General features: G+C 38.8%; 4 protein-coding genes and 2 long non-coding RNA genes across 9 annotated transcripts; 5 read left to right on the plus strand and 1 right to left on the minus strand.

The window, feature by feature from the left end:
• Positions 1-12,696: 12,696 nt before the first annotated feature.
• On the plus strand, positions 12,697-28,273 carry LOC122137186 (gastrula zinc finger protein XlCGF57.1-like). The gene is made up of 3 exons (XM_042722915.1): positions 12,697-12,765; positions 16,343-16,624; positions 26,383-28,273. Exons 2-3 carry the CDS (start codon positions 16,366-16,368, stop codon positions 27,642-27,644), a joined length of 1,521 nt encoding a protein of 506 aa, XP_042578849.1. The 5' UTR covers positions 12,697-12,765; positions 16,343-16,365; the 3' UTR covers positions 27,645-28,273.
• Positions 28,274-42,357: 14,084 nt separating this feature from the next.
• On the plus strand, positions 42,358-43,560 carry LOC122137217. The gene is made up of 3 exons (XR_006154703.1): positions 42,358-42,419; positions 43,204-43,284; positions 43,375-43,560. It is a non-coding gene; the product is annotated as an uncharacterized LOC122137217 (long non-coding RNA).
• Positions 43,561-58,357: 14,797 nt separating this feature from the next.
• LOC109061259 (gastrula zinc finger protein XlCGF26.1-like) lies at positions 58,358-76,483 on the plus strand. Its single transcript, XM_042722920.1, has 3 exons — positions 58,358-58,834; positions 73,568-73,731; positions 74,533-76,483. The coding sequence occupies exons 1-3, from the start codon at positions 58,713-58,715 to the stop codon at positions 75,699-75,701; spliced, it is 1,455 nt and encodes a 484-aa protein (XP_042578854.1). The 5' UTR covers positions 58,358-58,712; the 3' UTR covers positions 75,702-76,483.
• Positions 59,017-64,436, plus strand: LOC122137190 (gastrula zinc finger protein XlCGF8.2DB-like). Its single transcript, XM_042722952.1, has 2 exons — positions 59,017-59,070; positions 63,046-64,436. Exons 1-2 carry the CDS (start codon positions 59,019-59,021, stop codon positions 64,041-64,043), a joined length of 1,050 nt encoding a protein of 349 aa, XP_042578886.1. The 5' UTR covers positions 59,017-59,018; the 3' UTR covers positions 64,044-64,436.
• A 48,186-nt stretch (positions 76,484-124,669) lies between the features above and the next one.
• Positions 124,670-131,075, minus strand: LOC122137206. Its single transcript, XR_006154690.1, has 5 exons — positions 131,023-131,075; positions 130,179-130,472; positions 126,855-126,952; positions 125,110-126,480; positions 124,670-125,003 (listed from the first exon to the last, which is right to left on the minus strand). It is a non-coding gene; the product is annotated as an uncharacterized LOC122137206 (long non-coding RNA).
• A 4,367-nt stretch (positions 131,076-135,442) lies between these two features.
• Positions 135,443-141,504, plus strand: LOC122137191. 4 transcript variants are annotated; one of them, XR_006154680.1, is made up of 6 exons: positions 135,443-135,710; positions 137,467-138,511; positions 138,727-138,785; positions 138,879-139,031; positions 139,785-139,890; positions 140,329-141,504. XR_006154680.1 is itself a non-coding variant. In XM_042722953.1 (6 exons), the coding sequence occupies exons 4-6, from the start codon at positions 138,930-138,932 to the stop codon at positions 140,635-140,637; spliced, it is 513 nt and encodes a 170-aa protein (XP_042578887.1). In that variant the 5' UTR covers positions 135,482-135,710; positions 137,467-138,511; positions 138,727-138,785; positions 138,879-138,929; the 3' UTR covers positions 140,638-141,502. The 4 variants fall into 4 exon arrangements, 1 of the variants encoding a protein (XP_042578887.1); XR_006154679.1 differs by having other exon boundaries at positions 139,785-139,886; positions 140,329-141,503; XM_042722953.1 differs by having other exon boundaries at positions 135,482-135,710; positions 139,785-139,886; positions 140,329-141,502.
• Positions 141,505-144,179: the final 2,675 nt, after the last annotated feature.

A 144,179-nucleotide genomic window follows, 5' to 3' on the forward strand; every position in this document is an offset into this window, starting at 1 on the left:
TGATTTAAAAATCACCTGCTGTAGCACACTGAAAAAAGTTTTATTCATTCAGTTAAACAATATTAGAGTAATGATTCACAACTATATTTTTTAACTTGAGACAATAGTTATTTATTTTTCATTGCTCAAGTAAAAAAAATTAGATGTGAATCATTACCCTATTTTTTTTTTTTTTTTAATTGGACGAATGAAACACTTTGCATCTTTGTTTTATTTGCACCAACATTATTTGATTTGAACATTTTGGAATAATTTATTTATGTAGCATACTTTTATTTAGTCTCACTGGTAAAGACCTTTTTTTATTTAAAACCAAATTTAAAAACTAAAACAAATACTGAATGCTGATTAAGAAACATCTTATTGAATGTGTGTTGATTGTGTTGTTTGGATTTTAGAACTATGCAGTTGTTGCCTTTAATTTCACATGGGTACAGTTACTCTTTTCATTTAAGGCCAAAAACTTTTCGTTTCAACCCAATTCAAAAACAAAAGCTTTGTATTGAATGTAGGCTACTTACTAATCAGTTACTGCCGTTAATTTCAGATGGTTATGGTTATTGTTTTCAATAGCCAAAAGCCAGTTTGGCCTATTAAATACAAAGTAAACATCTTGTTTATGCATACTTTCCTTCTTTCTTGTTTGTTGCTTACAGAAAAAAAATCAGAAATCGGTATCGGAATCGGCCAGTTTGCTTGTAAAAAAATTCGGTATCGGCCATGAAAAATCATGATCGGTGCATCCCTAGTGAGGAGCATGTAGAAGAGGGTGAGGAGCATGAAGAAGAGGGTGAGGAGCATGAAGAAGAGGGTGAGGAGCATGAAGAAGAGGGTGAGGAGGAAGAAAACATTCAGGGACAGAGAGAGGAACAGCCAGAGGGACAGAAAGTGGATCCTTGTGGATCAGGTTTGTGATGAAGAAGGTTCTTACTATTTGCAAAGCAGTGCAATTATAATTGCATTGTAGGCCTACTGTGTGTCCTTTCTGCTGTAAAATGGTGCTTTCTGCTGTAAATTCTTTTTTTGTGTCAAAATGGCTCTAATGTTTCTTTTTTTAAGTAAATACATGGCCTACATTTTGAATACATGATTCATGGCCTACAATACATGCAGATATACATGCATAAGTAAATAAATGCTGTAGTTTGTGCCTTACATTTAATGTACATCTTTCTACAGATATCAGCAAGTCCAAGAATGATGTACCAGTACAGCACAACTCGAATATATTCCCAACCACTTTGATGGGGGACAGAAGACGGAGCTTCAGGCCAAACTGGTATAATCGTCATCCGTTGGCTTGAGAATTCTGTCATGATGGACTCTACATATTGCTATGCATGTAGACATCTTAGCACACCAAATGCCCCAGACACTGTTTTTGTTTCAACACCTGGTTTTAGAAACTGGAAAAAAGCAACTATGAAAGATGCAGGGTTTTCAGTACATGCAAAGTCTGAACGACACAAGTGTGCAATGATAGCATGGAGGGATTATCAAAGAGCTGTTAAAACGGATGCAACACTAGCAAATGTTCTTGACAAAGAACACACTAAACCAGTACAAGAAAATTGGGCATACATTAAAACAATTGGGGAAGTGCTGTTACTTACAGCTACACAAAACATAGCACAAGGAGGACACGATGAATCTGAAGAGTCCAATAACAAAGGAAACTTTAGGGAAATTCTTAAAACACTTGCTAACCACGACCCACTTGTTAAGAGAAGATTAACTTCCATTCACAATGCAAAGTACACAAGCAAGATGATCCAGAATGAGGTTTTGGGTTGTTTGGCAGAAATGGTTCGGTCTGAAATCATAGAAGAAGTGAAGAACAGTGAGGTTTTTAGCATCATGGCAGCCCTTACCAAAAAGTAGTATACTTCAAGTTTATTTTATTAAGTTTACTTAAGTAAAGTTCAAGTATATTTAGACTTTTTGTAAGTATAAGTCAAGTATACTTAAATGTCATTTTAAGTATATTTCTGAGGAGTACATAAAGCCCATTTCTGAGAAGTACATAAAAAGTAAACTAAAAGCATACTTTCCTATTTTTAGTTTAAAAGAAGTATACTAATAGCACACTTGAATAAACTTCTTTTTCGTAAGGGAGATGAAACAAAGGATTTCAAAAAGGGAACAGATTTCTTTCACACTCAGGTACTATTACAATGGGGCCATTAAGGAGAGTTTTCTCCATTTTAAATCTGCAGAGAAGTTATATGCAGCAGGGCTTACTGGAAAAATAGTGCACCTACAAAAATAACCTTGTAGGCCAAGCGTAAGATGATATATAACACTCAATTTAGTGTTAGTTGATGTAGTCAAAAGTGTCCCAGAAACAGAGGAGTTTTTTTCTATGTTGCAGAGTCTTTATATTTTTACCTCTGCCTCATATGTGCACCCAAAATGGCTGTCTCTCCAAAAAGAAATGTATGGCAGAACAAGAGACCTGCAACGTTTAAGTGACACACATTGGGCATGCCGATTTCTGGCCCTTCATAATATTATGGACACTCTACCTGCCCGAGGTCTTCTGGCTCAAATTGACCTAGAATTTGTTGTGCATCTTGTTACTCTGCGTAAGTTGTTTGGGGATACAAAGCTACTGTCTGACATGTTACAGTCACAAACTGTAGATCTGTCAAGAGCTGTTGACTTAGTAAATGCTTTAGTCCAGACATTGAAAGACCACAGGCAGGAGTCTTTCTTTGATAAGTTGTGGGATGAAGCATTGAATATTTGTGAGCAGTGTGATTCTGCAACGTCAGAAAATGCTGAGCTCTAGACTCTAGGCTACTGCACACTAAGCACTGTTGGTCAGAGGGAGGTAGAACGCGACAAAGATATGTGTTGTACGTCATTTTTCTATCCTGTAATTGACAGCATGCTCAATGAGTTGAACAGACGTTTCTCCAATACCAACTGTGAGCTCATGAGAAGCATACAGAGTGATGCCTTTTTAAAGGAGAGCAATGTTTTTTCATTTGTCCGTTTGTGTAATGCAGACATTGATGATTTAGGGCATGAACTCCATCAATTTAAGAGAGTTTTGGATAGAAAAATACAGAGTGGTGAAGTTAAAAAGCCATGCAGTACAGTTGAGCTGGTTTGTTTTATTGAGCCATACAGGGAAGTTTTCTTTGAGCTCTTTAGACTGTGCAAGATTGTTGTTACCCTTCCTGTAAGCTCAGCCTCTTGCGAACGCAGTTTCTCCACAATGAAACTGATAAAAAAAAACTTTCTGCAGTCCACCACTACTGATGAGAGACTCAGTGATCTTGGTGTCCTGAGCATAGAGTCCAGAAGGGCCAAGGCTCTGGATCTTGATGTATTTGTGGACCGTTTTTCCAGACAGCACAACCGCCGTATCCTGTTGCTGTAGTGTAGTGTATCTATATTTTATTAAAATTCAATTGTTCCAGCATTGTTGTGCCAATTCAAAAACTTAAGTGTGGACTCAACTGTCCACAGAAGTGAGGCTTCCATAAATAGGAAATGGCACATTGTTGTACCCTGGTGTTTTATTTTTGCATTGAATTGACACCCTGTATTTGTACCCTGTACTGTATTATTCATTTTTTTATGGCCTACCTCTTTTGCACCTGCACTCACTCTTGTACAAAATGAATGTTAATATGATTTTAAAGTAAAATAAAGTTTATAATCTTTAAACAAAATGTGTTGCCATTTTTAATGTGCCCCTCTGGTTAAACACTGGCCCCTCCTTGGCCCCCCTAGTAAAATGTGTCTAGAGCCGCCACCTAACCATCCTGAGCACACAGCAATGGCGTATCTGTCAAGCATAGGAAAGTTGTATGGCGATGCTGGCTTTCAGGACATCTTGATTGAGTCTGACCTGGTGGCCACAGGCTCAACTGATGGAGTGATCTCCGGCCACTACAACAGGAAGATACCATAGACTGTATAAAAATATGGACGTAGTGTCCGTGACGTCACCCATAGACTGCTGAAGAGACTGCTTGATGAGATCAACCCACTTGCAACAGTGAGTGACATTCCTGATGGCTCAGTTTGGATTTGGGATGCTATGGCTCTGGTGCAACAACTAAAGCCACAGCCAACATTTGGGTTGTATGCTGATCATGTACTGAAGACATTAGTTCACTCAGCTAAGGCAACCAAGTCAACAGAGCTTCAATTTGCATGCGACACATACAGCGACCTGAGCATCAAAAATGCTGAGCGTAGTCGGCGCGCAGAACAGGGCTACCAAAAAATCAAAATATATGGAGATGAGCAAAAAACCCCAAAGCAGTGGAAAAATTCCTGGCATGTGGCCAAAATAAAGAAAACTTACTGGAGTATTTCTTCCAACATTGGAGCTCTTCTGCAAAGAATATAATTGACAATATAACCGTCATTGTTGCACATGGAAGCAAGTGTCACGCAATTAAGATGAATGTGAGCTATACTGACCTTGAGATACTGGAACTCAAAGACCTAGAGACAAGTCAAGAGGAGGCAGACACCAGAATGATACTGCATGCAGCCCATGCAGCCAAACACAGCCATGACCTGGTAATCAAGAGCCCAGACACCAATGTCTTTGTGCTGGCTCTAGCTTTCTGCAGCCACATTGATGGCCACCTCCATTTCCATACAGCCAAGGGGAGAAACACACACATTACTGACATTACCAAGCTACATGCCCATCTTGGCGAAGACAAATGTGATGCCCTTGTAGGTCTGCATGCCTTTTCTGGATGTGACACAGTGAGCGCTCTGCATAAGATTGGGAAAGCAAAAGCATACAAAAAACTAAGTTCAAAAACAGAATACATCAATATGTTTAGAGAACTAGGAACCCCATCACCAGAACTATGTGAGGCTCTGGAAGCTTACACGTGTGATCTGTATGATCAGAAGGACTGCCAAGATGTCAATATTGCAAGGGCTAAACTGTTCAAATCAGGTAAATGTTCTTAGAGAGACTTGCCTCCTCCTTGCATAAACACATCCAGCGGGAAAGCTATCAGGCTGCAGTACACAGAAGGAGTCTTGAGTGCATGCCAGACATTCCTCCTCCTGTAAATCATGGCTGGAAGATGGTAGGAGATTTCTACGGAGTGGACTGGATGACACTTCCGCCAGCTCCAGAGGCCATACTGGAACTTGTGCACTGCTCGTGTAAAAAAAAACTAATTGTGTTAAGGGTAGATGCACATGTAAACTGCATACCCAGGGAGGAGCGCAGACTGGAAACATCAGTCGGGGCAAGGGCCTGCATTATTGCTTGCAAATGTTCTCTGTCAGGTTGGATACCATCTCCATTCACCATGTGCCAGAGAAAGCGCAGACAGGACTGTCTGAAATTGCACTTTTTTTCATTCATTTGCAGACCAGCCTCGCTGAGACGTTTGAGCATTGCATCCAATGCATTGTCATGTTCTTGCTGTGAACGTCCGAAACAGATGATGTCATCTAAGTAATTTTGTACATTGGGGATGTCTTTGAGTATAAACATCATTTTCTGAAATGCAGCCGGAGCTAATGCTAGACCGTATGGAACACGGCGAAAATGTAACAGCCCATCATGTGTGATAAAGGCTGTAAGGTCACGGCTATCTGGGTGGAGTAGAACCTGATGATAAGCATTTTCCAGATCAATGGTGAAAAAATTGTTGCACCTGCAGTCTCGTCTATATGTGGAAGAGGGTAAGTGTCCACTATAATGGCCTTATTAGACTCCCTCAAGTCAATACACATTCTGATTCCTCCTGTTTTCTTTTGTGTTACCACAATAGGTGAAATCCATGGTGAAGCATCCACCTTCTCTATTGAGAACATACTGAGAAAGGAAAGCGTCGTAATTTTTGTCACACAGGTACAGCAGAGGGTAAGACTTTCACCTTGTGCATGAACCCTTTTACACAGCCTGTCCCAGCATGAGGTGCGGAAGAGGAAAGCTGCCTCAGCAGCATCGGAGGAAGAGAAGCAGGTAAGTTGGAGACTCGTGCAGAGTAGGGATGTCAACGATTAATCGACGATCGATTAATTGCCGATAAGAGATGCAATCGATTAAGGCTGTCGATGGTCAGTTAACCACTTTAATGTTGGACTGCGTGTGGCTCATGCGCAAAACACGTGCGAGCGCTGTGAGTGACGGTGAAGGTAGCAGTAAAAGCATCATCATTCATTCACAATGTACAAATTAAGCTTTTAACATGATTTAAACTTTAAAGTAGCCTACATTAAAATAGAAACAACATAAAAGTTCTTCAACATAAAAAAGCATATCATGCGCTTAGCAGGGCTGCGGGACACAGGACAGAAGGCTATCCTATTACTTGTTAATTCGTTCCTACGACTTATTAATTTGTGGCAATTGTCCATGTTTCATTAATTTTTGTTCCCTAAATAACCCATGATTTAACTAAATAAGGGAACAAACTAATAAATCGAACGAATTCCTAATTCATGAAATCTTGAATTTCCCTTCCCATGTTTACCACAGTAAGAGATGCGAAAACAGTGATTAAAAGTGAAAGATAATAAAATAAACCTGCGAAATTAGAGGACTGTTAAGATTTAGGAAAAGAAACAATGCCTATATGTTATTGAATTTGTGGAAATTAGTGACTAACCGGCAAACCAGAACAAAGCCGCGTAAATGAAGGCTATGGGCTCGAGCGCATCCAGAGCATGGTCACGATCTAACATTTTCCTATTATTCCTCTAATAAACAAAGCTTTTATACCACACTTGTCATAATCAGAGCGTATAATTTGTAAATAAATAATTGCTGGATTCAAAACAGAGATTAATAGGCGCTGTGACCGACACTGACAATACGTTTTCCCGGAGCATTCAGTGATGTCACTAAACGGTGACGCCATCGCTCACAAGTTTCTGCATGGACCTCACTAGTGCACAGGTTCTCAAGCCCTGGGACAAAATATTTAAGGAAAATGTATAGCCTATATAAGTAATAGGCCCAACATAAAAATACCTTTTTTTTTTTAAATATGCGAAATAAATCCGACTTAAATAATTAAGATAAGGGAATCAAAACAGAAGTGTGGCGGCGCTCCATAAGTTCGCGGGAAAAAAAGGATGGACAACGCATTCTGTTTGTTTGCTTTATTTTACAAGAGCACAAATCTTCTGTTTTTAGTGTGTGACTGTGCGCACAAATGAAAGTAAACACTTTTGCGGAAAAGTTTTTTTTTTTTTTTTAATGTCTCAGCTGTTTCGATCGCGCCGGAGCCTGCTGCACACGTATATTCTAGCGATTCAAACTTACATCGCAGTCTGTTCATTATCAAAATAAAATAGTCAGCTAAACATTTAAAAGGTTACACTGGTCAGTTTAAATAGACCGTAGTATACCGGTTCACTCTGCTGTTATGCCAAGGACGTTTTTGCTCATATGAAGAGGATGATCTTTTCCGTCTATATGCGAATGCGTACAAGCTTAGTTAACATTATAAATAATAGTTTAATATTCAAATACATTGCAAATATGGAAACATTTGGATTTGTGCCAAATGAGACATGAGCAATAACCTCCAAATAAATCTAGCCAAAGCCGCGCTCGCTCGTCCTCGTCTGCACACATGCACTGTCACTATCTAATGCACTATGTGCCGGATTTTTAAAAACAAATAGGCCTACCGGAATGCAAAAATGAAAAATCTGACATTTTATAGGACAGAATCCAGCAGGATCAAATTAATGTGAGCAACATTTGCTGCAGCAGCGCTGATGGAAGCGGTTCACTTAATGTGCAGCACAGTCACACGCGCGCCACAGTTCCGTTTGGGATAATTTTATTTTAAATACCATAATGTCATTTGAAAACATTGCAATTGTGTTTTAAAATACAACAACGAGCACCACAAAACCATTTAAATAGGCGCGTTCAGCGGTCTCCGTGCGGGATAGAAAACAGTCAACAAACTAAAATTACCTCAGAAGTATGGCACGCTCTCTTCATTTTATCAAATGATCTTAATCACATCTATTCATTTTATAATCCTGCTACTAGCATTTTATTCAGACTAAAACCCCTTTAATTCAAGTGAGAAAGCGTTGTGTGTGTGGGGCTTTGGCACATCCTGTCATGCCGGTGACTGCGTGCCTGCAATAGAGCATTTTGCAGCATTATGGTTAACGATTAATCGATTCATTGATCGTTAATTTAAACGACGATCGATCATGGAAATAATCGAAATTTGACATCCCTAGTGCAGAGGTAATTATATTCCCTTCAATGCAGAGATGGAGAGCAGATATCAAGTCCATCCCCATTAAAGCAGTTCCTGACTCCACAATGAAGACAGTGACATGGTCTTTTATAACAGTGACTGGTATACATCCAAGCACTTCAATAGGCTGTAGGTGTGTGCTCGTGATATTCTCTTCATGCACAGATCGAGGCAGGACTGAGACGGATGTAGCAGTATCCACGGTTATTTCCACAGTTGCAAAGGAATTTGGCATTTGGATGCCCACAGCACAATGAATTTTATTTAGTGTGCTGGATTCTTGGATTAACAGTAAGGTGTACTCAGGTAAGACAACTTCACTAACGGTGTGTGTTGGAGTTGAACAACACATGCATGCAAAGTGTCCTTTCTTTTTACAGTTCTTACACACTGGTCTTGTTGCTGGGCTCTCCCTTGCATTAGCCAAGTGTCCACTAGAACCACAACGAAAATATGAGCATGCATACGCAGCAGGTGCATGAGGTTTTTTAATAGTCTTTTCTGTGAATGTGGTTCTTTGCAATTTGCGCTGATGAGCATTTTGACGAATTTGAATGGCTTGCACAGGAATGCTCCGCTCTCCTATGGCCTTTGCTTGTTCTGCTGCAGACTCATCTTGGGTTGCAGTTGCGATGGCTTCTGCCAAAATAAGTTAGGTCTATGAATTCATCTCGGATCCTGTCTTCTGTATTAGGAAAGTCACAAGTCACTGCTACCTGTCTCAATGCAGTGATATAGTTCACTATGGACTCATGAGCGCCTTGCACTCATTTTTGGAAATTATGACATTCCACCCCGGCATTTATGGCAGGTGTAAAATGTGTGCTCAATGCAGTGATAGCAGTCTCTAGTGTAACTCTAGTCTCTGGTAAAGTATAAAAAATCCTTTGCCCTTCAGTTTCTAAGCAATGAAGCAGTAAGGCTCTTTTCCTCTCCTCTGGCCAAGCATCACCTGTAGCTCCCACAACGAGGAGATAATCGCGGAACATCCTTATCCACATTGTGAATGGAATGCTGGGCTTACCCAGTCAAGGTAGAAATAAGTCTGGGAATGGAGCATTCAGTGTAGCCATCATTGCGTTATATAGTTTTAAACCACCTCGTCGCCAATTTGTTGTGCTGTAACTTACTTTTACTAAACAATAATAGAACGATGGCACACAGATTGCTTGGATTTAACAGTACTTTAATCCAGACCGAATCAACTTCTCTCTCTTCTGCTCTCTTCTTTATCTAGTGCTATATCTCTCCCTCATGTTCATTCTTTGTAATAACAACTATGTAAACACAACAGTATCTCTATTTCAGGGTGACATTTAAATTTGAAAAAAAGTGTGATTTTGACTTTTCATGATAATGCACAAAATGTAATTCATAATATTCCAGTCAAAAATGAAATCACATACTTGGGAATTACTATTACAAAAACTTTCAGGGACAGACAAGATAATAATATTCAAGCTATTGTACAATTTTTTTTATCTGGTTACAAAGAAATATTTCAATTTTTGGGAGAATATTATTAACAAAAATGGAGGAGATATCAAGATGAATTTACCCAGCATATTCATTAGTGGTACCAGACAGGTGTATTAAGAAATTAAAACGATTTTATTTGGAATAATAAGCAACATTTGATTCGAAAAGGTGATATGGTGAAGTTATAGGAGGAAGGAGAGTTGAATGTTATTGACTTTGGAGTAATGAACGGAGTTATTAAGTTAAGATGGTTACAAATGTTTGTAAGAGATGAACAATCTTTATGGTTTAGTATTCCTGTTCATCTTTTCTTTGTGCTCCTGTAGCTCAAGTGGTTGAGCATTGCATTACGAAGCGCAAGGTTGGGGGTTTGATTCCCCGGGAACACATGATAGGTAAAAATTGATAGCCTGAATTAACTTAAATTAATTCTAAATTTAAAAAAGAATCATCTAAAAAGGATGCATTAAATTAACCAAAAATTTAATTTAATCTTTTCCAAAGAGTTGGAGGAATTTCTTTTCTTTTAAGATGTGATTTTGACCCATTTAAGTTATCTTATTTTCATGTGCAGGTGTTATTATATTGCAAAATGTTGTAAAAGCATAATTTTACTCCACATTCCCCCGGTTTAACAGACAAGGCTTAAGCCTTTCCCAGACTAAAATGTAAATCTGAGCTGTTTCAACTGAAAGAAACTTGTACTGACTGATGTTAAAATATGTCAGTGCCTTTGTTTTGTCTCAAGATGCACACCAGTAATGTTTTTTCTAAGGCATGTTAATAAAAATTACTTAAATGTCCTAGTTGAACTATGGCCTAATCCTGGCTTAGTCTAAGCCCTGTCTGTGAAACCAGGCCATTATGTTATAATTTGGAATAACAGGTGTATTTTACATAAGAGGATATGTTTATTTTATAAAGACTGGCTTGGCAAAGGAGTTTGGATGAAGATGGTAATATATTAAGTTATGATCATTTAATTTGGATTGTTCATATAGACAGTTTTCTTTGGTTGTCAAAGCTATTCCTGTAGTTTTGAGGAATTTAATTAAAGGTATATTTCAATAATCTTCTGTTATAGCAGGGGTCAGCAACCTATGGCACGTGTGCCAACAGTGGCACGCAGAGGGATAATCGCTGGCACGCGAGCAATAGGGAAAACTGCATGACATACATTTTGAGGTAATAACTTCTCATAGTCACAGCCTGTTAGGAGCTATAAATACTATTAAAGTGTGAGAATTAACTTGTGCTAGTCTACAGATGCGCACGACCGCTGCACATACTGGCGCTTGAGATCAAAGCCTCAGCACTCGTCAATGTCAGAAATTACTCAGATGGCCAATCAAATCAAAGTAGGCGGGGTTTACTGTTGACAGAAGCAGAGTGCGAAGCGTCAGTTTAACGTTAAAGAGAGCGAGGTGAGATGAAGCCGCAAATCATTTAATATTAGTCAACTTTTAATAATACGTTTTACGATAGAAATGTTAAACGACCGACAGCTAAATACAGTGATGCAAACTACTAAAATTTTTTGTTTGTCTCAAATATGGCAATTTTGAGAGAGAGAAAGAGAGAGAGATGTGTAAATTGTTTGCATCTGTGTCTCTCCAAACATTGAAGCTGAGTTTAGTTACTTAAAAAACAGCGATTTTACCCCCCCTCCTTGTTGAGAAATATAATTTAGTGATTCAGTATCAGCGCAATCTCAGATTTCTGTTTGAAAATTATATATGTAAATAAATAACTAAAAAAAATACATATAATTAAAATAATAAGAACAAAAGTAATAAGAACAATTACATACAGTCTTTAAATCTCCATTAATATATTTTCTGGATAAAAAAGTTGCCAAGTATTATTTAAAATTGGACTTTCAATTAAAATATGTTTTACACTCAAAATATTTTCACACCTTTCTCTTCCCCTTTCAACAGATAAGAATGAGTGAGTCTTGTATGACCAGTTCGACACCTCATATACACAACCTGATTATATCGATTTTCAAAATAATAACAGTTTATCAGAAACTATTTACATGAAAATCAAATAGGCCTATTGTTTTTTATCGTATGATTTAAACATGTGTATGTAAAATGCATTAAGGCTTGGCACAGTGGTTAACCAGAAAAAATAAAAATGGCACGTCATGCCAAAAAGGTTTCTGACCTCTGTGTTATACTTGCATTGGTTGATTTGTTTATTGACAATTATATGTCCTTGGATGTTAAATGTAATAATAAGGTTTTGAGAGCACTAATTAGAAAATAATATTCTCCTCTTCCTGTTAAAAGAAAGGTTTTATCTGAGAGGTTTACAAAAGCTGACACTATTAAAGTTAGAAGTAGATATCTGTCATTTCCCTTGCAACCTAAAATGAAAGAAGGACACTTCATAACAATCAATGAAATTTACCCATTTAATAAATTTGCATTAATTTGGACGGTAATGTATGTACTTTCTGATTGAAAGATATCGAATCTCTATCTTTTTTTACAGTTGTACTATTGTTAGACCCTTTTGGGACAGATTGTATGAGTGTTTGAAGATGAAAAATGTCTATCACATTTGACTATCACATTGTTAAATTTGGTGTCTTTATGCAACACAAAAGAGATTGAAGTTTTGTGCAATATGTTGATTGTAGCAAAGTTTTCAATACACAAATGTAGATTTGTTAAAGTTTCTCCTTGTTTTACAGCATTTAAAAAAAATATTTTAGAATTTTATTTCAATCCATAAAACATTCAAAACTCTCTAAACTTCTGTCAACATGGATTGATTCCTCCTGAAATGTCATTTAATATTTTTTAATTTGCTTTTAAGTATTATTTTAATGTTTACTTTTTAATGTGTACTTTATTATATTATTTATTATATGCTGCTTGGATTTATTGTTAATGTGTTTAGCAATATAAAGATGACGATGCCTGTTTGTTATTTGAAGGTTTTATAAAGCGAAAAACAAAAAAGACTTTTATTTTGGTCTGGCGATGTGACGTCATAAGGCTGCGCCGCGCTCCCGCGCCTGTGATTCGGTTGAAGAAAGGTGAGCGCTTTTATTCAAATGTTTAAAGTGTTTAAATCAATACAACGCGTTTACGTAGACATTTTTATTGCATTTAAGAGAAAGTAGGTCTAGAAAGAGCTAAGTTTGGTATTAGACAATAGGACGTTTTAATGTCAAGAATGCGTATTGCTCCTTGTTTGTTAAATCAGTGTCTGTATAGAATAAGGAAGCATGAAACTGGAAATTGTGATAAATGTGGTCATGTTATAACAATAGAACACGTAATTATTGAGTGTGATGCATATGAAAGAGTAAGATTTAAACTAATTCAAGCTTTAAGGTCTATGGGAATAAATAGCTCGTCACCTCAGGTTCTGTTAAGAAATGGCACAAAGCAATCAAGAATGTTTCATGAATTATTTTTCTAAAAGAAACAAGACTGATTAATAGAATTTAAGATACCGTTGTATTAAAACGGTATCAGTTGGGTATAAATAAAGAGGTATACATTGCGCTTTATGCATAAAGAATTTTGTTAGAATTAATATCACTTATATAATCAGAGTTAATTTATGTAATTTATATTTTTGTTCTACAAAATATTCCCAAATAATACATGTTTACTTTCTTACAAATGAACATAAATTAAGACAATTATTTGGGTCAAAATTAAACCACAGCCTTAGAAAGTGAGCAGAAAGATGAAAGGCATTTAAATAATTAAATCTATTTATTTTGTTTTCGGTTTCTTGCTGCTTCTGTCCCATTATGTTAATTGATCATCACTGTGTCTTAAGTGAACGCTTGGGGAACTGTTGGGGAAAACATCTGATGTGTAACATTATATTAGATCCGTGCATTACAGTGTATCATTATCATAATGTTAATCTTACAATAAAAGAAAAGAGGGAATCACTCGCTGCACTTCATTCAACTGCTTTTGTAGTTTTTATAATCAATTTATCTGTAATGAACACACTTAAGTTATTTTTACGTTTGATTGTTTTTCGTACATGTATGCTTTAGTTTAGATGGGACATTCTAAAACGCTTAATGTGAAAAACACTTAACGTGGTTTAATGTACCAAGACATCGTACTAATAAAGTATACTATCTACAAAAAATCAGATGATCCCTGAATATAAATGCAACGTGTTTAATAACACGTTAAGACTTTTCCTTCCATAGAACACCATCATAAGGCTTAACTTGTTATTAAATTAGTTGTTTTTTTTATATTCAGGGCTCATCTGATTTTTTGTACATAGTATACTTTATTAGTATAATGTTTAGTGAGTTTGATTTTTTTTAAATCATTGTTCTAGTACATTAAGCCACCTTAAGCGTTTTCTTATAACGGTTTTTTATGGGAAAAGGCTTAACGTGTTATTAAACACATTGAGATCATATTCAGGGCTCATCTGATTTTTTGTTGATGGTATACTTTATTAGTATGATGTTTAGTGATTTTGGTCTGTTAATATACTTGGTCTTAGTACATTAAGCCACGTTAAGCATTTTAGAATGTCCCATTTAGATATAAAATGATAAAGGTAATGCATTATTTGTTTCTTTCTAGGCTATTTGTTCTACTGTTTTTTTTGCATCTGTTCTTATTTATAATAGCAAAGATAAAATTAAAATGGCTGTATTGTGATTATTAAGTAATTAATAATAAGAAAAGAAGGACTACACCATCAACTTCGAAAGGGTGTGACTGATTTTGTCCGATTTCAACAAATCATAAATCATTTTGAAGGTCTTTTAATGGAGAATTCATATCCCCCAAATTTTTTTATTTATTTTTGTAATTGCTCATTGTGACTCTTTTTGTCAGCACAGGTCACAGTATTCTCAGTAGGATGCACATGTGGAGGCGGTAAATGACAACAACGTATGCGCGATGTTTCAGATGGTATGGCAAGTACACATGAATCGGAAATGGGTCACAACTGAAAGAACGTGTAAACGGACAGTAAAAAAAAACAGATATAGGCAACAAATCAGAATTGGGCATCAAGACCTGCAGTGTAAACAAGGCCTATGGGACAGTCATAAGCCTCCTGGTTTTCATCCAAAATATCGTAAATTGTGTTCAGATGAACAAAGCTTTTATGAGTTAGGAACGACATGGGGGTAAGTAATTAATGACAACATTTTCATTTTGGGATGCAGTATCCCTTTAAAGGTCCCAATATACTTCAAACTAAATCGAAGAACGAACTGATATGACGTCATTTCGAAAAAAATCAGGCCGAAACTAAGTTTGTTTTGAGTTCTTTTCTGCAGTTCGAAACAGCTGACCAAAGCGAACTTTCTGGGGGAGTTTGTTTTGGCTCCTAAACACCTTTGAGTTGCTATTGGTCCGTGGCTGTTACGCAATCAGTGGGTGTGTTCTGAAACTACACCTTCTTTTAAACATGCAATATAGCAAAAACAGCTAACATGGTGTCTAAAACAGAAGTCTCTTAATATTAACTTCTTGTTCATTGAACTGTTGTATAAAATCAAAATCACATTTGTAATCATGCTGATTTTTGGAGGAAAAAACAGCACTCTTCGTGTGATATTAACTATATGAAATGATATAAAGCCCCCATATCTTGAATTTTGTGATGGATTATAGACTGAATCATGCAGTGAAAAAAAAAAAAAAAACGCACTCTTAACACACACTAGTCTAACGTACTAGACTTAATCACGTCATGTATGCATGCACTCTCTGTAGGTTTTTGTTTGGTTTTTGCAATATACTCCACAATGTCAAATTGCACATCGTTAAAACAACAGTTATGATATTATCGTAGACCCCTACGTAAGCATCATGACAATTAAAGGTCTTAACATTTGAACCTGATGATCCTGAACATTTTGTGAGCAAAAATCAGCATTGGCGACTCTATATAATAGTGTCAGTTGGTGGGTACAACTTTTACAAACTATAACAATGAAATGAAGTGAAAACAACAGCCAGTTTTTAAAGAGATTCGCTGTTTCTGACATAAGCAAATAAAATAATCTTTTCCGAAGACAAGTTCATCGTGATTAGCTGTTCTGTCATAAGCGACGAGCGAATCAAATAATAAGATGCAAACGGACTGAAAAGGTCAGAGCAGTGATGGCCAGTTCTAATAACTTTTACCTAAGAAGATTTTGCTGCTTCATTTCGGAAGATTAACTTTGTCTCAATCAAGAATCTGCTAAAGTCTCCTGAATTTCACTTCTGAGTTTCTTACAGCCGTAAAGGGATATTGTATATAATCAAATTTGTGTACTTTTTAAAACCCTGTGAAGGATACAGTTTGTGTTTCTAATAAACTGCTTAATACATCTTATATTTAGAAACTGAACATTTTTCACTCCTAACAATGATAAACAGGTAGTAACACCTGAGTATGTTGTCTTTTTTTTTTTGCTGGTTGATGAAACCGAACATGTAAAGCTTTACTCAGTGAACTGTATGTCTTTATTCTGAAATAAAAAATGCTCATATAAAGATAATTATTAACTTTATTACAAATGCTCTGTAGTTAATATGGAGTTGAGAGCACTTCACACTTGCTTATATAAGGTCTGTGCTGTTGATAACTGTGAATCTGTGATTAATCTCTTACAGATCCACGTGACACTATTATAAAGATGGCATGTATTAAAGTGGAGAGTAAAAGCTTGAAGATTGAAGAAGCATTCAGAGTCAAACATGAAGATACTGAGGAACAAAGAAAGGGGGCATTTATTAGAGAGGAGAGTGAAGACGTGAAGACTGAAGAAGCATTCATAGTCAAGCATGAAGATACTGAGGAACAAACAAAGATAGCATTTATTAAAGTGGAGAGTGAAGACATGAAGATTGAAGAAACGTTCAGAGTCAAACATGAAGACATTGAGAAAGAAGCAGGTTGATTTTCATCTTCAAAGCTGAACTCACTCATTTGATCCTGATATTTTATAAGAATGTCATATGAGTTTTGTAATTAGAAATGTTTTATTTGACTTGAAGTGGGTCACATTGTGTTAAAGTTGCCACCTTCAGTGAGGCAAAATAAGGGACACCCAGTCACGATAAACTGCGACAAAACGTATAAACACTTAAAGTGCCTTAATATATTTAATCAAATTCAATAATGTCTTTATTAATGATGCATAGTTTAAGTGATGTTTCATAAACAAATTTCGGGAGGAGCATGCACGGATAATTAACACGGCCAGTTCATCATTAGTGATTACACCGTTTACCAATCAGCTCAAGAGGAAACACCCATAAATAATCAAGTACGTCCTACCTTCGTTATCTCTCGACTTTCAGCATTCAGTTTGCTCTGTTGCCATCTTATCAAAGACCCAATTTTCCGTCCAACGAAGAGATCTATACCGGGGATTTTTTCAGATCTGGCGCATTTGCCGGCCCCATGATAAATCCTACCCCGCCAAACACTGCCGCCGAGCACCAGGTGTTATAGCGACAGCTGCTCTTCTCGACCAGCAACACGCTGTGGCCAATAGACCGTGCAAAGCCCCGAGCTCACCTCGCTCGACACCACCATTGTCCCGCTCAGAGACACGGCTTTCCTCGAGCGCTGGATCGCGGCAGCAGCAGGCATTCAACAAGCCTGGGCTGCGCCCCAGATCTCACTGCAGCAAAGCCTCACTCGCTTCCTGCCGCGGCTTTTCCGGCCGCAGCGCAGTTTGAGGCTGCCTCCACTAGCGGTGCAATTTAATAATTTTCAGAGTCGTCATCCACACTGAAATGTCTGAAGGCATTATATTTGCCTTACTGTGCATGAATAAACCTCACCGAGATGATACAGACATAAGTTTCATGCAATTCTTCTGGCAGGATCAATTTATTTATGGCGCTCACTCAGAATTGATCTAAAACGCAACACAGGAAAAGATGCTTTTCAACAGGAAAGTATTAATGTGGACAAGGCTTGAGGAATTGTCAAATCGGGCAACCAATTGCTAAACCGGCAACACAGTAGACTACCCAGGCATTTTTAGCTTGCCCCGTCAAATGTTACTAACCCTTCTACTTTCCCAAAGCAACAACTACAGCAGCCAAAGCAAGCATGAAGCTGCTTCTACTTGCAACACCGGCCCGCACATCCCAGTATTTCCATCTTGTTACTTCTAACTCCCTTTTTTCTTTTCAGTGTCCTCCTGCTCATGTAGCAGACATTAACATAAGGTTGCCTCTGCTAGCAGTGCAGGCTACACAGGTTCTTCAAGACATCACACACCCCAACCCCTTCCCATGGCCTACAGCTACAACAGCTGAAGCAAATGTGAGGCTGCCTCCATTTGTAAACATGCCCACATCTCTTCCGCTCCCTCATGCTACTAATAACCATTTTCTGTTCAGTGGCCTCCAGCTCCCGTAGCCAACACTAGCGCGAGGCTGCCTCCGCTAGCAGTGCAGGCTGCACACAGGGTCTTCAGGATTCCCTTCCTGTGGCCTATAGCACGTGAAGCAAGTGCGAAACTGCTTCCGCTTGCAACACAGACCCTCACATCTCAGACCTTCCTCCTGCTGCTACTTACCCCTTTTTTCCTTTTCAGTGGCCTCCAGCTCCCGTAGCAGACACTAGCATGAGCATGCCTCCTATAGCGGTGCAGACCCATCCACACCCCTTTTCCGAAAACCCCCTCCCCTACTCATGGCCTGCAGCCCCACAGTCTAACCCCAGTGTGAGGCTGCCTCCATTAATGGTACAGGCCCCGATGCCCGCCATTCACCCTCAACCTTGATGCCTGCCATTCCCCTCTCTTTTTTTCCCCCTCTCTTCCACTCCCATAGCTGTCCCAAGTGTGAGCATGCCTCCGCTAATGGCGCAGGCCCCGATGCCTGCCATTCCCCTCTCTCTTCCACTCCCGGAGCCATCCCAAGCATGAGCATGCCTTCGCAAGTGTAAGCACATCTCCGCAGGTGGCTCAAGCAGTTATCTTTCCTCCTCCTCTCATGCTCCACCCTCCCTCTCCACTCCCACACCCAACCCATCCCTCTGAACTCTCCTGGCGCAGGCCCTGAAGCCCGCCATTCCCCTCCCCCTAACCCCTCCCACCCCCGGAGCTGTCCCAAGCCATAGACAGTAAAAGAAATGGACACAGCGACCCCATTGGAACTCAATTGAGACAAGTGAAGCCCATTTTTATCGATTTTTAGCACTTCCGTTTTTGACGCGCAGACTCAAACTAAGCTTGATGACGTCAGCAACCTGTCTGACAGATGTAAATCTTCTAGTAGCTGTGCGTGCAAACTGCCATCGTTAATCTTGCAGAGACGGAGAGTTTGAGCGGGGAGTTCTTTGGCCTGAGTGAACAGGAGTAAGTATTCTGATTAATTATTTTGTATAGTATTTTAAAATGTAAAGCCAGTACGCCATATCTCTTGACGTCTCCCCGATTGCCTGCGAGCTTCTCCTCCTGTCTGTACGGTAATTTTTCTACTGTGCGACAGAGAGTCGAGTGGTTATGACGCAATCGTTAGCCTATTTTTACAAAAACTGTTTCTACGGGGCCATAATGTAACATAGAAGGTAATGGAGCCCTTTATACATTGTGGTGTATCTTTAGAAATAAATAATGGACAAATGGAGTCTTTAAACGCCTCAGATGTAAAGTTATTCGCTGTCAAAGTGACGCCAAAATGAATGGGAGTCAATGGGATGCTAACGCAAGTGAAGTTCTGCTACAAGATGGCGGCACGCGGCCGACTTCAACTTCCGGTCGACTTCCTTGCCCCCTGTCCCAAGCGCGAGCACGCCTCCGCTAATGGCGCAGGCCCCAATGCCCGCCATTCCCCATCTCTTTCCTCCCCTTTCTTCTGCCCCTGGAGCCATCCGCTAACCTTGACAGGCATTTTTGATTTAGTCTGTCTTTATCTTGGGATGAAAATATGTCAGTTAATGAATATTTTTTATCTTCGTTGATTAAATTAACACAGATCCCAAGCGTGAGCACACCCCCGCAAGCGGCTCCGGCAGCTATCCTTCCTCCTCCCCCCTGCATGCTTGCCCCTCCTTCTCTCCATCCTCCGCTACACCCCTACCCATTCCTCCAAATATTTTAGACTTGGAACCACCCCCCGTAGCCAGCAACATCAGGACACAGATTTTGTCATAAGGCAGAGGCCTTCAAGATCAGACCGATTCCATATCAGAAGCTCACCGAACCCACATCAGCCGACCCTTTTAACGCCAGTCCATCCCCATTCACCCAAACCAATTAACAAACATACCCAACACCCTTTAACATCACCTAATCCATCTGTAATGGCCCATCCCCACTCCAGCTGTCCCAGCAGCACCCCGCTCCCGCAGGGAACCCACGCAATTCCCACACTGTCGCAGCAGTTCCCACTCCCGCAGGAGCCTTGCCTAATTTCTACACTGCCGCAGCAATGCCCTCTCCCACAGGAGCCTTTCTGTTTTCCCCACTGCCACAGCAGTCCCCGCTCCTGCAGGAGCTTTTCCATAATTCCCCACTGCAGCAGCAGTCTCTGCTCCTGCAGGAACCTTTTCCCTATTTTTCCCACTGCCGCAGCATTTCCAGCTCCCGCAGGAGCCTTACCTAATTCCCACACTGCCGCAGCAGTGCCCGCTCCAGCAGGAGCTTTTCCAGATTTCCCCACTGCCAATGCTGCTCCTGCAGGAGTCTTACTTAATTCCTACACTGCCGCAGCAGTTCCCACTCCTGCAGGTGGTCTTCCATATTTTCCCCAGTCCTCGCTTCCACAGGAGCTTTTCCATTTTCCCCATTGCCACTGCAGCTCCGGCAGGAGCCTTACCTAATTCCCACACTGCCACAAGCAATTCACGCTCCCGCAAGAGCCTTTTTCTCCATTTCCCCACTGCAGCAGTTCCTGCTCCCGCAGGAGCTCTTCCATATTTCCCCACTGCCGCAGCAGTGCCCGCTCCCGCAGGAGCTCTTCCATATTTCCCCACTGCTGCAGCAGTGTCAGCACCCGCAGGAGCCTTTTCGTATTTCCCCACTGCCGCAGCATTGTCAGCTCCCGCAGGAGCCTTTCTGTATTTCCTCACTGCCGCAGCAGTGTCTGCTCACGCAGGAGCCACTTTTTTTTCTGTATTCCCCACTGCCGCAGCAGTATCCGCTCCCGCAGGAGCCTTTCCTGTCTTTCCCCACTGTCACAGCAGTGCCCACTCCCGCAGGAGCCTTTCCTGTCTTTCCCCACTGTCACAGCAGTCACCGCACCCGCATGAGCTATTCCATTATTTTCCCACTGCCGCAGCAGTTCCCGCTCCCGCAGGAGCTTTTCCATATTACCCCACGGCCACAGCAGTTCCCGCTCCCGCAGGAGCCTTGCCTAAATTCCCTCTCTGCCGCAGCAATTCCTGCTCCAGCAGGAGCCTTCATCTTTATTTGAATCTGCAGCAGTGCTCGCTTCCGCAGAAGCCATTTTTTTCTTTTCAGATGCCACAGCAGCGGCCGCTTCCACACAAGCCAATTTCTCTTTTCAGATGCCGTAGCAGTTCCCACAGGAGTTTCCTTTTCAGATGCTGTAGCAGTATCTGCTCCCGCAGGAGCTCTTCCATATTTCCGCACTGCCGCAGCAGTCACCGCTCCCGCATGAGCTATTCCATTATTTTCCCACAGCAGTTCCCGCTTCAGTAGGAGCCTTTGTCTGTATTTTAATCTGCTGCAGCAGTGCTCGTTTCTGCAGAAGCTATTTTCTCTTTTCAGATGCCGTAGCATTTCCCACTCCCGCAGAAGCCAATTTCTCTTTTCAGATGCCGCAGCAGTGCCCACTTCTCCAGAAGCCTTTTCTGTATTTCCCTATTACCAGCAGTGTCTGCTCCCTCTGGAGCCTTATTGGTTTCCCCCACTTCCGCAGCAGTTTCTGCTCCCGCTGGAGCCTTATTGGTTTCCCCCACTTCGGCAGCAGTGTCTGCTCCCGCAGGAGCCTTATCTGTTTTTCCCCACTGCCGCAGCAGAAGCCGCTCCAGCAGGAGCCTCCATCCATATATCCCCACTGGCGTAGCAGTGTCAGCTCCCGCAGGAGCCTTTTCTATCTTCCCTACTGCCGCAATAATCGCATCTCCAGCAGGAGTTGTCATCTCTCTCTTTCAAGTGGACGCTTCCACGGAAGTCAAATTCTCTTCCTAGATACTGCCACAACAATTATATACCAAAGGACGTCCAGCACCCATCTAACATTAAGCCCAGCTTTTTGGGGAGTCATAAATGTGTGTATCTGGCTGCTGTCCTGTTCTAATTGCTTTTTGGGGAGCACTTTGGACTGGGCTCGGGAGTCTTGCCGGGTTCGGAGCTCTCTCCCCAGACAGCATGCCAAATACGCATAACCTTTATTTAATTATAAGTAAATGTGAACTTGTGAAATAGGCAAGCAGATAAGGCCGGAATATGAATTCAATCCACTTAATGGTTCAGTGTTTTCCCTCTAATGGTTTTCTTTTTTTGTGGTAAACCAATTAACGTGAAACTTTGCACATCGTGTTTATATTCTGGCTTCATCTGCTTGCCTGTACAAAATTTACATCATCAATGTTTACTGTATTTCACCTTTTAATGTCTGTGTTTTACTATACATTACTATTTAAACGGTTAGTTCACCCAAAAATGAAAATTAGCCATAAATTACTCACCCTCAAGGCATTCTATGTGTATACAACTTTCTTTCTTCTTTCAGATGAATCCAATCAGAGTTGTATTTAAAATTGTCTTTGATCTTTCAAGCTGTTTAATGGCAGTCAGTGGGTGTTGCAGTGCATCAGTACAAAAGAAGTTAAATAAAAAGCGCCCATCCATTAAAAAAAAACTGTCTCACACAGCTCTGGGGGTGAAAAAAGGCCTCCTGTAGCAAATCGATACATTTTTGTAAGAAAAATATCCATATTCAAAACGTAATAATCACTTTAATGTAGCTTGCGCCAACAGTTGTACACAGAAGCAGCTCTGGGAGGATGATGTATGAGGTCAGCATTGCGCATGTGCTGGTAAGTCTCGTGAAAACCAACGTTTGTTAACAGGAGCAAAGAAAGCAAAGTTTCCTTACTTTAGCAAAGGAAAACCAGTCTCCTCTTGACTTATATTGAATTCCTACGACATTCTTCTTTACAAATCCTTGTTTTATACTTCTAATTAATGACCGTTGTTTTGATCTCTCCGCAGCGTTTCCATGTGTGTCACTTCTGAGCGGGGCATGCGCAACACTGACCTCCATACGTCATCCGCCCAGAACTGCTTTGTTTACAACTGTGAGCACAAGCTAGATTAAATTGATTATTACGTTTTAAATATGGTTATTTTTCTTACAAAAACGCATTGATTCACTACCGGAGGCCTTTGTTCACCCCCCGGAGCTATGTGAGACAGTTTTATTTATGAATGGGTGCTTTTTATTTCACTTCTTTTGGACTGATGCACTGCAACACCGTTAGAACACATGCTCAAGTATGTGAACTTGCAACATAGCACATTAATATTGTTAATTTAAATTTGATTATTATTAGTCTTTTTTTATTTTTGACAGTTCTGCAGCTGTTACCTGGATGGGATGAATTATTTAATTTGCTTAAAGACTACATGATTATGTAATTATTTGTCCCATTTTTATCTAAATAATTTAGCTCTTATTTATTTTTTAAATGCTTAATTGTCTATGACATGACTATATATTTATGATTACTAAATATGGTCTAACATTAATTATAATCTATTAATTCATTTGTCTATTAATGTCTAAAAATATAATTATTATGTCTACCAAGCTCTGATAATGTATTGAATATTATATTTGAACAACTGTCCAAATTTTAATTAATCAATAGGCCAATGTCACTTTAAGGGTATGGTTCACCCAAAAAAAAGAAAATTGTCATGATTTACCCAGGTTTTTCTAAACTTGCATAAAGTTATTTCTTCTGTTCAACACAAAAGAAGATATTTTGAAGAATGTGGGTAACTTAAGAGCTTCATAGTATAGAAAGAGATTACTATCAGAGTTATTGGAGACCAGAAACTGTTTGGTTGCCCACATTCTTCAAAGTATCTTCTTTGATGTTGAACAGAAGAAAGAAATTATTACAGGTTTGGAACGACTTGTGAGTGTGTAAACAATGACAATATTTTTATTTATGGGTGAGCTATCCCTTTAAATCAGACAGTCCACAGTGAACAACTGAATGCTTCTCTGCAGACTGCACGTTCATCATTAGTTACGGTACAGAGACATTGATAACTTTCCCATTCAGCCCTACGTGTGGAGAGTCTTTTGTTCAAAGGGCAGATGTGAGCTCCTGATGTTTTAAACCGTGCAGATTTAGCGCATGCTGCTTTAACGGCACACGATCTGGAGACTGTCGCTATGGAAACAAATACGCAAAAATGCAATTACGCACAAATGGGTTTCTCTAATACTACTTATGAAATTGATTTCATTATAACTGCTATTAGTATTATAAACAGTGCAAAATATTTATTTGTTGTTTCAACTTTGGCCTTTGTAAAATACAGGAAAAATTGTGTCCCGTATTGATCTGATACAGGACACATCAATTTACCTTTAAAGGGATACTCCACCGTTTTTTCATATTAAACTATGTTATTCCCTTAAAGGGATAGTTCACCCAAAAATCAAAATTATGTCATTAATGACTCACCCTCATGTCGTTCCAAACCCGTGAGACCTCCGTTCATCTTCGGAACACAGTATAAGATATTTTAGATTTAGTCCGAGAGCAATTCTGTTCCTCCATTGAGAATCTATGTACGGTATACTGTCCACGTCCAGAAAGGTAATAAAAACATCTTCAAAGTAGTCCATGTGACGTCAGGGGGTCCGTTAGAATTTTTTGAAGCATCCAAAATACATTTTGCTCCAAAAATATCAAAAACTACGACTTTATTCAGCATTGACTTCTCTCCCGGGTTTGTTATGAGCGCGTTCACAGCACTGCAGTTTAGTGATATCCGGTTCGCGAACGAATCACTCTACGTAACCGGATCTTCTTGAACCAGTTCACCAAATCGAACTCAATCGTTTGAAACGGTTCGCGTCAACAATAAGCATTAATCCACAAATGACTTAAGCTGTTAACTTTTTTAACATGGCTGACACTCCCTCTGAGTTCAAATAAATCAATATCCCGGAGTAATTCATTTACTCAAACAGTACACTGACTGAACCGAGCCAGATTACGAACGAAACATTGACTCGTTCTCGAGTCAAGAACCGGTTGCATCGGTTTTCGGATCACCGGTAGTGATGGGAAGTTCTGTTCTTCTCCGCGAACCGGTTCTTTCGGACAGTTTGATTCAATAAACCGGTTGCCGAAAACGGTTCACCAGTTCTTTTGCGCTCGATGTAATGACTTCATTAGCGATGATTGCCCTTGATTCAAGCCTTCGGTTTACCCGCGCTCATAACATTAGCACAGAATCAGTTCAGAATCAATCACCAAAAGAACCAGTTCGGTTCAGACGCGCTGTGTGTCAGTCTGAATCACGCATGCGCAGTATCATCAGCTCCTCGGTTCTCGAACCGGACGTGTCCGACAGAAACGGTTCTTGACTCGAGAACGAGTCAATGTTTTGTTCGTTATCTGGCTCGGTTCAGTCAGTGTACTGTTTGAGTAAATGAATTACTCCGGGAAATTGGTTTATTTGAACTCAGAGGGAGTGTCAGCCATGTCAAAAAAGTTAACAGCTTAAGTCATTTGTGGATTAATGCTTATTGTTGACACGAACCGTTTCAAACGATTCAGTTCGATTTGGTGAACTGGTTCAAGAAGATCCGGTTACATCGAGTGATTCGTTCGCGAACCGGATGTGCTGTGAATGCGCTCATAACAGACCCGGGAGAGAAGTCAATGCTGAATAAAGTCGTAGTTTTTGATATTTTTGGACCAAAATGTATTTTCGATGCTTCAAAAAAATTCTAACGGACCCTCTGATGTCACATGGACTACTTTGAAGATGTTTTTATTACCTTTCTGGACGTGAACAGTATACCGTACATACATTCTCAATGGAGGGACAGAAAGCTCTCGGACTAAATCTAAAATATCTTATACTGTGTTCCGAAGATGAACGGAGGTCTCACGGGTTTGGAACGACATGAGGGGTGAGTCATTAATGACATAATTTTGATTTTTGGGTGAACTATCCCTTTAACTAAGATGAGTTGATACATACCTCTTTCGTCTCAGTGCGTGCACTAAATGGATGGATAACTATATTGTATGGCGGAATACCATAGCAAGTGCTCTGGAGCACTTTGACTTGGCGCAGTAATATCAGTGCACGCACTGAGACGAAAGAGGTATGTATCAACTCGTCTTAGTTAAGGGAATAACATAGTTTAATATGAAAAAATGGTGGAGTATCCCTTTAAATATGGGACCATTCCGTACTTTAAGGCACAAGTGGCAACTCAACATTATGTGGACAGACATGTTGAGATCACTGGCCCATTACCATTAAACATATGCAACTAAGATTACACAATGATCTTGGCTCTTTTTTATCATCACTTTGAATAATGGGAAGAAATTTTAAGATTACATTTAACACCTCCTTTAATAGCTTTGTGTATAAGACCTACATGTTGTTGGTTTTGATGTTTGTTCTTTGTGTCATTAAAATAGTGTTAATCTGGATTTATCTTTTTTGCATTAGACCTGATGACACTGAAAGAGGAGAGTCAAGAACTCAATGAAAAGGAAGATAATGTTCAGCATGAGAAATGTAATTTCTTGACTGGAGAAAAATCATTTAGTTGCTCACATACTGAAAAGACACAAACAAGAGCTCGAAAGACAGCAAATAGAAATTATTTCACCTGCCAACAGTGCGGGAAAAGATTTACCAGAAAAGAAAATCTTGAAGTCCATATGAGAGTTCACGCTGGAGAGAAGCCTTTCACCTGCCAACATTGTGGAAAGAGTTTCATTAATAAACCAAACCTTAAAAACCACCTCAAAATTCACACTGGAGAGAAGCCTTACACATGTTCTCAATGTGGAAAAAGTTTTACACATAAACAACACCGCGATGACCACAAGAGAATTCATACTGGAGAGAAACCTTTCACCTGCCAACTGTGCGGAAAAGGTTTCAACAGAAAAGGAAACCTTAAAAATCACATGAGAGTTCACACTGGAGAGAAACCTTTCACCTGCAAACTATGTGGAAAGAGCTTCATTACTAAATCAAAACTTAAAAACCACATCAGAATTCACACTGGAGAGAAACCTTACACATGCTCTCAATGTGGGAAAAGTTTTACATATAAACAGCACCTCGATGACCACATTAGGTTTCATACTGGAGAGAAACCTTTCACCTGCCAACTGTGTGGAAAGAGCTCCATTAGTAAATCAAACCTTAAAAAACACATGAGAATTCATACTGGAGAGAAACCTTACACATGTTCTCAATGTGGAAAAAGTTTTACATATAAACAAGGCCTCGATGAACACATGAGAACTCACACTGGAGAGAAACCTTTCACTTGCCAACAATGTGGAAAGAGCTTCACTAAAAAAGAACGACTTAAAGACCACATGAGAGTTCACTCTGGAGAGAAACCTTTCACCTGCAAACTGTGTGGAAAGAGCTTCATTAGTAAATCAAACCTTAAATACCACATGATAAGTCACAATGGAGAGAAACCTTACACATGTTCCCAATGTGGAAAAAGTTTTAAACATAAACAACACCTCGGTGTTCACATAAGAACTCACACTGGAGAGAAACCTTTCACCTGCCAACAATGTGGAAAGAGCTTCACTAAAAGAGGAAGCCTTAAAAAACACATGAAGATTCACACTAGAGAGAAACTGGTTACCTGTAATCCGAGCAGGGTTGATTTATTACTTAAAAAGAATATTCAATCCATTCTCACTCAGTGTCAAATGCCTGTGCAACACCTAAGTTAATCATCTGTACAGCAGGTTTGGTTTTGTTTTTGTTAATTTTTTTTTTTTTGCAGCGCTGGTGGAAACAACACGAGCCCATATACTACCGCAACTGTCAAGACCAGCCCAGACTCATTGTAGTCATTTGAAGCTTTTTATAGATATATTTGTCATGTCTGTGATGCTAGTATTCACTGAGTTTTGGTTCATTTTCGTGAGATGATAGAAAGTGCATCTTGTATGGGTTTTTTTTTTTTTTTTAAAGCAACATTTTAAATATTGTGAGTGCACTCAAAAGTAGACCCTTTACAGTACTAAAAGATGTTTTAGTCTTATCTGTATGAGCAAAAATTATAACATTTTAAGGTGTTTCCACTGTTATTTACTGTTGCTTGCACTCTCCGCACAAATGCTTACATATCTGTTTAACATTTAAACTGACATTTTAATTTGATTAAAGTGTTTTATATCTATAGATTGTTTTAGGCAATTTTACAGAATTAAAGACATAAGCTACACATTTTTTCTAGTCTAATATAAAGCAAATTGAGGCGTATGAAATACATCTTTAATTAACTGTCAAATATACATGTACAATATATTGCCAAAAGTATTGGGACACCCCCTTCTAATAAACAGGTTTGACTATTTTCATTTTTGGGTGAACTATCCCTTTAAGATTTGTACTCATTGAATTTAAAGCCCTAATTGGATGGGACTAGTTTTTAGTTTCGATTCTTATCACATGACGTCTGTGATTTTCATGTACCAATTCAGATGGGACTAACATCTCTGTGTGTATTACAGACGTGGGAGGGTCTGTTTTGTACATCTGGGCATCACAGAGATCACGCGCTCTGTATGCGTGCATTGCGCATAGTCGTTCGGATTGATTACCATTTAGTATAATCACGCAAATACCATGGTGAAGCTAAATGGTTAGTATAGCAAAACCATGGTAATGTGTGGTTACTTTAGTTTATCGATTTTATTTTTTATTTATTTGTAGTAAATCCATGTTTAATTTTCATAAAAATACACATGTAATTAAAACATTATCTAACAGAGCAGAAATGAGCGTGAGTTATGTTACCTGACATTGCTGATATTACAACAACCAGTCTTAACAGTTTACGTGATCTGGCTCTTGATTTTATTATTGTTTTTTAATTTCTTTGCTGGGAGGCAAATATATCAAACATGCACGCGGTAAGAGCATTTACGGTAATTGACGTTGGCCAAAACACACAAGGAAATGCCTTGTGAAAAAAAATATCTCTGGCAATCACAGACATTCGCATTTGGATGGGATTCGCTTTCTCAGAGGATCACAGAGTTTGCTGAAAAACAGTAGGCAATTTGCTCTGGAATTATTACAGAGGTTGTGTTAGAAAAACAAGTATGTTGCAGATTTGGACAGGATTAAAATCACCAAGTACATCTGTGAAACAAATTTCTCTTACGACTCCCTGTAAAACTAGTCCCGTCCAAATAGGGCTTTAGCCTATGTTTTACTCAACCTCAGAGCATCCTAGGTGTATATGACTTTCTTCTTTCAGACGAATCCAATCAGTGTTATATTAAAAAGTATCCTGGCTCTTCCAAGCGTTAGAATGGCAATAGGTGGGTGTTTTTTTTTTCAACAGTCCAAGCTAGTTAGTTTAAACTTCATTGTCCACCACTGCCTTTCACTTAACATTATAACTACCACAGGTACACTACAGCCTATTATATAATTACAGCACAACCATTGTGAATTTTATGACAGCACTACCAATCTCAAATTCTCACCGCCATTCATAAAATGACCGGGTTGAGTAACATTTTTCAGCGCCGATTCTGCTCACATGTGTTTATGCGGGTTCAAGGTTCAAAAAACATTATTTTCCACATAATGTATATTATTGTTTCTCCTCTTTGCCCCGCCTTTCTGAAACGTGTTGATTTTTACAAAGCTCATCGTTCTGAAAAGCAAGGTGTACGCTGATTGGTCAGCTACCCAGTGCGATGTGATTGGCTGAATGCCTCAAGTGTGTGACAGAAATGTTACCCCCTTATTATTTACAATACAAATCGTTGCAAAGCAACTTTACAGAAAATTAAGTATCTACAATATTTAGTAGTATCTTATCAGTGGTGACTGTCAGTTTATGTACATATGGCAGAAATGTATGGAAAAATAAATTAAAGATGTAAGCAAACAGACGATGAACACTATTAACAGCAATTATTATATGATGCAATCAACTTGTAGCAAAATTTGGTAGTTCTGTATGTTGTTTCAAGGTTGGCATCATCTGAGGTCCTCTGAGGGGTTGGCATCATCTCTTCTGAGGTGTTCTGGATTCAGACTGAAGCTTGTGTAAATCCTAGATACCATGGGCTGCCAATCCCGTAGCAAAAACAGAGAAACAAATAGAGACATAATTAGCATAGCTGCTGTTCCAACCAAGTAACATTAATTTGTTTAACTCAAGCTAAAGAGTAATAATGTGCATTTGATCAAATATAACTCCAGTCCAAGATTATGAGATGCATTATTTGAATGCCTGGCCAAAGAGATGAATCTTTAATCTAGAACCCCGAACATTATCAGGAAGGCTATTCCAGAGTTTGGGAGCCAAATGCGAAAAAGCTCTACCTCCTTTAGTGGACTTTGCTATCCTAGATACTACCAAAAGTCCAGAGTTTTGTGACCTTAGGGCGTGATGGATTGTAGCATGGTAGAAGACTCGTTAGGTACGCAGGAGCTCGAATGGTCATAAATGCATGAACTAGCTTTTCTGCATAAGAAACAGGTAACGTTTCATAGCATTCTTCCATCTTATAAACATTGCCAAGCTGTTTTTGTAACATGGGAAATATGATTTTCAAAAGACAAGTTGCTGTAACACTGAGATGTTTAACTGTAGAGGAAGTAACAGTACATCCGTCTAGTTGCAAATTGATACAAGAGATTCTGTATACTGTTCCTTTGGTCTAATAAGTAATATCTCAGTCTTATCTGAATTTAATTGGAGAAAATGTTTGGTCATTCAATCTTTTACATTTTTAACACACTCTGTTAGTTTAGATAATTTAGAAGTTTCACCTGGTCTCATTGAGATATATTAGATTAAATTCAACTTTATTGTCATTGCACATGTAAGGTACAAGGCAACGAAATGCAGTTAGCATCTAACCAGAAGTGCAATAAGCAGTGAGTACAGGATATACAGTTTCTACAATATGTTACAAATGTACAATAAATATACAGATAAGGCAGTACTATGGACATAATTTACAGATTTTTCAATACTATCAGCATGATATGCAGATAGGTGTACTATGAACATACTGAAGTGCCACCCAGAGGGCAGGAGGTCAAACAGTCTATGGTCAGGGTGAGAGGAGTCTTTGAGAATGCTGCAAGCTCGACGTAGACAGCGTTTACTCTGGATGTCCTCAATAGAAGGAAGTGTTGTCCCTGTGATGCGTTGGGAGGTTTTCACCACCCTCTGCAGTGCGTTGCGGTCAGCAACTGAGCAGTTCCCACACCAGACTGTGATGCAACTGGTCAGGATATTCTCGATCGCACACCAGTAAAAGTTCACCAGGATGGCTGAAGACAGCTAATTCTTCTTCAGTGTCCTAAGGAAGAAGAGGCGCTGGTGAGCCTTCTTGACCAGGCTGGAGGTGTTTGTGGTCCAGGATAGGTCCTTCAAGATGGTGGTTCCCAGGAACTTGAAGCTGGAGACACGTTCAACAACCATCCCGTTAATGTGGATGGGGTCATGCATGCTTCCTTTCTTACATTTACATTTAATCATTTAGCAGATGCTTTTATCCAAAGCGACTTACAAATGAGAACAATAGAAGCAATCAGACCAACGAGAGAACAACAGTATACAAGTGCCATGACAAGTCTCAGTTAGTCTAGCACAGAACTGGTAGCAAGGTTTTTTTTTTTCAAGAATAGGATAGACAAGAAATGAAAAGGTAAGTACTAGTATTAGTTGGTCAAGTGCTGGCGAAAAAGATGAGTTTTTAGATGTTTTTTGAAAATGAGAAAAGACTCGGATGTTCGAATTGAGATTGGGAGGTCATTCCACCAGCCGGGCACAGTCCAGGAAAAGGTCCGTGAGAGTGATTTTGAACCTCTTTGGGATGGCACCACAAGGCGCCGTTCACTTGCAAAACGCAAGCTTCTGGAGGGCACTTAAGTTTGAACTAGTGAGTTTAGGTATATCGGTGCCGTGCCAGTGGTTGTCTTGTAGGCAAGCATCAGTACCTTGAATTTGATGCGAGCGGCTACTGGTAGCCAGTGTAACCTGATGAGGAGAGGTGTAACATGAGCTTTTTTTGGCTCATTGAAGACAACCCTTGCTGCTGCATTCTGGATCAGTTGTAGAGGCTTGATAGTACATGCATGAAGGCCCGCCAGGAGAGCATTACAATAGTCCAGTCTGGAGAGAACAAGAGCTTGGACAAGAAGTTGGGTGGCTTGCTCTGACAGGAAGGGTCTAATCTTCCTAATGTTGTATAGGGCAAATCTGCAGGACCGGGTCGTTGTAGCAATATGGTCTGTGAAGCTTAACTGATGATCTATCACAACTCCTAGGTTTCTGGCTGTCCTGGAAGGAGTTATGGTTGACGAACCCAGCTCTATAGAGTAGTTGTGATGTAACGATGGGTTAGATGGAACCCCCAGCAGTTCTGTCTTAGTATGGTTGAGCTGAAGGTGTTGGTCATTCATCCAGCTTGAAATGTCACTCAGACAGGCTGCAATGCGAGCAGCTACCGTCGGATCAACTGGTTGGAACGAGAAGTAGAGTTGAGTGTCATCAGCATAGCAGTGATAGGAAAAGCCATGCTTCTGAACGATGGATCCTAATGACGTCATGCAAATGGAGAAAAGAAGTGGTCCAAGCACTGAGCCTTGAGGAACCCCAGTAGCAAGAAGTTGTAACTTAGAAACTTCACCCCTTCAAGACACCCTGAAGGATCTATCTGAGAGGTAGGACTTAAACCACAGGAGTGCAGTTCCAGAGATGCCCATCTTTCTGAGGGTAGACAGTAGAATTTGGTGATTAACTGTGTCAAAAGCAGCAGACAGATCCAGCAAGATGAGTACTGAGGATATGGAAGCTGCTCTTGCCAGTCGCAGGGCTTCAGTAACCGAGAGCAGGGCAGTCTCAGTTGAGTGGCCGCTTTTGAAGCCAGACTGGTTGCTGTCCAGGAGGTTGTTCTGTAAAAGAAACATAGAGAGTTGGTTGAACACAACTCGCTCAAGTGTCTTTGCAATGAATGGAAGAAGGGATCTGTAGTTTTCTAGAAGTGCTGGATTTAGAGATGGTTTCTTAAGCAGTGGGCTTACCTGAGCCTGCTTAAACGCTGACGGAACTGTACCAGAGTGAAGAGAGGTGTTGATAATGTGAGTAAGTGAAGGTATTACTGAAGAAGAAATCGCTTGAAGGAGGTGAGTGGGAATAGAATCAAGTGGACAAGTAGTAGGATGACTGGACAGGATAAGTTTGGAAACGTCCATCTCTGAGAGTGGAGAGGAGGAGGAGAGAGAGTGTGTATTAGTTGTTATGAAGTTATCATCCTTGTGTGGTGTGGAGAATTGGTCACTGATGGTTCTTGTCTCATTTGTGAAGAAAACTGCAAAGTCGTCGGCTGTAAGAGTCGATGAAGGAGGAGGTGGAGGCAGACTAAGAAGAGAAGAGAAAGTTTTGAAAAGTGTGCAAGAGTCAGAACAGTTGTTAATTTTGTTTTGGTAGTATGATGTTTTAGCAGTAAAGACATTTGCAGAGAAGGAAGAGAGGAAAGACTGATACACACGGAGGTCGGTAAAGTTTCTTGATTTATACCATTTCCTCTCTGCAGCTCTGAATTTAGAGCAGTGTTCACGGAGAACATCCGACAGCCAGGGGGCAGATGGGGTGGTGCGTGCTGGTCTGGATGACAGTGGGCAAAAGTTGTCCAAGCAAGATGTCAGAGTGGAGCAAAGAGTGTCAGTAGCACTGTTCGTGTCCAGAGCTGAAAACAGAGCGAGTGAAGGAAGTGAGGATGAAACCAAAGAGGATAGGCGAGATGGAGAGAGTGAGCATAGGTTCCGTCGAAAGGTGACCTGTGGTGGAGCGTGTGCCGCTTCAGGAGTAAGTGCGAGGTTAGCAGTTATGAGAAAGTGGTCTGAGGTGTGCATTGGAGCAACTAAAGTGTTGTCCATGGAGCAACAGCGCATGTAGATGAGGTCCAGTTGCCTGATTTGTGAGTCGCTGTAGTAGACGTTCGCTTGAGATCAAATGAGGCGAGCAGAGTGTTGAAGTCAGCAGCCTGGGATTTATCTAGGTGGATGCTGAAGTCATCAAGCAGTACCAGAGGAGTACCATCCTCAGGAAAATTTGATAGTAACACATCCAACTCCTCCAAGAATTTTCCCAGTTGACCTGGGTGACGATAAACGACCACAAAGTGGATGCTAACAGGGTGGGTTATAGTAATTCCATGTGATTCAAATGAACAGTTACCTGTAAGAGATGGTTGAAGATCAAATTTCCATTCTTTTGAGATAAGGAAACCAGTACCTCCACCCCTCCCGGTCATAAGAGGGGTGTGGGAACAAGTGAAATTAGTGGCGAGGGCTGCGGGAGTGGCAGTGTCTTCAGGTTTGATCCAAGTCTCAGTTAGGGCCATGAGGTTGAGAACCGAGTGAGTAGCAATAGAAGAAATGAAATATGCTTTGTTAACAGCAGACTGGCAGTTCCAGAGACCAACTGGAAAAGAGAGTAAAGTAGTAGAGGTCAGAGGGACAGGCCGTAGATTTTTGGGATAGGCCTGCCTCCGACGTACAGTACATGCTCTCCGAGTGTTTGTAGTAATAGTAGAAATCTGAAAGCACATAGTGAGTACAAGTGAACTAAATAAGTAGTTGAGAACAAGCTATACAAAAAGAAAAGAAAGGAGAGAAAAGCAATACTCAAGTGCCTTGTCGGTGTCCTTGCTCGGTGGAGTCGGGCAGGTCGATGATCTTCTTCCTGAAGTCCACAATAAGCTCCTTTGTCTTACTGGTGTTAAGGAGCAGGTTGTTGTCAGCACACTATGCGGCCAGGTGCTGTACCTCCTCCCTGTAAGCAGTCTCATCGTTGTCTCTGATGAGGCCAATCACCATGGTGTCATCTGCCAACTTAATGATGGAGTTGGATCCATGCACAGGCTTGCAGTCGTGGGTGTAGAGGGAATAGAGGAATGGGCTCAGCACACAGCCCTGAGGTACGCCGGTGTTGAGTGTGATGGTGGTGGAACAGGTGTGGCCTGACCTAACATGCTGAGGTCTGTTGGTCAGAAAGTCCATAATCCAGTTGCAGAGAGTGTTAATGTCCAGGTCTCCAAGTTTAGTGGTCAGCTTGGAGAGAATGACAGTGTTAAATGCTGAGCTGAAGTCAACAAACAACATTCGTACATATGTGTTATTGTGAGTACCGAGTGCAGCACTGTGCCTACTGCATCCTCTGTGCTCCTATTGCTACAGTAGGCAAATTGGTGAGGGTCCAGTGTGGGTGGGAGGCAGTCCTTGAGGTGTGCTAGGACCAGTCACTCAAAGCACTCCATAACAATAGGTGTGAGTGCTATGGGGCGGTAGTCATTCAGGTACATCGGGGAGGAGTGTTTCGGCACTGGCACAATGAATGTGGACTTAAAGCATGTTGGCACAGTTGCTAGGGTGAGGGACAGGTTGAAAACTTCTGTGAAGACCCCTGCAAGCTGCTCTGCACATTCCCTAAGCACAGCTCCAGGAATGCCGTCCAGGCCAGCAGCCTAACGTGCGTTGATCCGGCTCAATGCAGTGTAGACATCTGTGGAGGTGAGTTTGAGGGGTTAGATGTCTGCTGAGAGTGTGATGTTGGTGGCCGTCTCCTTGCAGTCACTGTTGAAGTGAGCATAAAAGTAATTTAGCTCATTAAAGAAGGAGACATCTGGGACCGTTGGAGTGGAGTTGCTTGGCATGTAGTCACTGATGATCTGGATGCCCTGCCACATGGGTCGGAGGTCAGAGTTGGAAAAGTGTTCCTCTATCTTTATCTTGTAGCAGTACTTGGCCTTTTTGATACCCCTCCTCAGGTTAGCCCTGGATTTGCTGTAGGCCTGAACGTCATCTGATATGAAGGCAGTGTTGCAGGCTTTCAGCAGGAGTCGCACCTCCTTGTACATCCATGGCTTCTGATTAGGGTACGTTGTGACCTGTTTTTCTGTTGTAAAACTGTCAATGGTGGTGTTGATGTAATCCAGTACAGAGGAGGTATAGATATCAATGTCAGAGAGCCGCAGGCAGCCTGAGAAGCAAACATACTCCAGTCTGTGTATTGAAATCTGTCCTGTCTGCTCCAGTTGGCCACACTTTGATGGTCCTCACTGTTGGCTTCACACGTTTGATGAGGGGTAAATACTTAGGGATGAGAAAAAAAGAAAGGTGATCAGACTGTCCCAGGTGGGGGAGGGGGGTATCATATAGTTGAGTATCATCGACATGACAGTGGAAACTAATCAAGTATTTTCTAATAATATTACCATGGGGCAACATGTATGTTGAAAATAGCCTAGGACAGATCCTTGTGGCACTCCATATTTTACTGGTGATAATTGAGATGACTCCCCATATAAATAAACAAAGTGGTAGCGATCGGACAGGTAGAATCTAAACCATCTTAAAGCCTGCCCTTGTATTTAAATTGCAAGTATGTAAATTTAGTGGAAAAATCGTTCATCTTCATAACATAAGGATCATGTCCAACATACGTTATGATTTTCTGTTTATACCTTTCTCTTGTGATAGTGTCTAACCCTGAATAGTATGAACTTTCCTTCATCTCATCCATTCAGCTTTTTCCTGCCCTCCATCTGAATTTTGTGCGTCATCAGAATCACATGATTGCAAACAAGCTATTGAAAACCACTACTCTAATGAAGGTAGAGCAAAGTTACCTGTATCTCATAGGGATGGGTCACGATTTTCGGATATTTGATTAGTTGGTTTAATTATAGAATATCGAATAGGTTTTGCGATTATTGTCTTAAAAAATTTCCCCATGTTTTCTGTGCTGATGCGGTGGTTATGCGTTCATGTAAGCAGAGGGGGGCACTGCTAATAATGCACCTAAAAGCTGTCAAAGACAACAGAAGAACACATTGTCTCACACGCACACTGTAGACACTGTAGGCATAAAAAAAGACTTGCATAGCAAATATTGTTACAGTAACTTAAAATAAATGTTCTGTGCGGACCACAAACACCTCTGACTGGGTTAGAGGTGTGGCTAAATCAATAATAATACATTAATAATGGCTCCCTGATGGCTGCAGTATATATACAGTATAATTATCCAATGATATATTGGTGACAGAAGATATTGAAGTATATTTTTCCTCCCATTCCCTTTAGGGGTTCCATTTTTGAAATGGAAATGTCCTAGCCTTATGAACAGTTGATTTATGCTGATTGATGTACTGTTAAGGCTGGGAAACACCAAGTCAACTTCAAAGAACTAGCGGCGATGAAAGCTGACGGTGTTGTCACCTTGCATTGGACCAAAAAGCTGCGCTCAAGCACACCACACAGACTATAGCCGATGGCAAACTAACATGTGCGTTCTGCACATGCGTGAGTGGAATTAACTGTCCATATCGGAAGAATCTATGAAAATTTAAGTAATTTTAACAAAATAAGAGATCATACAAAAAGCATGTTATTTTTTATTTAGTAGTGTCGGTTAAAGTTTAGAGAATTCGAAAGTGAATACTGTATAGTTTATCGTGTTTAAATTTCAAATAATTTAAAAAAGGTATCAGATTTTAACATTCACCTCTGAGACTGCTTGTGAGTTAATTAACCAAACAGAGCATTTATTTATAAAACTGAATTAAAAAAACCTACAAAAATACAAAACACTACACCTCTTTGATGACATCTAACATTATATCAGTAAAAACTATGAATAAAAGTAGATTTATAGCGCTTACCTTTTCCTCCGTGTCTGTCCGCTGGAAGCTGACCGTTATGGAACTTAACTCCGAAAGTGACGCACGCTGCTATGTTTAAATGTTAATTTGTCCCGTATTCTCTTTCAATAAATGTCTTCCATTAACAAACATTATCACCATTTGCTAAGCAAATTGTTTATTTGTTTTGTTCTTAATTTGTTGGCCAATATTTTATATATATAAAAATATAATAATTCATGCCATCTTTTAAAATGCTTGATGAATTTAGTATATTTCTCAAATAATAGGCTATCCAAATGGTATCTTAACAATAATAATACATGTAGTGCAATAATATTAAAAGTTATCTTGAGACCAACTGACCCCGTCCTCACAACGTCGCCATAAAGTAATGTTCACGCTGACCAAATGACAACGAACTGGCGACGTCCTCACAACGTTCTGTGTTTGCGGGGTTTCAGTTTTGATTGTACAGTTAAAAGCGAAGTGCCTTAAAAATCTCTAAACTTCTGTCAACATACATGGATTGACCCCTGCTGAAATATAGACATTCCACCGAATGGGTAAACATTTCTGTCCCCAGGATATTAAAAGTATAAAAATTAACTCTAAAATACATTTTATTATTAAGCAAAATGTCTCCACATTTAGTTAACTGCAAAATTTAGAATGTATAATTAAAATCATTAATAAAAACACTAAAGAAATAGTAGTTGTTGCATGTCCCCACTCCCTGCCTCTATAATTTACCATGAAATATTATGATTAAAATCCTTGAGAAATGTAATTGTTTTTGCATTTATGTGTGACTTTATATCAAATCAATGATTTCTTTTTTTTTTTCAAAAGAAAAAAAGCCATAACATTTTTGATAAAATATACATTTTAGTCGTGTCCCCGGGTTTACACTCAGTCCAGTTACCCTAACACATTTCCCCCTCTGATGAACTTGGAACATTCCAAAAGATAATAGGCTTGTTTGAGATGCGCCTCGCCTCGCCTGAAATGTAAGCGAGAGTAGGCGGCTGCATTGAGGGGAGGAGTTAAAAAAGTGCAGGCAAGCCGGACACTTCCTGAATCTCGCTGTGTTGTGGACTGCAAACATCAGCAATAGAAGAGATCGCGTTCGCGTTCTTTATCGCAGACGAAGTGGATGCAATTGAAATACCACTGCTTTTGCACGAAGATGGTTATGATGAGGAGAATCACCGAAGGTTAAGTGCTCATTACTTAAAATGGCTTTTTCAGTAAATAGTAGGGATATAAATCTATCTGGTCTAACTATTTTTTTTCTCTTCCTAATGCAGGATTTTATAAATACAATTGGTCCTTTTTACATGAATAAACAGCAGACTAAGGTGCCGCTGACAAACAGTATACTTGCCTCTCTATGGACTCTTTCCAACCAAGAGTCCTATAGAGGAGTGGCAGACAGATTTAACATAAACAAATCTACAGTTTCAACATACCTGCATGATTTCTGTTCTCTTGTAATAACACTTTTGTTACATTACATCTCCTGGCCCAGAGGACAAGCCCTACACATATCACAGTTAGAATTCGAAACAGCTGGGTTTCCTAAAACTGTCTGTGCAGTTGATGGATGCCACATTCCTAGTAAAACCGCACTGTGAGAATCCTGTGGCCTATATCAATAGGAAACAGTTTTATTCTGTTATTCTTACAGGATTCTGTGACAGTCAGCGGCGGGTCACCCTGGTAGTTGGCATGACTCAAGGGCATTTCGGTTGTCAGAGGTAGGCCGACTTCTTGAGGAAGATCCACATTCCCTGGTTCCTGAGGGCATGCATATAATTGGAGATTCTGCATACCCTCTCTCGCTTCAGCTTATGAAGCCATTCAGAGACAATGGCCACTTGACTGTCAGGCAGAGACACTTCAATAGGAAACTGAATTCTGCTCGTGTAGTTATTGAGCATGCATTTGGAATTTTAAAATCAAAATTCAGGAGACTCAGATGTCTGCACATGAAAAAAGTAAAGAACATTTCTTCTGCAGTCACAGCCTGTTGCATTCTTCATAACATCTGCCTTAAATCCAATGACCAAATTGACGAGGATCAGATGTTATGGAGGATGACCCATACCCACCAGAAGCCCACATTCACAATGATGCATCACATCATAGAGATGCAATCTGTGGCCGCCTGTGAACATCACATTTACTTGTTCTACCTTCAACAATTCCCTCCATAAGAACTTATTAAAACTTATCTTAAGAAGCTTTTTGATTTGACTGTTTTGTGAGCTGGTGGATGGGATTGTACACGATTATTTTAAGCACTTACTATCAAATGATTGACATATATTCTGCTAGTCAACCACTGTCCCCTGTCTAGGGAGGAATGTTTTGTGTTATCTCTATAATAATGATGTGATAAGCAATAAAATGATGATACACATGGGAATGGATTATATAGTTAAACTTTATTTTTTAATAGATCGATTATCATTTCCTGGGATTTACTGATTTTTTTTAGTTGTTCAATGATTTCTCCAAGGCAGGTAAGAGATTTTTTTTCAAACATCCTTCTCCGCCTCTCTTTAAGCCTTCTTCAGCACTCCAAGTCAGGCCGCACTAGTGACTCTAGAGCAGTTGTTCTCCTCTCTGAATGCGCTTCATAAACTTCACAGAATGTGGATGTTGTTTGTCTCCTTCTGTGCATTTCTTTGGAGGGCATAGCAGTGGAGGGACCTGGCTGTTCTTCTGGGAGAGGCTGTTCTTGGGAGCCTGTGGCCTGTGCAATTGAGGACTTGGTCTGGGATGAGGTAGTGTTGAACAGAGGAGTCGAGCAGATTGTACCTGATGGTGCACTCCCAACTCCAGATTTCCCAAATAAGTCTTCCATTTCCTTTGAGAAAACATGTAAAACAATGTAAATAGAGATGCTTTAGAAATTATTTTTTATGTAAACCCAGTGATTTGCAGTAATTTCAATACAAAAAGCACACCAACCTTGTAATACTCCCATGTAACTTTTCCCTCTCCTGTTGACCGACACCGGTCTTTAGCCCTTTTGTAAGTAGTGATCATGTTCAATTTTTCATTGCTGATGTTGTAACCTTTTTCTTTGAAGGTTTCCTCCAGCTTTTTGTAAAATGCTATTTTATTTGTGTAGTACAAATACAGATACATTTTTGTGAGATCAAGCAGCAGCAGCGTGGTCCTGTGTGTGAATTCTATGAAAACAGCAGTTTAAAATTGTGAGAGATAAACTTTATACATATTGGATATTAGTTAACTTTATACATATTAGAAACAGTGCATACCTTGTTGGGTTTCTTGACATTCTGACTGCATGGAAGGGGATTGAAGATTGTGTGTTTGTGTGAGATTTATTTTCCTTGTTTCAACAGGGCACTCGACAAGGGATACTGGATGATCAATCACTGGAGGGGGACACTGAGAAAGAGATGCTGGACGTGGAGGGGGAAGTTGAGACAGAGTAGTAACAGGAAGGGGACACTGAGACAGAGATGCTGGACAGTGGGTAGTATCTGCTAAAGAGAACACAATAATAAAAAATCCCCATGATCATTTTAAATGTTATTATGGTTAAAAGAAAAATGCCTTACCTTGTTTCTGTGCTGCAGATCTCACTTGTTGCATTATATATGCTGCATATTTTTTGTCTATAAAAAACGAATTTCAATCAATAAAAATAAAATTCATTATTTTTACATCATCAAGCAACCAATCTTTTTTTTTTTTTTTTTAACTTACCATTCTTTATTCTCTCAGCAATTTCTTTGCTTACTGTTAATGTGATTGCTCCCTGGGAGTCTGATAGTGTTAGTAACATATTCTCCATCTTGCTACAATTGTTAACTTTGTGGATGCCTTTTATAATCAAAGCCATAATGAGAAATGATGAGCAAACAGATGCTGCATTAAATTTACATTGTTATCCCTAATTATGGGTTAAACATTTAAGAGTGGGACATGGTACAGCTGATTAACTTGATGTCCATCCTACTTAAGGGATAGTTTACCCAAAGAAAAAAAAAATCTTTGGGTGAACTATCCCTTTTTTACATGAAAAATATTCCATATAAATATATTACACAATTGTGTGTCACCTTAATGTAAGTTTGGATTTCATGTTTAATGACCAATAAAAGTGTGTACAGCTAATTAATATTCAAAAATTATATAAAACAAAAACACATTCTAAATTAAGAAATTAGCATGCATGTGTGGGTTTTGTTTACTGCACATGAGGCCTTATTGTAAAACCGTCACATTAGATATGCATGTTTGATTGACTAATTTATTTAATGGATTAATGTTGTACAAAAATGTCAATGTACAAAATTAACACAAGCATGCAATACAATAAAGAGAAAATTACAACAAACAGAACTTTAAACCAAGAAAATAAAAGGGTATATAAAGCACATGTCCTAATTACTAATAAAGTACTATAGAAAAAAAATTATAGTATTATGCTATAGGTAATGGACTTCTTGGAATTAAGGAAAAAAAAATATCAGCTGACATTCGCTGCCAATGAGCATTAAGCTGTGTCGTCAGCAAGTCATTTCCCATCATGCTTTTGATCAGCGCAGTCAGTGGAGAGCAACTGCGCGCGACTGCAGAATCCGACAGGTGTGCCTTGCGCTCGCGAGAGTTTTTTGACATATGTCAGCATAACATCAGATTCAGGCGGACCGCAGTCGGACACATTTCTAACCGGCATGCATCTCGCGGTGATCACCAGTGATCGGTTCTTCCTATTTTTTCAACAGGAAGTTGCATTATCCAGATCTTCTGAAGGCAGTGGGGAGACCAAAGGTAAGTCCTCTCATCAACATATCAACATAACGACACAACGTTAAACGACATTCAGCCAAGTATGGTGACCCATACTCAGAATTCGTGCTCTGCATTTAACCCATCCGAAGTGCACACACACAGAGCAGTGAACACACACACACACACTGTGAACACACACCCGGAGCAGTGGGCAGCCATTTTATGCTGCGGCGCCCGGGGAGCAGTTGGGGGTTCAATGCCTTGCTCAAGGGCACCTAAGTCATGGTATTGAAGGTGGAGAGAGCGCTGTATATTCACTCCCCCCACCCACAATTCCTGCCGGCCCGGGACTCGAACTCACAACCCTTCGATTGGGAGTCCGACTCTCTAACCATTAGGCCACGACTTCCCCATTTGATGATATTTAAACCGTGCCTGAGAGGGTCAATCTCAACATACTGCCCTGTTACCTAAATTATTTTTAGATGTTATTTGTTTTTTAAAAATACACATTATTGATAAATCACTAGAATTTGCTCAGTACCCTCATGCTATTAGCATGTGTGCCATGTGGCTATTTGGCATGTATTTGCTAATTCTATGCTAAAAACTCAGTCCTGTTACCTTCAGTCCTGTTACTCATATAAGCCAAAACAGGACTGAGTAATAGTAACAGGAATGAGTTGCATTCTCTGGTCCATTGATATAATAGTGTGAATATTAGTTTATGTAATGTTATTTATTTGTTCTTTTTATGTTTTACAGTTACCATTACTTATATTGTAAATTTATCATATGTACCATGTATTTTCCATACTTGCAGAGTGCTAATCCACCACTAAGTGCTGCAGAGAAGCAGCGAAAGATACAGGAAGGACCTACTGCAGAAGTCTTATTAGAAAGGGTCAGTATGTTTTTATGAATTGACTGTAATTCTAGCTTAAACACTGTTAGATGTACTTTCTGTAATTGAACATTTTTTGTTTGACCTCAGGATCCAGAAGCACCCTCCATGGCATGCTGACGGAAAGGACATAGTTCCACCACATTCTCAATCTCTGTTTTCCTTGTTTCTCTCCTCTTTCCATCTTGAATGTGATGAACTACATGGACATAACACATTCCTTCAGACATCTTTCTCTCACACACAGGCTATGTACACACATGCACACACACACAAACGCACACAGAGTGTCCATACCTTCAACCATGTTACCATTCCTTCAACCCACTTATCAAACCTTTTATTAAATTGTTTTGTTCTAAAAAATTAAGTTAAACGACTGTTTTTTTTTTTCATCTGTGTTATGTTAATCATTTATCCAATAGTTTACTTAATAACATGACTTTAAAAATGATAATCCTTTAGTTTGGGTCTCCTGTAAAATAAAAAATGGCTTTGCTTTTTTTTTTAAATTACACTTTGTGTGCTTGTTTAGTGAATTTTTTTGTGACAAATATAACTTATTCAAACATTTTACCAACCATTTCTTTAAGATAAACACTTTATGTGAGTGAAAGACAAATGAATTAGTTGACATTTTTTAACAGACTCTTGATTTTTGGTAACAGGACTGAGAAAAATGCACCCATCCCCTACTTTAAAACTTTGTTTAAAAAAAAAAAAAAAAAATTTAAAAAGGTTCCTGATATTGACCAATGAAGAGTGAAATATGTGTGTTGTTAGATTTAAAAAGCAAATGTTACCCATTCGGTGGAATGTCCCCTATAATGACATTACGAAAAAATCTAAACCATCAAATCAAATCTCCATGTTATAATTTGCTTTAAGTATTGTTTTAAAGTTTACTTTTTTTAGTATTATATTGGTTATTATATGCTGTTTGGTTATATTGTTAATGCGTTTAACAATGGAAAGCTGACGATGCCTGTTTGTTATTGGAAGGTTTTATAAAGCGAAGAAAAAGGCTTTAATTTTGGTCTGGCTATGTGACGTCATAAGGCTGGGCCGTGCTCGTGATTCGGCTGAAGAAAGGTGAGCGCTTTTATTCAATTGTTTAAAGTGTTTATATAACTCGATTACGTTCTGTAGAAAGCGCGCGCCAGGACTATTTTATCCTAGCTACGTTTCTGAGCCTTGATCGTGGTAACATTAGTTTCTTGCTTTCTATGTAGGGTCAGAGAGCTTTCTGAATTGATCAAAAACATCTTAACTTGTGTTCTGAAGATGAACGGGTTTGAAACAACATGAGAGTGAGTAATTAATGAGACAGTTTTCATTTTGGGGTGTCTTAATCCCAGATAGCAAGCACACTCGGGCCGAGTCCGGCTGAAATGTGGCAAGCAAAATAAAAAATAAAAAAAATTAATAATGTAATTTACTGGAGTATTAGATGTGCCTTTTATAGTAACAAATTATATCTTTTAACTGAAAGGATGGTGCTTACCTATATGATGATATAGACTATTCCAAAATCTTTGAGTTTTTTCACATTGGAAAAATAAATGGATCAGTGTTTCATCAACATTACCACAAAATGAGCAAGAACTATTAACCTCCATATATTTTGCCACAGTATCATTCACAGGATATATTTTATGTAATATCTTAAAATGAACTTCTTTGGTCTTATTTGGAATACAATATTTATGAGGTAACAGCCAGGCATGCTTCCAGTCTTTAGATTCAATAAAAGATGCCCAATAAAATTAGCCTTTCGGAACGTTATACATTTTATTTTGAAACATTTGTCTAATGTGCTTATTATAATTTTTTTAGTTAAATATATTTATTCCATCTAAGATCAAATCAGGTTCTTTTGTGTCACTTTACACAATGACATTTAACAAGTTGAGCTAGACCGGAAGGAACCGCTTTAAGCACTGCATTATATTCTTTAAATGGTGAAGGGAAATTATGAACAGACATAAACTCTCCATAAGATAAAAGAAATGACCTGATTTATCAAAAATTTTAAGAATTCCAATTATATTCCTGTTAAACCATGTAGGACGAAAAATAGATTAAATTCTAATCATTATATCGCAGTTATCGGAAAGGTTTTATGTGGTGAAAAATTTTGGGGGGCTAGCATAACTTCCAAGCAAGAAGAGCTTGTTGATGAAATTTGGACAGAGCTACTGGCAACCTACTGGGTAAGTAGTTACATTTTAATAAAAAGGGAAGGCCACCAATTTTTGTAAAAAATATGATTTGGGATTAAAAAAAAATATATACAGAACTGGGATTTGTTAAACATCTTTTAATCCAATTTATCCTAAAGGTGTTCACTGTATCACTAAAATCTAACACTTCAAGTCCACCTTTTTTCCGACCGCGTTTCTCAATACAAAGTATGCAAATTTCGGATTTGCATCCTCGGTAGTTCAGACTTTGCGAGTTCGACTCTGGAGTGTGAAAACGCCAATTTCAAATGCATCCAGATTAATGTAGACATAGCCACAGTCAGGATCCAGACCAGACAGAGGACCTGCTCCCAGGAACGACCATAATACATCCCTGAATGTCAGCGGAGAACGTCAACTAGATGACAGATCCCCTGTGCAGACCTCATTAGCTGTTTTTTTTACTGTGGGGCTAGTGCGAGCCAGTGCTGTAAACGGGCCGGATGGGGCTAATAGCCTTGGACCTGTAGCACCGAGGCCAAAATAGCATTGTGTTTCCACCGTCAGGCCAGAAGCTCCTATGCGCTTCACTAAAACCTGCCTTTTACACGCCTCTCAGAACAACATCATGCAACCCCATCACTTCACCAACACAGAGAAGTTATCAGAAAACTAATAAGAAGCAAGACACTGGAACTAGCACGATCACAAAACGAACATGATAAAAGTGACCGTTTGTTTGCATGCTTTGTTAATTATTTAAATCCAAAAGCATTGATGTTTTACTATAATAACTGATACATCATAATCAATTTATCAGGATTGAAAATTAGTCACAGCAATAAAGCGGTATGAACATAGCCTACTTATTCAGTCGAGACTTGTTTCTGTTTAGGCCATTTGTAGTAACAGTATATACATCACATTTAGAAAGAATGATTATTTCTGTTATTTTTATAAAAGCTCCCGAACAAAAACCATTATATTTTTATTACAACTCTTTTAAGACGAGACTTAGGCTATGACTGATAAAATATGTTACTAAATAATAGTGCTGTGTTCAAAATATCGATACAACAATGTATCGTCACAGATTTGACAATACGAATATCGATACAACAATGTATCGTCACAGAGATTTGACAATACGAATATCGATACAACAATGTATCGTCACAGAGATTTGACAATACGAATATCGATACAACAATGTATCGTCACAGAGATTTGACAATACGAATATCAATACAGCTGGCCCTGTATCGATATTGTGGCACGTGCACAGCAGTGGACAGTGCTTAATTTGAATACAAGAACACTGCTTAAAATTGAGTAGAAAAGTGCAAGGTTTCTAAAAAATAATGAATAAAGCTTAATATATAGGATACAACAAAGTTTAATCTGGCCGCAAAGGAACAAAACCAGGGTTGCCTTATATAAAGAGATGTTATCCTTGTAGGACCTCTGTGAACAGACACACGAATAAACTGTACAATCTGAACACCATAAACGATTTAGCTGAAGGGGAACAATGCTCAGTTGTATGTCAGCTTTAAAGAAAAGATAACGTGATTCCGCAACAGAGGACCTCTGTTCCAAATACCCCCGCTCATCAGAAAAACGAATCATGAGCTAATCATGTGACGTCGATATCCTGAGTTGGTTTCCTGTCAGCTGTGTTGCTTATCCACTCAAAAGGAGTTGATGAAATTAACTCTGATCACAAGATTCAACCCCGCAGGACTCATCAATAATTAATGGACCTCAACAAAGGGTCCATACAGCGTGTCCCATGGCTTGTGACTTGCTTGTGACTCTTCCTACAAACTGAACTTTTCAATAAATAATCTCAAAAGGACAACCATTGAGAAATCTGAAGGTTTAACTATATTAACAAATAATATGTTTTATGTCTCATATATGTTTGATGTGTTCAAGGTAATCGGTGCAACTTTAACCAATGTTTTATATGTGGTTTTTATAGCTTTAGCAGAGAGTGCTGTTAAATGTGTTGTAAGATATGGAAAGATTAGTGTTGTACGAAAGCTCACGTTATGTGCTTAAACTTGGAGGATGAAATGTCCAAATTCTGTATTATGTGCATATTATGACATTTTATAAGGTATTAACCAAAGTTCCACAATGGAGTTCATCTCACATGACGATGTTGCATTATGTTTAATCAGTGTACAAAGAGAAAGAGTACGGGGCGTGTCTAAGCTATGCAACAGCATCCCATTGGAAGATCGCGTCATGGGATGGACCAAATCTGTTTGGATTAAACCCCAATGCCTGAACTAATTCAGCGCACACTTCCTTCTTCGCCATGGCTTGAACTACCTACTCCAACGCTGCTAGCGTTCTTGTCATCCAGAACTCAAAACACTCTGTTGAAACTTCTTGACTGCCAAGAATCTTCAAAGTCCTGCAAACAACGAAAACTCTCAGAAGAGATCGAAGCTTCTACGTAACCAGGCAACCAACCAATCACCAGGAGGGTTTTCCAAAAACACGTCATCCAAACGACAGCTCTGTGACCAATCAGAGGCACGGGGATTCCCTGAGACGAGACAAGCGAATCTCCAACTTAGCGTTTCAGCGCAAATGCAAGTAAAACAAACAAACTTCATTTCTTGCTGAAATAAGTGTAAATTGATCTTAAGCAGTATGTGTGTGATCCTATGCTACCTAGCTCATAGCTTATAAATTATAATTCTGTTTGTATTCTCATTCTCCATGAAGTAATACAGGGAGTGCAGAATTATTAGGCAAGTTGTATTTTTGAGGAATAATTTTATTATTGAACAACAACCATGTTCTCAATGATTCCAAAAACTCATTAATATCAAAGCTGAATATTTTTGGAAGTAGTTTTTAGTTTGTTTTTAGTTGTAGCTATTTTAGGAGGATATCTGTGTGTGCAGATGACTATTACTGTGCATAATTATTAGGCAACTTAACAAAAAACAAATATATACCCATTTCAATTATTTATTTTCAGCAGTGAAACCAATATAACATCTCAACATTCACAAATATAAATTTCTGACATTCAAAAACAAAACAAAAACAAATCAGTGACCAATATAGCCACCTTTCTTTGCAAGGACACTCAAAAGCCTGCCATCCATGGATTCTGGCAGTGTTTTGATCTGTTCACCATCAACATTGCGTGCAGCAGCCAACCACAGCCTCCCAGACACTGTTCAGAGAGGTGTACTGTTTTTCCCTTCTTGTAAATCTCACATTTCATGATGGACCACAGGTTCTCTATGGGGTTCAGATCAGGTGAACAAGGAGGCCAAGTCATTAGTTTTTCTTCTTTTAGACCCTTTCTTGCCAGCCACGCTGTGGAGTACTTGGACGCATGTGATGGAGCATTGTCCTGCATGAAAATCATGTTTTTCTTGAAGGATGCAGACTTCTTCCTGTACCACTGCTTGAAGAAGGTGTCTTCCAGAAACTGGCAGTAGGACTGGGAGTTGAGCTTGACTCCATCCTCAACCCGAAAAGGCCCCACAAGCTCATCTTTGATGATAGCAGCCCAAAACAGTACTCCACCTCCACCTTGCTGGCGTCTGAGTCGGACTGGAGCTCTCTGCCCTTTACCGATCCAGCCACGGGCCCATCCATCTGGCCCATCAAGACTCACTCTCATTTCATCAGTCCATAAAACCTTAGAAAAATCAGTCTTGAGATATTTCTTTGCCCAGTCTTGACGTTTCAGCATGTGTGTCTTGTTCAGTGGTGGTCGTTTTTCAGCCTTTCTTACCTTGGCCATGTCTCTGAGTATTGCACACCTTGTGCTTTTGGGCACTCCAGTGATGTTGCAGCTCTGAAATATGGCAAAACTGGTGGCAAGTGGCATCTTGGCAGCTGTACGCTTTGACTTCTCAGTTCACGGGCAGTTATTTTGCGCCTTGGTTTTTCCACACGCTTCTTGCGACCCTGTTGGCTATTTTGAATGAAACGCTTGATTGTTCGATGATCACGCTTCAGAAGCTTGCCAATTTTAAGAGTGCTGCATCCCTCTGCAAGATATCTCACTATTTTTGACTTTTCGGAGCCTGTCAAGTCCTTCTGACTTGACCCATTTTGCCAAAGGAAAGGAAGTTGCCTAATAATTATGCACACCTGATATAGGGTGTTGATGTCATTAAACCACACCCCTTCTCATTACTGAGATGCACATCACCTAATATGCTTAATTGGTAGTAGGCTTTCGAGCCTATACAGCTTGGAGTAAGACAACATGCATAAAGAGGATGATGTGGTCAAAATACTCATTTGCCTAATAATTCTGCACACAGTGTATAAACAGAATTGTAAAGACATACTGATTTTAACGTTCGCTGGACGAACCGTTGATGAAGTATAAACTAATTAAATTTGGAATCAGTTCAATTAAAGCAATTCAAATCTTTATATTCGATTCTTCTTCAACGAGAGAGAGGGAGAGAGAGGCTGTGCACATAAGAATTACCTCCGTTTTGTCACATTTCTCTATTAACAGTGAAGCTGTGACTTTAATTCCTTTAAAAAACAATGATGTTACCAGCTCCTTGTTGAGAAAGATAATGTAGCTCTTGAGGGATTAAGCTATTTATAGTTTATAAAAATATGCGGGGCAGTGCTAAAAAGTTTGTTCCTGATCGTCTGATTGCACGCAAAGCGTGATCTGTGTGAGTGACTGAGCGCGTGTGTGCATAAGATACAGAAGACAGTGCATTAGTTTAGAACTCTTAATTTTACTTCATTTTTAAAAAGTAGAGAGTGCATTAATTTGTGCAATGATAACCTACCATCAATGTTAAGATGATTTTTTTTATATATTAATATGAGTACATTACAATATAAATTTATTAGAATGAGTAAATTATTATTTATGGTCTTAAAAACAAAATGCAAACAATCAGAATGTTGTACCTGGTGGGGAGTGCCAGAGTGTTTCATAAACAGCTGTTTTACTAAATTCTACTGAGGTAAAATTCAGTGCAGTCATGTATCGTGGCCTCTGTATCGTGATACATATCATATCGTGACTTTGCTGGTGATACACAGCCCTACTAAATAAATACACAATTGTTATAGAGAATAAGAAGCTGCCGTCTGATTTCTTCAAGCTGTCGCATTTACCATGTTTACTATGGTAACGTCAGTGCCTAGCGTGCATAGTCTTTTGCATCGCTTATAAATATTTCTGCCTCATATAGTGATTATAATCCACATTGGATCAAGTTATTACAAACACTCGCTGCTAACTGAGAGTGAGTTTTGAGCTCAACTTATTTTAAAAAAAATTTAATGCTGGTGTTATAGCTGTTAGCTTCATGAAATGATCCAAAGCGCTGACGCTCTCCAGACGCAGAGAAACTCCACCTTTGTTCATAACCACTCCTCTAGCCCGGGCCGTTGGCCCCGAGGAAGCACAGACGAGGCACGATCAAGCCCCGGAAGTGACAGTGGAACGCGACTGGCCCTGGCACGCACTAGCAAACCCGCTTTTGGCCCGACAGTGGAAACACAGCTACTGATGGCCTCAGCACAGACCCTTAGCAAAGACTACGAGAACCAGACAAGCCCTCTGCACAAACCCTTTTACCAGCTTCACCTGCTTGAATTTGGATGAAATATTCTGGATGATATCAACAGACAATCTGATTTGAGACGCAGCCCAGAATAATCACACCACATTCATTTGTTTGGCCAGAGGAGAACTGGTTTCCTGACTGAGCCTGGTGTTGATATGGTTTAGGCTCTTTGCTACTGTTGCCTTTTGTCTTGCTTAGTTGAAGACACCTAATATTCAGCAATATTATTGACTTGACTGCACTGACACCATAGGATAAGAACTGAACTGAATTATAGCATCCCTCTTTGCTACATGTTTTTTATATATATAATATACAAAAAAAATTTATTTACTTATTTTGTGTTTAAAAATGTGTTAATGTTTATATTCAATGATCTATGCTAAGCTACAGCTAAAGTGCTACCACTAGACCCGGAGATCGGCTGAATGGATTCAAAAACGGTAAAATTCAACTGTTTAACTCGAGGGGAGTCGGAAAATTAGCCTATTTTCAAAAATAGTGGAGTGTTCCCCTAAAAAATGATTGAGATGCACCAATACTGGTATCGGGCCCGATACTGAGCTCCTACGTGACGTGACATACAACCAAGTATGGTGACTCATACTCAGAATTCGTACTCTCCATTTAACCCATCCAAAGTGCACACACACACACCTGAAGCAGTGGGCAGCCATTTATGCTGCGGTGCCTGGGGAGCAGTTGGGGGTTCAGTGCCTTGCTCAAGGGCACCTCAGTCGTGGTATTGAGGGTGGAGAGACCGCTGTACATTCACTCCCTCCACCTACAATTCCTGCTGGCCTGATACCATACAGCATGGGATAAGTGCCATATTCAGATACACCTAAAACAGAACAAAAGACAGCAGAATGGAGTTAATTGAAAATAAGGATGTCTACGGAGTAGACTATATGTATGCAATGAATATAATGTTGAACATTCAGTAATAGCTGATGAGCGCGAGCTGATAAAGCAGTAAAGAGTGGATTGAGTGTGCGGCGGCGGAGATGCGCGAGCTTGTCGAGTGAATATACCTTTGATCACTGGAAAGTTTGTAGCTCGGTCGAATATGTCAAAAACAAGTAAAAAAATGCACAAGTTACTTAACGGTAGGGAGAGAGCGCACATGCACTTCTATTGTGCGATCTTTCACGTTCACTCACTTAGCACATAATTTGGATTAAAACTAAATCATAAAAAATACGACCATTTCTAGAGACATTTACTATAAACAATTTATTTTCAAACCTTAGGCATACACAACTTTCTGGTGAAAGTGAATCTAGCAGCCTGTGTGAAATGCTCTAGGCTGTTACTGTTTGTTTTTCTCATTCTGCACAAGTACAAATACATGCATGTGTTGCCCATTTTTGACTTGCTTAAGTTGTTCTGCATCAGTGTTGGGGAAAGTTACTTTTAAAAGTAATGCATTACAATATTGCGTTACTCCCTAAAAAAGAAACTAATTACGTTACTTAGTTACTTTTTATGGAAAGTAATGCATTACACTACTTTTGCATTACTTTTTAAAATGAGCAGGGCTTGATTGTTTTTAATATAAGACGTTCTGTTTATAGCAAATATAAAAGTCCTTTCATACCAAAAAGTGTAATGAATAAACCTCAAACTGAAGAAACAGTAAATTCACGTCTGTACAGTAGAACACAGAAGTTTCAACACTCTTCAGCAATAAAAAAAACACAATGAAGCACAATTGTTAGTTTATCTAAAGTCATTTTTGTTTATTAGTATGGTTGAACTGGATCATCAATGGTCAGCAGCAAAAACACTGGTTAATAAAATGGGATTAGATACATTTGTTTTATTTCACATATTTAATATTGTAGGTTTGCGTCATTTTCTGAGTTTGTATTTCACTGTTTAAATTAATTTTGATAAATACTAAATCAGTTTTTTTGCGAATGGTATGAATTAATGCACATACACATTTAGTCTAGAACTACATCATGTTCACACAGCGCACACAACGCCTCTGTACTTCTGACTTCTCCCAGTATGGGGACAGAAGACTTGTCAGTCAATAAATGAAAAAAAAAAAAAAAAAAACTGGCATTACTTTTTCAAAAAAGTAACTCAGATATATTCTTGTAAATAAAGTAATGTTACTATACTAGTTACTTGAAAAAAATAATCTCATTACACTCACGCTACTTGAGTATGCTTTACCCCCAACAGTGTTCTGCATTATATGAGTGGCTCTGTAATGTAAATCACAGAACGTTTCAGATAAAAATAAATAAATAAACAAAACACGACTTCTATTTGTGAAAATATCACAGTTAGGAGATTTATAACGAGTGGTTCCCTGCATTATTACTAGGAATGCAACGATACAATTTTTTCAGAACCGATCCGATACTGAAAATTCTGAGTATCTGCTGATACCGATCCAATCCGATACCAGTGCAGTTTTTTTTTAAACAATATAGAATTTCTGTTAGGGTTGGGCCGATAGACGATGCCATCGTCCATCGCCGATGGCTGATAGACATCACGATGTTGCGATGGCATCGTGATGCCCCCCCACACACCCCCTTTTGAATGCACGATTGTTTTTTAGTTTCACTATCACTTTCGAGATACGCGATCACACATACTCTGTTTATACTATGGAGCAGCAGTACATACCACACATTTTACAAGATTATATGTTTGTCAGTGGTACTGAGGATCTGCACGATTCGGCGTCTGTCCGCGGCCCCCAGCTATGACTCAGGACGCTGTTCAAATTCCTGCCGCGCCACAGAGCGCAATCTGCATAGTTTTATATTAAATAAGCTGGAAAATGAGCTTGTGCGTATTTAGTGTGCGCGTCTGGTGTGCGATACCTCGAGATGTCCTAGACGCGGCACAGCGCATCTCGTCCGGTGTGCCACCGCCTTTACACAGTGTCTACACTGGACGCGAATGTTGTCGTGTGGCGCCGAGACGCATCAGCTAAAGTCTGTCTAATTTTGTGTCAGCACGTCATAAACAGAACGTGGCAGCAGTTTACAGTCAGGGATTTGTGGTGTCATGCCACACTGCATCCAGTGTAGACAGCATCACTGATTATACTGAGTTCTGTTGACTGATCTATATATAATGAATCTGTATTATAGATCAGTGGTTCTATAGTATTTTGTCACGCCGCACCGCTCGCATCCAGTGTAGACACGGTGTTAGGAATTGTTAGTTGTTTTCCCTTATAAGGATTCATGCTTCTGGCACAGCTCCCCCAATCCCCCCGCCGATGTCATCGTCCATCGTGATGTTTCACTGTAGACATCATCCGATGCCAAATTTGAAGACATCGCCCAACCCTAATTTCTGTAATTCTCTCTGTTGACCTGATCATCATGCTGTTTTTAACTGGCACGGGCTTGGGATGCACAATTAAAATGATGTATTAGTTGTGATCATTATTTCACTCTAGAGAACCAGACTCTTCCACACTCTGTCAAGTCTGCATTAAATCAAGCACTCCGTAATCAACAGTCAGTCAGACGTTTGTCTTGAGAAGTGTTCCATAAAAAAAGCTATGGTTTGCAGACAGTTATAAAAGTTGATGTTACAAATACATCTCATGAATATACTGTGTGAACTCATTGCCACATTAGCTGGGAGAGCTTTATTTTCCTTCCTCAATAAGTTTTGTCAGTTCTTTTATTTATTGATCTAAATCTTGTTTCTTGGGTTGCATTGGGTTAGTCACTCAATTGATTCTCCTGTACTTTGTCCCCACCTCCCTTCTGAATTATGTTGTATTGATAAGGAATTATCACAAAGTAAGTCTGTTTAGTTGTGCTATCGTACAATCAATATATAGTAAATGTAGATTAAAATATCGCCGATGTAACCAGTTTAAACTTGGAGTGGCGATGAGCTCTTAAAATGTATGGATTGAGTCATTAAAAAGCTCTTAAAAAAATATAAAATTTAACTCCATGATTGGTGTATATACCCTGTAAAAGTGTGCATCATCATTTGAGTCAAATTCTAACATTTAGTCAGTCAATTTGAATAATAAGACATTTGGGCTGCTATCAAGCAAATTAAATCAGTATCAACAAAATTCATCTTTGCTATATAGAGGAAACAGAAGCTGCATCTAAAGTGGCATTTAGATGCATTTACACACTGCTTAATGCAGGACATGAATGCATTTAACCTGCAGTTACACATGCATATATAATGTTTTAATACTCTAAACCAGGGATAGGCAACTTCGGTCCTGGAGGGCCACTGTCCTGCAGAGTTTAGCTCCAACCCTAATTAAACACACCTGAACAAGGCAATTAGTGTTTTTGGGATTACTAGATAGATACAGGCAGGTGAGTTTTTATGAGGGCTGAAGCTAAACTCTGCAGGACAGTGGCCCTCCAGGACCGGAGTTGCCTATCCCTGCTCTAAACATAAAACATTGAATATTGAACATTTCCCGTGGTAGTTAGCGCCCTGTCACCTGACAGCGGAAAGCAGTGACTGAGTGATTGACAGCTAATATTAACTAATATCTAAAATCTGCGTTAAAGTTAAGAATGTAAAGATGAAGTTATGTAACGTTCGATAGAACAGCAGATGGTCACCGTATCAGCACAAAGAAGCCACATAACTGCCAAGATTTTTAGAGAATCAAAAACAAGTTGCACTACAACATTTACAGGTGCTGGTCATATAATTCGAATATCATCAAAAAGTTGATTTATTTCACTAATTCCATTCAAAAATTGTAACTTGTATATTATATTCATTCATTACACACAGACTGATATATTTCAAATGTTTATTTCTTTTAATTTTGATGATTATAACTGAAAACTAAGGAAAATCCCAAATTCAGTATCTCAGAAAATTAGAATATTACTTAAGACCAATACAAAGAAAGGATTTTTAGAAATCTTGGCCAACTGAAAAGTATGAACATGAAAAGTATAAGCATGTACAGCACTCAATACTTAGTTGGGGCTCCTTTTGCCTGAATTACTGCAGCAATGCGGCGTGGCATGGAGTCTATCAGTCTGTGGCACTGCTCAAGTGTTATGAGAGCCCAGGTTGCTCTGATAGTGGCCTTCAGCTCTTCTGCATTCTTGGGTCTGGCATATCGCATCTTCCTCTTCACAATACCCCAAAAATCAAATTTTACTTTCATCAGAGCACATAACTTCTGGCCAATTAAGAACAGGGGGTCCTTAAACCAGGTACTGGAAGCTTTGGCACTGTGTGCAGGTGCCAAGTCCTGTTGGAAAATGAAATCTGCATCTCCATAAAGTTGGTCAGCAACAGGAAGCATGAAGTGCTCTAAACCTTCCTGGTATACGGCTGCGTTGACCTTGGACCTCAGAAAACACTGTGGACCAACACAAGCAGATGACATGGCACCGCAAACCATCACTGACTGTGGAAACTTTACACTGGACCTCAAGAAATGTGGATTTTGTGCCTCTCCTCTCTTCCTCCAGACTCTGGGACCCTGATATCCAAAGGAAATCCAAAATTTACTTTCATCAGAGCACATAACTTTGGACTACTCAGCAGCAGTCCAGTCCTTTTTGAAGCGAGAAGCTTCTGACGCTGTTGTTCTGACGCATGTCAAGAGTGGCTTGACACAAAGAATCCGACAGCTGAAACCCATGTCTTGCATATGTCTTTGTGTAGTGGTTCTTGAAGCACTGACTCCAGCTGCAGTCCACTCTTTGTGAATCTCCCCCACATTTTTGAATGGGTTTTGTTTCACAATCCTCTCCAGGGTGCGGTTATCCCAATTGCTTGTACACTTTTTTTCTATCACATCTTTTCCTTCCCTTCGCCTCCCTATTAATGTGCTTGGACACAGAGCTCTGTGAACAGCCAGCCTCTTTTCCAATGACCTTTTGTGTCTTGCCCTCCTTGTGCAAGGTGTCAATGGTCGTCTTTTGGACAACTGTCAAGTCAGCAGTCTTCCCCATGATTGTGTAGCCTACAGAACTAGACTGAGAGACCATTTAAAGGCCTTTGCAGGTGTTTTGAGTTAATTAGCTGATTAGAGTGTTGTGCCAGGTGTCTTCAATGTTGAACCTTTTCACAATATTCTAATTTTCTGAGATACTGAATTTGGGATTTTCCTTAGTTGTCAGTTATAATCATCAAAATTAAAAGAAACAAGCATTTGAAATATATCAGTCTGTGTGTAATGACTGAATATAATATACAAGTTTCACTTTTTGAATGGAATTAGTGAAATAAATCAACTTTTTGACGATATTCTAATTATATGACCAGCACCTGTATATGCATTCGCACAAATGCTCCCAAATATATTTTGAGGTTGCACAGATTAATTTATGGAAGCAGTTTCGAGCCTTGATTAGAGTTGCTGAAAATCTGGGTAAATTCATGTAACTGCTGACATCCTTTGCACCCTTAATCTTCTGATGATGTTCTCCTTAAATCTGTATAAACTACAGTGATTCACTGCTTTAGTCAGTGTTGATGACTGCAGCGTCACACAGTATATTTAGAAATAATGTGACTCGGTAAGAACAAGTCGTCTCGGGGAGTGATTTGTTCAGTTGCGCATGCGCAAAATTATAGGTTCTGTACTGGAATTAGTCTAGTTCACCTGTTTCAGTCAATGCAGTCTGAGCTGGAAAGAGAATTGATTAGTTCATCTCATGATTCTTTGGGTTTTTCGAGTCTTAATAATAATAATAACAACCAACTCTTTATTACATTTGTTACAACATTTAGTGTATGGAAAATAACCATCATGACAGAAACTCACACATTTATAAACTGTACGAAGTAAAAAAAAACTACAATTTGAGACCAGAAACGCAATAACTGTAAGAGTAAATAATAAATTATAATAATGATTGATAATAATAATGACTATGCACCTGTTTGTAAGGAAGCTTGTAAATTAATTTCTCTATCCAATGCTGTCACGTCACGAGACAAAAAAATGAATAATAGGTTAAAGCCTTTTATACAGTCTTTTTATTATTATTAAACAATACAAACATTAAGGCAGTACACTTAAAATCATAAAGAATACACAGATTTGTTGCCAGGGTAACTTCTTTTATACAGTCTATGGTCAAATCTTATGGGTCTGTCACGTGATGAAGGAACGACTTGAAAAACCCGAAAGACTCATGAGATGAACTAATCAATTCTCTTTCCGGCTCAGACTGCATTGTTTATCTCAAACTCGAAGACTTGTCAGATAAGAGGTGAGGTGAGCTAATCATAGACTGAAGACCCAGGTAAACAATGAATTAATCTTTTCTGTTTCTTATAGCATTTTAGTTTTGTAGTGTGATCAACGTTTGCTTAAGTACTAGTAGACATGTTAGGGAATATAACACGTAACATTTTAATTATATTTTGATAAAAAAAATGAACAAAATGACTTGAAAAAAAGATTTGTACATTTTGCTGAACAAGACTCAAAGGTTTGAGTCAGTAAAATGATCCGAACTTCCCATCACTACTCTGTAGTTAATATGGAATTGAGAGCACATCACACTTACTTATATAAGGTCTTTGTTGTTGATAACTTAAGGAATCTGTGATTCATCTCTTACAGATCCACGTGACACCATTATAAAGATGGAGTTTATTAAAGAGGAGAGTGAAGACATGAAGATTGAAGAAACATTCAGAGTCAAACATGAAGATACTGAGGAACAAAACAAAGATGGAGTTTATTAAAGGGGAAACTGAAGACATGAAGTTTGAAGAAACATTCAGAGTCAAACATGAAGATACTGAGGAACAAACAAAGATGGAGTTTATTAAAGAGGACATGAAGATTGAAGCATTCAGAATCAAACATGAAGATACTGAGGAACAAACAAAGATGGAGTTTATTAAAGGGGAGACTGAAGACATGAAGATTGAAGAAACATTCAGAGTCAAACATGAAGATACTGAGAGACAAACAAAGATGGAGTTTATTAAAGAGGAGAGTGAAGACATGAAGATTGAAGCATTCAGAGTCAAACATGAAGATACTGAGGAACTAACAGGTTGGTTTTCATTCTCAAAGCTGAACTCACTCATTTGATCCTGATTAAAATGTCCAGCTCTATAGAAAGGAATGATATTTTAGAAGAATTTCATTAGTTTTGTAATTAGAAACCACATCAAATCACATGGAGCAACTCCCCCGCCCATATTACTTGAAATGTACTTGAATTTTTAAAGGGCAGTATATATGAAATAAGTTTTATTTCATTTATATATATATATAGTATATATATATATATATTATATATATATATATATATATACATACATGCAAATTCATTCTCTGCCAGCAGGAGGCACTTACATATCCCCAATAAAGATGTATTCCCAAAAAAAACACTGTACCCCAAAAACACTGATTAACCAACAAACAACGATTAATAAGAAATAAAAATCAAAGATTAAATAAAGGTGCTTAAAGTGCTTGAAGTACTTGAATTTGACTCCCACTTGAATTTGACTTTCAAAAAATAAGCCCTATAAAACCATAAAAAATAACAAAAAATTATAATAAATCAACATAAAATGTACTTGAATTTTTAAAGGGCAGTATATATGAAATAAGTTTTATTTCATTATAAACCTATGCCAACACAGGAGAATAAATCAACATATTTCTAAGTATGCGATTTGTTGTACAGCGCGATTTCAAAATAAAAGTTCAAACCCTTGATCTGAGTTTGCAGGTAGCCAAATATTAAAATTGCATGGATTTAAACGTGAAGCATGTTTAAAAGTGAAGCATGGCCAGGCTGGTGGTGCCCCCTGCAGGTGTTTGTTATAATACATAATAAACTTAAATTGGTTATGTTCATATTTTGTGCAGGCATATTATGTAGGCCTATATTATCAGTGTTGTTCAATGAAAACATGTAATTATTTGGTTTTGATACTTTATTTGAACCAATTATTATTGACTCATCATTAGATCATAAATAAATAGTCATACTAAAGCCTGTTTTTCACTTAGGTCTATTTGTATTACAAAAAAATATCAGATTACTCCATTGTCAAAATAATTAGTAGATTACTTGATTACCAAATCAATTATTAGTTACAACCTAGATTAGTTAAAATATTTCAAAATACAACTACATTGTTTTGATTTGTATGATTAAAAGACAAATATTTTGTCATTTAAAAAAAAATAGTATTAAAATATTCTAGTGAACCAAGTATCTGTTTATCTCGTGAGTTAAGTGTATTGTCACACCCCTAGTGTTGATAAGTGCTGATATAGCTCATAATTTCCTAACTACTCTATTATACAGCTTTTATTCTTCAGGTCAATCATATTCATGAAAAAAAAAACAGTTTGAATTAGGAAAGCGATAACTTTGCCATAATATCCTTTCAAATGTTAAAGTTGCCACAGTCATTGCATGCTTTTGTGCTGCACTTTATTTTTGCCATTCAGTTTTATTAGTTTATAAGAATTTTAAAGATAATTACAAAATAGTTTGATAAGATTTCAGTCCTTGAAAACCAAAAAAGTAGTGCTTGAAAAGACCTTGAAAGTCCTGGAATTTCATTTTGCAGTTTCTGTACGAACTATAAAAAATCCATCAAAACATTTTCTGAAAGACAGTCGGTTTCTTTCTGAAATAGTGATATAAAAACACCCGCGCCGGTTTTTGATTTTAAAACGTGTAGTGGTCATGTTTTTTTGACGAAGTCATAGCCTTTTGCAAAACCTATTTGTGGCGGTCAGTCTTGATATCGTGGCAGCCCATCACAAATAAATCAATGCGTGGGAAACCCTGCACCTTTTCACATAAGTCAGACAGTCCACCGTGAGCAACTGAATGCTTCTCTGCAAACTGTGCGTTCATCCTTAGTTACTGGACCGACACACTGATAACTTTCCAAATCAACCCTACATCTGGAGAGTCTTGTGTTCAAAGGGCCGATGTGAGCTCCTACAGGTGCTGGTCATATAATTAGAATATCATCAAAAAGTTGATTTATTTCACTAATTCCATTCAAAAAGTGAAACTTGTATATTATATTCATTCATTACACACAGACTGATATATTTCAAATGTTTATTTGTTTTAATTTTGATGATTATAACTGACAACTAAGGAAAATCCCAAATTCAGTATTTCAGAAAATTTTCTTGGCCAACTGAAAAGAATGAGCATGAACAGCACTCAATACTTAGTTGGGGCTCCTTTTGCCTGAATTACTGCAGCAATGCGCCATGGCATGGAGTCGATCAGTCTGTGGCACTGCTCAGGTGTTATGAGAGCCCGGGTTGCTCTGATAGTGGCCTTCAGCTCTTCTGCATTCTAGATTTTCTATGGGGTTAAGGTCAGGCGAGTTTGCTGGCCAATTAAGAACAGGGATACCATGGTCCTTAAACCAGGCACTGGTAGCTTTGGCACTGTGTGCAGGTGCCATGTCCTGTTGGAAAATGAAATCTGCATCTCCATAAAAATGGTCAGCAGCAGGAAGCATGAAGTGCTCTAAAACTTCCTGGTATACAGCTGTGTTGACCTTGGACCTCAGAAAACACAGTGGACAAACACCAGCAGATGACATGGCACCCCAAACCATCACTGACTGTGGAAAACTTTACACTGGACCCCAAGCAACGTGGATTGTGTGCCTCTCCTTTCTTCCTCCAGACTCTGGGACCCTGATTTCCAAAGGAAATCCAAAATTTACTTTCATCAGAGAACATAACTATGGACCACTCAGCAGCAGTCCAGCCTTTAGCCCAGGCGAGACGCTTCTGATGCTGTCTGTTGTTCAAGAGTGGCTTGACATAAGGAATGCGACAGCTGAAACCCATGTCTTGCATACGTCTGTGCGTAGTGGTTCTTGAAGCACTGACTCCAGCTGCAGTCCACTCTTTGTGAATCTCCCCCACATTTTTGAATGGGTTTTGTTTCACAATCCTCTCCAGGGTGCGGTTATCCCTATTGCTTGTACACTTTTTTTCTACCACATCTTTTCCTTCCCTTCGCCTCTCTATTAATGTGCTTGGACACACAGCTCTGTGAACAGCCAGCTTCTTTTGCAATGAACCTTTTGTGTCTTGCCCTCCTTGTGCAAGGTGTCAATGGTCGTCTTTTGGACAACTGTCAATTCAGCAGTCTTCCCCATGATTGTGTAGCCTACAGAACTAGACTGAGAGACCCATTTAAAGGCATTTGCAGGTGTTTTGAGTTAATTAGCTGATTAGAGTGTGGCACCAGGTGTCTTCAATATTGAACCTTTTCACAATATTCTAATTTTCTGAGATACTGAATTTGGGATTTTCATTAGTTGTCAGTTATAATCATCAAAATTAAAAGAAATAAACATTTGAAATATATCAGTCTGTGTGTAATGAATGAATATAATATACAAGTTTCACTTTTTGAATGGAATTAGTGAAATAAATAAACTTTTTGATGACATTCTAATTATATGACCAGCACCTGTATATTTTTAACCGCACAGGTTTAGCGCATGCTGCTTTAACGGCGCAGGATCTGGAGACTCTGTTGCTATGGAAACAAAGACACAAAAATGCAATCACTCTCAAATGGGCTTCTCTAATACTTCTGATGAAATTGATTTTATTATATTTGCTATTAGTATTATAAACAGTGCAAAATACTTATTTTTTTGATTCAACTTTGGCTTTTGTAAAATACAGGAAAAATTGTGTCCCGTATTAATTTTATATGCATCAATTTACCTTTAAATATGGGTCAATTCTGTACATTAAGGGATGAGTGGCAACCCTACATTGTGTGGACAGACATGTTGAGATTACATGGCCCATTACCTTTAAACATAAGCAACTAAGATTACACAATGATCTTGGCTCTATTTTTATCATCACTTTGAATAATGGAAAGAAATTTTAATGTTACATTTAATTTAATTCAACATGTAAGATCTACATGTTGTTGGTTTTAATGTTTGTTCTTTGTGCCATTAAAAATAGTGTTAATCTGGATTTGTCTTTTTTGCATTAGACCTGATGACACTGAAAGAGGAGAGTCAAGAACTCAATGAAAAGGAAGATAATGATCAGCATGAGAAATGTAATTTCATGACTGGAGAAAAATCATTTAGTTGCTCACATACTGAAAAGACGTCACAAAATAGAGCTCAAAAGACAGCAGATAGAAGTTATTTCACCTGCCAACAGTGCGGAAAAAGTTTCACCAGAAAAGGAAGTCTTGAAGTCCACATGAGAGTTCACACTGGAGAGAAACCTTTCACCTGCCAACATTGTGGAAAGAGTTTCATTTATAAACCATACCTTAAAAACCACATGAGAATTCATACTGGAGAGAAGCCTTACACATGCTCTCACTGTGGAAAAAGCTTTAAACATAAACAACACCTCGATGTCCATGAGAGAATTCATACTGGAGAGAAACCTTTCACCTGCCAACAATGTGGAAAGAGCTACATTAGTAGAACAAAACTTAAAACCCACATCAGAACTCATACTGGAGAGAAACCTTACACATGTTCTCAATGTGGAAAAAGTTTTACATATAAAAAAGGTCTCCATGACCACATGCAAGTTCATACTGGAGAGAAACCTTACACTTGCCAACAATGTGGAAAGAGTTTCGCTAAAAAAGCAACCCTTGAAGACCACATGAGAGTTCACACTGGAGAGAAACCTTTCACCTGCCAACAGTGTGGAAAGAGCTTTATTAGTAAATCAAGCCTTAAATACCACATGATAAGTCACAGTGGAGAGAAACCTTATACATGTTCTCAATGTGGAAAAAGCTTTAAAAATAAACAACACCTCAATTTCCACATGAGAATTCATACTGGAGAGAAACCGTTCACCTGCCAACAATGTGGAAAGCGCTTCACTAGAAGAGGACACCTTAAAAAACACATGAACATTCACACTAGAGAGAAGCATGGAAACAACACGAGACCATATACTACCGCAAATGTCAAGACCAGCCCAGATGGTGCTTCGTGTCCCCACCAGTGGCAATAGAAGTGAGCACACCTTCAGCACAGTTGGAAGAGTTGTAGAAGAAAAAGGACTGGATTAAAACAGGGGCTGCCCACAATCAAAGATATTTCTAGATGACTATTAGTAGTAGTAAATATTTAAACCATAATGTGCCTTTAATATTTAGGCTATACCTAGCCTATTCTATTCCACGCTCAGTGTTTCAAAGATGAAGTTGACAATCCTGACTCACCATCTCCTCACTGGACGTGCCTTTATGAATTACATGATGAAAGAGTTTTTGTTTGTGAATTATTGTATTATTTCATTTTGTAGTCATTTAAAGCTTTCTATAGATATATTGGTCATGTCTGTGATGCTAGTATTCACTGAGTTTTGGTTCATTTCTGTGAGATGGCAGAATCGCATCTTATATGTTATTTTATTTTACAAAAGCAAAATTTTGATAATGTGAGTGCACTCAAATAAAAGTAGACCATTTACAGTACTGAATGATGTATTAGTCTTATCTGTATGAGCAAAAATGATGGCTTATTTTAAGGTGTTTTCACTGTTATTTAAAAAAAATGCAAGTGATCCTGCTGGTGCCTTCATGCATTAAGTGTACTTTAGTTTTAACTCTCCGCACAAATGCTTAGATATAAGATTTTTACAGAGGTGGGAGGGTGTGTTTTGTACATCTGGGCGTCACAGAGATCACACGCTCTGAATGCATGCATTGCATATAGTCAATCAGATTCATTACCATTTAGTATAATCACACAAATAACATGGTGAAGCTAAATGGCTAGTTTTAAAAAACCATGTTAAAGTGTGGTTACTTTAGTTTATCTATTTAAATTTTTATTTACTTTTAGTAAACCCATATTTAATTTTCATAAAGGTTCATAAGTAATTAAAACATTTATGTAACTGAGTGCAGAAATGAACGCAAGTAATCTTACATGACGCTGATATTACAATAGCCAGTCTTAACATTTTATGTGATCTGGCTCTTGATTTTATTATTATTATTTTTTTATTTCTTTGCCGGGAGGCACATATATCAAACATGCACGCGGTAAGAGTGTTTACGGTAATTGACGTTGGGCAAAACACACAAGAAAATGCATTGTGAAAAAAATATCGCCACATTCACAGACATTTGGACGGGATTAGTTTTCTCAGAGGATCACTGAGTTTGCTGAAAAACAGTAGGTAATTTGCTCTGGAATTATTACAGAGGTTGTGTGAGAAAAACACAGACGTGGCAGATTCGGACAGAATTAAAATCACCAAGTACATCTGTGAAACACAAATTTCTATAACGACCCCCTGTAAAGCTAGTCCCGTCCGAATAGGGCTTGAGCCCATGTTTTACTCAACCTCAAAGCATCCTAGGTGTATATGACTTTCTTCTTTCAGACGAATCCAATCTGTGTTATATTAAAAAGTATTCTGGCTCTTCCAAGCGTTAGAATGGCAATTTCAACAGTCCAAAAGTAGTGGGTTTAAACTTTATTGTCCACCACTGTGGAAATTTGTCTTTGGCTTCTCATACAAAAGAACACACACACACACACACAAAAAGTTGCCTACCTTTCACTTAAAATAACTGCCACTGGTACAAAGGAATGCTTATAAACTGTCCAAAGATATTTGGGGACCTTATACCTTCTTCCAGATGGGAGCATTACAAATTCAGAGTGAACTGGGTGTTTAAAATCAGATACAACACTTGATTCTTTTCTATATGTTGCCAAGTACAGTTCCTCAAGCTGCATTTGCTGGCAACCTATTATTTTCTCTGCTTTTCTTACTATCTTTTGCCACTTGTTTTTCTTCTCGCTCCTAAATTACCATACCAAGCTGTAATATTAAATTATGTAAATATGCTCAACATGACTTTAACATAAGTTTAAGTTTATTGGTTCTGGATGTGTGTTGCTGGGGCTGAAGACAAGAAGTTCCTGTGCTCTCTCTCCAAAATTTGTTACTCCTATGCCATTACCCCTAGACTAAGAAAAAGCTAGCATGTTGTTAAAGGGGTCATATGATGCAATTTCAATTTTTCCTTTCTCTTTGGAGTGGTACAAGCTCTTGGTGCATAAAGAAGATCTGTAAAGTTGCAAAGACTAAAGTCTCAAATCCAAAGAGATATTCTTTATAAAAGTTAAGAGTTAACCACACCCCCCTAAAACAGCTCGTTCTAACACGCCCCACATCTCTACGTCACCTTGTGGGAAGATTAGCATAAGGCCACCAAAATGTTCATGCAAAGAAAGAAGTCGTAACTATTATTCTCACTGTAGTATTGTTGCCGCCATGTTGTGGAGATGCTGTGTGTTTAGTTGTGAAAGCAAAACTGCTTTGTTCAGCCTTCCAAAAGAGGACACAACTAGAAAGTTGTATTTACAACACTGTTTCAGAACAGTTTGACCCAAATATTCAGATGTGTGCAGTGCATTTTGTGTAAGATGAGGACTGTTTCCTGTAGGGGTGTGCGATATGACAATTTTTTATAGTGGATGATAAAAATGTCTCCACGATCTGTTTTTGAAGAAATATCGTAGTATCGTGCTACAGCGCACATTCTCTCAGCTGCAGTTCTGGCGCCTCCATCATATACTGTACAACACCACACGCATTCACAGCAGTGGTAACTCACCGGTACAGTTACTCTCTCATTATTTACATGTGCTTTTAAATGTTTCATTCGCGCGCTGGTCTGACCTGTGCTTTTTCTGAGTGCCGCATACACCCAAATCGCGCACGCTAAAGCCTGTCAAACAGCACCTGATTACTGAACTAAGTTATCTTTTGTGCTAATACTGTCAAAACACACAAGGTTTACATGTAAACTCAAGTTGGTTATGTCTAAAATGAAAGTAAACAGTTGAGAGAACACCGTAGGGTAGAGTGGGGGTAAAACGCCCCCACATGTTTTTCCAAAATAACCACTAGAGGGAATCAAGATATATTTTCACTGTTGCTATGCACTACGTTTGACACATATAGACAAACATTTTCACATGTCACACGCACTTCCTGGGGGTCGGTTAAGCTGGATGACATAAAATGCCGTGAGCAATTGAACAGTGCTGCCAGACAAATCTGAATCACCCCACCAAATCTTGCAGGGTAGTCCCCCGTTGCTTTTATGGGGGGCTTCTCCCTTGAAACCTCCACGCCCCCCGTAGCCTCATAGACAGTAAAAGATTGCCTGCAAGCTTCTTGTCCATTTCGGCTAAATCTCTAGAGTGCGACAGAGTCGCAGATAGATATTTTTACAAAAACTGCTTCTACTGTAACGTAAGATAATGGGGCCTTTTTATACATTGTGTTTTCTTTTAGAACAAATGTGATGTAAGAGGAATGAAGCAGGTGGGGTCCTGCCAATGGCGCAGCCGGGAATATAAAATTGAAACAGGGGATAAACAAATCTGGAGAAGCTGACACCATAATTTTCAGAGGATTACATTTAGTAATTTTCAGATATTAGTAAACAAGTGTTTAAGAGAATATTGTTCTGCAGGATATCACAGTGATGTATGATAGATGAATAGTGAAGTCTGTAGTTTGAGAGGATATGTTATTTAAAAGGAATATAATTATATTTTAAAAATTAAACATTTTTTTTAAAAGTCATAGCTTGTGGGGTAAAACGCCCCCCAGAGGGCATAGTTTCTCTCTATCATAATTACTATAATATATTTCTGTCTATCAAATCCTTTGTTTTACACTTAATGCAGTATAACTAGGTGCACATGTAGATTGTTCCAATGAGATTCGAGGGGAATTCATCTGTGAACTGTGCATGGATGAACAGTGAATGGCTAATGAATTAATGTTTATTTATGTATTTATTTATTTATTTATTACAACATATTTGTTTGCATGACTTAGTTATATGTAATAGACGTGGGCTTTTCCCCCACTCTACCCTATATGTGCCTTTATATTAGATGCGTGCAGGTCTTAAAGGGACAGTAGGCCTATTAAACATGCAGCCTACTGTCGTTGCTGTCTAGGGATAGATCACCCTAAAATTTCATTTCTGTCATTTATTTACTCACTGTCAAGTTGTCCCAAACCTGTTTTAAATTCTTTCTTGTACTGAACACAAAAGAAGATATTTTGAAGAATGTCGTGTTTTATTTTTATATTTGTTCATTAAATTTCTTGAATGCTCCTGCTAAATACATTTATTGTACCTGAAAATAAAGCACGGTTTGTTTTATTTGTATATTATGTGTAGTTATAATGTGTATCTTTCATCTTTGTTATTAAAAAATAAGAACAAAGATTTTTATCTTTGGCCTAAATATCTGCCATTCTTATTTATTTATTTATTTTTTGTGTTACCTTGAAAGGCTTTGTCTTTATAATAGGGAAATGAGTTTGGCTGTAATGCTCAAGACAACTTGCAAAATAGTAAAACCAACATGAGCATGAATTGTGATAAAATCGTGAATTGTGATATTTCTAAAAAAAAAAATTGTGATATGATATTTTTTCCATATCGCCCACCCCTGGTTGGGTTCCAAACAAAACTGCACCACGATCAAGGCAAGGATTTCGACAACAAGCTGTTTACAAAGTTGCAAGAGTACAGTAGTGTGAAAGGTATATCATAAGAATTCAAATTTTTGTTAGTTCATGCTGAACTCTGTGTTCTCTTTGTATTAATAAGTCAATTTATATTGTCACTGTTTTTAAGTTTCTTTGTCTGGAGACTTTTGTTTATATTTATTATGAAGGGGCAAATTATAGTCTCGATAATGAAAACATTTACATGTGTGGAGATTTAATTAATTTATATAAAGTTTGAGTAAACGGGAATATATTCTATGAAACATGTTTATGTTTATTTAATTTAATATTTTAATGTTTTAAAATATATTTGGATTTATATAAATCAAATATATTTACATGTACAGAAATGTAATATATTAACAAATATTAGAAATTAATATATGGACATATATCGCAAATTAATATATTTACATAGTCTGATATCTAAATGTATTTAAATATAAAGGAAATAAATATGTAAATATTTCCGATAAAAATATATTTACGTATATATATATGTGTATAAAATATTAAAAAGCGGCCAAAATCTTATACTTAAATATATTTTAATATATATTTCAAAATATACTTACATATACTGTATAAAATATATTTTTTTCTATTTGAATTTAAGATATTTAAATATATCAAAATATATTTATTAAAAATATATTTCAATCTACTTGACTTCTGTATGGATGTATAAATAGAGGAAGCATGAAACTGGAAATTGTGATAAATGTGGTCATGCTGAAACAATAGAACACGTACTTATTGAGTGTGATGCATATGAAAGAGCAAGATTCAAGCTTTAAGATATTTGGGAATAAATAATTTGTCCCCTTAGGTCATCTGTGTTATTGTTTTCCAACATGCCATCATGCTCTCCACACTCCTATCCAGTAGGTGGCGGGAAAACACCATTCAAGTTAGTCTGCCATCCGCCATTAATACCAGAAGAAGAAGAAGACTTTTATTTTGGTCTGGTGACGTGACGACGTTAAGCTGCGCTCGCTCCTGCGTCTGAGATTCAACTGAAGAAAGGTGTGTGCTTTTAATCATTTAACGTGTTTAAATCAATACATCTCGTTTAAAGAATTGTATATCAACTGTGAAATGAATTGTGTTGCCAATGTAACACTTTAATGCTTTATCTAGTGACGCTGCGGTAGCTATATAGTGGATCATTTGATCTTAAACGAGTTCTGTCACTGTCTAGTAACGTTAGTGATGGAGGAACGGATCTTTTCGAAACTCCGAATCAACTGAATCAAATGATTCACAAAATGATTCGCTGTTTTGAATCGCCGCACGCTGATTAAAACAGTGTACATGCAACGAGAAATACTAACACTAACATGTCTAACTTATACAACTGCAGCTGTTTTCATGAAAGTGTTATTTATTAAATATAATCTACAAATTACCACCTACTAAATAGCAATCTTAATACAAATATAAACCTGCTATATAATTTGTGTCTCTTTATTATTTGAGTGCTAGTTTTGATTGTTTTTGTAGGTAATGTAAGTCCATAAAAGTTGCAGTCGGTAACCTTTGGGGCTCGCGTCTGGCGGAAGAACATTGTAGCCGGAACTACTTCTCTCCAATATAAACAAAATCCACCGCTCCCGGCTCTTCTGCTCCAATCAGCGCAGAGCTGTGCCACAGTGTTGGTCTGTGTTGAAAATGTAAAAAATAAATATAATGAGCGAGTACATCACGAATCCATTTTCCAAACCGTGTTTTTGTCTTATCCTGAATCACTACGGTACATCTATAAGAAGTGTTTATATGCGGACTATTTTAGTCTGGTTGGGGTCGGCAACGCTGCAGAGTAGCACAGTACCTGCGTGACTCGCCATAGATGTAAACAGAGAGAAGTAGCTCCGGCTACAATGTTCTTCCGCCAGACGCGAGCCCCAACAGTTACCGACTGCAGCTTTAACCCATTTGTACCCAAATTTTTCTGAATGGTTTCATGCATATAGTCATGTTAATAGTGTCCTATGTGAACATGTTCTGCATTTATTTTCCCCAGGTGTTAGTTTATTTTCTTGAAAATCATATTAGAATGTGCGGCAACTATAGTTGCCGGTGGGCAAATATGTTGTATTCACCCCTTCAATGTCAAATTTGAATAGGAGGAGAGCATTTGGCATCTAACTCAAAATAATGTTTTCAACAGATCAATCTTTATTCATAAACAAATGAATTATGCATAAAAGTCGAAGAACATTCGAGGTAACCCCCCCAAAAAGTTGCTTCTAGTTTATAATCTCTTGAATATGAAAACACAACAAATCCGTTTGTCTTAAAATGGTGGAACATAGTGCAGAACAAAGAGCAGCCATTAAGGTGACCCAACAGGGTATTGTGTATCAATAAGTTAATTAAAAATAAATAGAATTAAGAAAATATTACATCTATATAATAAAAATGGTATACTTGAAATAAAATTACGCATTTAACTGTTTGGTTACCAACATTCTGCAAAATATCTTCTTTTGTGCTCAACAGAAGAAAGAATCTCATAGGTTTGCAACTTGAAGATGACACAATGATGGCACAATTTCCATTTTTGGGTGAACTTTCCCTTATGTAAGCAGTTTTAGTATAAGTAGCCTACAAGCAGTACTGCAGTGAAGGTACACGTAGTTTTATAAATTCACATAAAATATATGCATACTATACTTTGTGATGTAAATATGTAAAATATCACATTTTATGAATAGGCACATATTGATTAGGTCAAATGGATTAACCTTGAAAAAAGTCCTTGATATTCATGAAATTAATGATATTCTTTTTAAAATATATGATTATTTAAATAAGTATCATGTATAGGCTACACCCATGATTGTTTGTTTGTTTATTTACTTATTATTGAACATGCAGGGGTGTATTCCAGAAAGCAGGGTTAACTTACCGTAAACTAAACCCTGAACTCTCGGTTGATTAACTCCAAACCTTGCTTACTCGAGGTATGTGGTTCCAAAAACACGTCCGGGAATAAGTTCATTCAACTCAGAGTATGTTCCTGGTTAAGACTCAAAACATTCTCAACAGAGCGACGAATCGACGAGTCACTATAGAAACGGACGCTAAGAAAAAGCGCGCCAAGCTGTTTCTTTCTTCTTCTTTTGTTCATTAGTTGTTTACATGCTTAGTGCATATCGCCACCTAATTGATGGCTGTGCAATCATTTTTATTTTTTTTCCATTTATTCTTTCATTCTTGAGAATGTGAATTATATTTTTTGTTTTATGTTTATTATATATTAAGTCATATAAGATATGTATTTTGATTTAGAATTTAGACATTATAGAAAATGCCGCTCCATGTGTGAGATAATATAAAATGTAATAAATAAAATAAATATGTTAAACATTACCTTTATATGCCAATAAAAGAAATAATCATATTAGAATAATATATTACCTTATTTATTACTTATATTAGCGCTTCCTCATTAACATATCAAATATATATATATATATATATATATAGGCTATATTACATATTGTAATATTATATAATGTTGTGCGCTGTCTGTCACACCCACTGAAGGCTCGCTGAAGTGAACTAACCCTGGAACAGAAGCTGCTCCAGAGCAGGTTAAGTTCAGAGAGTGAGTTGCTATGACTACTAACATACCCTGAAAGTTACCTCCGTTTTTGGAACCGAAAGTTGAAGTTATCCGCTTACTTACTCTTAAACATACCCGGGTATGTCACATAACCTGCTTTCTGGAATACCCCCCTGGTATTTTCATTCTTAGAAGTGTGTTAAATGAAAATAAATAAAAATAAATGTAATATTTTCTTCATTCTATCTATATAATAAAAAAGGTATACCTGAAAGAAAATTACACATTTTTTTTAGGCCCATAGTATTCAATGGCTGACTGTAATAGGTGATTTCATATAATAATGTAAATATAAACTCATTACTTGTCTGAATTTCAACATTATAATGGAATCATAAGCTACTAGTCATAAAATGAATTAGGGTCCTTGACCAATTAGAATGAAACACATCCAAACTGGATAAAGGGGCCTCAATATTTTGCCCCTTACAAGACATAATGTCATAAAAGTAATCTACAGCAATTAATCCCATGGGTTAGCTCTTTATCTTTCCATTCTTCCTTTTGTGTGACTGACTGAAATTTGTAAACTGCTGCTGTCACCCCCCATGGGAAAAGCGGACAGAAGTGGGGCAGTAGAGCTATGGAAAGATTGCTCTCTCATCTCCTCCTTTTGACAGATTTATTCCCTATTAAATTAAGGTCTACTGTATAGAAGAGATGTCAGCTAAAGGGTTAAGTTATGTTTTAGGTGGGATATTATGAAAGCAAGAGGCCAAAAACAAGACCAATAACCTTGATTTATACAGTATACCCCATTTACCCATGATATGTACTTACAAGTTATTTGCCCACCGGCCACTAAAGTTGCCGCTTGGACATTTGACTAAGTATACAAAAAAGCTATAGATCTCCTGGAAGATTTTTTTTTTTGTTTGTTTGTTTGGATGATTTTAGAGACCTTCATGATTATGTATAAAAATTAAATTTCTTTGGGAGGGTTTGCCTTCGCCATGCTTCCTGGAAGTAGGGGTAGGAACTTAGCCTCATGTAACAGGAAGGAAGTGAATACCTTATGTTTTTTCTTGAAATCCTTTATTTGGTTGTTTACTTGCATGTCATTGAGAAATAAAACATGGATAACATCTAGAAAAATACTTACAAAAGGAAAATGACAACTAAACTGGTGGGCTGAAATGGGTTAACTCTCCCTCTGACTGACTCCCTCGCCAGTGCACTGACTACTGAACTAGGGAGCAGATTGAGACACACCCAGAGATTTAGTTTGCATTTATTTCTCTTTCAGCTAATTATTCTTAATCTTAAACAGGACAGAGTATCCAAAAACAAAGAAAAAGTCCTGAAGCGGTTGAGATCCACGTGACATTATAAAGATGGCATGTATTAAAGTGGAGAGTGAAGACTTGAAGATTGAAGAAACATTCAGAGTGAAACATGAAGATACTGAGGAACAAACAAAGATGGAGTTTATTAAAGAGGAGAGTGAAGACATGAAGATTGAAGAAACATTCAGAGTCAAACATGAAGAAACTGAGGAACAAACAGGTTGGTTTTCATTCTCAAGCTGAACTCACTCATTTGATCCTGATTAAATTGTCCAGGGGTCTCATTTAAAAAACTCTCTGTAGATTTCATCCTAAAAGTGTACGTAGGCACAAAAGCTAGATTTTGCCAGAACCTGTGCAAAAATCCCTTTATAAATCTCAGTCAGGAGGAGATTGTGCGTAAGTGCATCTCCACCCCGACTCCTCCCCGAAATCACCATATATGGAGCTCACAACGCCTAGTTTTACTATGAATAACCTCATCTGCATATCATTTCCATGCATATTCCCATTCACGTGACACCATGTTTAACACCATTAAAGGTTCAAGACATTAAGGAAATATGAGATATCGACTATAAATGCCATTTCTCTGCTGAACTAACAAGCTGTAGACACTGATGATTTGCTGAGGTAAATTAAATGCTACGTGACATTTTATTTCCACACTGTTTTTTGACGTCTTTCTGCGGTTGAAACACTGATTGAACGATTAAAACTAGTAAAGAGGGAAGGAATGATCGCATTCACTCGCGTTCCGCTCAAGTCTGCATTTTCATCATGTATTTGTATCACTGAGTCTGGTCTTCATTAAAAATAGGCTACTTGATAAAAGATGCCATTAAAGCTAACATTTCAAAATCTTTGTTGTTTTACATTAATTTGGAGATTCTTTGTGAAATTTTTTTTCACAGTTATTTATTTTTTTTATTGATTGACAGCACTAATCTAAATGTTTTGAAATCTGTTGCTTTGTGCCATTCAACTGGTGTTAACTTGTATTTGTCTCTTTTCACCTCAGACCTGATGATGCTGAAAGAGGAGAGTCAAGAACTTAATGAAACTCAAGAGAAAGATCAAAAAGAGAAACAGCATGATTTCATAATGGAAGAAGAATCGATTGGTTGCTCACCGACTGAAAAGACCTCCTTACCCAAAAAAGCTCAAAAAACACAAACTACAAATCTTGATTCCCACTTAAGAAATCATGCTGGAGAGAAACCTTACACCTGCCAACAGTGTGGACAAGTTTTCAATCGAAAAAGAAGCCTTAAAGTCCACATGAAAATTCACATTGAAAAGAAACAGTTCATATGCACTCAGTGTGGAAAGAGTTTTACACGGAACTATTACCTTAATGACCACATGAAAATTCACACTGGAGAGAGACCTTACACTTGTAATCAGTGTGGAAAGAGCTTTACACAGAAAAGTCAACTTAATGTCCACACAAGAATTCATACTGGAGAGAAACCATACACCTGTAAACAGTGTGGGAAGAGTTTCAGACTAAATGCAGAGCTCAAGACTCACATGATAATGCACACTGGAGAGAAACCTTACACATGTAGTCAGTGTGGGAAGAGTTTCACACAAAATAGTCAACTTAAAGTTCACATGAGAAGTCACACAGGAGAAAAGCCTTTCACCTGCAAACTGTGTGGGAAGAGTTTCACACTAAATAGATATCTTAAGAATCACATGATTAATCACACTGAAAAAAAACCATTCACATGCTCTCAGTGTGGAAAGTGTTTTACACAGAAAAGAGCATTTGATGCCCACATGGTAATTCACACTGGAGAGAGTCCTTTCACCTGCCCTCGATGTGGAAAGAGTTTCCGACTAAAAGAAAACCTTCAGAATCACATGAGAATTCACACCGGAGAGAAGACATTTGAATGTCAGTGTGGAAAGAGCTTTACACAGAAAAAACGCCTCGATACCCACATGAGAGTTCACACTGGAGAGAAGCCTTTCACCTGTCCTCAGTGTGGGAAGAGTTTCACCAATAAAACAAACCTAAAGACTCACATTAGAATTCACACTGGAGAGAATCCATTCACATGTGATCAGTGTGGACAAAGTTTCAGATATAATGCAAACCTTATTACTCACATGAAGATTCACTCAGAGAAGAGTTTTACAGACATGAATCAACTTCAGGATCATGTAATAACTCACAACTGAGAAAAGCCTTTCATGTGCCATCACTGAGGAAAGAGATTCACAATAGAAGGAAGCCTCAAGATTCATATGAGAGTTCACACTGGAGAGAAACCTTACAAGTGTCTTCAATGTGAGAAGAGTTTCACGTCAACGCAGCATGAAACATCATTTGTGAACTCCTGAGAAGAAATTACCATTTTCCTTCATGTGCAGAGGTTTAGAAAAAAAGGAGAGATTTCTACAATCATCTGTGCATTCATTCTGGAAGACAATTCAATTGTAGTCAATGTAATGATGTAATAATTATTTGCCATCCACTGAAAAGTCATGCGAATGTAAGACCTAGTTTGTGGTTTGTTGAAGAGTATGACAAGAAAAAATGTTCCAAAAAATGCTACATCTGATTGTTACCTTCATGACTACTTTTCTTGCATTCTTCATCTCTTCATGCTTCACCCTAAGGTATTTTCTTTTCTTTAGTGCATTTGTACTCCTGCGGCCATACCTGATCATCATCTTTGCTGTAGTTACAGTAGATTCCCTCAGATTTTGAGTTATGTCACTCAATTCCATGTGTTGATTTCCTTTGAATCAAAATAGTAGTCAAACTTTTACCTCGCTGGGAAAAGCAACAATGTAACTGGAAGATTACAAATAAACTGACATAAACCAAACAAAATAACTTGTTCCCATTGATTGTAGGTATATTTTAGATTATTGTTTAGTTAATTTCAATTTAATGTAATATCTGGATAAGTTTACTGTAAAGAGAGATTCAGTAGTCTAGTCATAGAGAGGTGATACAGTGTGTACAAGAATTTCTACACATTGTATATTTAGAGTAGGATGAAGGCAAGCAATGTTATTAATGAAACCACGGCTGATTTGATAAGTTAGTCAATGTGAGAAATAAAAGGTGACAGAAAGATTGAAAATTATACCAAGATTTCTGATACCACTGGAAGGCCTAAAATACCAGCAGTATTAACCAATTGAACAGAGAGGTTACCAATCAGCAGCTTGTGGTCATTGTTACGGAAGCTGTAGGACATTTGAGCATTGATATCATCAACTCATGTAGATATGGAATAATTTTACCTCTCCTGTCCTCTTTGTGAACCAGGAAGGGAATCCTTGAGCACACCACAGGAAATGATCCCATCTGAACACTGTACCAGTCCTCTTCTTTTTGGGACTCTGGTGAATGGCACAGAACCTGAAAAAAAAAATAAAAACGTTTCAGTCATACTTGTACAGCAGCCAGATCACACAATGCAACTGAGTGTCTCTGTCACCATCAGATAGTGTCTGTCGATGTCAAGGACCCTCCGAGCCCTTTTGTGGATGTCATAGCCCATCAGGGTCCGGATTCACGAAACATTCTTAACTGCCAATTTCTTCTTATTTTCTAACTTAAGAAAAAAGATAAGAATATTTTGTATTCCCCAAAAAATCTTGTCTTTTTTTCTTAAGATTGTTCTTAAGACAACTTTTCGGTCTCATGTTTTCTATGCTTTTATTAAACTTCTTTAAATGAGAACACAATAATAATCATATTAATAATAATAATAAATTCATAAATTACAATTAGTTTATTTTAGGTATGACGTTGTGTCTGTGCTCAGTCAGCAGAAAATATCTGTTTTACAAGGGACAGTGGCTACCCCTCAAGACCCTGGCTTTATACTCCAATGATGTTGCCAAGTGTGAACGCACCGTCCAAATCCTTGCTCAGTTACTGGGATTTTCACGCACAACCATTTCTAGGGTTTACAAAGAATGGTGTGAAAAGGGAAAAACATCCAGTATGCAGCAGTCCTGTGGGCAAAAATGCCTTGTTGATGCTAGAGGTCAGAGGAGAAAGGGCCGACTGATTCAAGCTGATAGAAGAGCAACTTTGACTGAAATAACCACTCGTTACATCGAGGTATGCAGCAAAGCATTTGTGAAGCCACAACACGCACAACCTTGAGGCGGATGGGCTACAACAGCAGAAGACCCCACCGGGTACCACTCATCTCCACTACAAATAGGAAAAAGAGGCTACAATTTGCACAAGCTCACCAAAATTGGACAGTTGAAGACTGGAAAAATGTTGCCTGGTCGGATGAGTCTCGATTTCTGTTGAGACATTCAGATGGTAGAGTAAGAATTTGGCGTAAACAGAATGAGAACATGGTGGTGGTGGTGTAATGGTGTGGGGGATGTTTTCTTGGCACACTTTAGGCCCCTTAGTGCCAATTGGGCATCGTTTAAATGCCACGGCCTACCTGAGCATTGTTTCTGACCATGTCCATCCCTTTATGACCACTATGTACCCATCCTCTGATGGCTACTTCCAGCAGGATAATGCACCATGTCACAAAGCTCGAATCATTTCAAATTGGTTTCTTGAACATGACAATGAGTTCACTGTACTAAAATGGCCCCCACAGTCACCAGATCTCAACCCAATAGAACATCTTTGGGATGTGGTAGAACGGGAGGCTTCGTGCCCTGGACGTGCATCCCACAAATCTCCATCAACTACAAGATTCTATCCTATCAATATGGGCCAACATTTCTAAATAATGCTTTCAGCACCTTGTTGAATCAATGCCACGTAGAATTAAGGCAGTTCTGAAGGCGAAAGGGGTCAAACACAGTATTAGTATGGTGTTCCTAATAATCCTTTAGGTGAGTGTGTATATATATATATTAGTGGTGGGCATAGATTAATTTTTTTAATCTAGATTAATCTCATTGTAATCTTGGAATTAATCTAGATTAATCTAGATTAAAATGGCTCATTTGAATTCTGCCAAAGGCATTCAGAATGTGTGAGCTACCCAAATAATGACTAAAAGTAAGTCTTTGAGAACGGGTTTCTCAAGCCAGGTGCGCATTAGACCAGGGGCTCATCTCCTGTTTCCAAAATGCTTCACAAACTGCTTGAGAAAGCTTTTCTACTATGATATTTGGTGATGAAAATAATTCATGTTCAATAAGATGTACTTGTGTTTACTAACTGTTTATTCAGTTAAACATGAATTTTGAACTGTAGGCCTACATAAGAGGCCGTGATGAACTGTTTACAGTCAGTAGCTTTGTGTCAATCAGTCCAAGCTCTATTTCTCCTTCTTCCACCAGTCACTCAGGCAGACCAGCTTGTTCACATTTTCTGGTGACAAACTAGATCTCCTCTTCTGCAAAATATGGCCTGCTAAAGAAAAAAGTCTCTCGCATGGAACAGTTGTGGCAGGAGTCCCCAAGTATTTACGGGCAATGTGGGCCATCTTACCATAGACAGCAGTGTGCTCCAACCACCACTTCAGTGGACACTGATCTAGACTGGCACTGGGCTCTACCTTGTACCTCTCCACAGTATTGTCTTCTGGTGTCTCCTCATCTGATTCTGAGTCTGATCCTATCAGTAGCAGGGCTGTTTTCTTCTTGGGTGGCTCAGGGTTCTCCTCCCCGAGTGGCTGCAGAGCAGGTTCTTCTCCCTTCACCAACTCACGTAGCTTTGCCCACACTGGCTCCCTCTCTGCTCTGGGCAAGCACTTGAGGTCCTTAAATCGTGGATCTAGAGCAGTCGCCACCTTTGATGAATAAAAAATAATTATTGATTGATGAAAATTTCACTTTCCAAATCCAACCTACATATTCCTTCATGACTCATTCATCCATTCATTGACCGATCTACTGGCTTAACAGTCTATAATGGTCAAACAACGCAGTTATCTTCTGGTCAGTCTGACATACCTTAAGCCATTCCAGGTTTATATTCTCCTTCCGCTGGTTGAGGTCCTTGGTGAAGGCAGCCTTGAATCGCACAATATAGGCAGGATCATCATCTGAGATCTTCATCGCATGCTGGAGGTGGCACAGGGCAGGTAGAACCACAGAGCAGGATACATACTTATCCACACCAAGGAGCTCAGTGATGTACAGGCAGACACACACACAGAGACAGGCAGACAGACAGACACACACACAGAGACAGACACACACACACACACACACACACACACACACACAGAGAGACAGACAAACAGACAGACACACACAGAGACAGGTAAACAGACAGACACACAGACAGACAGAAACAGAGCAATAAATAATTAATGACTGATTCATTTAACTCAGATTACACATTTTTAAAGTTCTTAATCACATTACCTTTAAGGGCATGTGTTTCTTAAATACAAAGTGACATTTAAAAGAACTTGTATGCCAATTCATGAACACGCTATCTTTGTAGACCATACCTGCATGGCTCCAGCAGTTTCTCTAGCTTTGCCAACTTCTCATATTCAGCATTTGTTGGGAGGGCCAGACTGTGCTCCTGCTGAGACAGCGTTGTGTGCAGTGCGTCTCTGTTGCGTCTCACGCGCTTGATCATCTCAAGGGTGGAATTCCACTGTGTTGGAACATCTTGCACGAGTGGCTCCTGAACTTGTCCAAGGGAGGCTTGCTGGACATTCAGCTCGTCTGAGTTGGCCGGACTGTGTTTGAAATGTCTGACCACTTTACGGCACTTTACGGCCAGTGCACCATCAAAACCACCTTCCCAAAGTGACATTACAATAGCTCTCTGTACAATATGCGCAACACAGGGCAAATACTCGAATGGCAGTATCCTCCCTGCTGCCACCATATTAGGAGCGCTGTCTGTTCCAATAGTGCTGATTTTGTCAGCTGTCCCCCACTGATTAGCGACGTCGAGAACCTGCCTGGCACATGCTTCTGCAAAGTGACGCTCCTCTGTTTTCATCACACCTAACGGACAGACAAAGTAGATCAGAATAAGTTCACTACTAGCAGTAAACAACTAGCAATCATCAAGAAGCAAACATAATGTGGTGGTAATTCGTGGTGTCATGGTAATTAATAGGTTAAGTAATTAAATTAAATTATGTTATTTAAAATTACATAACGTAGCAGCCTACCTAAAGCGAAGGAGTGAAGTTCCCAACTGAAATCGATGAGGTGTACAGTAACGCTGAGGTAGTTATCGTTGTTGACAGATGTCCAATGGTCCCCAGTCAGTGCTACACACCTCGCCTCTACCATCTTCTCATCTTTTGCGGCTTTCTCTGCGGCGTGCTGGTCATGTATTCTCCTCATGATAGTTCGCCTCGTAGGTAGTTTGTAAGATGGGTCACCTGTGGCCGCTTGGAGAACAAGCTTGAGACAATCATCTTCAACCACGCTGATGGGCCGGCAGCTGGTGGCAATCCACTGAGCGAGGAGATTAGTTAGCTTGGCTGATAGAGCTGTGCTGACAGGCTTGCCTCGGTTGCACTCAAACATAGTAGTTTGACGACGACTCTTCCCCTGCGCTACATTGCTTGGCCCGGCATCTTCCGCATTAGCTAAGGGATGCTTTGCGTTTAGGTGGTACTTGAGACTGGAAGAACTCCTACAGTAAACTAATTCTGCATTGCACAAAGTGCAAACAACCTTAGTCTTGTCGAGGTTTCCATTGGGAAACTTCTTAAAAATACATTTTCCCTGAAGCAAACCCGGCGGCTTCATAGCTGCATCCATGTTAGCACGTCACGTTTGATGTGGTAATTTCACAGTAGGCATACACACAGGTTCGAAGACTCGTTCTCGCCCCCTACAGTGCAATTCGTCTAGGTATACATCCGCGCTAAAATATCAAGGTGAAAGTCATCATAGCTTGTGTAGTATAGGCCCAACTCCCAAACCAACTTTGAGAATAGATTAACGGCAATATTTTTTTTTATCGCCCGATAAGAGTCTCACGTTAACGCAGCACGTTAACGCCGATAACGGCCCACCACTAATATATATATATATATATATATATATATATATATATATATATATATATATATTTATATATAACTAGAATTTAAAACTGTAAAAAATAATTAGGGCTGCAACAATTACTGTCATTTTAAGTTGACCTACCTTCCTTGTTCTTGATAAATCAATTAATAGTTTGGTGCATATGTCAAAAGAAGGTGAAACATGTTTGCCACAGTTAAAAGCCCAAGGAGACATCTTCAAATGTCTTGTTTTCTATGATCAAATGTCATTTAATTTAATGATTAATTAATCTATTAATAGTTTATCTTAATGCTGTAAGATGCATCTATTGCAGTGCAAAACGCCAGCTTCCTCACTCAAATGAAAAGGTTTTTAGTCTAAATCAAAGGTTAGTAAGATTGTAAAATTAATTAAAGTGCCCCTATTATGGGTAATGAAAGGGGCGGGTCTAGGGTTGGCCACCCCACTCAAAACTGCTGCTTCTGTAATTTTTTCTCTTGACAAGAAAAAGTGGAGACAAGCACTCCACTTCACTTCAGCACCAGGCGTGAGTCAAGCGAGCGGGGAAACGGTACAGTGCTTGTAGTGCATGCTCTTCAATAATCATTTTAATGGCACCAGAATTGGAATTGGAATCATTAGGCAGAACTGGAATTAAAACTGGAACCAGAAATTTTCTTACCAACCCTAAACAGATCATTGTACTTATACAGATAATCATACCTTTCTGTGTCTTTCCTCTCTCTCCAGTGATTTCTTCTCCAGGTCATGCTTTGATCAAAATAAAAAACAAAGCAGTTAATTCCATTTACCATAAATTATGCAATGACAGTAAGCCAATCTCTTGAGGTGCTATAGGGATCTGATCAAAACAATGCTGGGTATGGGATGGAATACAAAGTACGGATGTGCGAAATTAGCAGATTAGTTAATTAATACCGCTGTTGCTTGTCGACTTGGAAATACTAGTTTACATTTGAAACGGTCGCTTTGTCGCATTCAGTATAGATGCAGTGTCTGTGTGTGAGCAAAAAACGATCAGTATAAATCTAAAAATCAGTATACTAAACGTCGCACATCCTGCGATGTGACAATCGCAAATATCACATGACACATTGCTATATGGATATGGTTACTGAAATGATGTATCGTGCAGCCCTAGTGCCATATAAGTTTTGGTACCCAACCCTACTCCGGGGGAATTTTCCTTTAAACGGTCCTAAGTTTGGTGAAGAACAGAGTTTGTGTTCTGATTGTGGATGAACCATTATTGAAACAAGTTTTAGCTAAACCAACATAAACTGTAAGACATGCCTTTTCTTGGTCTGCATGCAAAGAATCCTGAAACTCTAGATCCTGTTGAAAACATATGCATCTCCATTCATCCAAGGACTCCTGGCAAGTAACAAACAGGTAGACTATTTATTAAACAGACTTTGGTTCCGATCTACAAAAGCATAGCAGCACTGTTTCACACATTATTTCCTGGGACTGTGGTTGGTGGACCTTGGCCCCTGTAGGGGGGTCCTTCCTAGGGTTGTGTAGCGAACTCAATGCTTTTAAGGGTACCGACCAAATTACATCGGTACTACCGAGTACCTATTCACATTAAATCAGTCAGCGCCACATTTTGGTACCTGAGAACGCATCTGGGCGCATATGTTATAGATAGAGATGGAGACCCTGTGACGTGATGTCACCCCTGCAACCAAAATGTTCTGAAGCGTGGTTACATTTCTAGGGCCATATGGTTTCCTGTAATAAATATTTTTGTTATTACACAAATAGTAAAGTACTAAAAAAGGTACTGTTGGGCAGGGGCGAAAATTTCATCTAAATGTTTGGGGGGACAATAAACATAACATTTCTCTCAAGAGCAAGTTTTGAAGGGGACACCAATAATACAGGCAAAATTGTACTTAAGGATATGTGTACAGAGAGGAAAGCCTTATTACTATTGCATGGAGACCATTCCATTATCCTTCTTCTCAAAGTTTCTTTCTGGTTCAATGAAAAAGCTGACTAAATTGACCTAAACATTCTTCAAAACCACGAATCAAGCCACCAAAATACAATGGAATTTGAACTTAACTTCAACTTTTATTTATATAGCACATTTAATAGCAACAGTGTTGTTTCACAGTTATAATTAAAACATGCATATATAAAAACATTTACCATGCCTAGCAAAATTAAGGCATGACTACACACTCTTAGACATACACCTGCACACAACTGTATAGTGAGATCAGTATAGATGTGAAAGAGAGGGAAAAAAACTAAATAAAAATAAGTTATTACGTCAATGATCAAATACCCTTAACTAAAAGATAAGTTTTCAACTTAACATTAAAAGTAATGAAAAATGTCAATATTGTGAAAAAGTGTCCCCATATAAAAGAAATAAAATGATTTTGTAACAAATAAAATTATAAGGTTATTAGGTTATAGTCACTGCTCTATATGTAGTAATAAAAAATAGCTGTTCCACCAACAAAATTCTGACGAGGACCTCAATTTGGTCAAACAACCCCCGTACCTCCACTGGCATTCCCCTGAGGACCTCTGCTGCCTCTCCACTGCTGCTAAAGGGGTATTTCTGGCAAAAGAGGGGCAACTGTACTGAGAGAGAACCTCTATGCAACTCAGGGTTCTCAACTATTAATTCAGTTAACACCCCAGTCAGAAGGACACTCTCTAAGTTTTGCAAAGTCTTTAGACTGTCTTTATTGTGTGGAGGTTCAGTTTGGTGACCATTTCAATCCAATACTTTAAAGAACTCTGCCCTGTAATGATCCACTGCTTTGCCAGCAAAGCGCCTTGAATTTGCGGTCTCAGTAGTCAACTGATTCAGTGGAGATAACCAATGCTGTAGCTTTCTCATACAGCTCAAGATAGCTCTTGTCATTTCTCTTTCTCTGGAGGGAGGATCGGACACAATCTACTGCAGCCTGCATACCAGAGACAGTCTGGGTCTTCTTTTGCAGTGAAATGTTTAGGCACTCAAGCTCTCCAACCACAGCAGAAGAAAGTGTGAGGCCCAACACAGTCTTACCTTTGCTGCAGTGCTCAAATAAGCCACTGGCAGATGAAGCTGTCCTAGATACACTTTTGGCCATCTCCTCTAGGCTGCCAAGCACCCGCTCATACTGCCCTAGCACAGCTTATATAGCAGAATTGCGCACAGTCCACCTGGTTGGACATAGGGGTTTCAGTGTGGTGATGGGTACATTTTCAGAGGTAACTATGTTTTCAAACATTCTCTTAAATTTTCCTGACTGACTAAAAAGGATGCCTAACTGGTGGCCCCAAGAAAGGCCGTCCCGGATCATTGGGGAGGCTGAGCAGCCAGCCTGTGTGATTAGACTGACACAGTGTGCACCACAATGCACATAGAGAGCTAATGGTTGCTGCTCCCTCACTATTGCCTATTTCCTGCCATGTTTGCGGCGCCATCATAACTCTGCCCACGTAAGGCAGACATGGGCAGATTGAGCCTCAACAGCACATCAGTTACCATCTTAGCAATGCCCTGGCCTGTTGTCTCTGACAAACTGTGTAATTCATTAAATTCCTCATGTGGAACAAGGTCATGGTCCATATAGCGCAGACAGACACTTTCCTGCTCAACACCAGAAATATCTTGGGTACCATCAACTACCACAGAAAACTGGACAAGGGCTGGAGACCTGATCTCACTGGCAATGCCTCGGATTATTGTATTGGCCATAATTTTCAGGATTTCATTCTGTGATTTAGGGCTTGTGTATGCAATAGTGCGATCTGTTAACCATTTCGATAAAATGGGATCATCCTCTTCTGCCCTAAGTTTCAGGAGCTGATACAGATTCCCACTTTCATCAGTATGGCCTCTTAAAGATTGTCCCTGCCTCACGACAGAGCTAACAATTCTCTTCAAGCAATGTCTTGCCACCTCCTGCTGTTTACTCCATGCACTGGATAACTGGGCACTGACTGGGTTTGACTGATGTGCACTCACAGTCACATAATGTTGGTGGGTTTGGGAGGTCTGGTGGGCTGTACATTTTTCAATGGCTTTTTTCCAATTTCTAAAGCCTGTACTAATGAAAGCAGCATCAGGTCTATGACCTAAAGAGTAGTGATTTGAAACCTTTGCTGCAGTAAAAACACAAGACCCCTCTCACTGATGGACTGTAATGTAGCCATGGAAAGTCTTGGTACCATTTCTCTTGAAATGCCAATGACTTGTTTTGAAGTATTTGTTTTTCAATATACTGGGGGTGTGGTTGGTATGGTTTGTGCAGTCACTGAGATCTGAACTAAAAACTGTGCTCCTGTCCCCTGTGCTGGTGCTGGCAATATTGTCTCCTTGTGCTGCTTTCTCTGGCTCTCTCCCTAGTTCTGACCCTTCCTCTACTCTCACTGTCTCAGGACAGTCTGACTCCTGGAACAGAAGATGTGTTGCATACTCCTCATCCAATAATTACCTCATTCAACCCAATAGCAAGACTTCTAAATAAAGACAAATATTTTTCATAACTCTTGTTAAATTGGCTGATCATAGTGGTTCATTGGCTCATCGCTGAACAGCCACACCTCCAAAAAACATTAACATAGTATTTTAGTTTTTGTCTGGGACAGAGGACGCATCTTAGTTAGATATTCAACTGCAGCAAGCTCGCTGATCTGCCACTTAACATTAGGCGTGTGCGATATTTACAAAAAATGATCTCTCTATATTTGAAATGATTTAAAACATGAAAAGATACTTTAAATGTGAAATTAATACTGCCAGTAGGAGGCAGCAAGTCACTGTTAATGAGTGAGTCATTGAGATTCAACTGAATTGTTCAAAAAGCTGATTCATTCAGTTAGGAAACACCTCCTCAGTGTGTTTCTCAAAGATACAATTACAGTGCTGTTACTGCTGTAGCTTAGTTTTCAACTTTTTTCGTTGGTGAAATAGAGCTAAAACAGGCAATATGGTGCCTAAAATGCACTTTATATTAACTAAATCTAAAATGCGCACCCGCACTAGTCTAATCTAACTTACAAGACTTGTATATGTGTACACTGTGGGTGTGTGTAAGACGATATTAAACAAGCTAGGTAAATGCATAGACTGTATAAAACAAGGGTAAACGTTATAATCGCTAACATAGCAGACTACACCTGTGACAAAAGTACATTGGTACACTATAATATTTTTTTGGACACGATTTATTAATGACTCAGCATCATCTATATCAGGGGTGCCCAACACTGCTCCTGGCGATCGACTGTCCTGCAAAGTTCAGCTCCAACCCTAATCAAACACACCTGAAGCAACTAATTAAAGGTCTTCAGGCTCACTTAAAAATTAAAGGCAGGTGTGTTTGATTAGTGTTGAAGCTAAACAATGCAGGACTGTCGATCGCCATAAACAAAGCACTCCACGCCTGATCTATATTAAAGAGAAAATAATCACTTCATCCAATGTTTAATGTGAATTAAATAGCCTTGACTTACTGGAGTTCCACAACTACTGAAACACATTTTCTCGCACCGGACTGTGTGTGTGTCGGTGGTGGTGAGGTAAAAGGGGAGCAGGCAGTGGACCAAAGCACTGTGAGGCAAAGCAGGGGGAACTTGAAATGTTTAAAACTTTTTTTGTTGTTGCTCCGATTGCATTTGTATTGTTTTACTACTTACAAGATTATTTTAACTATATATCATTATATTAATTACAATACACATATTTTAATAATATTTTAGGGGGGGGCAACCCTCAGATGGGGGGGGTCCCGTCCCCCCGACCCCCCCGTGATTTCCCCCTATTCTGTTGGGTACTGGTACCGTATTTCAGGTACCGATACCGGTACCATATCGGTTAAAGAGATCACTCGATCATTCATTTTTTTGATTCAATATTGAAAGTAGAAAAATTAGAAAACAGCTACTTTATGTAAAAAAAAAAAAAAAAAACAACAGATGATTGCATGGTTCGATGACAGAAATGAGTGTTTCACATGTACAAGTGAGCTAAAGGGTCATGTCAAACACTGCAAGTAGCTGTGCGTGTTGTCTCTCTCCCCTTTCCCCCTCTGCTCCACAGCGCACCACGCCCACTTCTATAACATTTTTTAAAGGGGTTATTGGATGCAAAATTCACTTTTACATGTAGTTTGACCTGAAATGTGTCTTGGCAGTGTGTGTACACATCCACCTTATAATGATAAAAATCCACCCAGTGCTTTTTTTAAAACCTCGATAAATCTAAACCCCTTTTCTCATATCAAGCTGTATTCAGATTCTTGGTGGTATGATGTCACACTGGTGGGCCCCTCCCACGATTGTTGATTGACACTAGCATTTTATAACAGACCCAGTAAGTTCTTTTCAGTAAGAACTTCAGAATCATATCAAACTGTGGAAAATGGACATCCGATGACCCCTTTAACTGTTTTTGAACTTTGTAAGATATACATTTTCTTGGTCTTTGAGCGAAGACTCCTGGAACTCTAGATCCTGCTGACAATATATGGATTCATCCTCTAGACTGGACTATTGTAATGCACTGCTAGGTGGTTGTCCTGCATCCTCAATAAACAAGCTACAGGTAGTCCAAAATGCAGCGGCTAGAGTCCTTACCAGGTCAAGAAAATATGATCATATTACCCCAATTTAACAGCTTCTGCACTGGCTACCTATTAAGTTCCGTATCAGTTACAAAATATTATTACTTACTTATAAGGCCCTTAATGGTTTAACTCCTGCATAACTAGTCTTCTACCACGCTACAACCCATCACGCTCCCTAAGGTCACAAAACGCTGGACTTTTGATAGTACCGTGATAGCAAAGTCCACTAAAGGAGGTTGAGCTTGTTCACATTTGGCTCCCAAACTCTGGAATAGCCTTCCTGATAACGTTCGGGGTTCAGACACACTTCCTCTGTTTAAATCTAGATTAAAAACGCACCTCTTTGGCCAAGCATTCAAATAATGTATCTCATAATTTTGGACTGCAGTTATATAATATCAAATGTTAATCATTATCCTTTATCAAACTAAAAAATAATAAATATCACTAACATCAAACACCATAAACACTAATCAATTCTCTACTCTTCTCTCCCCATTACTTAAACAAGCTCGGATCTCCAGTCTGGATCCAGAACACTTGAGAAGAGATGATGCGAACCCCTCAGAGGACCTCAGATGATGCTAACACTTCACAATCTCCACTTCCTCACCATGGACAGACAAAAGAGTGATGGGGGTCCTGGATTTTCTAAAGTCCACTACAAGTTCCTTTGTTTTCCTGACATTGAGCTGTAGGTGTTTTAGCTCACACCAAAGAACTGTCCCCTGAGGAGCACCGGTGCTGCAGATCACAATGTCAGACACAGTTCTGTATGCTGACATACTGTGGGCGGTCAGTGAGGTACTCTACAATCCAAGAGACCAGAGGATTACACACCTGCATGTTCTTCAACTTCTCCTCCAATAGGGTGGGGCTGATTGTGTTAAAGGCACTAGAGAAGTCAAAAAAGACGTGAAAAAAAGAGACGTGCTGAGATCGTGTTTGGTCTCGTTCGGTATCGTGTATCTTGTCAGTATCTGTGCTTGCTTGGCCATTTGTTGTGGAGAAAATAAGAAAAGTGTGTCCAGCTGAATAAATTTAGTATTTTGGTAGACAGGTATAAAAAAAAAAGCTTAGTTCACTGTGGCAGTCGTCGCATGAAGACCGAAGAGTGTAAAGACCATCAACTCTACCGTGTGACTCCACCGGGCAGGGACACTGGCAAAGGATAAGTATAGCTTTTTATTTCTCTTCTTTCCTACTACTTGTTTCATGTCCGTTTCAGTTTTTATAACCAATTCTTACTATTTTGTTGTTTTTTTGCATGCGTGTTATTTTTAGGTTTACTGATAAACTGCTGTTGTTTGATTTGTATTATTTGTTTTGTTATTTATTTGAATATTACAAACCCAATTCCAAAAAAGTTGGGACAAGGCCATGTTTACCACTGTGTGGCATCCCCTCTTCTTTTTATAACAGTCTGCAAACATCTGGGGACTGAGGAGACAAGTTGCTCAAGTTTAGGAATAGGAATGTTGTCCCATTCTTGTGTAATACAGGCTTCTAGTTGCTCAACTGTCTTAAGTCTTCTTTGTCACATCTTTATGATGCGCCAAATGTTTTCTATGGGTGAAAGATCTGGACTGCAGGCTGGCCATTTGAGCCAATATTTGGCATGACATTTCAAAATGTCTCACTCTCAACATTTGATATGCTATCTATATTCTATTGTGAATAAAATAAAAGTTGGAATCGGGTTTGTAGTTAAATTATGTCTGAATTTATTATGTCTGTATAGGTCTTTTATTTTTCTCTATATTTCCCCCCCACATTTTCTCTATAAAAATTTATTATTTTTACTTAATCTGAGATATTAATATATATAAAAAAAAATAAATATATATATATGAAATATGTATATATATATATATATATATATATATATATATATATATATATATATATATATATATATATAATTTATAAATGTGTATGTATATATATGTATGTGTGTGTGGTTGTACATAAGTAGATTTTTTTTGTGTGTGTGTTTGGCTTAGTGTTATGTTAGAATCACTATACATCATTATACTCTTATACCTTTTGTTTTTTAATATTATTTATATATATTAATATGTTTTTAGCTTTATTTTCGTTTTTCATATAAATGTTAAGTTTTCAAATTTTGTTGTATGCATTTGTCATTTTTATCTAATTTCTTTATTTTGAAAATGTGTATAGTTAGCATTTTTAAGTTTTAGCTTTTAGTTTTGGATCTGTTTTTAGTTATTTTAATACTACAATTGATTGCTTCTGTTGTCCTCATTTGTAAGTCGCTTTGGATAAAAGTGTCTGATAAATGACTAAACAATAATAATTATAATAATAAACATAAACCTCACAGAGCTCCTCAGTTTCTCTAGGTGAGTATAGGTTCGATGAAGCAGGTGGACGATGGCATCATCCACTCCAAGTTGAGGCTGGTAGGGGAACTGTAACGGATCAAGGAAGGGTTTGACAAGGTGTCGAATGGATCTGAGGATCAGTCTCTCAAAAACTTTCATTAGGTGAGAAGTCAGTGCTACTGGCCTGTAGTCATTAGGGACACATGGCCGTGCTACTTTTGGTACAGGCACTAAGCAAGACGTTTTCCATAGCACTGCGACCCTCTCCAGATGTAGGCTCAGGTTAAAGATGTATTGTAGCACACCACAAAGTTGCGAGGGGACAGGCTTTCAGTATTCTTGGACTGATTCCATCAGGGCCCACAGCCTTTGCGGGGCTAAGCATGCTCAATTCCCTTCTTACTTGATCCCCTGAAATGGTGATGGTTCCAGAGGGATTTGGTGTAGTAGCCATAACATGGGGAGGGTGTACTGGTGATTGTGTAGAGAAGTTATAGGAGGGGAGCATTTGATTGAGCTCATTAGCATGATCTATATTGCCCTCCAACAGCTGGCTGTCAGTCTTATATCCAGTGATGGCCCTCATGCCTCTCCATACCTCCCTTGAGTTATATTGTTGCAGGCTATTTTCCAATTTCCTCCTGTACTTTTCTTTTCCCTCCCTTATCTTGACAGACAGCAGTCTTTGAGCCCTCTTAGTTTCCTCCTTATCACCCATCCTAAAATCTCTCTTTTTATAATTGAGAGCACCTTTAATATCTTTGGTGACCCAGGGTTTATTGTTAGGGAAGCAATGAATAGTTTTCAGGGGTGTACAGATGTCAATGTCTAAACTCTGTGGCTCACAGAGCACCTCCTACTTAACTACCTACTTAAAGCACTCCTGCAGGGCAGCATTGGCTTCATCAGACCATGTCCTCACCTTCCTGACAGTAGCAGGTAGCGGAGGAAGGGCTGAAGAGCTGTAGGCCCCTTTAACATTTGAATACATCAAATGTATTCAAATGTTATTTTCTTCTCTCCCAGTTCTGTTGTGAGCGCATTCACAACAGTGCAGTGACGCCGCTGATGTATGACGCTGCTGACGTGTTTTCTTTGTTATTGGGCGCAGCAGAAAACACATCAGCAGCATCGTACGTCAACAGTCACAGCAGTCGCGTTCACAGCAGACCCGGAAGAGAAGAAAATGCTTAATAAAGTAGTAATTTTTGTTATTTTTGGAGCAAAATGTATTTTCGATGCTTCAATAAATTCTAATGGACCCTCTGATGTCACATGGACTACTTTGATGATGTTTTTATTACCTTTCTGGACATGGACAGTATACCGTACATACATTTTCAATGGAGGATCAGAATAATCTCCAACTAAATCTAAAATAACTCAAAAAATAATCCAAATAATAACTTATATCTTACGGGTTTGGAAGGACATGAGGGTGAGTCATTAATGACATAATTTTCATTTTTAGCTGAACTAACCCTTTAACAAGAGTATTTAAAACTAAAGCAAGAAAAAGTGCTAATTTTACAATGTGTTTAACTGGTTTCTAGACATTTGTACTGCTTGAATCTAGTTAAAATATGTACATTTACTTAGTTCTTAAAATCTTAAAACAAGAAAAAAAAAACTATTTTTATCACAAGTTTTTCTCACACCATTGGCAGATAATTTTGCTTGAGGTTTTTTTTTTTTTTTTTTTTCTTAAGTTGTTTTTTTTTTCTTATTTTTTGCATGTAGATTTTTTGCAGTGTAAGCACATGAGTTTTGAGTCTAGATTTAAAAATGACTAAAATCAATCCTAAATGTAACTGGAAGCCAGTGTAAGGACCTGAGGACTGGTGTGATATGCTCAGATTTTCTGGTTCTAGTCAGAATTCTGGCAGCAGTGTTCTGGATGAGCTGCAGCTGTCTAATGGTCTTTTTGGAAAGGTGGTGAGGAGATCATTACAATAGTCCACCCTGCTGGTGATAAAGGCATGAACAAGTTTCTCCAAGTCTTGACTGGAAACAAAACATCTGATTCTTGCAGTATTTTTTTTAGATGATAGTATGCTGATTTAGTTACTGCTTTGACATGACTACTGAAACTAAGGACTGTCTCCAGAATCACACCAAGATTCCTGACTTGATTTTTAGTTGTTTGTCCCCTAGAGTCAAGGTATGCATTCACCTTGAAAACTTCATCTTTGTTTCCAAATGCACTGACTTCAGTTTTCTCCTTGTTTAACTTTAGAAAATTTTGGCACATCCAACTATTAATTTAATCAATGCGTTGGCAGAGGGAGTCAATGGGGCTGTAGTCATTTGGTGATAAGGCTAGGTAAATCTGTATCATCAGCATAGCTGTGATAAGCAATTTGGTTCTTTCTCATTATTTGACTTAGTGGGAGCATATACAGGCTAAACAAGAGCGGTGCAACAATTGAGCCTTGTGGGACTCTACATGTCATGGACGTCCACTTAGACTTATGCTCTCCTATACTCGCATAATAACCTCTCCCTTCTAAGTATGACATGAACCATTTGAGTACCATCATAGAAAGCCCAATCCAGTTTTCCAGTCTCTGTAGAAGTATGTTATGATTGAGATCTAGTAGTACCATCACTGATATTTTGCCAGAATCAGAATTTAAGCAAATATCATTTATGCTGTGCTGTGATGCATTCGGAAACCAGACTGAAAATTGTCCAGGTATCCATTTGAGTTTTAAGTATTTGTTCAGATGATTAAAAACTACCTTTTCAATAATCTTGCCTATGAAAGGAAGATTTGATACTGGTCTATAATAGCTTAAAATGGTGTTATCATTGGCCATTTTTAAGGTAAACCTGTGTCGCCCGATTACATTTCGGAATATTAAGAACATTGATTTGCCTGCTCTTGCTGATGAACTTGCCATCTTTTCCAGTAAATCTGATTTCACTACTGTTGATGAACTGGTAAAATATTACAATGATGGACTGAACATGATTTTAGATGAATTCGCACCCGTAAAAACTCGAACGGTTTCATTTGTGCATTCAGCTCCTTGGTTTACACCTGAACTGCGTGAACTTAAAACTAAAGGCCGTAGGTTAGAGCGGCTGTACATCAGGTCTGGCCTTACTGTTCATAAAGACATGTATGCTGAACATATTCAAAACTATAAAAATGCACTGACTACAGCTAAATCCGATTACTACACCAATGTAATTGGAGTTAGCAATGGGAACTCTAGGTCTCTTTTCTTGGTGGTAAACAATATTCTGAAACCACCTGATTCTATGCCATCTGATATGTATTCCACTGACTTATGTGATCGCTTTTTGACTTTTTTCTCCATCTCTTAAATCTGCTATTATTACACCCATACTTAAGAAACCAGGGGGTGATCTATTTGATTTTGAAAATTTTCGTCCAATTTCAAATTTACCATTCATCTCTAAGGTAGTTGAAAAGTGTATTGCAATTCAAATTCATGAACATCTGTCCAATAATAACTTGTATGAACAATTCCAATCTGGTTTTCGTCCCCACCACAGCACTGAGACTGCTCTTGTCAGAATAACCAATGATCTACTGTTGGCAGCTGACTCTGGGCTTTTAACTATACTTGTCCTTCTTGACTTGAGCGCTGCCTTTGATACTGTCTCGCATAACATACTTCTTGACAGATTAGTTTCCATTGGTATTACTGGCACTGCTCTGTCTTGGTTTAGTTCATATCTATCTGGACGCAGTCAGCGTATTCAATTAAAAGGTTTTAGTTCAAGACTATCTACAGTCACCACTGGTGTTCCCCAGGGTTCTGTTTTGGGCCCGCTTCTCTTCATTATATATATGCTCCCTCTTGGTGATATTTTAAGGAAATATGGTATTAATTTTCACTGTTATGCGGATGACACCCAACTTTATCTGTCTGCCAAACCTACCGGTTCTTTTCCTCCGCCATCTTTGTCAAGCTATTTAGCTGAAATTAAAGACTGGCTTTCAGCGAACTTCTTGAAATTAAATGGCAATAAAACTGAGGCTCTGCTTGTTGGCACTAGATCTGTTGTGTCTAAATCTAATTGTTTCTCTTTACACATTGACAATACTGCAATCTGTCCTTCCTCTCAGGTTAAAAGTTTGGGTGTCATCATGGATAGCACACTATCTTTTAAAGCTCAGATTAATAATATCACACGGATTGCATACTTCCATTTGCGCAATATTAATCGTCTACGTCCATTTCTTTCAAATAATAATACTGCAGTTCTCATTCACGCACTAGTCACCTCACGTATAGACTACTGCAATGCTCTTCTCACAGGTATTCCCTCCAAATTGTGGCATAAGCTTCAATTGGTTCAGAATTCTGCAGCTCGTATTCTCTCTAGAACACCTTATACTGATCACATTTCTCCAGTTCTCCAGCAATTGCACTGGCTTCCAGTAAAATATAGAGTTGAATTCAAAATCTTGCTACTCACTTATAAGGCACTTCATAATCTTGCACCACAATACCTTACTCAACTTCTCCAGGTTTATACTCCTTCACGTGCACTTAGATCTTCATCTTCAATTTCTCTTGCGGTACCTCGGATTCGACTTACTACTATGGGTGCCAGATCTTTTAGTTATGTTGCCCCCCGCCTATGGAACTCTCTTCCCCTCGATGTTCGCAATAGCGAGTGCTTGTTGACTTTTAAAAAGCGTCTTAAGACATATCTTTTTATACAGGCTTTTTTATAACATGTTTTATTGAGACTTAAATGCACTTTATATGTATATGCTGTTTGTTTGTTGTTTGTTTTGTCTTATTCAGTGACCTGTATATTGCTTGTAAGGTGACCTTGGGTGTCCTGAAAGGCGCCATGAAATAAAATGCATTATTATTATTATTATTATTATTATCAAGATTGTTTTTGTTTTCAGAAAAAAGACTGCCACACATACTCCTCAAAACATTACATTAATCCGTGCTGGAGCACAACCCACGCAAGCAAGATAAGTCCACATGCAGCTGCAATCTCAGGTTTTCAAACAGAGATGGTGACAAAGAGGCAAAACTTATGGACTGCTGCTTTAATAACAATGGATGAAATAGTTTAGACCCCCTACTGACGAGTAAATCTAGAGTATGTCCATAGTTGTGTGTGGATCCATGCACATACTGAATCAGGTCAAAAGTGTTTAAAAGAGTTATAATTTCTTTTGTAGTTTTGTTTTCTGCATTATCTATGTGAATATAAAAATCCCATGCAATAGCAAAACAGTCAAACTCTGAGGAAATCATTGATAACATTTCTGTAAACTCTTCAGCAAAGGCTGAAGAGTTCAAAAGACAAGTACTGACCAAATGACACTTACTGCTCTATTTAAAGATGTCTATCAATGCAAGTTTTACCTCCACCTCTCCTAACAGTCCTGCAGACACTCATGAAAGTAAAGTTAGGAGGGGCTGCTTCATTGAGGACTGTTGGTGCGTTCAAGTCCTCCTGGGAATTTCGTACGTACGAGGAGGGAAGTCGTGCTGACGACGTGAGGTGCGTTCAAGTCAGTTTCGTCAGAGCAAGATGGCGCTGTACCTTCTTTTAATGAATAGCAAGAAATTACAGCAAGGTTTAATAACTCTGCTTATAGAAAAATGCTAAACGAAGAGATAAAAAAATGTTAAAGCCATGTGCAATGTTGCGAATCAAACCATTTCTCGTCTAAAGGTGCACAAATGTTAGGATTTTTAGTTGTAATTCATTAACTTGCTGCTTATAACAAGATTAATGATGATCATGATAAATGACAGTTTATAGACTAGTAAACATTGAAATTCAATTAAAATTTACCGTCAACTACAGACGTTGCATCCATTGATTCCGCTATGTTAATCACTGACACGCCCCCAACTCGCACAGATCGGGGCTTAAAAGAAAATCCCGAGCTCCCCACTGGTATTTACGATATTGTGGTGCCGTTCATGTGCATTCAACTCGTAAATACGATCGATACGAGTGACTTGAACGCACCATGTTGCACTGCAGCTGTCTTCTAGCCATGTTTCATTTAGAAACATAAAATCCAGATTGTTTGTGGTCATTAAATCATTGATTAGAATTTTTTTTTTTTTTTTTTTAGTGAGTAAAAGTTTAAAAATGCTAACTTGATGGCATTGCTTTGGCCTGTTATGCATCAAACTAAAATTGCTGTGAAGACACAAAGATTAGATGAGTTAGCCCTTCGGCTTGAGAAGGCCTTAGACTTTCGATCACGTGATAAAACAGAAACAGAGAAAGCTTCAGGCACACTGGGTTCCCGCTTTTTCTGTAAACAATTGTGAATGTTACTGCTATCATAGCAGATAGTTGAAATCTGGGGACTTGCAGCAAAAGAGTGGGAGTTTGGTTCCAGCATACACCAGTTCCTCCATTTTCTGTGAGAAGCTTAGAAGTGGAGATGCTGGAGAGAGAAATAATGTGTCCGGTGAGCGGGGCTGTGTCTCTGGTGTTTCCGGTGACTGTGATATGTTGTCCTGGCTTCTCTGGCTGTTTTCCAGAAAGTCGTCCTTGGGTGCTGAGTCTTGGAGGTGTTTTATTACATCACAGTCTGTCTGTGATGAGTTCTGTGGGCAGGGCTCAGCCGGGATGGTGTCCATCAGCAGTGCTTGTTGTGGATGCATGGTGTTATCAGTGTCCTTGTGGGATGTGTCAACCACATGACGACTCGGACCAGGTGTGTGTGTGCTGAATGGATTGACCCACTCTGCTGAAGGATGACGGAGGGGAAAAGTAGATATTGTCCTTAAGCACTCTAGCACCAAGTTTGTTTGGATGGAGGCCATCCGGTTTAAACAGTTGACTATAGCCCCAGAGAAGATTAAAGTTGTCGATGAAATTCACTCCTTTTATATTGCAAGATCTATGTAGCCAAGTGTTCAGCCCAAGCAACCATGAAAACAAATTAGTTCCCATTGCTGGGAGTGGTCCACTGATGAACGACTGAACTTTGAGTCTTTGAAGTGTTTAATAGATTTCACTGAAGTCCTTCTTAAAGAGTTCTGACTGCTCTTTCCGAATATCATACCCTCACATGGATGATGATTCGATTTGCAGTCTTGAGCTTCATCAGAATGTTCTGAAGTTCCTTGTTCACATCAGAGACCGTTGCTTGAGGAAGGCAGCATGTTGTTGTAGTCCTGCTACTGATGTTTCTGATAATAGAGTCACCCACTATCAGAGTCCTGGGCTCGGCTGCGCTCTGAGCTGAATGCCGCTCTCTGGTCGACCTTGAGCGCCTGTTAGTAGCAATGTTAGCTGCTGGCTGATTTGATCCATGTTTAATCACATTTGGGGATTTCTCACTCACATTCATTAATGCTTTAAATCTTTTCTCGAGATGTATAGGGGGTGGTAGAATACCAGTGTTTACAAGCCTTGTCATTGCTTCACCTGGGGTAGAGGATGCTACAGCAGCAATATGAGAAACTCGTGACAATCTGATGTCTCGTGTGCCTTTGGGTCTCGCTCCCTTTTTGTGCCATCGATCAGCTTCGGTTTGTTCCTCTACACTTGGTATAAACTGTTGAGATTCACTAGATTCTGTTGAGATTCACAAGACTAATTTTGATAATAGTAAAAAAAAATATAACCTTGTCCACAGAATCAAGTCAAGTCAAGTCACCTTTAGTTATATAGTGCTTTAAACAAAAAAGATTGCGTCAAAGCAACTGAACAACATTAATTAGGAAAACAGTGTGTCAAATGCAAAATGACAGTTAAAGGCAGTTCATCATTGAATTCAGTGGTGTCATCATCTCAGTTCAGTTTAAATTTAAAGAAACTTAAAAGTTTTGAGTTTGAAATACTTTAATTCACACACACACCATTTTTTCAGACAATCAACAAGAGTGCACAGAGTCTGGTTCATCTGAACCAGGGACTGTCGCACCTGGCACAGTTCAGTCACAACATCACAAACTGACCGATTCAGCTCTTTCCGTGATTGCAGGATGACCACAGATAGCACTCTTCCCTGGCTAGGACAGCTCGAGATGGATGTTGATGGCCTGGTAGATTCCTCCTGAACGGGAGTGTTGCTTGATGCTGTCGCAGTTTGGGAGACAGATGTACTAGGGGCTGTTTTCCTTTGTTAATGTCACAAAATCACATGCCAATATACCTTCTGAAGCTGGTGCAGACAAAAGATCTGCATTACCTTATGCACAAATGCCAACAACAACAATCTCACCCATGATGACAGCTATTCAGTACAGTGCCACTTTCACCTTTTCTTCCCCACTTCCAACATGCTTTTTGGACTGTAATTTCAAGTCAGACCTTTTTTTTTTTTTTTTACTTTTTTTAGGGACCTTTGCTGCCCCACTACTTCGTTCACAGCCTGCGCTACACACTGCCATGCCACAAATTTTGTTCTGAGTGAAATCCCACTGGAAAGACTTCAAAAAAGCATCCCCACACAAACCTCTACCTCCACCAGCAGGACCTCAATTTCAGACTCAGTAAAGTTTTTTTTTCTTTGTGCTCATCATTCTCAAGCATAGAAATTCAGATATTGATTAGGGGGCATTTACAAGGCGGAGATCTGGCACCAGTCAGCTGCGTACAATTTCAAGATCATTCGCGGTTTATAAATGTCACATCTGGAACAGAAGCGTATACACGTGTTTTAATGAGCACCTTTGTTTTCTCTGAATCGTACTTATGCACTTTTGAGAAATTGTCTTAGAACTAATTTAGGACGGTTTATACGCAACTTTTTTATAAATGAGGCCCCTTGATTCCACCAATCCTCAATTCACAAAGCTCTCCGGTACAAAATGTTTGCTACAAACATATTTTCCATGTGTGATGGTAGAACACGGAAAACCTACCGCCTGCACCCAAACTTCAGCTCTGGTCGCGTCGTAGGGAAACGCAAACAATACTTTTTTTGTTGTCGCACCGAGGATACGAACACTTAGGTTGAGGCATGTCTCTGAATGACACTGAGGGAAGAAGCGGTATTATCTTATGCATAAAACAGCAGTTATTTTTAATGCATACTAACAGGGCAGTGATTGGGTTGAACAAGCTCTTTCTCATGAATAAATGCAGAAAAGCATTCAGAAATTAGTGATTTAGAAACACCCTCTCCTGTGTCACATCCCGTGATGTAACCTTGACTTTGCTTTTCAACCCGGAAGAACTTTTTGCTCCAAAAAAAATAAATAAAAAATTAATAATAATTTCCACTTATTGATAACATTTATGAGTGCTATTAGTGTTTTCACTGAAATGCAGTCTGTACATATCTGTTCACATCTCAAAAAATGGGTTCTGGGGTTTCATGACCCTTTAAGAAGGAGAGAAGGATGAAATTAAAATGTACCTGGAGTACAAAATGAAGGCTGATTGTTTTAATTTTTCTGAAATAATGTTTATTCTTTATATTACTTTTATGACTATTTAATATGTAATTGAATAAGTCTGAATGAAAACTTACTCCTAAAGTAAGATCTGGGGGTTCGAACATTCCGACACGCATACCTAATTGGACAGAAAGTGAGACTTTTTTTGTTGATCACGTGATTCTCTGACAACAATACGTGCTCCGGCACAGAACTTCATGAGAAATTGCGCTGCTTACTCAATATGCGATTTGAAGCTTCAGTGTAATATGTAACCTCAATAATTTTATCCAAACCACTTGGAAAAAAAAGTAGGTACAGTGAAGTATAATGAATGTTAGTATTTTATAAATTTAAATTTAGAGTAAAATTACGTTTTTAACCAAAAACCAACTGTACACGTATGTGGACGTCATGCACCAGTGGAGTCAGATTGCATAAAGTCTGATTTCTGTAACCGGCTAGTATATCTATTCTATTTTATCAAAGATGTTATAAATTTTCCAATCTTGTAATAAAACAGACATTTAACAAATATGTTATTTTAAATGGTTATGTTGATATATTACAGCATTCAATGGTAACTTTACACATACATATGGAGACAAATTTGCATTTTGCCTTCCAAACAGGGACAGCATAGATCAAGGAGCCAGTACAGAATATCCCAGAGGACAGTGGAAGTGACAGTGACAACAGTAATAAGTTGTTACGATCAGCAGTGAATGTTTTCCATGATTTGCCCATTTTGCTAATAGGTTTCCGCATACATGTAACTACTGTTATTGTTCCTACAATATGTGTTTTATTGTTATTATACTGTAGTATTATTGTTTTTAATAACTAAGCTGATATACAGGTGCATCTCAAATTACAATGTTGTGGAAAAGTTAATTTATTTCAGTAATTCAACTCAAAATTGTGAAACTTGTGTATTAAATTAATTCAATGCACACAGACTGAAGTAGTTTAAGTCTTTGGTTCTTTTAATTGTGATGATTTTGGCTCACATTTATGTACAACTGCATAGAATGTGGCACAACCAATCAGAATCAACGACTGGAACTAAATGATTTATTTATTTTCATTGAAATTCTTTTTACATTTAGGTGATCTGTCTCTTCTCTCTACTTTGAATTCTCATGTGGCTTTTAAGGTTTCCTTTTTGAGTGGAACTCTTTCCACACTGTTTGCATGTAAAAGGCTTCACTCCATTTTTTATGTGAGTGGTAAGGTATTCATTTAGACTGAAACTCACACAGTTTGCATGTGAAAGGTTTCTCTCCAGTGTAAGTTCCCAAGTGGACACAAGGTGTGTGTTTATTGATAGATTGTTATAATATCTGTATCTGTGAATATCTTTGTAATAAATATAGTTTACATAAGGTAGAAAATCAGAAGAAATCGGTTTCTCAACTAACTTATTGTAAAGTTTTTGCTGCATTCACTGCTCATCACACCACAGTGGTTTCCTCCAGCAAAAATCTAGCCCTTAAAGGCCGTGTGGCAGGGTTAATTTTTCAACGAATTTGTGCAATTTGCTTGTTGATAATAAACATTTAAACTGTTATCCATTGTATTTTATGTTGTTGGGTATCACAAAATGGAATATAATACGAAAAAGTAGGTACTATCTTACAGCGGTTTGCAACGATTCTCCTTTCCCCCACAATGCATTGCATTACGTCACCTTGGGGAGAGAATTTACCAAAGCCTGCCTTGAGAGCATTGAGAGTGACTAGAGAGACGAGTAGTAGACGGGAGTATTCAGATAGCGCAGATTATAAATAAATAGATAAATACATAGATATAGATAGACAGATAAACTAGATATATAGATAGATAGACAGATAGACAGATAGATAGATAGATAGATAGATAGATAGATAGATATCGACCAACAGCGACCAAAACGCACTCACTTCCCTACAGCACAAGCTTTCCAACGCAGTTTCCATGGGACAGCACTGCCCACACAAGCACCTGCCAAACACAGCGACAGACACGCGGCTACATTTGCAACAACATTTTAACCGGAGGAAGAGATAAACGCTTAGAAACGCCCATATAGCTAGCATGATGCCTTCTATTTCTAGATGACAAAGACAAAGTTTACCAGTACTACGACACTATGACAAAGGTTACTGGTACTTATCTGAACTAACGTCATGACCACTGCCACTAGATATAAAGAAAACATTGATTTTTCACTTGGTGCTATTCAATAACAGTAAAAAAAAAAAAAAAAAGTGTCATTATTGTGCACTGCTGCTTGTAAGACTAGCTCCAGTGCTCATTGCTGCATTGCTAAATGATAGCAACTCACCAGGACACTTCACCAACTCTCCACTCATCCTCCTCAGACCATGCATTTAATTGGCTTTGACGGCCATCAGTTCTTGGCAATTCCTCATTTGCCCTCTCACGTCTGGCAGGTTCATAATTATACGGCTGCGGGCCATCATACATGTTCCTCTTCCTCATCCCAGTCAGTCACCATAGTTCTAATACTAGGCTGAGGCTACCTTTCCTCCACTTCTCCCCAATGTGACGTCATCACCGAATTGTGTTAAAAAAAAATGTTAATACCAAAAACGTAAAAAACTGGTCTTTAAGACCATTTTTGAGACAATTTAAAAATGATATACATATCTTGAGTGATTTATGTACCCATTAATCGACAGTGGTGGTTAACCTGCAACATGGGCTTTAATGCATACTTTATAAAATTATCACATTGCTATTTTCATAAATTTTTTTTATATTTAATATAAAATACATTAATCAGTTCTGTGAATGACTGTATGGTATGTCACATGCACTGTAAAGACCGTGACAGACAGCACTCAGTCAATTCACTCATTTTAACTAAATATCAGAGTGATTGACAGAGATACAGCAGAAACATTACAGGGCTCCAGACTACGAACGACCGTTCTTTCTGCCTGTGCGCCTAAATTTTGTGTGTGGTGTATATATATATATATATGTGTGTGTGTGTGTGTGTGTGTGTGTTTTGTGGCTCTTTTTTAAAAAAGTATTGGTTCATCGACCGTTTAGGCACCAGTACGATACCCAACCCTATGTTTGAGTCAGAGGATGAGAAACAGGGTGGAAAACAACAAATCACGAATCATCAATTTTTTCATAAATCAATCCATTTTAAATGTTTTTTGTCCAAGTATTTCTGACAGCTGTACCTTGTTAGTTTGACATTAAAACATTACAATCTAAAATGAGTCTTTAAAGCACTAAATTAAAAATGAAATAAATAATAGAAAACAGCCTTCATTTTAACTGGGAAGAGGAATAGACATTCACTCATTTGAGCTAGAGCTAGTGTCTTTTTTGAAACCGCGCCCAGGGCTCAACATTCAACCCTCTACGGACACCTTGGCAATTGAATCGCCATTGACAACCCTCAACATTACTATAAAATCAATACCAAAATACATAAAAATATATATATATATATATATATATATATATATATAGAGAGAGAGAGAGAGAGAGAAAGTATTATTTAATAATAGAACTTTAGTAATTAGAAGTAAATTTGATAACCATGTCTGAATGCATATTAGTCATTTAACTGAACATTTTAACTGGACTGGTGTTGGTGCTTTTTTTTGTCATTCAGTGTTTCTGTAAAAAAAAAAAAAAAAATTCCTTGGGAAAAACCAAAAATACTGATAAGATAATAATGATACGAATTCTAATAATAAGAACTATAAAACACACTAAGGATTACTAAGGATTAATGAGCTGCTGGGTTCATGAATATTAATCAGGTTTTGTGCGTTAGCTCGAACTGTTTTGCTGAAATCAAAACAGGGACAATAATAGGTGAGCGCCAGCCAATGAGATTGCCGTTTGCGCGTTAACTCCACCCACTACCGGAAAACCCGGCTGTTCTTAAAAGCTGAAGACTTCCACAGGAACGCCGTTATTTTGACAGGAAAATACAACAAAGAATATTGTTTAAATGTAGAGCGTCAATTCACTCTCTCTCTCTCTGTCCGTGTGTGTGAGAGAGTCGTACGCATTCACACTAGAGTTTACGGTACATTAAATACAGGTGGGCTGCGGATCCATTGAGATGAACTGAGAAATATCACAGATCTCTTGACAGACAGAGAAACTCTGAAGCGCTCAGTCAGAGAATGTTCGCGAGTGAAAATATATCTGTGCTAAACTTATACTTAGCCTTCAGCTAACACACTGGCGAGTAAAATCTGAGAATTTATTAGCCATTGGCTAATATTAGACATTATTTAGTCGCCAGAATGAATATTTAGTCGCATATGCGAGTGATTTACTTGCAATGTAGAGGGTTGACATTAAACATTGGTTTAGTTGTCCAAAAGACAAGTGCATATCAATCACATCCATCTGTTCAAGTAAAAAGTTAGTTGTAAGAAATTTTTTTTTTAAATTTGTTGTCAAGTAATTTAATCACAAGCAATATTCTCATCACAGTTTTATCAGCTCTAACAAATGGTTTTCTTTCTCCTCTCCTCTCCTCTCTCTCGCTACTCTCTCTCTCTCCAGTTTTTTATCAAGCACGGTGAGTAATGGCTTCTCCTTTAATTGAGGACAGTAAGAATGTGAGGGCTCTAGATACGGCTTTGGATGCATCTAGCTCAGGGAGTCCTGTACATTTTTCGGTTCCGGTAACAGAGCCACCGCAGCAGGGCAACTGGGTGACTGTGAGGCGGCATAGTCGTGGGTCAAAACACCACTCTTCTGTTCCGATCAAAACATTAAACAGGTTCTCCCCACTCAGTGATGCACCCACTGAGAAACCTGATGTAAGCGCTCTAGTTATTGGCGATTCTATTTTACAGAACGTGAATATAGAGACATCAGCCACCATAGTCCAATGTTTACCGGGAGCCAGAGCGCCTGACATCTTGGCAAATTTAAAAGTGCTGGCTAATGCTAAACGTAAATACAGTAAGATTGTTATTCACGCCGGCGCTAATGATGTTCGACTTCGCCAGTCAGAGATCATTAAAAATGACATTAAAGATGTGTGTGAGCTTGCAAGCACGATGTCAGACACTCTAATATGCTCTGGTCCCCTCCCTGCTTACCGTGGTGATGAGATGCATAGCAGATGTTATCACTCAATGGCTGGATGTCTAAGTGGTGCCCGCAGAATAACATAGGTTTCATAGACAATTGGACAAGCTTTTGGGGCAGACCTGACCTGCTGAAAAGAGATGGTCTTCATCCCTCCTGGGGTGGTGCCGCTATTCTCTCTAGAAATATGGCACACAGTCTTAGAGTTAGTACTTGACTAACTGGGGCCCAGGTCAGGAAGCAGACAGACTGGCTAAACCAACCGTCTGCTAGCACATAGAGACTCTTTCACCTAGATATCACACTATAGAGACCGTGTCTGTTCCCTGAACTATAAAATACAAAAAACATCCAAACCAATTTATGATAAGCTTGTTAAATCATCTAAACCAACAACATGTATGTTAGACCCTATTCCATCTAAGCTCCTAATAGAGGTGCTTCCAGAAGTCATAGATCCTCTTCTGACTATTATTAATTCCTCATTGTTATTAGGATATGTCCACAAAACTTTCAAACTGGCTGCTATTAAACCTCTCATCAAAAAACCACAACTTGACCCCAAAGAACTAGTTAATTATAGACCGATCTCGAATCTCCCTTTTCTGTCCAAGATACTAGAAAAGGTAATATCCTCACAATTATATTCCTTCTTAGAGAAAAATGGTATCTGTGAGGATTTCCAGTCAGGATTTAGACCGTATCATAGTACTGAGACTGCTCTCCTTAGAGTTACAAATCTACTCTTATCATCTGATCGTGGTTGTATCTCTCTATTAATGCTATTGGATCTTAGTCCTGCGTTCGACGCTATTGACCACAACATTCTTTTGCATAGACTAGAACACTTTGTTGGCATTAATGAAAGTGCATTAGCATGGTTTAAATCGTACTTATATGACCGCCATCAATTCGTAGCAGTGAATGAAGAGGTATCATATTGATCACAAGTGCAGTATGGAGTACCTCAAGGTTCAGTACCAGGGCCGTTATTCTTCACGCTTTACATTTTACCCTTGGGAAATATCATCAGGAAACACAGTGTTAGCTTTCACTGTTATGCTGATGATACTCAGCTCTATATTTCTTCGCGGCCCGGCGAAACATACCAATTTGAAAAACTAACGGAACGCATAGTTGATATAAAAAACTGGATGACGAGTATTTTCTTACTGCTAAATTCTGAAAAAACAAAGGTGTTAATTATAAGACCTAAAAACTGCATGTAATAACCAAGAATGCTGTCTAAGACTTGATAACTGCTCTGTCAATTCTTCATCATCAGTTAGGAACCTAGGTGTGCTATTTGATAGCAATCTTTCTTTAGAAAGCCAAGTTTCTAGCATTTGTAAAACTGTATTTTTTCCATCTCAAAAATATATCTAAATTACAGCCTATGCTTTCAATGTCAAATGCAGAAATGTTAATCCATACATTTATGACCTCAAGGCTAGATTATTCTAATGCTTTATTGGGTGGTTGTTCTGCACGCTTAGTAAACAAACTCCAGCTAGTCCAAAATGCAGCAGCTAGAGTTCTTACTAGAACCAAGAAGTATGACCATATTAGCCCAGTCCTGTCAACACTGCACTGGCTCCCTTCAAACATCGTATAGATTTTAAAATCTTGCTTATCAGTTATAAAGCCCTGAATGGTTTAGCACCTCAGTATTTGAATGAGCTCTTGTTACATTATAGTCCTCCACGTCCGCTGCGTTCTCAAAACTCAGGCAATTTGATAATACTTAGAATATCAAAATCAACTGCGGGCGGCAGATCCTTTCCCTATTTAGCGCCTAAACTCTGGAATAACCTACCTAACATTGTTCAGGAGGCAGACACACTCTTGCAGTTTAAATCTAGATTAAAGACCCATCTCTTTAACCTGGCTTACACATAACATACTAATACACTTCTAATATCCAAATCCATTAAAGGATTTTTAGGCTGCATTAATTATGTAAACCGGAACCGGGAACACTTCCCATAACACTTGATGTACTTGCTACATCATTAGAAGAATGGCATCTACGCTAATATTAGTCTGTTTCTCTCTTATTCCGAGGTCACCGTAGCCACCAGATCCAGTCAGAGGAGAACTGCCCCCCGACTGAGCCTGGTTCCTCCCAAGGTTTTTTCTCCATTCTGTCACCGATGGAGTTTTGGTTCCTTGCCGCTGTCGCCTCTGGCTTACTTAGTTGGGGTCACTTCATTTACAGCAATATCGTTGACTTGATTGCAAATGATTGCACAGATACTATTTAAACTGAACTGAGATGATGACATCACTGAATTCAATGATGAACTGCCTTTAACTGTCATTTTGCATTATTGACACACTGTTTTCCTAATTGATGTTGTTCAGTTGCTTTGACGCAATCCTTTTTGTTTAAAGCGCTATATAAATAAAAATTATAAAAAAAGAATATCTGTGGTATTTGCCACATTAAATAGATTTCCAGGGCCTGGATGCAATTAAAATTGTTGTATTAAAAAATAAGTATGATTAAGAAAACTAAAGTACTTGTTATGTAATTTGGGACTATACACATACAATCATGATTTCAGCTTTAAAGATAAATAAATAAATACACATTAAAGGGTTAGTTCACCCAAAAATGAAAATTAGCCTGTGGTGTACTCACCCTCAAAGCATCCTAGGTGTATATTAGGGCTTCTCTCCTGAGGCATCGAGCAAAATATTATGCACGTTCCTTCAAAGCGTAATAACACGACTTTGAAAAAAGTGCATAATATTTAAAATAATGTTTATAAACCATATATAATTAGTAAAGTTGCTTAAACAATAATAATAATAAAAAAAAAACAGCACCATGCATATATGTATAGTTTAATACAAAGGACCGAAAACCAATCACAAAGAGTAGGCTACTTTCTTCATTCAAAAACATAAGATACAGTGGGATGGGGAAAACCCCCGGAATGTCTCGAGACGTTTTTTTATAAGTTAAACTTGCATTAATTTTACATGGCTTTCTAAAACATGCCGCTCTCTTGTGCAAGACACAAGTGCAACTCTGATAGATGTCCCTCTAGAAAATGTGATAAATATGCGATCTGTGTGAACGGCTTGGTTTCAGTTTTGACGTAAACAACATCATCTCCACAATGATGCTCTCGTTTTCCGCAATATATTGAATGAACAACGTAGCAGCACCGCATCTAGTGGGTTCAACTGGATAGGCTAAAAAAAAAAGCATTAAAATTTAATGATACTTACAGCGTCATCGCATTTCATGCACCACCGATAAGGCTGCCTGACGGCTGATGCAGACCTAAAATTCGAATGAGTTTTTGCATTCGAATGTGTATTTTTTTTTTTCATTTGACAAATATTTTTACTTTTTTTTTTTTTTGACAGCCCTAGTGTATATGACTATTCTTTCAGATAAATCCAAGTTATTTTAAAAAATGTTCTGGCCCCAAGCCTTACAATGGGGTCAGCAGGTGCTTTCTGTTAACAGTCCAGAAGATGTGAAATAAAGTGCGTGCATTCTTTTTTGTAAGAAATATCCATAATTAAAATGTAATAAACACTTTTATTTTCACTTCCGCTGACTGTGGTATATGAAGCCATTCCTGTGGATGACGTAGGACATAGGCATCATGCACGCGCCTCAAAGGAAAACTATTCTCCCCTTTTTTCCTATGTAAATCCTTGTTTTGTTCTTCTAATTCATGAACGGCAATGTTTTCTCTCCGCACTCATCACTAATTCCACAATCCCGACGTCCTACTTCATCCACCGGGACTGCTTCTGTGTATCACAGTCAGCGGAAGTGAGGAAAAAAAAAAGTGTTTATTACGGATGAAATATGGATATTTATTAAAAACGCACCCGCTCAGCTTACCCCACTGTAATGGTGCTTTTCCACTAAACAGTACCAGCTCACCTCAACTCGACTCGCCTTGGTTTAGTTTTCCACTGTGTAAGAGTTGTACTTGTACCTGCTTCCAGATACTTTTTTTCGTATCACCTCTGGCGAGGTTCCGAGCGAGCTGAGACGAGCTGAGGTGATACTAAAATGTGACGTGAAAACACGGCAGACTGCTGATTGGTCAGAGAGAATCGTCACTATTCACTGATTCATCATTGCACGCCCCATACGGAGTAAACTCTCCTTTTTTTTTTCAGCAGTGTTTTGTTTTGCTGCACTCAGCCTCTCCTGAAACACTGTTTGTCTTCTTGCTGTAAGAAACAGCCACATCCCGAGGATCAAAAACAGCATACACTCGATTTCCTCCATTGTCCTGTGTGTGTGGGTAGTGGGTGTGTGTCTCATAGAAGATTACTTCACGGCAGTTTCCTGCGGCATCGCTATGACAACCAGGTACTATTGTGGAGGTACTATCTGCAATGGAAAACGGAGCGAAAAGCGAGCCGAGTCGAGTTGAGCTGGTACTGGTAATGGAAAAGCACCCTAAGGCTTGGAGAGGCCAGGACAATTTTTAATATAACTAGATTTGTCTGAAAGGAGAAAGTCATATACACCTAGGATGCTTTGAGGGTGAGTACATCACAGGGTAATTTTAATTTTTGGGCGAACTAACCCTTTAACACATTAACCCGCACATGGACACCACTGCACTGAACGCTCTTTGTTTGCACATGTCAATGTTTACGAATAGATTCAATGAAAAGGGACAAAATTAATCTTCACAAACTATATTTCTGTCATGACAACGCTAGAAGGGACTGGCATGGTAATGTACGACAATGTTAATGTATTTGGTCTTGGTGGAATAGATCTGCTACGCTGCTGCAGCAGAGCAAGTACTGAGACATCCACAACATGCTGCTGTGAGCATGTAAGAAATATTGCTGCTGCAAATATACATGAAATAACCCCCATAAAGCATACATGAATCACCTCATAGCAGATCTATAAAGGGGGAGCTGGGGAAGGTGGAGGGTTTCTGAAGCAAGCTGCAACTGCTATGGTAATCCCTAGTCATATATTTGAATGCTGAGCAGCGAGCTCATTGGCTACCGATACAGGAGGAAACCAATCAGCGGTGCCATGTGATAATGATGTCCTTAGTTCAGACTGAGTTAGACCTATTGGACTGTGCCATCTAGAGTTTCATGCCAGAACTTTTGTATATCATTCTAAAGGTCTTAGCCTCAAGCATCAACGATAAACTGCTGTTTTACAATGGAAGGCTTATAAGGAATGTATTTGCAAAATTTGAGTACATCAAAACATGCAAAATAAAAACGCAGTACATACCAGTAACGCAGTAACAACAAGTCATAAATACATCCACTGTTGTAAATCCCAGTTTAGTTAGGAAGGTAAAGGTCCACTGAACAACATCCCATAGAGCACTTTTAGTCCAATGAAACAATAACACTGTAATATGGATGGTTATTCCTTTGTTTACGTCTCATTTCTTTAGGGAAAGTTTGTTTGTTTGTATCCGTTATGGAATAACTTGCGTTCAAAAAACTGCATCTTGGTAGTAAAAAGCAACATGGTTTTGTAGCATACAGTGTCACAAACAGAATGAGACCATCCAATAGAGAAAAAAAAGGAAAGTTTTTTTGAATTCTGGCTCTCTTTTTTGATGGCCAGTGATGCACGCTGTGACGCACCTGTCATCTGATGGGGGTGTAACTTAGCGATCGGCTTTTTGCACAAATAATTTGTTTTTTTCACACTTCACAGTTCCCCAGCCAGCAACCACAGGGGGGTGGGGGAGAATGCCCTCCTACTAAGAGAAATGGCCAGATATAACATGCTAGTGTTACTGATTATGCCACATGATGAAATAAAAGAACTTCGGTCAAGTCTGGAATTTGCATACAACCATATTGAAAAACTAGAACAATCCAGTAACTTGCTTCAAACTAGTCAAAACACTCAGCGAAAAGATAGACGCAGTCATAAAAGAAAACAAAAATAATTATAAAAAAGCCATCCTGGATATTAAACCAGAAGTATGCATGATAACCTGATTTTCTCTGGCATCCCCGAACACCCATCCAATGATCTTGAAGTGAAGAACAGAGATAGGGATTTAACGATTACTGGTTTGATGATAAATCATGATAAAATTCCCCACGGTTACCGTTTTGTGTTTTAAATATAGATGCAAGCAGCAATTACAGGGCCAAGCACTCCAAAGGCAAAAATGAGGAGCTAAGTATGGCATGGAAATGCAAATGCAACGAGTAATAAAAGCAATTTTAGGATGATTATAATTGAAATGGCTGAAAAATCATGAAAACAACCTCCAGTAATATTACTAAATGGCTTATTACTTTTGACCAACAGGAGGCGCTGTAATCAAATCATTTTGGTGTGTTCTGTGTGAGGCGACAATGGCCAAAGACTATAGAATTCACAAGAAGAGTCACTCCTATAGTTTTGAACGGGGGAAAATGCAACGCTCAATATGGCCGCTCAATCGCAGGAAGCCCCGCCTTCTGAATGAAAGAGCCATTTGCTAATCTGTAAAGTCTGCGCGTCACTGCAGCTGCTGCAGAAGTCCTGGTTGCCATAGAAACAGTCAGTGTTCTGATACATGCGCTTAGGACTGTGCATGTGCAGTGGCTGAACTTGGCCTGAAAAATAAGCTTTTTATAACACTACTTGAGCAAAAGAAGCAACATTTATGACAGAGTTGTTGTCAGATTTCTTTGGTGATTTCAAATATGAAATTTAATCATAAGCATAATGTTTCCCCATTCAAAGAGATAGGAGTTGCACTTGCATGCCCGAGAGGCATTTCAAAGATGGCCGCCGAGTGACAAGACTTGTCTTAAAGGGACTTTGCAATGGCACACACAAAGTTTGTTATGTCAAAGCTTAGCAGGAATATAGCCTTTATGTAATGAAAGTAAAATTTGTAGTGGCACTGTACAAAAACAGTTTTGTCTATTGACACAAAATCCATAACTTTTTGTCAGCACAGTCTGAAGATGAAGACTAAATTTTGGTGAAAATCGGAGTAATGGTTGAGTTTTTCAGTAGGTTTTCAACACAAATCAAAATGGCAGACAGGAAGATCTGCTTACTATGGCATAATTGTTATGTGTGTTGTCGGCATGTCATTGCAATAAGCAAAATTCATATAAAGCTATTAGCATTTCTTTTGAATTACACTATAACTTTCTACCACAAGACGTTGTCTCAAAACATTGAGTCCCTTCAGGACATGGTGCTAATAACACACATTGAGATTTGTAATGATGTTACAATGCATTCTTAAAATATAGCATTTTATATCATAATTTTCTATTTTAGTCAATTTTATGTTTGTTCAATTATGGCATTAGAGAAGTACAATTTCGCCAGCTATTTTGTGTGTCCTCAGAGTCATACATATGTGTATCAATTTTGGTGAAAATATCTCATTTTGTTTTGGAGTAATAGAGCTTTATATCTAAGAGAACAGAAAAATTGACTGATGGGTGACTTTGTTTGGATATTTCTACCATTTACTATAAAAATTTGGCATTTGGGCATAACTGTGTTTCCAAATTTCCTACACTGGTTTCGTTTGGACCAGAGTAACAGTTTAGAAGATAGTTGCAAATGTTTTTTTTAAGCGCCAAATCACAATATTGCACAAACCATGAGACAAAACCTGGCGTGTTTGGTAACGCTGGACTGGGAAAGGTGACTCCCAGGAAAATACCACTAGGTGGCGCTGGTTTGAAATTTCTCAGGCTCCTTCAGGACATTGTGTTGATGACCCATACCAAGTTTTGTAATGATACACTAATGCGTTCGTAAAATACAACATTTTAGTACAAAATGGCTGACCAAACCATTCAGAAGTTATAAGCAAAAATATGCATTTTTCATATCTCCTGACCACTATAGCCCCTTTCACACTGCACGTTGGACCCGGAAAATTACCAGAACATTTCCAGGTCGCCTTCTGTGTGAATGCAAACACGTCCCGGGATTGATCCCGGGTTGGTGACCTAGTAACATTGCCGGGTTCAGTCCCGGAACGAGCGCTGTGTGAACAAAAGCCATAACTAATGCCGTGTCGTAGTGATGACGCGCGTTATTGCGCGACTCTTTTAGCGTGTTCTGAAGGCAGATCAACGTTCGCGAAGAAACAAATATGTGCAAACTGTAACGAAGCAGAGATCAGTTAGTTCCTCACTTTCCGCACTGAAGCTGAGATCCTTCGCCAGCTTCTGTGAAAGTTAACGTGCCTAGCGTTTTCGGCTCGTATATTACACATCACACCCTGATATCAGGTGTCTTCACGGGACCTTTATGGGTTGGGTGTGAACGCACGCACATATTCCGGGTAATCACTGGCAGTGTGAAAGTGCAAAATCTAGCGACCCGGGAACAATTGCTGGGATACATTACCCGTGTATTTTCCGGAATCGCAGTGTGAAAGGGGCTTAGGTGGCACACTGCAGGTAGTCTCAGGTCATGTTTGTTATAACACACACCAAGTTTGGTCTCAATATGCCAAACCATTGCAGAGATATAACCTCACATCCATTTTTGCGTACTTTTCATAGAATTCATTCACACATTATTTGAGAACGGTTTGACGAATCAACTTGAATTCCATGACTTTTTGCCATGATCTGAGCCAATTTTGGTGAAATTCAGACCAACCATCTCGGACAAGTTCGAAAAAGTAGGTTTTCAAACAAAAATAGCAAAAAAAAACTAAACCTTATGTTTAGACTTCATTCGACTCTGCATTCGACCAAGCATTAAGATTAAGAAAAAATAATTTTCCTTCTGTGGTGTACGGTTCAAAAGTTTTTAGCATAAACATGAGTGAAACTTTGGACAAGTGGTGTCGCTAGAGAGTTTGAGATAGAGACTCCAAATTTGCTGTGGTTAATGTTGAGGCTGTCCTCTATCAGTGTGCCAAATTTCAACTTTCCCGCAAGCAGTTCTATAGGCAGCCACACTGCAAAAAATTATTTTCTAGTTTGGACTTTTTGTCTCGTTTCCAGACAAAATATCTAAAAGTTCTTAAATCAAGAAGGATTTTCTAGACCAGTTCAAAAAACAAGTAAAAAATAAGTGAGTTTTTGCTTGAAACAAGCTAAATAATCTGCCAATGGGGTAAGCAAAATAATCTTGTTTTCTGTTCTAAATAAAATTATTTTGCTTAGGAGAGCTAAGCAGAGGAACTCTTAGAGATGAGAGGGGAAGTCTGACACTCACCTTGGGAGTTCATTTGTGTTCACAGGCAACCCTCTAAATTGATTTAGGGTTAGGTTAGCACTGCCAGCTCAACCATAAGGGCAGTCACATGATGGTAGCTCCAGGGAGCAGCATGCTTATAATTGACCCTATAATGAGCACAGAGGCGGTCATCAGGGAGGCCACTTAGGTAGGGTTTTGTATCGATTGTTTTTTTTTACGATACCGGTGCCATATCGATACTTTTAAAACGGTACCAGTGCCTAAACTGATACTTTAAAAAAAAAAAAAAAAAAATAAAAAGGAGCCACAAAAAACTATGATTAACACTAAGGAACATTAAAAATATCAAAAATAAATCGATAGCATTCACACACTCCTTGGATGCTCTCATTTCCCAAGTTGTGCTTCCCTTACTCTAAGGCTAATAAATGTATTTCATGATCTGGGTCATTAATACAAAACCACACATGATGTTTCTACTGTATCTCTGTCATTCACTCTGATATTTTAAAATGATTGCTGTCTGTCACTGTTTTTAATCAGTTCTGTGAATGACTGTATTGATATTCTTTATAAAGTAGCAACAATGTTGTTTGTAATGTACAGTACTGTGCATAAGTCTTAAGCACATTAGTATTTTTACCTTAAAAAAGGGGTTTTCATCATCGAATCTGTCTGTGATTAAATGAAGAATCAGATGAAACTAAGACAAACTAAAGACCAACTTCAGTCTAATCATCACCTTAACTTTAACTGCGTTTGTAGACGGCGCCATAGCCATACTGATAAAAAAAAACAGACCAGAAGTTAACTTCTATAAATAAACCACAGATTTGAGTTTAAAACAACTATATTCTCACCTGAAATAATCTTAAAACAACATTTCATGACACAATAACATTAATATTTTGAAAATGATGCAAATAAATGGTGGTTGAAATACAATGCTGTGTGAACTGTGGAAACTGGCTTTTTATCCATTTATTTATTTGATCTATTTTGTTCCTTCTTCTCATTCCTATTTGTCTCTTTTTTGCCCTTTTCTTCCCTCTTTCTTTTAGAAAAATCTACTTTACATATGTAAGATATAGAGGTGTACAACTCATATACAGTATCTCACAAAAGTGAGTACACCCCTCACATTTCAGCAACCATTTTAGTATATCTTCTCAAGGGACAATACTATAGAAATGAAATTTGAATATATTTTAGTCAATGTGTTGCTTGTATAGCAGTATAGATTTACTATCCTCTGAAAATTAATTAACATACAGCCATTATTGTCAATATAGCTGGCAGCAAAAATGAGTACACCCTGAGTGAACGTCAAAACTGTGTCCAAAGTGGCAATATTTTGTGTGGGCACTAGGGATGTAAAATTTCGATCATTTCCTTGATCGATAGTCGTTTAAATTAACAATCAATTAATCGTTAACCTTAATGCTGCAAATGCATCTATTATATCCGGCATACAGTGCATTAGATCGTGACAGTGCGTGCATGCGTGCATACGAAGACGAGCGAGCGCGGCTTTGCATGGATTTATTTGGAGGTTATTGCTCATGTCTCATTTGGTGTCTCAGTATCTTCATGTTTGTCTCTGAATGTTTCTTCAATCTTCATGTCTTCACTCTCTTCTTTAATAAACTCCATCTTTATAATCATGTGTCACGTAGATCTCAGCTGCTTCAAGAGTTTTTTAGTGTGTTTGGACACTTTGCCCTGTTTAAGATGAGAATAATTAACAAAGAAAATAAATGTAAATAATAAATGTAAACTAAATCTCAATCAGCTCCCTACGTAGTCAGCACACTGGTAAGGAAGTCAATCTTGGCTGTGGTTTCCTAAAGGTATTTTAAGCTTAAATACATTGTAGACCCATTGAAACCAATGGAGTTATGATCAACTTAGGCTTACATACTTTTGGGAAATGCAGCCCAGAGTTAGATAATGGACTTAAATTAGCTGATTAAAATATATTTATACACTACACAGAATTGTTTGTGATGTATCTGGTATTCAGTTGTTTGTAGATGACCCTTTCATGAAAACACTTGCAGTTGGTTTGTAAATGTTCTCATAACAAAGGTTTGTGTTTGTTGTTCTTGTTGTTGATGATGAGAATTAAATTTTATGTGTTTCTTTTTTTTTAACCCAAAGCGCTACAATAAAACAGAAACACAAAAGAACCATTAAAATCACAATAGTTAATATAAAAAAACGTAAATAGTGGTTTCATTTTCACTGTTTGGAGCAGCATGTCGTCAGCACGCGGCGATTCAAAAACAGCGAATCACTTTGAGATTGATTCAGTTGACTCGGAGGTTCAAAATGCTCCGTTTCTCCATCACTACTTGTCAGTAACCGATCTCGTGTTTAAAATAAAACTGATTTATAATCACAAAATATGGAGCAAAATGAGACGCACCGTTTCTTTAACTCGTGTGCGGGAGCGCTTTACACGCATAAAATACTCGTTAATATCACTAGATAAAGCATCACAATGTTTCACTGGTTAATAATTAATTGAGTTTTATACACAATTTTCTAAACGAGTTTAGCGGATTGAAACACTTTAAACTATTGAAAACACTCACCTTTCTTCAGCCGAATCACAGACGCGGGAGTGCAGGCTTATGACGTCACATCGCCAGACCAAAATAAAAGTCTTTTCCGCTAAAATCACGTGGGCTGTGTTAGAAATGGCATACTAGCTTGCTGCTTACTGCCCAGTACACAGTGCATACTGCCTACTATTTTTAAAAGAATAGTGTGTGAAAACATAGAATAAGCAACAAATGTTTCAGAGTAGTATGACGTTTGTATACGTATATCCCAACGTATACAAACGTCAAGTTTATTCGTGAAGAATGTCGTAATGGTACACTAATACATTACATACGTATGCAAACATCAGACGTAATATTTGTTTGTGAGGGATAATACGTTGAACGTTGTTTGTGATGTCAGTTTTATGTAATGATTTGTCATACTACATCAGTGCATGTCCTTTTTTCTTGTTTTGCTTAACTTTAGCTTTAGCCTCTTGCTAGCAGTAATCCTATTCATAGTTTTCAACAGTAGAAACGTCATATATTTTTAACACAGAAACACATGAGTTTTAGCAAATTTTTATTCTACTTAAATTTCTTTTGCTCAACAGATTTGCCTGCTTTAACACTGCAGAGATACCAAACCCACAGCCCACTCACAGAACCATTTCACAGCGGCTAAGTGTTTGCCTGATCGGACTACAGGGAATAAAACCTAAATTCAGATGTGCAGTTTACCCTTGTGGTGTACAAATATGGTTTAAGTCCATTAATCACTGTATGTAAGTGTGGAAAATAGAATCCATGTGCGAGAGATAAGTTTAGTCATGGTGGTGTCATTTTACCCTCTTTGGAGATCTCTCCTATGTTTTGTTGCATGGCATCTCGCATCTGTTTGGTTTTATAAGGAGATAATTTGGGGTCTTACATTATTATTCCAGCTTCAACTGAGGATTCTTCCTAGCACCTCTGTAAAACCAAGACTGCGGGGAAGATACTTTGCTGTGAAAATTCTGACTTAAATTGTGTTATACTTTAGAAATCACAGTCTGAGCGCAATTTTTTTTTTAAATAATCTGATTAATGATCAATGAAACACACTTGATTTAGAAAATGGCTTAGAAACATAGTGTCGGACCTGTTCGACATTTATGTAGGCCTACCGCTGCTGCACATGAACTGTGCTACTGTACAGTACATTATGCATCTAGTCTTGAACTCAATGACCATACAATGCACACAAATGACTGTTGCTTAAGTCGGATGATGTTCCATAAGTTAATTTATACACTAGGCTATATACAGGGACAGATTATGATGCAGGTGCCCTGGCCACGGCCTAATTAAAGGCCCCCCTAAGTTGAATTTGCATTAATTATGCATAAATGCATAAATATAAGTAAATGGATTTTGGACCTTTATAGATAATGTTAGTTAGTAGGCAGTCTAATGTTAGTGTAATCTCTTGGTCAAGGAAGCAGGCTGGAATTAGATGCGGGTCAAAAAAAGTTTTTATTTAAACAGAAATGACCAGAGCAGGCAACCGGCCCTTCCACAGCCAGCTCGTGTGGACGAGGAGTCTCCTGTCACCCAGTTGAAAGAGTCACAGCGGCTGGCACAAGCCGCAACAACGACAGTGGAGATTAAGCCGGCAAGGCAGGTCACTAATCCGAGCAAGAAGCTGAGCGTCCACTAATACGACTGCCGAGACCCAGGATGGGATGAGAACCACAGGGAAATCCTCGGAAACTGAGCAACCAGAGAGGGGGCAGAAAAACAAAACAGCTATGAGCACTGGAACCTGGTGACGAGAGAAGACGAGTAAGCAGACCAACAAGACAATCGGAGCTATTGGGACTAACCACAACAGTCTGACAAAAGACAGAGAAACACAGGCAACTATAAAGGGAAGAAATTAGAGGTAACAAGGACCAGGTGGCGAACAAAATAGGTTAACAAGCAGAGAACAAGGAGGGAGAGGAAACAATCACACCGACATGCACACACATACATACACACACACAAACACTCATACCCCAAACCAAAGAACAGGTGATTAGACCAGAGACCCGACAGTACCCCCCCTCCCAGGAGCACCACCAGGTGCCCAAAGAGGAGGCCTACCTCACTGCCGACGGAAGTCCTTGATCAACGGACGGTCAAAATGTCCCGGGACTGCACCCAGCACTTCTACTCTGGAGCATAACCCTCCCAGTCCACAAGAAACCTCTGCCACGGTGCCGCTCGTCAAGTAATCTCCTAACCATATAGGTAGGGAACCAATCCACAAGACGAGCTTGTGGGGGGGCTGGGCGATCACAAGCAGGGTTAAGGGGAGAAGAGAACACAGGTTTGACCCTAGAGACATGAAACACAGGGTGAACCCGACCAAGAGTAGGAGGGAGCTTGAGCCTGATTCACACTGGATTAACCACCTTGGTGATGCAGTACGGCCCAATGAATCTGGGCACCAGCTTACGAGAAGGCGCCTGGAGAGGCAGATCCTGGGTGGAAAGGCAAACCCGCTGACCACACACATAGGCTGGAGGAGAGGACCAGCGATGATAGGCTGCCATCTTGGTTCGGCCTGAGGTTCGGACCGAAACCTTCCTGACATTCTCGCAGGTGTGACGGCAGTGCTGGACGAAAGCCAGGAGGTGATTTATAACCAACAGCATACTCAAAAGGAGACATACCTGAAGCCGCCACTGGAAGGGAATTATGAGTGTATTCTACCCAAGAGAGCTGTTGGCACCAGGAACTCTGATTGTTTGATGTCAGACAGTGGAGCATTCTTTCTAGATCCTGGTTGGCCCGCTCGAATTGCCCATTGGTCTGAGGATGGAAACCGGAAGACAGACTCGCAGAGGCCCCGATCTGTCTACAAAACTCTCTCCAGAACCGGGAGGCGAACTGGGGACCCCTATCTGAAACCACATCCACCGGCAAACCATGGAGACGGAAGACGTGATCCACAACCAGCTGGGCGGTCTCCCGGGCGGAGGGCAGTTTGGGCAGGGGAATGAAATGAACCCCCTTAGAAAAGCGACCCACCACAGTGAGAATCACAGTGTTACCCTTCGATGGGGGAAGTCCAGAGACAAAATCAAGGGCAATGTGTGACCATGGATGGGAAGGGACAGGAAGAGGATTGAGCAGACCATCAGGAGGACGATTCACTGGCTTACATTGGGCACATGTGGGGCAGGCCAACACAAACTGTCTAACGTCCGAAACCATAGCAGGCCACCAGAAGCGTTGACGGATGGCGAACAACGTTCTCCGAATCCCTGGATGGCAGTCCAACCTGGACACATGACCCCACTGAAGGACCTCAGAGTGCAGCCAAGCCGGCACCGGCAACCTGCCTGCCAGGAACCTTGCACTTGCACCCCTCGACCGGCCTCCTCTACTCGTTGCTCGATACCCCAAGAAAGAGCCCTGACCACAACCCCTTCAGGAAGGATGGCTTCGGCTGAAAGCTCCCGCTCAACCTCTTGGCCGAATGGATATATTCAAGGTTCTTGTGATCTGTCCAGACCAAGAAGGGCTGTGCTGACCCCTCCAACCAGTGACTCCACTCAACCAAGGCCAATCTCACCGCCAACAGTTCTTTATTGCCAATGTCATAGTTGTGTTCTGCAGGGCTGAGATGGCAAGAGAAGAATGCACACGGATGCACCTTCCTGTCGCAGAGGGAACGCTGAGATAGAACTGCGCCAACCCCAACGTCCGAAGCATCAACCTCAACAATGAACTGGGCCTCAGGATCTGGAACCAACAGAACAGTTGCAGAAACAAAATGGGACTTTAATATGTCAAAGGCTACCTGAGCATCCTAGTTCCATCTGAAGGACACCTTGGTGGAGGTTAAACCCGTGAGAGGTGCAGCGATCTGACCAAAATTCCTGATGTATCGCCGGTAGAAGTTGGCAAAACCCAGGAAACGTTGCAGAGCCATATGGGAATCAGGGACTGGCCACTTGGTGACTGCTTCTTTCATAGCAGGATCTGGTTTTATCCCCCTGGTAGAGATGATATGGCCAAGGAACATAACAGACTCTGCGTGGAATTCACACTTCTCTGCCTTGACGACAACTGGTTCTCTAACAGATGCTGGAGTACCCGTCTGACGTGCTGGGTGTGTAATTGGAGAGAGGGGGAGAAAATCTGGATATCATCCAAATACACACAGACAAATTGATTAATCATGTCACCCAAAATGCTATTGAGGAGTCCCTGGAAAATGACCGGAGCATTGGTAAGACCAAACGGAAGAACCAGATACTCATAGTATCCCGAAGGGGTGTTGTAGGATATCAGATGTTAATATATCCAAAGTTCATCAGAGGTGTAGAAACTTGATGGCGTGTCTGATTAAAACACGGGACAGATACCAGTCCTTTGCTCTCTTTTATTTTTAAGTTCAAGATGATTATTCATAGACAATTCCCATAGCATGGAGATGGACAGATTTTATTAGATGGACAGGATGAACTGGATGGACAACGTGTACAAGATGTACAAGATGGTCTTAAGTCACTACAAACAGTACAATAAAAGAAATCAAACTCATAATACATCAACAAACATATCAACAACATATATATATACTCAATCCAAACGATAAATTGGCAAACAAACTTACTTAACGCATCCTACGGAAAGGACTCAAAGGACATGGTTGGGTGTCCATTCAAACACCCACACCCTCACCAAAGGAAGAGAAACAAAGGAAGGAAGTGAGGTCTATTTATAGACCTTGACCAGGAGGTGTATGGGTAATGTAGTGCACTTGCATGGGTACTGTAGTCTGCTTGGAATTGTGGGATATGTAGTACATATATATATGGGAAAAAGAAAAGGAAAAATGAAAGATAAGGGTCAAATTCACAACAGCCGCCCCCGAATACAATCAAGTATTCGCTATCACTCATCTATTTTAGGTAATGGAATCAACTTAGCAACTGGACGTACATATGTCTTTCCATTGATAACAATCTCAGCTACTCTAACGCGCCCATCCTGACTAGGTAAGAGACGTACTACCCTACCAATGGGCCATGATGCTCTTGGGAGTTGAGAATTAATAACTAACACGACAGCAGAGTCATTTAGATTAGGTTGTTCTCGGTTCCATTCCTGACGGAGCTGCTGACCTGGTAGATAATATCGGATAAAGGATGTCCAGAACTGGTCCACGAGGACCTGGCTATGGCGCCAAGATCGGCGGCCAAAGAGCTTAGTGTTGGCATAAATCACCTGAGGTAGAGAAGAGTCTCGCCGCCCCATGAGGAGGAGATTTGGAGTGATGGGGTCGAGATCTGAAATGTTTGAAGAGGCGTAACCAAGTGGCTTCGAATTTAACACTCCTTCAACTTCAGTCAAAACTGTTTGTAGGACTTCTGCTGATACTGTTTGACTGCCAAGTACCACCCGCAGAGCTGTTTTAACTGAACGGACCTCTCTTTCCCATGACCCCCCAAAATGAGGAGCTTGTGGTGGATTAAACTTGAATTTAATCTGCTGACTTTCCAACTTGACTTGCAACTCAGTGGTAAGGTTTTGGAAAGCTTCCTTTAATTCTCTTGCAGCTCCACGGAAATTACTTCCTTGATCACAAAAAATCTCATAAGGCCTTCCTCTCCTAGATATGAAGCGGCGTAGGGCCATTAGAAAGCTGTCCACATTTAAAACTGCTCAACAAATCAAGATGCAGACATCGAGTGGTCTGGCATTTAAACAGAATGCCCCATCTCTTCTCCGTTCTACGGCCAATAGTGACATGAAAGGGACCAAAACAGTCCATTCCGGTGGACCAAAAGGGAGGTTTAAACAACCGGAGCTTGGAGCTTGGCAGATCTGACATTTGAGGGATAGATGGCTTAGCTCTCCACTTTCTACATTGTAAACAAGACCACTGATGGTTTTTTTACGGCTTGTCTCCCTCTAATTATCCAGTAATTGCGCCGAAGTTCTGAGAAAACTCTCTCTGGACCAGGATGGAAAAGTTTCTCATCACAGTCCTTGATAATTAAATGGGATAATGGATGTTTAGGGTCGAGTACAATTGGATGAACCATTCCAGGTTCCATATCCTCTACACGCCTGAGCTTACCTCCCACTACAATAAGTCCTGTTTCTTCATTGAATTCAGGAGAAAGTGTGAGGAGACAACTTTGAGGTTCAATGGGCTTTCCTTCCTTTAAACACTGATACTCAGAGGGACTTTGTTGCTGGGCTTCTCTCAAAAGAAGGGTTTGGACTGAAGAGGCATCACAGGAGTCCTCCCTATGTTGTAGCAGTAACTGATTTGTTGCGGACTGTTACTCTGACAGTGATTTGAAACTGGAAGGATCTGGGAATACGAAATCATCCACTTGTGTTAAGCCACAAAAGAGTGGCTTGCGGAGCTCAGGATCAGGACTAGCAGGTCTGGACACTAGATTTTTTGGCCATTCATGTGGAGGACATTTCAGAAACATTGGGCCTTGTCGCCATCTATGAGCAGGTTTGGCTAACTCAACAAGAGTTTTACCTCTAGTAATGTCATCTGCTGGATTCTGTGCAGAAGGAATATACCTCCAAGAAGAGGGATCAGTAAGTTCCAGGATTTCAGTGACTCTATTAGCTACAAAAACTTTGTAACGGCAGGAGAGGGAATGCAGCCAAGACAAGACGGTTGTTGAATCTGACCATAGGACAATATTTGTCAAAGGATGAGTCAATTCATTCTGCAGGAGTTTACAAAGCTGTGCACCTGTTAGAGCAGCGCAAAGTTCCAGACGAGGGATGGATATTTGCCTTTTAGGGGCCACTCGAGATCTTGCCATGATGAAGGAAGTATGTACCACACCCTTGTCATTTTCCATCCGCAAATAGGCTACTGACCCATATGCACTCTCTGAGGCGTCACAAAATATATGCAACTCTCTAGATGTAATTTGATTGGAAGGCAAGGTTGAATAACATCTAGGAAGCTGTATCAATGACAGATCAGGGAGCTCGTTTTCCCAAGCCTTCCAGGCCTGTTGAATAGGATCTGGCATAAGGGGATCATCCCAGCCCCTGGACTTCATCCAGCATTGTTGTATGATGACCTTAGCTCGCGTTGTAAAGGGGGAGATAATAACCCAAGGGGTCATACTGACTGGCGAGGACTTTATATATATTGCGCAGGGTTGTTGCTTTATACTCCACAATTCGGGATCGATACCCTAATGAATCAGAGGGACAGTGCCAACTCAGACCCAGAGCTCCTTCTTTAGGATCCAAACGATCTTGATTGATCCACAGTTCAGCACTCTCAGACCTGGCTTCAGGAGGAAGGTGTCTGACAACATCAGGCAGGTTACTTGCCCACTGTCTGATTTCAAATCCTCCACTCATCAGTAAAGAACGCATTCGGTCTAGGAAGTTTTTTGCAGTTTGCACATTTGGGAAACTCTCTAAACAGTTGTCCACATAGAATGACTGAAGTACAGAATTCACTACATCTTCATATCCTTCTTTGTGATCATGGACATGCCTTTGTAAAGCATATATTGCGCAACATGGACTACATACTGTGCCAAAGGGCAAAACTTGCCATTCGTAGATGTCAGGTGGGTTTGACCTCTGCATGTTGCGCCACAGGAAGCGTAGAAGAGAACGGTCTTCTGGTAGTAGCCTAACTTGGTGGAACATAGATTTGATGTCCCCACTAATTGCCACTGGGCACTGACGAAACCGGAGTAAGACCCCAAGTAAGGAAGGGCCCAATTGTGGACCAGGAAGGAGTTGACTGTTAAGTGACACACCTTTATATTGATAGGAACAATTGAAAACTATTCTTTTCTTTCCATTATGCTCCACGATATGATGAGGAATATACCATGACTCATTTGATAAGTCATGAGAAAGTTCCACTTTGGAAACATAACCAGATTTCTCCAACTTAGCAATTTCTTGGTCATACACAGCAGCAGTTGTGGGATTTCTTTGGAGGCGACGCTCGATACATCTGAGAGAAGACATAACTGCACTTGGTGAGGCTCGTAACTTCATGGCGGAAGCAGCACACGCAATAACGGAGTGGCATACCTTTTCACACCATCCACATCAACTATTTTAGACTTGGAGGCCAACAAGTCCATAGCTCCTTGGTCCTGCTTGGACCTAGTAATGACCTTTTCATTCCGGCTCGAAGGACCATTTGTAGGATATCAGATGTTAATATATCCAAAGTTCATCAGAGGTGTAGAAACTTGATGGCGTGTCTGATTAAAACACGGGACAGATACCAGTCCTTTGCTCTCTTTTATTTTTAAGTTCAAGATGATTATTCATAGACAATTCCCATAGCATGGAGATGGACAGATGTTATTAGATGGACAGGATGAACTGGATGGACAACGTGTACAAGATGTACAAGATGGTCTTAAGTCACTACAAACAGTACAATAAAAGAAATCAAACTCATAATACATCAACAAACATATCAACAACATATATATATACTCAATCCAAACGATAAATTGGCAAACAAACAAACTTAACGCATCCTAAGGAAAGGACTCAAAGGACATGGTTGGGTGTCCATTCAAACACCCACACCCTCACCAAAGGAAGAGAAACAAAGGAAGGAAGTGAGGTCTATTTATAGACCTTGACCAGGAGGTGTATGGGTAATGTAGTGCACTTGCATGGGTATTGTAGTCTGCTTGGAATTGTGGGATATGTAGTACATATATATATGGGAAAAAGAAAAGGAAAAATGAAATAAGGGTCAAATTCACAACAGGTGTTAAATGCCATCTTCCACTCATCCCCCTCCCGAATGCGCACCAGATGGTAAGCGTTGTGAAGGTCTAATTTGGTGAAAACCCGAGCTCCCTGCAACAATTCAAAAGCAGAAGACATTACGGTAAAGAACAGGTACCCCCTACCTTTAATGTCATTCAAATTTTCATAACGTACGATGCAGAGGTAACAAGGTGACCCGGGATTTACTGAAGACCACACAAAGATAATAGTACTCCGCCAGGACGCCAGTCAGGTCAGAGGAATCCACCTATGAAACACAAGACACAGGAAAAGCAGCACCCAAACATGACACGTGACAAGACTGATTCCAGGTTAAAACAGAACTACTGATTAAGTCAATATGTGGGTTGTGTTTCAGCAACCATGGATGTCCCAATATTAACGGGGCCTTAGGGGAGTCAATAATAAACAGTTCAATCTGCTCACAATGATTACCAGAGAGGTAAAGGCTCACACTAGGTGTTACATGAGTGATGGTCGTAAGGGGACTGCCCCCTAATGACCATGCCGCAATGGGTTTAGGCAGGGGAATAGTCGGAATGTTCCATTTGTGTGCAGAGGCAGAATTGAGGAAATTCCCCTCAGGCCCCGAATCCAGAAGGGCGTGACCAGTGTGTGAACCTCCCTGAAAGGAGAGTTGAAAAGGCAGCTGAGTGCGTGCTGCTGGAGAGCTTGAACAGGGAAAGGTGCCCACCAGGACTCTCCGCATCACTGGTGGGCCTTGGCTTTTAACGGACACTGAAGGACGAAGTGGCCCGCCTTGCTACAATATAGGCACAATCCTTGAGATAGACGCTCCTGCTTCTGCTGTGGCGTAATCCGGAGACGACCCAGTTCCATGGGCTCAACATCAAAGGACTGAGGACTCGCCGTAATAGCCGGTTGAGACGGCCCTCCACACGGAGCGCAAGATTAATCAAATTATCCAGCTCTCAGGGAAGATCTATGGCAGCTAGTTTGTAGGCAATGGTAAAGTCTAGCCCCTCGAGAAAGCGTGCTTTCATTCCAGCCGCACGCCGCAGCTAGAGTCTGAAATTGTATGGCATAGTCAGTGACAGAGTTGATCAGGTCTTTTGAACTTTGTATTCATCTGTGAATCCTGAAAAATAAAAATGCATCACAGTTTCCACAAAAATATGAAGCAGCACAACTGTTTCAACACTGATAATAAGTTTCTTGAGCAGCAAATCAGCATATTAGAATGATTCCTGAAATATCATGTGGCAATGAAGAATGGAGTAATGATGCTGAAAATACAGCTTTATCATCACAGGAATAAATTAGTTTATAATGTATTCACATAGAAAACAGCTATTTTAAATTGTAATAATATTTCACAGTATTACTCTTTTTACATATTTTTGATCAAATAATTACTACAGAGGTGAGCAGAAGAGAATTATTTCCAAAACATTAAAAATTGTATCAACTTCAAACTTTTGAACACTAGTGTATGTTTGAGATTTGACTTACTGTACTAGTCTTGTGGTCAATAGCATCTTGGAGATGTTGTCTTAAAGGAGCTTCACTCCAGATCTGCTGGGTGCAGCAGATGGTCAGCACTGAAAAATCTAGGAACAAAACAAGCAATCTGACACAGAGCCAACAATATTTAGTCTGCAGTTCCAGGTTTATTAGAAGGAAACACACTAGAGCAGAGGTGAAATGCAAAAAACAAAAATAAATAACAGATTCATGGTGATATAGATGAAATGTTGTGAAAATATGTGAAAAAAAATGCATATTAGTTTAATTAATTTTTTCAGCGCTTCCTACATCTCTGTCAGCAGCTCCCTTCAGAAATATTGAAATCTTGGACATTCCCTTCTGTTGTAGAAGGATTATTTTGTCACTCTTGAAATCGCAGAATAGTTATGTTTACCATAAAAGATCCAACCAACTTTAGTTCTCAGCCAATTTTCACGCTCCTTGATAATGTTAAGTCACTGGTAAACAGTAAAGTGTATAGGTCAAGGTTAAATAAATTAAGCAATTTCCAATCATCCATTGAAAAATTACCAGTAAAACCTTAACAAAATGCTCAAAAGCTATCATCTACAGATAAAGATTTGATTAAAAGCCCAAGCTTTCATAAATAAGAGCACAATATAGAGTAAGCATACCTAACGATACATTGTCTGAAAACGGTAGAAATGCTAACAGACTTTTCTGGAAGACATTAAACCATTCCTATAAAGTAAAATAAACAACAGAAGTGAGTCAAATACAAGTAAGAGAATTGTAGCTTTTTACTTCTTACAGTTTAAAAATGCATGAATTTCTGTCATGATGGTTATTTTCTATACACTGAATGTAAAACAAAGGTAATAAAGAGTTGGTTATTATTATTATTATTAAGTCTCTTTCCGGCTCAGACTGCATAGGTTAAAGCTTATGGCTCGGACACGTGATGAATGAAGATTCAATGCATGGTTGCACAGACACTTGACCTTGAGAGGCAGAATACTGCTTGCTAAGGCATCTCCAGGCTTTCACACTCTGCACTCTTTAGGGGGAAGTTGTGGCCTAGTGGTTAGAGAGTTTGACTCCTATCCCTAAGGTTGTGGGTTCGAGTCTTGGGCCGGCAATACCACGACTGAGGTGCCCTTGAGCAAGGCACCGAACCCCCAACTACTCCCTGTGCAGTTGATAAAATCATGTTTAATTTTGTTTGGAAAACCAAAATCCATTATGTTAAGGAGTCTGTATTAATGAACACATGATTATGGTGGGTTGAATTTCCTTGAATTCTCTTCTTTGAACAACACTTTCAAAATTAATTGGATTAGACAGTTTTTGTGTATTCCAAACTCAATCTGGAATTTTATCCCCAATTACTACTTTTCCACATTAGGTGGTTTCTCTTTCCTATTGATCTGTAATTATAATATTGCTAGAATCCCTTACAATTTATCTAAATTTCATAAACAGGCATTACTTGCATGGTCATAATTTTTTAAGCACACTTCTCCCCTCACGGTACTTAATTTGGAACAATCAAGACATTTTATATAAGAGAAAATCTTTGTTTTTTAATAACTGGTTTGAGAATTTTTTTTGGTTGTTTCCCAGTTATTTAACTTGGAAGGACTTATTTTAAGTTACGAAGAATTCTTATGTAAATGTAATTTTCCAGTAACTCCCAAAGAATTCTCCATTGTCATAGACGCTATTCCTAAAGGAGCTGTTATGCTTTTAAGGGACTCTGTTAGATCATCCAGCACTTTATCTTTATCTTTAGACCCATCTGAAATCCCAGTAGGAAAACTACTATATAAGATTAGATCACTTTTTCAAAAGGCACTTGTAACAGCTCCATATGTGGTGTCTTATTGGAGGAATGTGGTGGATCATATTGATTGGAAAAAGTATGGACTCTGTCTTCGGACTATATAATAACTAACAAGGTTAGAGAAATCTCATTCAAATTGTTACACAGATTTTACCCAGCTAAAGTGTTTTTGAAAAGGTTTAAATCAGACATAGATACAAGCTGTTCTTTTTGTGGTGACCCTAATGAAACTGATTTGCATATCTTTTGGGATTGTCCTCATACACAGCTATTTCGGATTGAATTCTCAAATGTTATCCATCGCAGTGTGCTCCAGGGTTTCTTTCTGCTTTTTAAGGAAGTATTGTTTGGCTTCTGTAATATTCAAAAAGACAAAATTAATTAATATTTTATTATGAACCTATTATGACTTCTTGCTAAATTTCATATTCACCGCAGTAAATTCACTCATCAAAATCCTTTATATATTGTTTTTTAAAAAAGAGGTTCAACAGTATATCCAAACTACTTCATCTTCCAAAAATCTTAAGGCTGTTAAAAGAGTTAATTTGTTTAATCTTTTTAATGTATTTTGTTAAAGCTTTCATTTAGTATTAATTATTTTTATGTTTACATACGTCTGTAAATGGTGCTTTGCATGTAATGCCACTTCTTTGTATGCAATATTGACATTCTCTGTATTTTTATCTTTGGTACCTTGGCATTAATAAAATAAATTAAAAAAAAAGGAACTAATCAATTCTTTTTCTGGCTCAGACTGCATTGACTGAAACAGGTGAGCTAGACTAATCCCAGTACAGCAGGGCCGTGCAGAGACCTTTGGAGGGGCAGGTGCTCAAAGTATAAAAGGGGCACATGGAACAAGGCTTTAAATAGCGCTGCTCAAAATATCAATACAGCAATATATTGTGACGCATTCCTTGCTGATTCGCGTATCGATATGGATGATTATGTATTGATACGGCAGCCAATGCTGTGATGCAGTTTTGAAAAAGAAACAGAATAGAAAAGACAATTTTAAGTTTAAAAGTTAAAAAAATATTTTCTTTCCACCTAATAATAACTCTGGGATTAGAAACTGAAATGTCTTAAGTTGTCCCAACCTGATGGCTTTTTGTTCTCTGTTCTACAGAATAATTAATAATAGCTGTTATAGTAAAAACTATAGAAAACGTTATAGTAAAATCGACGTGGCCCATGTTTCGTACAGTACAATATAGTTTTATTATCTGAGAAAAAAAAAACATTAATTGGGGGATATGATGATGGTGGCCATGGCAGGGGTAAGAGTGAGAAAGAAAAATCTATACAGACAGAGGTGTGTGTGTTTGTGTGTCTACAGTATACAATACTGTGATCATGATTTCAAATTGCATTGTGACTATGAGATGTAGTTGGATTTTGATTGATTATGTCTAATCAAAAATATAAATAAAGAAACTAAAATGTGTGTGCGTTCATTCTGTTGGCACCTACTAAAAATCACAGTGTAGCATTAATCTTACCTATAAGTGGAGGATGAGTGGTTGTAGGCACTTATAACAGAGGTTTCCTGTTGGACATGTCCCTAAAAATGTTAATGACATCATTGTCATTTATTGGAATGTCCTTCTCAATGGCCGACAGAAGAAGGTCAGACAATCTCTCCTCTTTGCAAAGGCTGCGAAGTTTGGTTTTCACCAGCTTCAGTTTTGAGAAGGAACGTTCAACAGTTGCTGTGGACACCGGAGCTGTGCCATATGTCTTCAGCAGCTGAGTAATGTTGGGGAAAACTAGATGTGCATTGTTTTCCTTGACCACTGAAAGAATAGATGACACATTGACTGATGTCAGGTCAGGTATATTATTCATTTAATACTGACATTGATATTTTTACATTTATTTCCAGAGAGATACTATTGAGTTTACAGGCTAAAGTGGTCTTGCTGTTGTAAACACTGTTGCTATTGTAGAAAAAAAAATATTTGTGTCACATTTAAAATATATTTATATTTTAATTCATTTCTGAATTGTTTTTATTTTTATAATGATAATTCAGAGAATGAGAAAATCTGAATAAGCCTTACCAGTGTTGTGATAATAATTTTTAAGGCACTCTACATTTTAAAAAATAAATAAATACTGTAATATAATAAAAGTTTAGTCGAATAACATAAAAAAGCCCAGACCCCTCGATGCCTGTGAACCTTTTCTCCCTCAAACAGCACGCTAACATTACTTCTACACTACAGACTACACACAGCAATATAAACAACATAGCTACATGTTCTCACATCACATCGTTCTTGTAAAATAATAATAAGTAAATAAACATCAAAATCACTTCGCTGAGAATGAAACACCACTTACCAGCAGCCGCGGTGTTGAAAATATCCCCTGGCAATTAAAAAACGCGCGTGCGGGAATCGTCCCGGTCGGATGAGGTCGTCGTAGTCAGGTGAAAGGTCATCATGTGGGTCATTTTATTTACGGCTAAATTATTATTCATAAATTTTACTAATATTTAGATTGGGCATGTTCACAAGGCATTCACAAAAGGGCATGTTATTAAAAAAAAAATTAGAGGAAATTTTGCTTTGACAAAAGGGCACTTTTGGCACCAAAGGGCAAAGGGGCAGGTGCTCAAACACCCAACGCCCCCCCCCACCTACCTCTGCACGTGCCTGCAGTACAGAACCTATAGAATTTTGAGCATGCGCGACTGAACGAATCGCTCCCCGAAACGACTCATTCTTCCTGAGTCACATTAAAGATTCGTTCAGAGTAGAGGGTTCTGTCGCGAATGCCATGCCTTTTTCTCTTCTCCGCTATAAGCTGTCGGCTCACATATCTTTGGAGTCTAGAAATCAGGACTTTAAGCCCTGGTAGGATTACCTGGGACTGACGGATCAGAGACATGCAGCGGCCAACGAAGCAGCCAGACGCGGCCGATGACACCGCCCATTAAAAACAGATGGTAGCATAAATAGACGGATATTGTGCCCTTGGAAAATATAATGAGGACAATTAGGGAAAACAAATAAATGAATAACATTATGTAGCCTAAATAAAAGTGAATAAACAATGCATTTATGTTACTTACGAAATAAAAATAAAAAATACGTAGCTGAAATTAATAGACAAAAAACTTGAGTCTGAAGCTATTGCGTTGCAGGTATGTGACAAAATAAATCAATACTAGAAAATTAATATATAATCATAACCATATGATAGATAATAAAAATACATTTAAAATGTTTTTTAAATGATTAAAATCGTATAATTATTAAGAAAGTTATGGAATTTTTAAATTCGGAAATTAGGGGTAATTTTTGTACCTAATTAAAACAATAAAACAATGAAAAACTGTGACCTCTTCCGCTTGACCAAACACTTCAAAATATCATAACTTCCTCATTTCTTGGTCTATTTACATAATTCAAACACCACAGTGTAGGTAATTAAAAGCCCAACAAGATTAAGATGACCTCTTTTTAAAAGGTGTATATATAAAAAAAAATATTTCTAATTTACCACTAATTAATGAATCCGAGAGCATCAATCCACGCATATATTTCCATATGAAATCAAAATCCTCTCAAATAAAAGCTATATTCACATATTTATTGTATTAAACAGACAATTGGCATGGCCACAAGAATTTCATTGTTTCTTTAGTATTTCTTAATTGACTAATAATGCTGGCAAGCAATTTAAATTGTCAAATATTAATACATCTTAATCTACAACTACAAAGCAATTTTACTTCTGCTTACATATTAGATTAGATAGAGATTAGTTTACATGACAAGATCTAAAGAGACAGGGTTTTCGTCAAAAAATACAAACTTTTATTTTAATTCTGGCTCAAAATCAGACAATTCTGTCAACAAAACGATTACTAAAATAGTTGACGATTATTTTAATAATTGATTAGTCATCGATTAATCATTTCAGCTCTAGGATAATGTTAGATCTTGGCATATAAAGTCTGCTGCTAATTCATACACAGACACTTCAAAGTCTACAGCATCATCATACGATTCATTCTCACCCCAATATGCAATTACATAAGTTCCTTTTTTCTTTTTTTTCAGTTTCTCGACACGTCCTGAGTAAACAGTCTTCCCCCCAAGAATCACTATTAAACCATACATGACAAATATTACGGCCCACTAAAGCACCAGAGAGAATATCAGTCACAGCAGAAATCACTCTCGATCAGGGACACATCTAACACTTTAAGTTTGTTTTCAATAGCTTTTCGCTCCTTTTGATCCTTCTTTTGATGCTTCAGGGCAGCCCTTCGTGATAATTCACGTCTCATCTCCACATGACTTTGGCGATTAATTTGTCTTTTCTTTCGAGCCATACCTACTGCCCAGTAGATGATCTTTTCCTTTTTAGGATATTTCAGTTCATCGAGGTACTCAACTAGATGTTTTTTTTGAGCCCTCATCCTAGATGACAAGAAGCATAGGGTGGCATTAGGAGCTCGGTGCTTGGCAGCACTAAACATACCCATAATTTCTTCAGAGTCAATGTTGTGTGGCCTACCTGTTTCTGTTTCTTTCCGTAATTCATCAGTCACAACCAGTTCTAAATATCGTTTGTACTGTCTTTCTCTGACAGCAGCTGTAGCAGAAAGACAGACAGACATCACACTGACAAAAGAATCTTTGTCCGATGGAAACTCTAGGAGTCTGGCTAATGTTGAGTCACACTTGTCAAGAGTGTCACCAAAAAAATCTGTATCACGAGTGAGGACACCGATTGGATCCTGTTGAGCTTCTTTGAGGGATGACAGATGTTTGTAAGATTCGGCAAATCAGCTTGCCAGAAACGGGTCACATGACCTAGCAGGCAGCCAGAAGCACAGTTGTTCCTAAACAAATCCATAACCATCCATGGTATTTATTTATATGTTTGACAAAATCATGCCAATAATGTAATCTAGAGATTCTAAACCTTTGTTCTGTATGATTACTTTGAAAAATACTGCACGGATTGATGAAAACTGGGAGAAGTTTTGGAAGCCAATATGATTGAATGGCCGATTCTGCTTTTGACAACAACGTCACTTGCGGATCGTAAAAAAACACATGCGAATGTTACAATCAATCCCAAACTTTACCTAATTCAAGTTAAATGTATATTCTATCAAAAGTATTGGGTTTTGAAACAAAAAAATACTCACCTTCATAGCGGATTTTGATGCCAAACACGAGAGAAATGTTGCTTCGCTTATAACTTTCTTCTTACGGCAGCCATCTTGGAAATTCGAACGTGACAATCAACGTGATGACGGAATTTATTTCACTAGTATATGGGCTTTAGAGGTATTCACAAAGCAAAGATAAGACAGATTTCCTAAGTCACCGAAGCGTCTGGTGCTGATTACCTGCTGGGAACACAGACGCGGGAACAAAGCGCTCGTGCGTATATAGGTCAGTTTGTCACATACCTATACTGTGCACTCAGTGCACTTCATGTATGACTTCAACAACTGTATATTGACTTCTACAACAGTATAAGTGACAAAGAGTTGGACGTGAATGTGTCTGAAATTTATCACCATTTCCCCAGCGCTGGCTACAAGCTGATCCTTGGTCATCTGAGATCAAGGCAACTTTTTGTCAAAAGTATGATCACTTGACTGATTTGTACAGTACAGGGGTGCCCAAACTCATTCCTGGAGCCCCGTGTCCTGCAGAGTTTAGTTCCAACTTGCCTCAACAGACCTGCTGGGAAGTTTCTAGTATGCTTAGCAAAGAGCTTGATTAGCTGGTTGGAGCTAAACTCTGCAGGACATCGATCCCCCAGGACCAAGTTTGAGCACCCCTGGTACAGTGGCATTCAACACATACAGCAGACTGATCAGTTTTCAATTATTTTTTTAAGACTTGTTACAGCTTATAATCTTGATGATGAATGCCTTTAAAAAGCCCATCTTTCTGTTCTAAATTAAATGTAAAAGTGATTTATATAACTGTATTTATGATGAACAGTCCAAATATGATATCCTTGTAGACAGTGTATGCAGCATCATGTGTTAATGTAACTCTTCTTTTATAGAGAGCCATGTGCTGGCATCATTAAAACGTGTGGATCCTCAAGGGTTACTGATGTGCAGGCTATCATTACGAACATTAAAGTGAAGATGTTACTCTGTCCCAGGTCCTAACAGCCTTTGGCATATTGACAGAAATCATAAGCTTATTCATTGAGCAATTACAGTGCTTTCAGATCTTCTATTTACGGCAGTGAGGTGACTAAAAAACATTGGATGTCATTCACTAAGAATTGTGTAGATCAGGGGTTTTCAAACCTGTCCTGGAGGCCCCCTGCCCTGCATATTTCATATGTCTCCCTTATCTTTCTTTAATTTTTTTCCATAAATTTAGAATAAACTTTAGTACGAAACTTTTAGTGAATCACAGTTTGTTAAAACACTGTTTTTTGGATTGGATAGTGTGAGTTCATGTGTACACTAACAACCCAGGAACCACACTTCTTTTTAACTGAAAAGCAATAAGTTTACCATTTACGAAAGTTCCCTGCCAATTAGTGCAATCCTTTAACCTTTTTGATTACCTGTGTATTGTGTGTAACCTGCATTGTTTCAAACACCACTGGCCCTATGATCAGAAAACATTTGTCCCCATAATCTGCAATAAGACATGGCATTTTTTTTTCACAGAATTCATTCAGTGAGTTTTATGAGACCTTATTTTCATCTTATGTGTGTGCCAGTGCTTCTATACTATTTCCAAAAAGTGGTCAAAATGTACTTTTTTACATATTTGTAGATGGAGAGTGGTTGTATACAGTGGTATTGATGGGTTTTCACGGCTCATCCTTTACCTGACTGCTGCAACAAACAACAAAGCTCAAACTGTCCTGGACAGTTTTCAGTCTGCAGTGGAGCAGTATGGTATCCCCCCTCGAGTCCGTTTAGAAAAGGGAGGGGAAAACATTCTGGTGGCACGCTTCATGGTGACCAGTCAAGGAGTCAATAGGAACAGTCACATTGCTGGAAGGAGCGCTCACAAATAAAGGTACTTAACACTCCAGTAAAGTAATTTGTTAAGTTTCCAAATATTTGTATTACATTAAACACAAGATCACTGCAGTTTATTGGATACTTGCAAATGTACCACCTGAACTGCGCTCTACTCTTTCTGCAATAAACTTGGCCATTCTCTGCAAAGCCGATGACATTAAACGATTTGGCTATGATATTGTTTTAGAGCCTCTCTTGAAAGAACTGTTTTGGAACAGGAAGGAGTTTTTGTTGCCTGTGCTGGAAAGAACATAAAAGGCACAGTATATTGTGTGGCAGCAGACAATCTTGGTGCACACTCTCTTGGTGGACTTGTTGAAAACTTCACTGGTTCTTCCATTTGCAGGTTTTGCTTAGGACTCAATCTGAATACTCTCAAAAGGAGGTACGCTGTGGGGAATTTCCACACCGGACTGAGGAAACCATAACTTGCATCTCAAAACTGTAGAAGATGACCCCACCTTGCCTCATTGCTATGGAGTCGAGAAAGCTTGCCCACTGACTAAGAAGCTGAGTCACTTCAGTTTTGTTAGCGGTTATCCTCCTGATATACTCCACGACCTATTTGAAGGCATTGTCCCTAAAGAATTAGCACACTGTCTGAATACTTTCATTAAGAACAAATACTTCACATTATCAGAAGTTAATGACTTAATAAAGCAATTTCCATTTGAGTTTACAGACAATCTTAACCACCCTCAACCCATCCCAGTAAATTTTGGTATTTGTGGTACTACAGGAGAGAACTGGGCACTCATAAGGTCACTGCCACTACTCATTGGCCCAAGGATACCCTTTGATGATCCAGCGTGGCAAATTCTCATGACCCTTAAAGACATTGTAGAGCTCTCTGTGGCCCCTCTCCACTCCGTTGAAAGTGTTGCTTTTCTTGACCAAAAAATATCTGAGCATCGTCATAGACTGCAAGAAGTTTTCCCTGATTTAAGATTGACACCCAAACACCATTTTTTGGAGCACTATCCTGCGCTCATAGAAGCCTTTGGTCCTCTAGTTGGACTGTGGACTATGCGCTTTGAGGCTAAGTATAAGTTCTTCAAGCGTGTTGTGAGGTTCTCAAGCTATTTCAGGAATGTCTTGGCTTCACTTTCAACAAAACATCAGCTGATGATGGCTTACAATTGGCAAAGAAATATGGCTAAGCCTGCCCTGGTTACCAGTAAAGTGTCATCTTTGCCTTTGGAAATACTATATGTTGACATCCCGGAGTCTGTCAAGAAACTGTTCCCTCAGCTAACAAGTGTACAGTTGTCAAACACTTTGACATACCATGGAACAAGGTATTCAGCTGAGATGATCTTGACGTATGGTTCTACAGGAGGGCTTCCAGACTTTGTAGAGATCATACAGACGTTGATCTTGGAAAGCAGTCTTTACTTCATTGTCAAGAAACTCAATGCTTGGTACCTGGAGCACCTCAGATCTTTTCTGTTGGAAACCTGTAATGAAGTGAATCTTGTTCATCACCTCAGCCTTCAAGATGTCTATCCACTTGCAGCTTACAGACTTGCAGGAATGCGTGTGGTTACACTGAAATGTTACATTTGTTGTACATTGTAGAGTCTATCTTTTCCATCTATCATAAACTGTAGGGTGTTGGTGATTTTGTGAATTGGCTTATTTACAAAAAACGGATGCCCACACATCACTTGTTTTTGAGGGTTTGAGTAATTTTGGTGCTTAATGGAGGTATAACCTTTATTTTTTTTTAAAGACTATTTTCTTCTCACTAGGCCACCTGACATGGATTCAGCAATGCTCCGGGTCCTCTTTGGTCACAGAATAGAGAAACTGACTCTTCCATCCGGAATACCAGAGACAATGGAGGAGCTTAACTTGGTCATCAAGCAGACATTAAGTATACCCGACGACTTCAGCCTGCAGTATTTAGATCCAGATTTTGATTACTTTACTCTCAACTCCACTGCTGAAATTACACACAAAGCCACAATTAAGGTTGTGACAATCAATCCAGTTGTTCTCAATTTGTACCCATTACCACTCAATGACAGCTATGATGAAAGTTTCACCTCAGAGCAATCCCATGATCCTGCCTCCACAAGTTCCACTGTAAAAGACTCCTGTGGCTCATGTGATTCATCATCTGAAAGCTCAGCCATCATGTCAGCAAGCAGCAGCCTACAAAAGAAACCATGGCCAACTGATTTGATTATTCCACGTTTCTCTGTTGAAACCGAAATTATTCTTGAAAGAGCAAATGAAGTTTATAGAAAAGAGGGCACACTGCTGACTATGCCAAACATCAAGTCAGACATACTTGAAAAGCTAGCTCAGTCCATTTATACATACACTCCCTATCCATCACTCCAGAATTGTCTTTCTGTCACTGAAGCACTTATCAAGACACACCCATGTCTGAAGGATCCGGGGAGCTCTTCAGGCATCATTGGTTGGCAGAATAGTATTAAATACAAGATGGATAACTACAGAACCAAGTTAAGAGGCTTTGGTATTCCAGATGTTACATGCAATGCTCTAAAACATAAATGCCCTGCTGACAGGAAGTCTGCAAAAAATGTGAAAAAGGCAAAAAGAGCAGAGGTCAATTATCTTCCACCCTACCCAGCTGGTGAAAATGAGCAGAGCTTGGAGAAAGTAAGGGAAGAGCTGGTCACAGAGTCAAAAAAGAACAATGAAAATGTAGTCAAAGACCAAATGAGCAAAACATTTGCCCTCAGACGACATGAAATCATCAATCTGTGTCCAACTGTTCGAGCCATGAAGGACCGCTGGCCTGCCCTGTTTGACCATTCTCAAGTAAGTTGGAATGTGTAATTCCTGTTAAACAATGAAAATGTGAAACTGACGACCCTGTAAGGGATTGCTTCCAAATAATTTTGTCAAATTGACTTCAAGATGTAAAAAAATACTCTTACTTTAATTTGTCTAACATGTTTTTTTTCCACAAAGTTTCAATAATGTCATTAAAATGCTTAAAATTACATCTAACTCTCCCTCATTTACAATTCCAGAATGTTTAAATATGCAAATATTGTGGAGGGGGACTTCAGTACTCTGACAGTGGCAAAAGGTATTGAATGTTACACAATTTATATGAAAGAGGTTTAAGAGGCTAAGAACTGATGTGATACCTTTTGTCTCTTTTGTTGCCTTTGTGTTTCAGATCAATGCAGAATTTCAAAGAACAACTACTGTACTTCTGGAACTGGAATTTATGTCTGCGTTAGACCGTCACACTCCCAAGCTACTGACGCTATTTCGTGCCAAAGGTGGAGCACTTGGAAAAAGACTGGAGATCATAATGGAACTGCTGCAGGTACAGTAATTTTCAAAATTAGAAGTAGCTTTGTTCCATAAGATTTTCAAATTATATGAATAAGGCCATCAAACTGAATGATAGACAATTGTCCTCCAGAGCTGCTGCCCTATTTTAGATAAGAAAAAACTAATAACAGCTCATGCCTTTTAAAATGCTGTTTTTTGTTTTACAAATTGATCAGAGGCAAGGCAATTTTATTTGTATAGCCCATTTTACAAATTGTCTCAAAGGGCTTTACATAGCATCATGACAACAGCCTCTGCCCTTAGACCCTCACATTGACTGAGGAAAAACTCCCAAGAAAACCCTTTTTAACAGGGTTAACCCTTTTTAATACCTCCAATTGCTCACTGTGAATCCTCCGGATATTGTATTCACAAATGGGGTAATTCAGAAATGACACAGACTTTGTACTATAGAGCTGTCCGGGTTAAATCCATTTAATGTCAGATTCGAACATTTGTGTTCACACATTCATCTCCTTCAGGTGATGTCTTTATAATTTCAGGCTTGCAGTGCATGTGTGGAAGTGGCTAATGGATTATCACGAAATCATAAACAGTGCATTTTCTACTTTAAAGCCATTATGAAGCTCTGCCTTGTGGTCTGACGAAGCTTTATACATTAAGTAAAGTAGGCATGTAAAGTACGATCAGAATTGATAGGTGTCATGTGTTTACATTTCTAAATTACAGAAACATCCAGGTTTTTTTTAGTGATTGACTTCTCAGTTGTTGCATTCCTCCCCAGGACTCAGTGCCCTCTTCGACTGAGAGGACCAGAGAGGTTGTTCTTCGGTGTCTTATAGAATACCTTGGAGAACAAGGGGGACATCTTATCAAAGAATTCAACGTAGGTGAACATAATTTACATTAACTTAATTCAAGGACCATATTTCCTTAATTCTTCAAGTAGGTGCTTGATCTAGATATGTGACCTTTATCTGTAAATTAAATTAATGATGATTTTTTTTTTTTCAGAATTTCTTTGATCTGATTATTTTTTTAGTAATGCATCATGTAAGTCTTAAATTTACATCTTTATGGTCTTAAAATGTCTTAAAAAGGTCTTAAATTTGACTTATTGTAACCTGCATGAACCCTGTACAAAAACATCAAAATAGAGAAGAAAAATTAAGAACAATTTGACACCAAGGCCTGCGAGAAAATAAAATCTAATAAAATAGATTTAGAAGCTATGAAAACAATAATGAATGTATTTTCTAGTAATGTGATATGCTTGCAATATATTTCTGACAGTTTTATACTAAGACAATAACAATTTCATGTTGCAGGACACTGAGAACTTGGAGGAACTTGAACAGGTCATAATGGCCATTACTGTGACCCCAAAGCCTGGAGCTTCTACAAGCAACAGCCCAAAGAACATTGGGATCGTCATAGAGGGCATGGAAGTCATCACAGGACTTGGAGATATTGCAAGGGCTTGCTCTGTCCTCCTTGGCTTGACCTACGCGCTGAATCTCGATTATCCCAGACAGCTGAAGTACACCTTTAAGGTGTTCCAAAAACTTTTCTTGGAACTGGATGATTCAAAGCTTTCAAACAAAGTCCAGTCCCTCAAGAGCAACCTTCATCCTTGAAATGAGACTGTATTGCAGTGCAGACTTTTGTGCTACACAATGTTCATCTTCTGCAGAGCTTGAGAATTGCACATTTGAAAGTGCTATGTTTGTAAGTTGGCACTGATTTGTCCCACGAATGTCGTGACATTTCAATTGTTGTAAGTTCAAAGTACAAATGTATTTTACTCTGTTCAATTTGCACTTTTATTATTTATGTTTTGGCACATGCCATTATGGAGTATTTTCCTTTAAGATCTTTATTGCTCTTTTTTTTTTTTTAAATAGTTGAAGTCAGCATTTTGTCCTTTACAAAGTTCTGGTTTGAAATGCGTGAGCAAACTTCTGGTTTGAAAATGAGACTGTGTAGCAAAACATGTACACTGCAACTAAAATGTTTAGCTTCTACAGAGCTTGGGAATTGCACATCTGAAAGTGCTACGTTTGTAAGTTAGCACTGATTTGGACTCTTATCCCACGAATGTCAGTGAGATTTCTAGTTCAAAGTACAAAATGTTTTTTACTCCGTACAAATTACACTTTTCTGCTTTTGTTTTGGTACATGCACCTCTGGAGGATTTTTCTTTAAGATCATTATTGACCCAATTTGGTGGCTAAGTGAGGTGAGAAAGCATGGAAACCAGTTTATGGACACATCACCATTCTGTATGTCATTTATTTTTGTTTTTACAAAATAGTTTAAAGTCAGCATTCTGTCCTTTTCAAATGTATGGTTTGAAATGCAAGATCCAACTTCTGGCTTGAAATGAGACTGTGGTTGCAGTGTACAATGATGTGCTACAATGTGTCTAAAGCACAAAAGTCAATTGTTAATAAAATTCTTATTTGAGTATTTAAGCTCTGTACTTTCTGGGCCATATTATTCATAAGAAAGGAATATTTAGATTTAATTCATTGCATTGTTTAAATTCAAATCAATGTGCAGATTAATGTAGATGATATGTAGAATTAAATTTATTTTTATTATTATTATTTACACATTAGGGAGTTTATCTTTTTCAAATCAACTCAATATTTTTGTTTAGGTTATAATTAATTCTGTACTGTTTTCTATTCAAATCTATTCATATTAAGTGGATAACTATTATGGGTCTCATTTAATTAATATTTACTCAATACCAAACCTTGTGAAATTTAATAATATTGGTTGTAATCTGTTGCCTCATTTTTATTGAGTAGATATGGTGTATCTTTTTTTACAGTGCAGTAGGTATTTTTCAAGATGTTACATTTCCCACCTGATGGAAAGGTACCTGTTGTTATTGAATTTTTGACTATTGGGTCCTTTAAATAACATTCTCTTACAAGGCTACATATTTGACATTGAATCTGTCTCTTACAGACAGTACTTTGTATTGCGGTGAACCTCAACTGTGGTCACTCAGTTCTTTTAGATTATCCATATTTTAAGAAAATGGCAACATCTCCACTAGTGCATACAATAATGACAACTTAAAGGGATAGTTCACCCAAAAATAAAAATTGTCATAATTTACTCACCCTCAAACTTGTTCCAAACCTGTATGAGTTTCTTTCTTCTGCTGAACACAAAATAAGATATTTTAAAGAATGCTGGTATCCAGACAGTTGAAGCACCCACTGACTTCCATTGTAGGGAAAAAAAAAATACAATGGAAGTCAAATTTTTAAAAAAACATACAGATTACCAACAACATTAAAAATATCTTCATTTGTGTTCAGCAGAAGAAAGAAATGGAAAGAGAATGGACATTCATATTTTCCATTAAAATATGGATACATATCTAACTAGGTTTTAGCATTATGCCTTTAATGTTATTAAAATGTGCCGGTGCATTGACTATCCAAGTATCCAAGTTATTATTTAGGCCCTTGTAAATAGAGGGCTAGAAAATCAGCAATGCTTATCAACTGGACCACAGTTTAGATTTTTTTAATTCCTGTGAGTCATACAGCTCTCTCTTGTCTCTCTTCCTTACTCAGTGTGGGAAGCTGCTGGACATGAAGTCCAGGCAGATGGCCCGTATGAAAGGGTTCTGGACCAGAGCCAAGAAATGGGCTCAAAAGTCCCGCAATCAGGCAAAGATTTTTGACAACAGTGCCCTGCTGGTAGTAAACATTTTGTCTCTCTCTTTTGGTCGGGCATTTCAGGTTCCTGTCAACATTACAAAAATATAGAACTGTATTTACATTTTGCAAGGAAGCAGCAACCATGGTAATGTCATGCAGTTATGTGTCATGATGTCATCAACTCCACTGCATTTGCAATATTTCAGATAATAATGAGCTAGTCCATACAGTATATAAATATTTAAACAATACACAGAATTTAGCCCTGCCTACAACTTGTATTCATTCAGCTCCAGTGTCCAAGGCCACTTTACACTAAGAGGTTTTTCTTTTGGTTCACTGCACTGTAAACAAAAAAAGTGAAATGCATGGCAGCACAGGGTGCCAAACGTTTACCATTAATGAAAATATTGATTAAAGATCATTAAAAAAAGAAATGGTCAATGACTGGCAGAAGCATTTGCCAAACAAAAACTGTAAAATTAAGGTAAAATATCCTAATTCATAAGTGTTTTACAAAAAAAAAACAGTTATTTTACAGGTAGTTCCAAGATGATTATTGTGAAATGCAATGTAAATATTTTCTCAAAAATCTTAGCAAGGGCTCTATGACCAATGTACAGGTCCTTCTCAAAAAATTAGCATATTGTGATAAAAGTTCATTATTTTCCATAATGTAATGATAAAAATTAAACTTTCATATATTTTAGATTCATTGCACACCAACTGAAATATTTCAGGTCTTTTATTGTTTTAATACTGATGATTTTGGCATACATGCTCATGAAAACCCAAAATTCCTATCTCAAAAAATTAGCATATCATGAAAAGGTTCTCTAAACAAGCTATTAACCTAATCATCTGAATCAACTAATTAACTCTAAACACCTGCAAAAGATTCCTGAGGCTTTTAAAAAACTCCCAGCCTGGTTCATTACTCAAAACCGCAATCATGGGTAAGACTGCCGACCTGACTGCTGTCCAGAAGGCCATCATTGACACCCTCAAGCGAGAGGGTAAGACACAGAAAGAAATTTCTGAACGAATAGGCTGTTCCCAGAGTGCTGTATCAAGGCACCTCTGTGGGAAGTCTGTGGAAAGGAAAAAGTGTGGCAAAAAACGCTGCACAACGAGAAGAGGCGACCGGGACCCTGAGGAAGATTGTGGAGAAGGACCGATTCCAGACCTTGGGGGACCTGCGGAAACAATGGACTGAGTCTGGAGTAGAAACATCCAGAGCCACCGTGCACAGGTGTGTGCTTTTGAACCAGAAACAGCGGCAGAAGCGCCTGACCTGGGCTACAGAGAAGCAGCACTGGACTGTTGCTCAGTGGTCCACTTAACTTTCCTGATAAGCAATATCTGTTGCTCAGTGGTCCAAAGTATATATTTTTTAAGGAAAACTTTAAAAAAAATAACAAAAAAAAATAACCAAACACACGATAAAAAGAGTATCGGAAATCAAGGTGCCAGAGTCTGGAGGAAAGACTGTA

The sequence above is a fragment of the Cyprinus carpio genome, chromosome B4, assembly GCF_018340385.1.
Source record: "Cyprinus carpio isolate SPL01 chromosome B4, ASM1834038v1, whole genome shotgun sequence".
In the NCBI taxonomy this organism is placed as follows: Eukaryota; Metazoa; Chordata; class Actinopteri; order Cypriniformes; family Cyprinidae; genus Cyprinus; species Cyprinus carpio.

Coding starts and splice junctions, on each gene's coding strand:
- LOC122137186 (XM_042722915.1), top strand. CDS start 16,366: ATGGCATGTATTAAAGTGGAGAGTAAAAGCTTGAAGATTGAAGAAGCA. Junction 16,625..26,382: donor AGACATTGAGAAAGAAGCAG/GTTGATTTTCAT, acceptor TTTTTGCATTAG/ACCTGATGACACTGAAAGAG.
- LOC109061259 (XM_042722920.1), top strand. CDS start 58,713: ATGAAGATACTGAGGAACAAAACAAAGATGGAGTTTATTAAAGGGGAA. Junction 58,835..73,567: donor GAACAAACAAAGATGGAGTT/TATTAAAGAGGA, acceptor AAAGATGGCATG/TATTAAAGTGGAGAGTGAAG. Junction 73,732..74,532: donor AGAAACTGAGGAACAAACAG/GTTGGTTTTCAT, acceptor TTTTCACCTCAG/ACCTGATGATGCTGAAAGAG.
- LOC122137190 (XM_042722952.1), top strand. CDS start 59,019: ATGAAGATTGAAGCATTCAGAGTCAAACATGAAGATACTGAGGAACTA. Junction 59,071..63,045: donor AGATACTGAGGAACTAACAG/GTTGGTTTTCAT, acceptor TTTTTGCATTAG/ACCTGATGACACTGAAAGAG.
- LOC122137191 (XM_042722953.1), top strand. CDS start 138,930: ATGTCTGCGTTAGACCGTCACACTCCCAAGCTACTGACGCTATTTCGT. Junction 139,032..139,784: donor TCATAATGGAACTGCTGCAG/GTACAGTAATTT, acceptor ATTCCTCCCCAG/GACTCAGTGCCCTCTTCGAC. Junction 139,887..140,328: donor ATCTTATCAAAGAATTCAAC/GTAGGTGAACAT, acceptor TTCATGTTGCAG/GACACTGAGAACTTGGAGGA.